The sequence below is a fragment of the Synchiropus splendidus genome, chromosome 9 (genome assembly GCF_027744825.2).
Source record: "Synchiropus splendidus isolate RoL2022-P1 chromosome 9, RoL_Sspl_1.0, whole genome shotgun sequence".
Taxonomy (NCBI): Eukaryota; Metazoa; Chordata; class Actinopteri; order Syngnathiformes; family Callionymidae; genus Synchiropus; species Synchiropus splendidus.
In genome coordinates, this window is record NC_071342.1 from 15,107,258 (window position 1) to 15,229,153 (window position 121,896).

Consider the following 121,896-nt stretch of genomic DNA (forward strand, 5'->3'; position numbering starts at 1 on the left):
GTCTATCCTCATGAGGGCCTCAAAAACACATGCACATGGCCGCATATGGCCCCCGGGCCGCACCGTGCCCAGGTCTGATTTATACAGTTCTTGAAACACTATAACATCCTATAACATCTGCCTAACTGGCACAATTCTTGACCAAATTTGGAATGCTTAATTTTGAGAATTATTTATTTACTTTTGGGGGGTTGTCAATAGGGTTTTTTTGGGTTCCTAAAATGCTGTGAGCTCAGAGTAGATTCTCATTTACCAAGCTGTTGACTCAACAGTGAGTCAGTGCATTGAAAAACATATTGCCATATCATTATACAGAAAAACAAAATTTTGAAGGCTAGAAAATTGATGAGTCACTGTGGGAGTTTATATTGTGGGGTAAGAACAAACTTGCATCGCATTCAGTTTGGAAAATGGTGCATGGCTCTTGCTTTCTGTATATAGTGCTTTACACTATCCATTCACAGGCTGACAGCAGTAGGCTGCGACGCTGTGTGGCATCTACCCACCAGAAGCAAACCAGGGCTAAGTGTCTTGCTCAGAGACACAAAGACCACGTCAGGGGTTGAGATAGAACCGGCAACCTTTCAGTCACCATCTTCCTAAATATTGATGCAGATGGAAGGGAGTTCAATGAAAGATGGGAAAATACCTCAATGTTCAAAAGAAAAGTGTCATGAAAAGTGGGTGATGAACATCACAAACATGAACAAAATGTAGCCTCCAAGAATTGAAAAAATAACAATAAACTTAAAAATGCAACCCTGCCGTGTGACTCGCTTTGACTCTCTTTCTGTAGAGTCATGACTCAAGTTGCTCCATTTTTATCAAAGAGACATCTCAATGATATTAACTGTGATAGGTTTCAGATCAAGAAATGACCAAGGAAATGAATGAAAGTCTATTCTGGGGAGCTCATGAGCTCTACGTGGCTTAGGAGTGACCTTTACTTTTATTGTAAATTTTTATACTTCCTCATCCACTTCTCCGTTGCCGGGTCGTGGAGGTTGCCATGCCTGACACACCTCCAAAGGGACGCATCATGAGATGCCTGGACCACCTCAACTGAGTCCTCTCAACGCAGAGAAGCGGCGGCCATACTGCGAGTTTGTCCCGAGTGACAGAACTTCCCACCCTCTCTCTAAGACACGTGGGCGAAAACTCATTTCAGCCACTTGTATCCAGAATACCATTAAGTTTTGTTTTATTATATATATTATAGTTTTGCTACATTCTAAAAAATATAGACATGGATCATTTAATTCTAGTCTCATGTTGTGTAGATGCAGCATGTTATGATTTATTCTAGTTTTTATCCCTCAAAATGTCTACTGTTTGAAACATGTAATGCCAATTTTAGCCCCCCACCCCACTGCAACCCCAGTCAAAATGGGGAAAAAAAGCAGCGTTGGTTCCATGTGCTGCTGCTCCCCAGCGAATTAACTCAGAGGCACAGGGAGGATGAAGCAATCGCTGGTGAAACAGGAGCAACAAAGGAAACGTGTGAAGCTTATGGGGAAACAGCGATTTGTCTGGACTGGGTCGTCGATGGATAGTGACCGGTCCTGGAGATGCAGCGTATGCGCATAAACAAAGAGTGTTGTTGTCAAAATAAGTAACGTCTTCAGGGCTTTACCTATTTCCAAATCTCTGAGGATGAGAGCAGGAGAGGGAGAGAGACGCACGGCTCCAGGCTTTTTTGGTCTCTCTGCCCTCTGCACACTGGCCTGACTGGGGCCAAGTTCCGCCTGAGTGACCCGGCGAGCCTCAGCTTTGCACATGCAGACAAACACACACTCGCACAGCTGGGGATACCAGTTATTAGGCAGAGGAGGACTGAGCCAAGTACACACTTTCACCAAATCATGCATTCATAAATACATTTACACACTCTGAACTCTCCCCACTGCAGCAACAATAACCAATTGACAGGGACGTCTGTCAGCAGGAATGATAGCAGGGGGGTGACCAGACATGCAGCTGCTTTTTTATGCTCAAAATCACAATGATTGAAGGTATTTTGTGTGTGTTTTTTGTTCAATCTCATCTGATAGGAACGCACTTTTTTATGTAAAGATAGTAGGGAAAAAAATAATGAACATGAAATAATGACTATATATTTATTGTATATTTGGTATTGTATGTAATTATAATATACGAATGCAAAAAAATATATAATTTAAAAGACTCAAAATGTATTTAAATACTCAGAAATTTAAGTTTGATTGAAACTTAAATCTGAATCATGATGTGAAGAGGTAAAAGTTAGGTCAGCTGAAAATTAATATGTTTGTTTTGAAAAATGAAATATTATAAAGGCACAGAAAGGAAAGATGATGAGACAAAGAATAGCAACAATAATATGAATAATAATCACAATAACAAAAATGCTAATAATATGTAACATAAACAAATCAAACAATTGAATATGAATATAGATAATATGTTTTAAAAAAGATAAAAAATGTTTATAAAATATAACTTTGTCAGGCAGCAGATAGATAGACAGACAGACAGACAGATAGATAGATAGATAGACAGACAGACAGACAGACAGACAGACAGACAGACAGACAGATAGATAGATAGATAGATAGATAGATAGATAGATAGATAGATAGATAGACGGACAGACAGACAGACAGACAGACAGACAGACAGATAGATAGATGGATAGATGGACGGACAGACAGACAGATAGATAGATAGATAAATAGATAGATAGACAGACGGACGGACGGACGGACGGACGGACGGACGGACGGACAGACAGACAGACAGACAGACAGACAGATAGATAGATAGATAGCTAGATAGATAGATAGATAGATAGATGCAGTTCCTGTTATTGCTTTTGATACATTTCATAAATCACTTTTTGACTTTGGTGTCTTGACAACGCAATTCACGCTCCACCTCCCAAACCGCCTCTTATTAACATAGTTGGCAACAGCGGCAGCAACAATGTTTTGCTAACAGTTCATGCATTACCACTCAGGGGAGGGTTTGCACCATGCATCCCTGCATCTCAAACACACACCCTCACACACATGTTCCCCGGTGTGCTCCAGTGGGAGGAAAAAAAAGAAAAACATCGCTGCTGATCAGAGCTGCGCCACACTCCTGACAGAAGACTCTGAGTTGGTCCAGCGCTGATGAGCTAAAACTCCCTGCTTGTCACCAGCGGTGGCACCTCTGAAACTGACGTAAACCAGGAGCAATACTCTTGTTTCATTTGCAAAACGGCCCTCGCCGACTCACCAGCAATTAGAGACTCTGGGCCCTGACAGTTTCTTTAACCTTCCCACTCTGATTTACGTCAGAGGATTTGTCACCTTCGCAGTGGGGCACTCGCTCGCTGCCTTTCAAAACACACAATAGGGAGAAGGCAGAAAACTTCAGTGAGGATTTGGGAACTTATATAACCCCCAATTATCAAAACTTCTGCCGCCTTCGCCGGCCTCCCATTCTGTTTTCGTCAGACTCACAAAATATCTACAGTGCCACTGAAGAGTGTATAATGCCTGTGTGCCCACATGACTGGCGAAAACACTCCTGCTCTTTCTGCCCCACTGAGTCCCGCTGCATAATGGGGGTCTTGAAGGCTCTGGGCTCTGAGCGGGCCTGCCTAACAAAGCCTTGGTGGCTTGCAGCAGACAGGGGAGTGTGTTTGCAAGCCGGATGCCAAAAACTAATTTTCGGGAGGGGTTAGCGGGTGGGTGGGTGGGGGGCCCTCACAGTGGCAGCAGCATGACAGTTGGAGGTTTAGATATCTTGGATAGTGGCGAGTCCTCGGGGCGAGATGTCTGGGTCTTTTGTGAAGGTCCAGAAAGTCCACAAATTGGTAGTTAAGGAACCAGTGTTTTTTTATGGGCCATCAGTGGTGTCAAAAACTTGTGGTTTGTTTTGCGGGTAACATCGATGACACTGGTGCAGAGGGTTCAAACCCTGATGTGATGAATCAACCGCTGGTAGCACAGCCTTCTCACGGATACCAGTTTAGAGCATGACCTCAAAGTCCAGGTGTAAAAAACTAAGCCCATCCATCTATCCATCCACTGTGCATGAATCATGGCGTCAGGAGTAGGATGGTCTTTGGTCGTATCACCAACAAAAGCGTACCTGGGGTTTGATGTGCATTTCCCAAATGGTGTGTCAATATGAGCCCCATCTGACGGATGACGTGATGTGAAAGATATTCAAGAATATAGTAAAGAATTTTGGAAATTAGTTTTGAATTCCTTCAATTTCTATTGAACTATTGAATTTTCACTCTCACAGCTCTTTTTAGCCCCCACACGCACAAAAAACAACTCAGGACGACCTTGTATTTAGCACGGTTTAAATACCATTTTAATGCCGCCCCACATGGCTGACGTTGTTTTCCGGGGTCTAAAAGTGAGTTCCAGATTAAACGCATGGACAAAAGGCGTCTGCCTGTCAGCTGCTCAGATATTTATTTCGCTCTCCGGTTTTCCATCTCTCACGTGTATTTTCACCCCCCACCCTACCCTTCGTTTTCCTCCTGCTCCACAGTGGTGTACCTGTTTCCCCGTTGGGTGGTCTTGAGCTGGGCTGAACTAAAGCCGCAGCCCCTGCAATCTAAGTGTAGAGTAGCTGCTAATCCGATTTCAGGAAACAGCCGAAAGCCACCCATCCCTTCCAACCTCATACCCACCACCAGCGTAACCCCCAGGCTCTTCTGATCCCAGTTGACATCCTCTTCCAACGGAAGCCAAGACAAAGAATACAAATCATCTGGGAGCATTCAAACTGCTGCCTGTCTGGCAGATATTGGAACAGTTGTGAATCTGGCTCTCTAATAAGGTGCGACAGGGAGGACATGTTACCTGCTCAGCCGCTGGTCTCCCCGCGCTGCCCTCTCTGGGATGTTACTGGAGCTAAACATAAAGCACCGTTTCATGGTGCTGGGGCTTATCTGGCCTCTGAAAGTATGTGGGACATGCCAGGAAACAAAGGAGCGTCTCTGCGTCCACTAGCAGGGTGAACGTATCCCTTTCACAGGCCACACATCGCTTGGGTTTTTCAATGTGCTGGTGGTGGTTTCCAGAGCGGACAGGCTAAAACTGAAGAACACAAGATATTGGGAGATGATAATAACAATAATAATAATATCACAAATGCACATGTGTTTCTCCATCAATAATTATGTGGTATTGTGAACTATAAAGTTTCTTCTTGGTCCATGTTTCTGTCACTTAAGTTCTTCAGTTCTTGCGAAAGACAAATCTTCCATGGTTCACGGATTTCAGCAGGTGGAAGGCACCCAACCAACATGTCAATGTCAAGATTTGACACACCAAATCATTTTATGTGGCCTGTCTAGCTAATATATATATATATATTTAGCTAGATATATAGATATATATATGATGTGATGTGAGATGTGAAAACAGATGTATGTTTGTGTTTTTGGTGGCTATACAAGAGTTAGCCTCCGGTAAGCCAAAGTCAGAGTGATATCACGTTGTATTTCCACTTCCAATTCCGAGAAAGCAGTGCCATAAAAAGAAAATATGTTTGGTCCACACTTTGAACGTTGTCTTTAAAGGCTTTCTGATTGAGTTTGACACCACCCCCCATGATTCCCTGTGTTGATGGAACGTGTATTTACATCTATGCATTCAAGTTGGTTTGTTTTTGTTAATGTATTTGACGTAAAAGATAATATATTGATTATATTGAGTATTTTGTTCTGTTTTTGCAATAGAATGCTCTTTTACTGCAATATTTCTGTACTTCTTCAGGATACATCTCATGAGACTTTTTGGGTGACGCCTCGCTTTCTTTCATTTGAAAGATGTTTAGAAAGAACCCTGCAATGATAGTAAGAGGCAGTTATCATTTTTGCTGTGATTTAATGTCTTATTTTCTTTTATCACTTTGGTATTATTTTTGGTATTTGGTAAAAGCATTCCTGTGGTTAGATTTGTATGACCATAAGAAATGGTGCATCATAAATATGAGCTCCATCTGACAGACAGTGTCGTGTGAAAGATATTAAAGAATATAGTGAAAACATTGACAAAGGAACTACGAGAATATGACAGTTAATTTGTTTCTGTTTGTTGTTGTTTGTTTTGTTTAGCCTCAAGAAAATGACTTTTGAGTTTAATGGCACTGAAATTGAAGTCCTGTGTTTTAAAAAGGAGTCTCTTAGAATCTACAGGCAGCATTACTTGTAATCTGCTGCTAGATTCTGTGGTTGTTTTTATCTGTAGTTTAATAAACAGATGAAAGTTTTCACTGCCAGTTAGGATACAATGTCCTCTAAATAAATATACACATTTATGACCTTGCATGCCCCTCATAATGAAAAAGAAATTGTGAATTAAGTGGTGCAATGTACGTGAAATGGTTAGTTAACCTTAATAGAGTTTAGAGTGTTTGTGACTAATTTAACAGGGCTAAAGGTAATCCGACGACTGAAATGAATACCTGCCATGTGTCCGTGACGGCTGTGTAAATGTGACAGTAAAGAGGCTTGTTGTGTGCAGAGTCCTGCTGTACATGATGTCACTGGACTCCACTCAGCCTGAGGGAAGCATGGCCTCAACTGGCCGAACAAGAGCAGTGCACCGCATCTTTTCTGAGCTATAAAAACAAAAAAAGCGTTAACTACAATTTCTCTGTGGAGATGAACACGGGAGCGGGAGTCGCAGGAGCCTGACGCGTCGAGGATGTTTTCTCTCTCGCTCCTGCTGCATGTGACAAAGAGAAAATCCCACAACACACACATACAAACATGCTGGACAGAAATGCGTGTGACATGAAAAGAACAGTGTCACTGTGTCCCGGCTGATCCCTGGTGTACTGTCAGACAGCAGAGACCCTCGGGGCCCCTGGATGACTGGGAATATGTAACAGCCCATACGGCATCTGTCGAAGCCCACAAGCGTCACGAGTAAACGTACTAGGTTTTTTTGTGCTCACTGCTTTCATTATATTCACATTGTTTACTATCATCTGTATTTTTTTTTATTTATTTATTTTTTTTACATTGGTAATACATCTCCATGTGTTGCATCACAGGGTGCTAACTACCTGCTTCTGTGTGTTTAAACAGTGGTCACTCTAGCTGTAGCCACTGCTGTGCTTCTCAATTGCTCCACAAACAGTCAGTAAAGCTTTTTCTGTTCCAGCTTGTCCTCAACGACAAGTGTTTATGGCGTCAGTTTCCCCACTGGGTTTTCAAGAGGCATTAAAAAAAAAAGAACCTGAAGTTGGGGACTTCATTCGTGTCAAAATGACAGAGTGGCATGTTTTTCCTGCATGACTTCTTGATGACTAACAGAGTACATGTTCATTAAAAGATAACTATGAAAAATTGTCCATTATGTGGGACACTGAAGCATCGGAAAGCTCACAATATTTTACATCACAGACTCTGTCTGTTTTTGATGCATCATTCTACTCATAATAATATTCCAATATCTCATGAGAGTAATCGCATTAAAGGGGAATAATAGCGTGTTGTTATAATAATATTATTTTATTATTACTATGGATTTTATTTTTTCCCCAAGCTGGAAGTTCTGTGCGCCAAAAATGTTGACTGAACTGAAGTAATACTGACATATAAACAACTCACGAAATAAGTATATATAAGTATAAGAAATTTATTAAATTTAGACTTTTTATTTTTTTATATTTTATATATTTTTTTATATTTCAACATAAATGACTTGTTTTTTGTTCCTTTTTTTTTAACCTGCTACTCAAAGTTCTTAACATCAGTGACACAGACAGAAGGCTAGATGATGATGACGTTGATCTCACAGCCCATCCTTCCCTCACTTGTGAACAAGACCACAAGATACTACCAAGGGGATGCGCTCATCCTCAGCCAGAAGAAAATGAGTCAAGGGAAAAATTGAAAATATTTAAAATACATTTCTGTGGAAGCCTTTGAAGAGAGTACCTCCAGGCTTCAAGAGGCAAAAGTTTCCTCGAAGCTGTCATTCTTTCTCCTGTCAGAATAACAGCAATGTCTATAACAAGTGGTGACGTGTTTAATTCCTATCAATCCAGCGGCATAACACTTGGCCATTCCTTCTTTTTCATACGGCCTTTTACACACACAGAGACAGTGATAAGAGGAAGTGATAAAGAAAATAATGAAGGTTGAGAGGCTCATTTATTAAGTCAGCAACATTTAATAAAGCCTTCAATGTCAATAAACACCCCCGCCCAAAAAAGCCAGCCATTTGTTTGCTAAAGCGCTGCGTCTTCATCAGGAAAACGCTGATCCGACACGTCTATAGTTGCTGAGAAGAGAAGCCTCTTAAAAAGGCACCGAGGATCTTGATCCATTTCCCTGGTGGACGGCAACAGAGCGCTCCAGGTTAACAGGTTTTCTTAGCGTCTCCTCTCAGGTGGAGTTTCTTTCAGCGGCTGAGAGGCAAACAGGCTGCAGTGAAAGACTCACTCCCCATTAGTGGAGCTAAATGGCTCTTCTGTGAGCAAGAGGTGAAGGGGGGGCGGTTGAGGACCCTTCCACACACTTCTTCAGAGATTAGAGAGGTGACTCTTGTCTCGAGGATGTAGAATGTTTTCACAGGCAAACGTGGAAGCACACTCAACTGTCAAGGCTCAGCAACTTGAACTTTATAGAGATATTATGACTCATGCTATGAGTCTGGTGCCTTATGTGGCAGGTCCACATCATCACTTTAAAATGATGTGTTGATGTGTTTCAATGTCATTGTTGCAATACCGGCGTGTTTCACTTCAATTACTTAAATCTCCCCATTCAATTTAATAAAAATAAATACAATAAAATGAAAATAATTTACATTTTTTTCATCTAAAATATGCCATTGACTACCAATGATTATTTTTGCTTTATTAAATATAACTTCCGAGGTCTCAAGCACGCTAATTCCCAACAAATCTGATACGATCTATTCGCTTTTTATTCTGTAGTTTGACGTAATAAAGAGGCAAAGTTTTGTTTCTGTTCAAAGGTAGTATGAGGAGGACATTTTTGAAACGAATCGTAGCAAGTAATAGTGCTAGCTGCTGACATTCTGAGGTGAAAAATACGACTTCACAACACAAATTATGGTTTTATTATTTGAAGAAGTGCCTCAAGAAATGTATGATAATCCAGAAATTCATTGACATCGAGTGGAAATTCAGAAGTCATATAATAAAGCAGAGTTGTGTTGCGTGTTAGTGTTCTCAGTGTTTTTTAAGAATCCACTCTGAGCATGTCTTCTGGAGGCCAAGCTTTGCTACGAAGTCTTGGAGGTGTAGAGTCTTGAACTGGCGAATACGACGCAAACAAGGTCTTCTCTAATGACCTGGAGAGATTGTAGTTATCCAGACAATGGCTAAATTAGAAGCACAAACGTGTCAAGAAATGCCACCAAAAGTCGTCGTCCGGAGACGCTACCTTATCGTGCTAAACATAGACGCGCTTGGTTTTTCCTTGTGTGATAAAACAAATGTTCATAGAAACTATTGATGACAAAATAGAAAATATACATATACATATACATATACAAAAATAGAAGTGAGTTGAGAATTTAGTGGTCCTGTTCTCAAGTGAGGTTCCCTTGTCTTGCTGCAGGGGACCTCAGCTGAGGGGTTAGAGATGTCTGCCTCTGACTACTGTATGTTATTTATTCAATAATAGAGGTCCTACTTAGCCTCTCTCAGGTACCAGCTATGGTACCTCATGGATCTGAGCCGTAGGTAAATACTACATGGTCTGTTAGCAGGTGAGAGCAAGCAGCCACACGTCTGCAGCCTGGACACTGTGTCCAACTAAGTCCAAGAGACAGTGCTATAAAGGTCACATAGCTAGTTAATAAATGATCATAACATAGGATTTGTTTTCTGATTCTTAAGAGCGTTAGCAATTCTTCATACCCTTAAATTAAATACTATTCTAATGTTACCCATATTTTAAAATGACACTGCCTTTAAACGTCACAAGGTGATTTATTTATTTTGGAGGATTATTGAGTCTATATCCGAAAAAAAAAACACTTTTAAGGTGCTTCATTAAGTCACGAAAGCATCAGTTATTATCAGGACATAAAGGTCAGAGGTCGTCTTCCCAATACACCATGCCTGTCCTCGCTGTGAGTCCATTAGAGAATTGATAACAGTCACAGAAAAGAAGTATGTGGTCCGGATATTGTACTGAGATCAGTGGTCACCTGCTCGACCCTCAGATCACTGCACTGCCATCTAGTGGACACAGTATTTTTTTAAATTCAGGGCCCACGTAGTGACCTGCAACTGAAAGAGAGCAGCTTCTATTTGACTTTTACTTTGTCTTTTATGGCGACTCAATGTACTCTATATCATCTTATATACTGTATATTAAAAGCATTTTACTCATCTGCTCATGGTCTAGAATCAGGTGTTCAGTCAGAGATCAGCAGAGTACATCCACCTGTGAGAAGGTGAGAACACTATCCCCCGCGTCCTCCTAGGGTCTGTAACCGAGCACTTCAATAAAGTCACCGGCTGCTAATAAAGAGCCGCAGCTCGGCTCACCTTACAACAACAAAGGTGGTATTATACATCTCACCTCCGTGTTGGAGCGAGCCTCTGAAGTCAGAGCACAACACCGTCTGACAACATCATGTTGTGTTTTCACTCCATCATTTTAGGCCTCTAACTGCAGTGAAATTATTGTGGTCTAGTCACCGGAGCTAGATCTGACCATCAATGAAGCCAACAGGACAACAAGAAACACAAACGTTACGGGGCAAATTCTGTTGTTGTTATTGCGCACACATCGCTGTTGTGATTGAAGAGAGAAGGAAGAGGTGCATTTCTATGCAGAAGCAGTCTGGTGCACCATTTAGAAACTGCTGGAGTCAGCAAAAAAGATTTATATTATTTTTATTCATATCCAAAAATCTCTAATTCAGTGGGGTCAGTTTCATATTTGACAGGTGCATCCCCAATACATCAGACCTGTTTTAAAGTGAAGGTGCAACCGTAGTCATTTTAACCTCATTTTTTATTGAATGCTTTAAACTGATATCAAGTTTCATGAAACTTTTGTCCTTCCGTCAGCAGTTTGGCGGAGTTCACGGAGACCTCTTCTTTCCGATTGCAGACCTCCCCGTTGCAAAAGGTTGTGACCTGGCTTTTTATTTTTCCCGGGGCTGTTGGGTTAATGAAGTAACAACAAACTAGACCTGCGGCTAATTTGGAGTGGCACTTCCTGGCCCCTCCTGTCTCCACCAAGACGTACTTCATTTTCTCTTATCTCTGGCTCAGTCATGTGGCTTTCCGCATGGACGCCCATGTCTCCCCCTGTAGAAGGACTAATGGAAACTTCCTTAATGTCATTAATCTGCAGACCGGGACACGAACCAAACATGTTAAACCTCACCGGCCGCTCCACTCAAACTGCTGCGTCATCACTATTTTCATCCTTAAGAAGTATTGGAAACACTTTTTTTCTCTCTAAACTATAAGCAAAAAATGTTATAAACAAAAATAATAGGAAATATAACAGGATTATTATGCATTTCTCTTGTCAAGTGCTGTTACATAAATCATAAAACTTATTGTCTTCAAGCATCAGTTTAATGTACTGTTCCCTCCAGCCGTTAAAGACACTTTCACTTAATAATTCAAATTTCATTCTTATGCTTCATACACCTTCCTATGCTTGCGTACAAACTTTCAGCATACTGTCCCACGGCAGTTTGACAACTTGCTGTCACTGAGAAAAGAAACTTTTAATCGTGTCAATAATCCTTAGTATTTACGCTTGATTTTTTTTTTTCCTTTATTGTGAAGCGTACAAACAAGAATTTCCTGAAAATGTTAAATTCAATTCAATAATTAATTTAAATAACGAATATTAATTAAGTTAAATAACTTAGAATATATACATATAAACTGTGCAGTTGAAGATGGCAGCCATGTTCCCTGACTGAAAAACAATGTTTCTCAAAAAGTTATTTTAATTAAAAATATTTAAAAAAAATTTCATATTAGTTTAAAGGAGGAATTTTTCTTTAAATGATGAAAACAAGCCACTGAATTAAGGACATTTTTTCTTGCTACATTGATGTGTGTCTATAGGGATCTTATGTCTCCGCCTCCTCCTCTCGGTCCATGTGACCTAAGAGCAGAAAAAAGTAACAGAGGCCCATGGGAAGATTGAAGGTATTTTCTGATCCACTTTGCCTCATGCCCTGATCTTGACCCTTGACTTCTGAAGACACATGGTGTGAACGGCAGCCTTGCATAAAGCTGCAGTTATGTGTTCAGTTTCCTCTGTCACTACACAGTGGTACCTCGGTTCTCGACCATTCGAGAAGCGATTTGTTCGAAATCTGAATCGATTTTTCCCATTACAATGAATGGAAAAAGAAATAATGCGTTCCAAGCCTTAAAAGAGGCTTTTGTAGGAGTGAATGTAGAGTGTCTGCTGCAGGTGCGCTGTTCCTCTATGTGTGTGGCCGCTGCATGTGGGAGGGGTTGCCGAGTGAGTGACGTCTCTCCAGAAGTGAAGAGGTGCCCGGTGCGTGTCCAGCTCTGAATGTGCACTTCTGTGCAGTTTGGCTGTGACAAAGTCATAAACCAAGTCACGCTCTGTCCCAGACTCGCCTCATCCCTGTCCCAGCTCCAGCCCACAACAGGACATCAAACCCTGGAGGAGAGGTGTGGAGAGCGAGCACCTCCCCTGTGACACTCTACCACGGTCCAGTGCAGAGACAGGAAAGGTTTTACATCTCAATATGAAGAAAAAACAGTCAGTAAATGTAGCTAACGGGACACGTCTGCATACAGAGGCTGCGTTATACACAATAACAACGCGCGTCGTGGGTCAGCTGATCGGTCCGCGCATGTTAGGTTTTTTCCGGCTTTTTTCTGAGGTGTTCGAGTTCTGGATTTTCGTTCAAAATCCGAAGCAAAAAAATCCCGAAATTTTTGTTCAAACTCCGATTTGTTCGAATTCCGGGACGTTCGAAAACTGAGGTACCACTGTACTTTGGAGGCTCCTACACCACAACAAGCTAAGAAGCGCCCCTCCTTCAGCATTGTTATTCACCTTGTCCGTTGTCCGACTGGCATCCCTCCGGAGTGAAGAGCAAACCCAGAACAATAAAAAGGCCCAAAAGACTGCTGGATGACTAATCAGGTGGCTGTGATGTGACAGCCCTTATTCACACATTCCTCCGGCTCCATGAATGGACACCCTCAACCCCGCATGTCATACACTTTCATTCATAAAGAGGAAAAGAGGCGAGGGGGAGCGAGGTGGAGAGAAAAGAAAGAGCTCTCCCTGTTAGGATGAGTAACCCAGGGGACATGATTTTCTTTGTGTGGCGCTCAGCTTATGGGGCCAAATGCCAGCAGGCTTACCTCGGCGCTGTCTGTGTGTGCATGTCCCTCTTTCCTCTACACACAGTAATTAGGAGGATCTTAATTGAGAAGGGGTTTATTAGTGTCTGAGGAAGGCTTTAAACGTCACTTTAATTAAGGGGGATTCGGCAGACAGCTTGTGTGGCGATGTCACCCCTTTTATAAAATCCTTGTTTGGGCACAACAGGAAAACAGAGGCAGCGCTTTAAAAGGATGGCTGTGCAGGGCGAGCGTCTAGACCCGCGGTCAGAGGCAGAATAGATAGTCTGACCCTGGCTGGGCGTCACCATGATGGTCATTATGCCAGAAGGAATTCTACTTTTCTGCTCTGGGGGGGGTCCCCGAAAACATTCTGATGAGTGGAGGAAATGTTTTAGGCAACATATTCTACGGCCGTTTATGCAGGATATCATAAACTAGCTTAGTGCAGGCTTGGTTAAAAGTGCTGAGCTTATTTTTACCATCAGTTTTGCTCCTCTAGTGGGCAAAATATGTATGTGTTTGGGGGACATGTCAGGTCAACCATTGTCTTAAGACTCAACTATATACAATAAGGGAATTGGATGAACATTACTATGAGCCCATGCAGTATAAGAATTAACTTAAGAATGAGATCCAAACTGGGGAGGTACAAGAATAATTAAGGTATAATATATGATTTAATATCAGTATTTTCCTGAAGTCATTATTATTATTATTTTATTTAGCACTAAAAAAAACGAAATTAAAAGTTGAAAAAATGTGATTTGTCTCAATAAAATTAGATTTAAAAGTTAGCTGTAATAGTTCAGGAAAATGGAAAAAAAAGGAAAACTTCTTCAATAGAGATTTAAATATTTCATAAAATATAATAATAATGCATCTTATATATAAAATAATGATACGTTGCATTACATATAAAACTGCAAAACAATAGAGCATGTTAAAGCATATTCGATCTGTCTTAAAAATAGTTCCTTTTAATTTTTAAAAATAATAAAATACAAATGTATTTAACATGACAAGTAACAAATTAAACCTTTAACTACTACAAAAACACATAAGAGCTATAATGATGAGCTCAAAGGGACAGCAGGTGGCAGTAGCGTTTCAGAACTTGCCTATAGAAACTGAGCACGAATGACCGAACCTGTGCTGCCATTGAAGTCGGAACACCACCAAAATCTTTAGTTGAAATTTGCTCATAACAAAGCCTCTGAAAACATGACCTCATTGGTCCACTAACTAAGGTGACCAACAAAACTGACACTGGAATAATCAATTGTTCTTTTGTTGATCAAATGAGGCCTTTAATCCGTAGCACGTCTCCTTAGCATGTTAACACTCATGACACAGCCGCCCCAAAAGCTCTCGGGGAAATTCAGACCTTGAAACCCCTCCGGTCCGGATGTATTGTTTCGGTTTCCTAATCCTCTGAAGCACAGAAATGATTGAAACAAATGACAGTCCTCATGCAAAGAAGACACGTAGCCCACAGAAGTCTGACAGCCATTTCCACAGCAGATGTTTCTACAGAGGGGCGTCTTCTCTCCGCTGAGCAGTCTCACACATGAGAGACCCCCAAAAGCTTCGCAGAGACGTCCAGAAAACCAACATGTAAATTTGAAACTGCCACATCTCGCACCAGCGGCTTTTCTCCTACCGCAATAGCGACGGAAAACGATGAAACGATGGTCGGAATTATGCAAGCGGGGTTGATATTCCGGGCAGAGGGAGGGGACCGGCCTTCAATTTGAGGGGCCGACAGCAGACAACATTGTTAGGTGCTATCATGAAAAGATGAGCTCCTATTGATCTGAGTTGTGGGAAAAGGCTGCGCTATTGACAGGAAGACAGAATGTGTCTGAGGGGCAATATTTCATTCATTTGGCCGCCGCACTCCATCATCGTGAGCGGCTGGTTTTTTTCTGGGCTGTATATAATAACACGTGTGCTCTTTATTTCCCTCAGATCAATGGTAATGCGAGGGAGGCCACACAAGATGGATGCCACAGGCGGGTTAACCTATCGACTGGTCCACGCAGACACAGAAGGAGTGAGACCCAAACATCGCAGAGTGGAAGTGCGAATGGTTAATAACAGCGTTTCAGGCGACGTTTTGTGGTCGAGACCAAAAGATTCTTTGTGCGCTCGACAGGTAAATGTGGAAGGTGAAACTTTAATAAAATGAAGGTGCACTGGAGATTATTTCTGCTTCTCAGTAGAGGTTGGTCGTGCACACAGCTGGACAAAATTAGGCGGAAATGGTCAAGAAGTTGCTGCTCCAATATGAATAGACCAATTTTTTTTAATAGTCTTCTTTCAATGCTCTCACATACACAAGACTTGGTTTTGTCATGCGAGGAAGCGCTTTGTTTGGGGCACAAGAAGTGTCTCTGAATTGTATTTCTTTAAACTCTCCTCCTAAAGTTAACAGGTAAAAGTACTCCTTAATTTTAAAAGCAAATGTAGTTTGAGGTTGTTCACTTCTGACGGGGAAGGCAAGTTTGCTACAAGCATTCTTAGTCTATGAAGTTTCTCTCACTGGTCACAGACTGATATTAGCTAGCGGTCAGTGTTCAGTCATTGTTCTCATATTTTTACGTCCTAAATTAAGAAGTGAAGAAGTAAATCCAAGAAGTGAGTCGATAAATGTTCCACTACATGCACACTTTTAATTCTTTGTCATTTTCTTTTTTCGACATGTATTTTCTTTGCAACTTCTCAGTGTTATAAAAAATTAAAACATGCTCTGTGTGCTTTTTTTTTTTTGTGTGTGTGTGTGTGTTTTTTTTTACAATACAGCTAGTGTCAGTGTTTAGACCAACAAATGGAGTCAAAGCTGGGATCTTGCTGCACAGATTCTGTGTCTGCATATGGTCTTGAGCACAGAAGCACCTGAGTTTAAAGTGGTGCAGCAGGAGCGGTACACACTTCACTTTCCTGCAACGAAAAATAGCTTAGCCAGCAGACAGACTTTCCCACCGCACAAGCAGTTGACATTTCTCTGCTGGTGGCTTGGTGCAGTGAAAGCCTGACTTACTTCATTGACAGGTGAATCCTTTGTTCCTCTTTAAAAGTTTCAAAGTGAGGTGTCAATTTTGTGTATACAGAACTTTTTTATGTGTATAAAAACTAAAGAGAAAATGAAGTCATGATTAAACAAATGACTCCTAATGGGTAGATGAGGTATCATGAAACACTATTGCAGGATTGATGAAACAGTGCCCTAATTTTCTGAGGCCAATAGATGGTGCTCTTCGTTTAGAAATGATGTTCAAGTCCAAACATTTTACAGCAGACAGCGCCATCTGGTGGCCTCTGAAAATCAGGGCGCTGTTTTGTGAAACCTCATTGACCCTTCAATCCTGTGTCATGAAACTTTGTCTACCATCACTACAAGTTACCAAAAGTACAGAACTTGAATCACATGTATAAAAGGAGGTGATGGGAAATGTGACTATGATATATATTGAAAATAAGATTGTTGGTCAATTCCTCCATGAAATGGCAGCCACTAATGTGGGACCATCATCCTCTTGGTTCTAAATAAAGGAGGGAGTCGGCTGGTTTAATGTAGATCTTCTACCCGTCAGATCCAAACAGTTTCATTCAAACAATGCTCCTTCTGCATCTCAGCTGTTTCATGTCCCTGCAGTGTTGAGGATGGAGTGAGAGCATATGAAACGGTGCTGAAGCTTCCTGCATGAGTCACGACAGGAGGAGGCCCAGAGCAGGTCAACTTCACCCTGGCCTGACCCTCACGCTGATGTCATCCTCGCCTCTTTCAAAGGCAGAATTTAATTAAGAAAGGCAAGTTTGAATGGCAAATGTCATTCAGAGTTTGTCGTCGCTTCTCTAAACCGCTTCAGGAGGAAAACAAAGCGGCGTCGAGCCGATCAGTGACTCTGATTAAAAAGGGGGCGACGATTGTGAAGGAGACCTTCTGTTGTTAAGTATAAAGTTGAACATTAATTAAAAAGCACTGTGCTTGATTTCACCCCAGAAATGCACCTTTTGTCATCATTTAAAACAGATAAGATTAGTCAGTTCACATTTTCAACAAAGTCACTTTCCCCAAATGATGAGCCGATATCATCTCTGCTGCATAAGTGATTCCAGTGAATGTATCGAATCAATCTCTGCTCTTCTATTGTGGCCTCCATAAAGAAAATACAATCCAACCCAAATATGAACCCGCTCGAGCTCAACCGCAAATCCAACTTTAATAGAATAATATTGTTCCGACAGAGAGCCCTGGATATTATTGTCTAAAGCTGAGTGAAAGGGTAATTAATTTGGCAGTAAATCATTCAATATTTTGGTGACTCTGATGAGAATTGCGGCTTGTCTTTTTGTCCCCACAGTCGAGCGCCCGTCCCCTTTTGTCAGAGCCAAAATGGAAGTGCGTGCCGGCAGTACAATCTTCACATTATGTGCCCTGCACTGACACTGTAGCAGGACATGCTTGATGGTACACGGGCGCGGAGGAATAAAGGCATGGTGTTTGAAGAGTAATGCATGCTGATGCTCTTTCAACCCCGTCTTATGAATATGAGCGCACAGCTCTGCTGCTGATCATGAGTGTAATGTTGTTCACACACAAAGGAGCAGAAGGGATCCATCTTAAGACACAGCTCACTCCACGTTCAAGTTGTCAACGTGACTGTGTGAGTCTCTTCAGTCGAGTGCACGACTGTCTGGAAGCTCCAGCCCAGTTCAATCCGTTTGAAAGTTTTGATCAAGGGCACCATCACTTAATGTTCGAAACATACTTTGATTCAGTCTACATTTCTCTTTTGCGTCATCTCACAAGCAAAAAATCAAAATGTACAACTTCCATATTTGTCTTACATCACCACGGTGTTAAAGTGGTGATCCGCTCATGCTGTCTGTTTCACAAGGAGCCTCTCCAAACGAACCAATGCCATGAGTTAACATACGTCAATACTTCAATTTCAACTGATTTAATTCCGCGTTTTCCAACTTCAAATAATGATCACGAGTCTCGTCAACATGCCAGTTGTCAATAATGACTCAATGGCTCCCCCTTGTGGCCATACATGGTTAAAGCAATTTTACCTGATATAAAAGAGAGACTTAGTTGCTGTCTGTCCGCGAAATAAAATATTGTCCTCTATTTTATTCATTCTAAATAAAATAATTCTAAATAAAATAGAGGACAATAATTAGGGATGTCTTCTGTGCTCGTAGTTTTCTGGGATTTTCCAATTGTATTAACTTAGATTTATTAACAAATTTATTAACAAACGTGTATTCATAATTTTCGAGTGTTGCTGTTACTACTACCCAGTACTACATTTGTTAGTACTGCTACTTTTATTTTCGCCCCTCATTATAATAATTGTACGGTTACTGCTCCCACCACGACTATTACTACAACCAACTGCAAATATTACTAATTCTACCAATACAAATACTACTACTGTAACCACGACTAGTACTGGTATTAGCACACGCTGTATATATTACTGCGACAACAACAAGGACAATTCACTATACTGACCACTGTAAACCAGAAACACCACACAAGCACTTAAACTGCTGCAGATCATGATAATGTATTTGAAATCAAAATAAATTTGGTGATCCAGGTGAGAACATCTCAGGCCTTTGGGGAACAGGACAGGATCTCTCTCACAAGCCTTAAATAGATAACTGATAATGATGCGCAGCACTGAACCATCCTGCACGGGGCCTAAATTTCAAGTGTTCTCCTATACCTCTCTTTGGAGTCAAGTCTTCCCTTAAATTCCTGCATATGTGCATCATTTGTTGGGTTTTTTTTGTTGTCTATAATAATTGTTGACATAGAGAATGTCTTAAAAGACAAACCCATGCACTGGATATTATATTATTATTTAGATTTTGGGGTTTCGCCAACTGGCTGAAACGATTTTTCCACTTTCCTATTCACAGTCATATAGAGCAATCCGCTGCACTCTCTCACCCCTCCACCCCAGTCACTGTGGTCCACCATGATCTCAGAGTTGAAACAGAGTTCAGCCAACTCCAGGACTGCTCGTCTGTTTTTATCAGAGGGCTGCACCATATATATCCTGATGAAATCCCCCGCCTGACAAGAGATACGGCCATCGGAGAAGGAAACAATTGAGCGGGCATGAATGATTTACCGCTCCACATCTGTGATCATACCGAGCGGCGGGCAGGATCTGATGACATCACTGATGCTGAGTCAGATAACAGCTACATCATCAACTATGTATAGAAGTGGCCAGAGATCAAGCCAGAGACACTCAGACATGATCTTCTGCAGTGACGTACTTTCACTTCTTTTGATGGCACCAGTGCAGTCTTCAGCTGTCACCTCCTCTTAAACTGATAAATAAGAAAGGAGAATATAGCTAAACATTTCCATGTCAGTCCATGCAGCACACATAAGCCAAATTTTGCAATGTTCCAAATAATGACATGAATCTAAATGCATTTAAATAGCGGTTTTTATACGGATAATGAAAATGTTAAGTCATTATTTTTCTTAAACGTAAAGTTGAATTTCAAAGCCTCGCTCGTTTGTTATTGGCGGAAGTGACGTAGTTACGTTTTAAATCGTGCGGGAGCAAACTGGGGTGAACCGTGACCGCTGCTGCGCTCGGCAGCTCTCCGCCAAAGCTTTTCTGGTGAATAAAACCACCTTCATGTCCACTTAAATCAGGTATGTGCTCATGCTGCGCGATTTCATTCGCCCACTGACGTTTCATTGAGGAGTAGCCGCTAGCTGTTAGCACATGCTAACGGACGCCCACTTTATTCTCACTGTTACGTCTCTCACCGCAAGATGCGAGTTGCTAAACACAGGATTTGTTGGTCTTGTGAGCAGTTGTTGAAATATATACTAGATGCCAGTGCGGTGTTTAAGATGACCTATATTTAAGATGGGGGCGGTCAGTGTTGAAGCTATCGTTTGATAGCATGAACTAGGCTAGTTGGGTTTGTGGACGGCCCGTCTTCAAAACACTTGTGAGATCTCACATGTACTGTATACGTTAGTGAGACCACCAACAATGCAAGTCACAATAGAGCGCTTCATACGTAAGTGGTTTGGTAAGCGGTCATGTAACGCGTCTCTGCCATATTTGGTGCCAACTGTTCAGTAGCTGATGCGTCTTTAAACGGACTCCCACGTCCTGTCCTCCACAGAGCGTCTCAGATCCGCGCTGCCAGGACAAGACATGGACCTGCACAAGATTATCCATGCTGCGCTGCATGAGTTTATTCAGGCTTACATCCCTGATGCAGATTTGAGGTAAGAACGCACGTCGGTGGCGAGCATGATCATGCGTTGTGGTGTGGCTTGAAGGTCTTCTTTCTCTCTGAAGCACTCTGGATGATGTTCTTCTGTCGTACATCACTGGAGTCCTGGAGGATCTTGGCTCGCAGCAGAGTGTGGAGGAGAACTTTGATGTGGAGGTCTTTGCAGAAATGCTCGAAGCTTACATTCCAGGGTTTGCAGACATTGACAGGTACAGAGACCCTTTGCAATACACTGAATTTTACATGAAAAGAGAAAAAAAGCCCTCTAATTTTTCATGTGTCTGAGCAAACCCACGAACTCTCTGAGCAGTCCGGACCACTGTGAGCGACCTGTCGCCGTCGGTTGTGTCTGTAATAGTTTATAATAGCGTTAAAATGTTTAAAAATTTTAAATGTATTCCAGAAATTGCGGCAAGTTGTATTCAGGACAAATTTTTGTTGCATACAGTAGATCTGAGATCGTATCAGCTCTGCGCAATTGCGCACTCGCGCAGCTTAGAGGGAATATTGACCATGAGTTAAAATTGTGGCCATATAAGTGTGTTACTTGAATATTATTCCCAGCTAAATCTTTGCGTGTGGCATAATTTAAAATCATGCGTGTGGCTTTTGTTTTACAGTGTCAAAGTCTGTGAGATGATGTTCAGCCTGGCGTCTAAATTGGCAAACGCTCGGTCGGCAGGTACAGTCTCAATGTTTTGCCCACTCAGCTGTGAACATGCATCAGCCGGGCAGTGTTTTCAAGTGCACCGTTTTCTTTTTTGAAGGTGGTGAGGAAAACTGTGAGCCAAAGACAAATGACAGTCTATTTAAAATCTCCTCACTGAGCAGCACGGCTCAACCTGGAGGGGAACTGCAGTGTCTCCAAAGGCAGACAGAGGGCGCTACTGCCAAGGTAATGCGGTCATAAAACATGCAGCTATATTTTTGTGTGACAGTGGTACCTCAGTTTTCGACCACAATCCGCTCCAGACGGCCGTTCAAGAAGCGATTTGTTCAAAATCTGAATCGATTTTTCCCATAACAATGAATGGAAAAAGAAATAATGCGTTCCAAGCCTTAAAATAGTCTTTTGTAGGAGTGAATGTAGAGTGTCTGCTGCAGGTGCGCTGTTCCTCTATGTGTGTGGCTGCTGCATGTGGGAGGGGTTGCCGAGTGAGTGACGTCTCTCCAGAAGTGAAGCGGTGCCCGGTGCGTGTCCAGCTCTGAATGTGCGCTTCTGTGCAGTTTGGCTGTGACAAAGTCATAAACCAAGTCACGCTCTGTCCCAGACTCGCCTCATCCCTGTCCCAGCTCCAGCCCACAACAGGACATCAAACACGAGTGTCGAGAGTGAGCAGCTCCCCTGTGACACTCTACCACGGTCCAGTGTGGAGACAGGAAAGGTTTTACACCTCAATATGAAGAAGAAACAGTCAGTTAATGTAGCTAACGGGACACGTCTGCATACAGAGGCTGCGTTATACACTAACAAAGCATGTAGTGGGTCAGCTGGTCGGTTTGCACATGTTATGTTTCTTCCGGCTTTTTTCGGCTTATAAGTTCTGGATTTTTGTTCGGAATTAGAAGCAAAAAAATCTCAAACTTTGTTCGAGCTCCAATTTGCTCGAAGTCCGGGACGTTCTAAAACCGAATTATATTTAATTATATTTCAAATTATATTTTCTTTGTCTTAAATATTTTATTAAGCCAACATACAGTGACAAAAATAAAATCGGGAAGCTCTTTCTTTACCTTGGTCTGACGTGGTCTCACTGTCTGTTCCTCAGCTTCCAGTGTCAGAGTGGGAAAGTCAGGAGCAGCACCTGCTGGAGATGTTTCCTAAATGTAGCCTCTCAGAGGCTCGCAGTGCTCTGTCTATTGCTAAGGGCGACATGGAGGAAGCGGTGCGGCTCATCATTGAAGGGGACGTGCAACTGAGCCCCACTCCTCTCGAGGTGAGAGTCACAGGTTTCAAAGGAAAGAAAAACTTCTTCAGCAGGCGTGTCCATCTAAATGTCACACTTTCATTAAGATTTAATTCGCTCTTTTGAATTGTGCAGGCATGGTAGTCCTTATCTGAAGGTCACTTTACTGATGAACATGTTGCTGTGGCAACAAAGACCATCTGACATAACCTGAAAATTGTGTTGCCTCAGGTGAACAATGGGAAGAGCATCGCGTCACTGGCGGATGAGAAACTGAAAGAGAGCATCCTTGAGAAGTAAGACTTGATCCTGTGGGGACGATGTTCGCTGCTTCTCACATTCATTGCTTTGTCTTTGCAGGTACATGCTGGTCGACAGCGAAGAAGATAAAAAGACACACCGGCCCGTCGCCCCCAAAGATGTAAGTCAATGCGTTGACCTTTTTGTCACCATTGAGATTTATTTAAATCCTTTATTTGATTTGTTTTTACTCAGATCAAAGGTGTCCTTGAATCAGGTTGTTGTGCTTTATACTAAAGGAAATGTCAGCCATGTAAAAGTAATATTGTGAAGCCAGAAATTTCAACAGAATCAGAGGTTGGATTTTCAAACCAGAAAGTCAGGCAATCCAAGATAGCCATCTTGGATTGCCTGACTTTTCCCCCCCTGAGTGTAAGCAGGAAGTATAAGTTAAGAGTGAAGTATATGTAAGAGACATATTGCACTTCTCTTCTGCAAATCAACTGCATGTTTATTCTGAAGTTACTAATGTTTGGACAAGGCATCTGTTGTGGATGTCGCCATTTTCTTTTCTGACTTCAGTCACGGGGTAGATTTGAGTTGCTCACAAGTTCTGTGATTTTAAGTCAAATGAAATGGGTGAAACACAAAGGGGCCTAAAATTGAACCCTGGGTAACACCAGAGTTAACAGAGTGGTTGTTGTGCTGAGATTTTCTTGGTTCCTGTAATTTAGTTTCTAATATAATATATTATCATTTCCTTCCCTTTACCTACGTCAGCTGAGAGTTTTGTTTCCCATCTTTAGACACCACACATCACAAACAGCTTAGGGACTCGGGGGCTAATAATTAAATAAAGCTGGATGTCGGTTTTCATAACATTATGAAAGTGGAAACGTATCTAGAGTAATGTGATTGTTCCTGTAATTTGCCACCATCTTTCCGCAGGCCCCCAAAAAACTGGTCCGTTACCACGGTAACCAGGTGGTGACAACCAAAGGGGAGCGCTACCAACTGGTAAAGAAGGACGAGACCGAGGACATGAAGAAGACGTACGTGAACCTCAAGCCGGCGCGGAAATACAGGTTCCATTGATGACAAGCAGCTACTGAGTCCCTGAGTTTACAGTATTTATTTTAATTTTGGCCTTATATTCTGTTGGATATTCACAACCCGAAGTACGTGAGCGTGCCTGTGGCTTCTTTTGGGAGATGTTTTAACCATTATCTGCCTTTGTTAAAGATGTGGTTCAGTTCTTTCTTAACGGAGGTTTAGGCATTTAGCGTCGCAAAATAGTGGGACTGTTGTGACTTGTGTTTGCGTAGCTGCTTATACTGGATAGCTCAGCAGGTCTGACAGTGCACTGGCTCCTGAGTTCTGTAAATATTACCATGAATAATAATATTTTTCTTACATGCTCTGACTATAGCGTGTTCTCTGTAACTCTATGGTGCTGTAGACTGTCTTTTAGATAAACCCTCCATGTAAATATTGATGCCCATTTCAACAGAGAAGCAGCAGATGTGGTTACTCGCAACATGTAGATAGTTTAGAAATGTAACATCGGGGGAACCGTCGAGTGTCGTTCTGCAACCACATGATATTTTTGACAGTCGTTATATTTTCATATTAAACACTCAACTTGAATCAAACTTAAAACAGCACCAGAGCTGGACTGATCTCGACTTTGCTAAAATCTGATTCAGTAAAGTTCAAAATTCTGTAAACCAAAAAGGTATGAGACTGTGTGTAGTGTTATTATAGTTACATCATCAAGATAGCAACTTGTGGTGGATTGTAGCTTTGGTGAAGTTATTTACTGTTTTACATTCACTGGAATCTTTTCATGTTTGTGTTTGCTTCAATATGTGAGCACCTTTATTTTCTTTCCTTTTTTAACAATTTGGCAGATGATAACGTGTTCCACTTATGATCATGTCATTTTCAAATCCTTTCCATTCTTATTTATCTTTTTATCCTGGTTGGAGAAGTTGTGCACAGTCTTTATTAAAATGAATTTTGTACATCTTATACACCGTCTTTGTCTTGATGTTTTTTGTTAGCGTCCCAGAACATGGACACACACACACAAACTTACTGAACCAAACTCAAACCTAAATAATAACATAGTTATTGTGAAGTCTCAATTAAAGTGAGGGATCAGGAAGTGACGGCCAGGCTAAGTACCCTCACGCTTTCGGTTAAAAACTCACCGGTTCTCACAAAGTCAACACACGCACACAAACTTTCAAGGGTCACATTTACCTTGTCCATCATTCCTAATGAGATTTTTGCATCAAGACAGTGAAAACACATAGTTGCAAACAAACTTTAATCTGAGGAGCCGTTTAACAGCTCATAAATCATGCTCATCAAAGCAGAACATCAACCTCGATGTTGAACAGTTTTACCTTAAAACGCATGGTGCCCTTTATTGCTAAGCAAGGCGCGGCTACAAGAAGCAGGTCCAGCAACTTCTTATCTGTCATATAAAAGAATTAGCCAGCAACAATAAAGTTCTGTTGAATTCCAATCCCACCTTCATCCAGTGGTTCATATATTTGGCACGCGCAGTAAACGTTAACTTGTTTCAACGAAAACAGACTTTACAGCATGGAAAGGTAGACGATTCAATGTTTAAACACAAGCACGGTGTGGAAGCTTTAAGACGAACGTGCAACTCCCGAGTTGGATCAGTAGACGGAGCCAGGTGTTCACCAGCGGTATATTATAATTCCATCTTGAATAAAAATCTAATACTGGCGTGTTATCTAGCAAATGATAAATACATGAGTTAGGTTATTTTTTTCTGTTCATATAAATATAAACTAGTCAGACACAGTTAGCGCCTATGCTAGCAGATGTCCCTCGAACAGATGGGCGTCAAAGTTAGGGCTACTCTCTGTAAACAGCACTAACGTTATTTCAGTAACTAATTCGATTCCAACGGTGCACACATACTCACTCAATCAAACGTCAATTCAAACAGTAAAAAGCATAAATAACACAATAATCAAACAAATGGTTTTGACTGAGCAGCCATGTTCCTTCTGGATTTTTGAGTCCTTCCAAATCGATTGTTGCTGTCGTAAAAGGTTTTACAGCTGAAGTGGAACATTCCTCACGATCCCGCCCTCAGAGATAAGGTATGACGGTATTCAATAACAGCAGGGCCACAATACAAATTCAAATATCATGACACGCGATGAGCCACCCACGCACACATTTACTGTATGTCCTCACTAAAGCGTTGCTTAACAACTCCCAGTCCCGAGAGCCTGACTCTTCCGTGGCAACGACAATGGCACTCGACAAGAGAAGCAGGAAGGTTTTCAAGATGGCCACTCACTCCCAATGCAGCAGTTCAAGTGAGTTTTAAAGTCTCTCACGCAGACGTGCACAGTTTCCTGGAGCCTTTCAAGAGAGATGCGAATCTTCATATCGACCCTGGATCATCGTTTTCAGCAAGGGTCCAACCTTCAAACACACACGAGACAAAGTTATCGATTCACACAGGTCTTCATCTAACTGGACAGCTGGGTTTTAAGAGAGGAGGACACAACAGAAACGTAAACGCACCCCTTTAAAACATGACACAGTTATTTCCCCTCAGCCTGCCAACCCCTTTGTATCTCCTGGTTCTAAATCAGGTGTTCCAGAAATATTCCCATCAACTGGGTTGTCGGACGGGTCAGCGAGCTCCGGGGACACCAGGTGACCTACTTGTGTGTCTGACAGGATTTTCTAAAAAGCTGCCTGTCTTTTATGAGCCTCACTGCATCAGAACAAGACAGATAAGAGAGTGGTTTTACTTCGTGTGGGTCGCCCAGCGCTTCTCCCAGCATCTTCTCAATGTTCCTCATGATGGCCACTTTCTGATGAGCCCGCAGTGGGTATTCTATCCTCTTAGGTGTGGGCGCGCCCTGACACGGGGAGGAACGGTCATTTTAAAGACGGCGAAAAGACAGAGGCGCGAGAAATGAGTCAACATACTTTGTACCAGAAGTTAACAGTGATGGTCACGCCCCCATTCAGAAGAGATTCAATGTGGTGCCACCTGCAAAATACAAAAATAAACAATGAAATTATTGTGGATCACTGTAAGGCTGAAACAGCAATGAATACCTGTCTGAATGTGCAGAACCGCCATTGTTGGCATCATTTACTTAAATAAACCACAGTGTGTAATGAGTTTCACAACAAACTGCCATTGGGGTCGAAGCAGCAAAACCAGTCGCGCTGGCGTTCTACAATGACACTTTCGTAACAGTTCTGTCGCTGCAGACGTGATAACACACGCACAATTCCAGTTCTCCTTCAAAGTTGACAACGACTAACCAAATAAGTCTAGTCAAATTGTATACACAGATATAAATTTTTTTAAGACAGAAAACATCGCACCAATACATGGGGATATACAGTACGTCTCCAGGTCCCACCACTGCCTCATAGCCCACTACATTCTTGAAATTGGGAAACTTCTCATAGTCTGGATTATCAAAATCCACCTGGAAGAAAAGAAAAGAAAAGCATTTCTCAGTTTTGAATCCAGATATTTTCAGAGTAGTTATGCAACAAGATACAATTAGTAGTAAATAGGCATTTTAATTTTTGATTTGTCGGACAATCCAATAACTGCACGTCAACTTCAGATGGGAAGCAAACATCTGAAGAAAATATAAACAATGAACTTTCTCCAAAATCAGAATCTTCCCTTCACCATCTTATTTTTGGCATCCAACACGTGGACCTCCTTTATTTAATATCCTCCACGATCGATGACTCAGCACTGGCTTCAGGCTCTTCGGTGAGCGAGTTATTCCCTACCACGGACTGTCCTCAGCACTTTTTGTTGTAAACACAATCTAAAACCGCAGCACAAAGTAATTGGAGCTCGACGACTTACTTGACTCTGTCGGTCACAAGGGTGATGCACTGGATAGGGGTAGAGACACTCAAACTGGTCTGGAGAAAAGAGGATGCACCTCTTGTGACCCTTGATCTGAGCAAAGAAGTTCTGCTGCTCGTCGTAATGCGCAGGTGTCACATTACCTGGAGAACACATTGGTAAGGATTCGTTTCATTTTGAGGTGTTCTCTGCCAAACATGGCTGGCAACTTACCCTCCATGCCGATGAGCAGGAGGTTGGATGTCAGCTGTCCCCAGTTTCTCTTGGCCTGCTGCTTGTTGATCCAGTTCCAGTTGAAGCCAAGAAAGTCAACGACTATTTTCTTTCCAACCGTGTCATTCAAGGTCTGCTGCAGATACACCCTTTTAAAAATACACGGGAGGGAAATGAATGAGCTTGTTTACAGACAAAACAGCTCTGCCTTTGAAGACAAAATGAGTTCAAACAACCGGTTTGAATATGTCACAAAACTGCTGAGTCACTGCTCTAATGTACCTGTATGTAAATGAAGGCATGCAATCTAAATTATGAGAGCTATTTCAAATGAAGCGATCGTACCTCTCGTTCCCTCCCAGGTTTTCCATTTCGTGCATTTTGTCGACGAATTCAGAGAATTTCATTTCCATCCGTCTGGATTTCGGGACAAAGTTCTCGAAGATGGACATTTTCTTTTCGTCATAATAGAGGAATTTGTGGCTTTCAGCTGTGTACACAGAGAAGTCTCCGTTGCCAATGTTTTCTTGAAGATAAGCGATGTCCCACTTCAGAGCTGGATACACAAGATTAGTATCTGTTAAAACCACCGGCTCCTGGAAACACAGAGGGAAGATCAAAGTGGTTCTCAAGAAACAAATCCCAGTGTACATAATGAGATGCCATTAAGCCATAGAAAGAGTCATAAAAGTGCAAACACATTATATGGATCCACATCTGGTTCAACTAACTGGCTTGTTTTACTGCATTGGGGGACCTAAATCAGAACCAGAATAGAATTTATTGCCATGGTCAGTGGGGGTTCCACCAACTAGGAAAGTGCTTCGAAATAAAGTGCTGCTAATAAAATAAAATAAAATAAAAAATTTAACAGTCTGATGGCAAAGGGGAAGAAGCTGTTCCTGTGACGGGAGGATGTGGTCTGGATGGACCGCAGCCTCCTGCCAGAGTCCATGTCCAGGATGGGAATATGTTTTGACACATTTAGTGTCCATAATATCCACAAATATTACATGAAAGTTATGATTGGATCCAGTGACATGCATGTTTCAAAACATTTGAGGCAAGCTGATTGAATTCAACACGCCATATTCACTTCAATAGTTAAGTGTCATTACAGGAAGTACATTTAGGCTAAATAAAACATAACACATCAGCCATATTTCTCCATTTTCGATCAACTAATCTGTATTCATTTACGTCATATTAGCCCTCAAAACGTTATAGAGATACACTGCACATAAGATGTATAATACTGTCAGTATGTTAACAACATAATTGGAACAATATCTAAGCCAGAATAACATGAATTAAACTAAAACGGCGTGGTTTCATCACAAACTGAAGTTGGAAACGTGACATTACGATGAGTTTTACCTCGTTGTTGATGAGCATCTGAGCTCTCGGGTCCGCATGAGACAGCCTGGGAATGGGCTTGGTGGGGAACGGGTACTGCCGAAGCTGGGACTCGTCCCACCCCCGATTCTGGGCTTCAGCGAGCCCGACTCCTGCTCCTCCCGCAGCCCCGTCAGCCTCCGCGACGGTCGCCGCAGCCATACTCTGGTTAGCCGCCTCCGTCAGCCTCGCCGCGGGACAACACACGCAGGCCTTCCCACCTGACTCGTTTCTACTTGGCTACAGAATTACAGCAGAGACTTTCCCATTCACAAGTTTGATAATAACACGCGAAAATGTGGACCGCAACACCGGGCTGAGACTCGGTTCGGTAGGTGTTTACACGGCGACAAACTCCGAGTCAACGAGAAACTTCCTTCTTTTCACATTGCGTATCCGACAGCGACACCTGCTGGATCGGCGAACGACTCGCCCACGCTGTAATGTAGCGCGGTCCAACGCTGAGAGGTGCTAACGTACCTGCTAATAACAGGAATCATACTCGCGGATGAAACGGTCATTTAAGCCGGTTGGTATAATGATATAATCGACGTGTTTCATTCGTTTTCAGAATTGTTTGGAGGAGACAACACCAACCTCCATCACAATTAGTATTTTTTTTTAAATATAAAATTTGTGTCAATATGCTCATCTAAAAAGAGCTGTACTGCGAGTTTGAGTTCTAGATTTCCTTTCAGTCAGTTCAGTCTTTCTTTAGGCACAGACAACCACTCACACGCGAACATTTACCTTTATAGCTTATTGGATTTGTTGTGCAGATGAGTGTATTAAAACATATTCTACCAAGTATATTTAATTTTCTATCATATATATATTTACTTGAATTTGTTATTTTTGTCTTCTTAATCATTGTTTGTATGTTTGCTTCCGTAATAAAGTGTCATAACAAAGGTGGTTCCTGAAGACATCTGCTTGCTGTACCAAACATTTATCTTGTTTTTATATTATTATGCAGTGTTAACATTGTTTTTATTTAATCTTTATATATATGTTTGTTTAAAGCAACATCTTTTTGATTCCATAATAGTGCCACACCTGCTTCGTGTTCCCAAAAATCAGACGCTTATTGCCGCTGAAAGTCTATGTAATATCGGTGAGTCCTCCTGAAAATGAAACACAAACAACCAGAAATTCCCCGCGACTCCACAATATTGTAGGTCTTTCTTCAGCGGGCCTTTATCAGAATCCCCTCCCCGGGGACTCTCCTGGACTCCCTGCTGGGTTCCCATGCTCTGTGTTTCCTGTGTAGATCAGTGAGATGAGCCGAGCTGATCCCTCTGATGCTCCGCTCCTCTCCATTCATCACTGATACCCACCGACAGGAGATTGACCACCCCTGTGAGCCTGAAGCAGCTTGTATCTCAATTCTGCTGCTAGCAACAATCACACACACACACACACGCACACAACTGCTCTTTTTAACTAATGTAAGAGTGGGAGAGCAGCAGACGGCTCAAGACGCTTATCTTTTCATCTTGGTCTTTACTACTAAATAATAAGACATGAGAGCGAAAACCTTCATGTTAAACTCAGTTCAGGTTGAGCTTTTGGATTCGTTTCAGACCAACACAGAGTCTGTACTTGAAAAAAAAAATGCAAATATATATATATATATATATATATATAAACTTCTCAAGGAGAAATCTCATATGCATTTGCAATGTTGTGCACCTTTTTAATTCCCAAAAATGATTGTGTTAGGGTGTGAATTCCGTTCTCTCTTCTGTCCTTCAACTCAAGTTATGTGGCTAATAAATGATAATCTAGATGTGAAGTTAGTAAGAATGCAGTCAGTCGCCTCTGTACTAACAGAACGCGAAGAGACAGATGACATGGCCATCTCTCGAGAGCAAAGGTGGGCAGCTAACTTCTGGGGGGCCACATTTTATGCTTTGACTGTTGTGACCCTAAAGAAATAACGGAAAGAAGGAACAAGGACTAAATGAAACAAGTGCATCAACAAATATAATTATTTTATTTTAAGATCCTGACCACACATCAAATGCCTGTGAACTTTTGCTTTCTATTGATTTTGTGGGAGGAAACATACTCACTAAGAGGACAAAAGGGAAATTAAAAAGTAGTATTTAGAGTTTAATTTGTAATTAAATGTTTAAAAGTAAAATAGTATCTGTAAAAAACATTTTACTCAAACCGCTATTTTCCTTTTCTTTTTGAAAAATCCAAAACAAAATCAACAATGTGGTAGTGAGATTATATGAATCTGAGTAGAAATGGATGCCCAGCGTAAAACAGGAGTATACTGAGAAGAAATTGACAGTTTCAGCTGTCAATCACTTTTGCTCAGTCTAAATTGAACCAAAAAAAAACGTATTTTGAAAGGACAATAAGTAATGCGAAAGGATCGTCGAAACTGGTTTTGTCTCTACATGTAGCATGAATTATACCAGCAAAGGGGAAAGAAACAGAAATAAACAATGATATTGTAAACAGCGTACATTGATATAGACAAAGTAATTATTTTAGAAATTAAATGTAGGCATTTTAAAATAAACAAAAAACACTTCTGAAAGATTGTTATGCAATTGAAGCACCAATGCGTCTGTCACCCTTCACTGCAAATGCCAGTGATGTTCACAGAGGCTGACGAGCAACATGCCACTTGTTTCCTGAGCTATGTAGGCTTTCTCTCACATTCATATTGACCCTCGCCCCTGTAGGTGTTGTAGGTCCAAAACCTCTAAGCCTCAAATCCTATTAGTCAGGGATTCTTTCAAGCATTTTAAGTAGTTTCCTCCATTTTTTTGCTGACAGTTATATCACCAGTGGGTTCATCTGTAGCAGTGCGCCGTTTTAGGATGGGAAAGAAAGGTTTTGTGTTTTATGTGTAACAACAAAAAACAATGGTATCCCTAAATGCACTGCCGCAGTTGCAGCTCTGTTGTCAATCAGGTTAGGGCATGACTTTCACTTTTGTTTTTGGTTGCTCTATAATTTGTTGCAGCTGTAGTGGATTTAGAATGTCTATCAAGAACAAGAAGAGAATGAAAATCAGAGTGAATACGTGTGTGTAAAATGGTTACACAACATCTGTGAGAAAACACCTGCTCATGAACCTAACACTTCCTGTCTGCTGTCTGTCCCTCACCTTGCCACCTCACGCACATGTTTCTTAAGAAATCGGATGTGACAGCACCGGCCAGAGAGATGCAGGTTCAGATCCCGCGGTCAGAGGTCGTGTCACTCCCTGGGTGGGGCAAAATGGTATTGTGTCTGGGTCGCGACTAGCGTAAAGTATTGCCTCATTTTCACGGCTTCTCATGAGCTTCGCTGTGAGAGCTTGTTCCAGGACATTGAAGGACAGTCAGTTGGACTGGCATCAGAGAGGTCAAAATTTAGAGAAGTTGAGTTCAGCACCTGATGTTCAATCTGCAGGTTGACGTTCATCTTCAGGCAATGAAAGCTTGAAAAAAAGTCCAGACCTGAGCAAGACAACTTTATTATCCCTCACAGTTCTAAGGTACAACTGAAGCACACTCCACGTATGTAAACATAGAAGTACCAGCACCTCAGGAGGAGACAAGCTAGAGAAGTCGTGTGTGGTGAATACACAAATCTGGTAGCGGTGTAGTGACTTCCGATGACATGTGTAGATGTGTCTTAAACCACCTTCAACTGAGGTCCAGTCTTGATTGGTAGTTCTCTCCCGCAAGATTCAGAACTCTATTGACTGTTCAACCCTTTACAGTTGAAATGACAGTACTCAAGAGGTCACAGCATCACATTTTGTCAGGGAGGCGACATCATTCGATTACTCCATTTTCTCCCCAGCGCATATAGTTCAGGACAAACCGCTAATAAACAGCTTAATTCAGCAATGGTCTTAAAAGCTCAGCTATTCTCTGCATGAAAACATGGCCAATGTTTTTCAGACTCTTCTTGACACCATTTTCAGACTCAAAAGTCGACTCTGTGAGATGGACAAAACACTATCAAACTGAAAAGCTCTCGCAAACACATGTGCACATGAAGAATAGAAAGATATCTGGGTGATGAGAGTCAGTCTGCAGTCCTGACTCCACCACCAGATCAGTCCAGGAACAGCTCATAACTGGATGTCCTGGCATGGACAGGAAGCAGCAGCGCAAACTACAACAAAAACTAGCAAAGAAAACTAGGGGGCACTTACAGTGTGCTGCTGTTTCCTGGACACACCAGAGTAGCGTTGATTTAAGTAAACTGCAAGGAAGCTTCTGGGTTTATCGCTTTTAAATTGGAGTGGAGGTTCAGCTCAAGCACAGCAGACCAGTCCAGTAGGGGTCCTGAGAGGAGGCGGGAGTTTTGATATGATCATTTGTTCAATAAGACGTCAACAAGGACTTCCCTTGACACTTTATTGAGCAGAAGGAGGAAGGTGCAGAAATGAACACCCCCTTCTCAATGGCCCGGTTAATCTCTTCTTTCATGTGTCATCTCCTCTGAAGGGTACGAGCTGCCATGTGGTGGCGTGCCACAGCCTGGCATCCCTCGCGCCCAGGTGGGGCGACCGTCCTGGCGAGCATGTGTTTATAAAACCCACTTGTTTGGGCACAATACTTGAACTAACTTCTTTTGAGTGAACAGTGTGAATCTGGGCAAAGCCTTTTCCCAAAGTCCTTAAGAAGGCGACAGTCCATTGAGAGAGGAGGAGAAGGGATTACCTTCCTCAACAGCGGTGCATTTCCGAGAGAGCTGATTAGCTGGGCATTTATTGTTAAATCGAGCAAAGGAAGGCCCTAGAGGAGTGAAAGGATCCAAATAGGTGGGCGCAGAAATAAAACAGCCGCAGGAAGCCGAACACAGACGGCCCAAAGTTTTCCCAACATTTCTTTCCCCAACTCCTGAGGAGGTGCAGTGTGAAAAAGGAGATTAGCATACAAAATTAGAGGCGGGTTGATTTTTAAGGGCAACCTGCCTCATGCCCTGCACCCCCAGGCCCTTCTCTGTCTGGACAAAGTTAATTAAACTAGTATTAAACAGTAAAGAAACCTCCAAGCACTTAGGAGTTAGGGGGTTTTCTTTAAGGATTATCGTGATGAGGGAGGTATTTGTTGTGGCGAAATTGAGAAAGATGTGCTCAGAGGAAGAATAACGCTGAAGAGTTTGCGATTCTTTTTGCGTCGGCCCATAGTATCCTCACGCTCCTCGCTGAAGCTGTTTACCTCCAAGCATCACAAAGAAAAGACCAAGGGGAAGGATAATGTGAGTGTTTTATTGTTCTTTCATGACAAACAGTAGCCAGCAAACATACGACACAGAAATGCTGTGCAATAAATTAACAATGTACAGAACAAAGTGCTTCATTTTATATACAATTAAATACATTTTCGTGGGCAGGGAAGGTGAGCGGTTTCTTTTTGTTTTATGTCCTCTTCATATTTGGAGCTAGCCGTGCCATACAGGGAAGCGGTTCGACTTCTTCATTCTTCTGGACCATCACTGACGTCAGTAGAACTAGAAGTATGTTCCGAAAAGTGTTGCCGGTATATGGGGGGAGTAACAGTAGACTGTACAGCAGGTGGCGAAGAAGAGAGTGCGGGCAGGGCGCACCAAGTCAAGAGAGACAAGAATTCACAATAAAAATAGCAAAACATGAAACGGAATTTGTATTTATACAGGTTGCAAGGAATATTTCATACTGAAATTATATTATTTGCACCAAAGTAGGATCCAATTATTTGAAATTAGGAGGCGCTTTACGAAATCATAAAGTCATATTTATGTATAAAATAAAACATGCATAGCGATGGAATCTATGTCTGGTGCGATGTCAATTGTTGGCCACCATTTTGCTATGAACCAAGTCCCATGTTGGACTGCAACAGCGGAAGCTCCAATAACACTCAAGTTTTCATGTAAAATGATCAAACTGCACGGAAATTAGACGTGTATAAAGAACCCACTGAAGGACAGGCTCATGGAGAAATCTGCTGTGGTGAACCCTCTAGGAGCAAACTAGTATGTGGCAGGGCATTGAGCTGGTTCACAGTGTTGTAGCCACAGGTCACTTAATGTCTAAAGTAAGTGATAATAAATAGCTGATACTGGAGAGAGGATGCAGAAGAAAGTCTGATGCAAGTCCACAAAATGCTTACAGTGTAAAAAAATATATGTGTGTAAGAGATGTTATGAAAGATGCTCAGTGTTTCCTCCTGAGTCTGAGGTTCTTCCGGCGGTTGTCGGTCTTCTTCCTCTGCACTCCTTTCTTCACGCAGAAGTACTTGGTCACCGTCTTTCTGCACTGCTCACACTTCACCGCACAGCACCAGTGGAATTTACAATTACAGCTGGAGATGGTCTCAGCCGTGCGCTCCTCCACCGCCAGCCCACACTGGCCACACAGCCTCTTGCAGCTCCGCTTCTCCCACTTGCTCAGGTTCTTGCCCTTCTTGACGCACTCGCGGCCCTCCATGCCCGGCAGGCCCAGGGTGCGGTTTTCTAAGCAGTAGTCGGGGGAGTCTTCCAAATGGACCAGTTCTTTTCGAGAGATGGAGCTGAAGGTGTCGGCGATGGCCCCTCGGCTGGCCGCGCTGTTCCCCGCTCCACGCAGGAGGTCCACCTTCAGGGCTCGGTTGTACTTCTCCTTCAAGTAGTTTCCGACCTCTCTGAACTCTGGCAGCTGCAGCCAGCAGGTTTGGGTGGTGCAGCTTCCAGACACACCATGGCATTTGCACGTCCTCTGCATGGTCCCCCTCACTGCCTGCAGGAGAACACAATATATTTTTATTCTCTTATACATTTTCCAGAGTCATTTTTTTATGTATTTATTTTTTGGTCAGTGTTTTATTAATTCATTTTAAACAAAGTGATGGATTGTGGTCCTGTTCGGGGCGCGCCACCAGCTCTTGTTGCAGTACGTTATGGGAATAAAAGCATGATTTGATGGAAATGCTTTTAACCGTGCTGTCTGGGCAGCGTCCCATTACATCACTGGCCTCAAGTTTAATGTGCCTGTTGTTCATTATTGATCATTTTAATTTTAAATTTAATTTACAAACAGAACATTTTAGCCAGGGAGATTTCAATTCAGAATCTTCATCAGCAGTGTAGCATACTAAATGTTTATTTTGATGCACAGCGAAACCTGGCTGTTTATGTTACATTTATAAAGTTTATTCTCTTGAATTTTCCTATTATTGAGATGATTATTGCGTCCACCAGAATATAAACGTAGTTGAAGAATGCTTGCGTGTCCATTGTCCTTTGATTGATGTGTTGTCAAATTACAGACTCGTCCTCTCAAGATGTCCTTGTTCAAGGAAACAAAGGATGTATACATTGGGAGGAAGAAATGATGGCTTCTCCGCTGAGATGCTTTGTCATCCTCAGTGTTTCCTGACTTCGTCCGACACAACACAGCTGTCGGTTGAAAAGAGATGAGGCTGAATCAAAGTTTCACATTGAGCCTCTTTTGTCGCCAGAGAAGAAATGAGAGTATTTATTTAACGTCTTCATTATCAACATGTTTTCTCGTATGAGGAGTCCCGACCGAGAGCTCTATTGACTGAACAAATGAAAAAGGAGTTTTTCTCTCTTTCTATCCCCATTTTTTTCTGTTACAATGATGCTCCAGGTGCCATGGGGATCCAAGGGCTCATCAGGGGGGAGCAAAGGCACCGTAAACAAAGAGCACTTCAGCTGCACGCCTGTGGTCCCCTCAGTCTCCCTCGGGGCCAGACAAAGACCAACATAAATGTAGGATCCTTATTACAAGAATAAAAACTCAACACTTATTTTAAAAAAAAAGAGGCATAATACAGACTGCAGTGCGATGTCTGGCTCCCCTGCATCTCCAATTAAGCTTGCACCAGCGATCCTGAGATGTTGAGTCATAAAGGGCTTTCAGGATTGGTAAATGGGCCCTTCTGGTACACCGAACACACTGTTTTTATAGGGGACGAGTGGCACCTCACTCGCAGCGATGTGAAAGGGATGCTTGGGTGGCACACTCAGTATAATTTGAAGACGGGGAATTATTCAAAAGCTGCTTCATAAAGAGAGTTTGGAAATATCTACCTACCGGATCCAGCAGCCTCTTTAGTGTGAAGATAACTAACTCAAGTTGGAGAGGTTGATATGACCATACCTTGCGTCCAGCCTCGTTGTTGTGGAGATTCATGGCGGCTCTGGCATCCTGACCGGTTTCTAAAGCGTCGACGAACTGTTTCGCGATGGCCTCGCCGAAGCCCACGTTGTCGCTGCAGCCGCCCCACAGCCAGCCGTGACCTCCTGGAGGACGCTCAGCGTCAGTATACACAAGTCTGTCAGGTCCTCTACGCGTGTTTGTCAAACCTCGCTGTCCATTCCTGCTGTCATCACAACCGCAGTTGTCGAAGTCACCAAGGCTGCAGTTCCTGGTTAACGTGTACATCACTCCCGCTGAGCTGATGGCATGGACGAAGGCCGTCTCCCGGTTTGCTGGGGACATAAACGTTTCATTAGAATCCAGCCTGGGTCAAGTGTGGAAAAAGGGGGGAAACACCAAGAGCTACATCACCACTTGACCACACAGAAACTTGAACTGGAGAGCTTCACATAACCAACTTCTTATCTGCAGTTGTGTGTGTGCCGCTTGCAGGTGGACTCACCGCTGCGCAGACTGCTGTGCGTGGACAACTGCAGGGCTCTCTCAGGGCAGTTCCAGCGGTCCCATTCGAATTGGAATTTACACTCTTCAATTCCACTCTGAGCTCCCGCTGCCACGCTGCTGGAGTAGATCAGGTAGGCCTGCAAGGGCAAGGTGAGGGAAGAATGAAACAGGAGGGTGGAAGTAAGTTTAGAATGGTGTGATTTTGAACCATCCAATAGAAAACCCACGTAAGTATTATGCCAGGAATGCTATGCACATGTACAACTGTATAGAGAGAAAGGAAACAGAAGAGGCATGCAAAAAAATGAGAAGAGAGTTGTATTGTTAGAATCACTTATATTAATATTTATCTTTTTGGGTGGGGAGGGTAATTTTTTTAAATAAATATTCTTATATATGATTATATATATATATATATATATATATATATATATATATATATATATATATATATATATATATATATATATATATATATATATATTTATTTACCTTTATATATTATTTTATAATAATTAAATTGTTTTGTTGAATAACATAACTTAAATAATAAACCATAAAAATTATACATTTTAGTAATAAATATTACATATTACATTTCGACTAAGATACACGGCATGCAAAAAAGGTACAAAGATTAATGATAATAAATAAATATAAATAAGATTAATAAATATATAGTTTTCTTTGTTTGAGTCAAAGGAAATGTTTATTATTTCCTAAGCTTACAGAAAACAACTGCATTTGACCCTTGACATTTTATATAGCTACATACATAGCTATACATAGCATTTATATAGCTTAGCTAAACTATCAATATAACGTGTGGTTTCTACTACAACTCATGTGGAGGAGCCAAGTGCAATAAAAAAATGCCGTATTCTAATATTTCCCGTACATAGGTCACCGGGGGTTGGAGCATATTGAAACCACGTGGGGCAAGAGGCAGGGGACACCCTGGACAGAAGACTATGTTCATCACAGGGTGAGTCAACAGACAACCTCTTACACATAGACACGACAAGACACGACTTAGAGAGGCCAATGAATCCCTTTATGTTTCTGAAAACCTGCAACCTTCTTACACCGAGGCAGCCGCACTAACCAACTAAGGTCTGTCAGCGGTATCCACATATGGTCCATATGGAGACATAAGCTCTCCATCTGGGCCTGGGTGATCTGCCAATTAAAAGGAGTTGGAAACAGAAGTCATGCTCGGCTGCAGGAGTGGTGATATTGATGTTGAAAATTCTCTTCTCGTCACTGCGGAGAATCTGACTGATAAACTTGATTTCTCTGCTTCAAGTTGCAAACAAAATATTAACAACTGCAACTTTAAGGCAGAATGCCATTCAGACCCAGAAACACTGGCTGGCTTCAACATTTAAACTCAGTGAATGTGACTGTTAAGATTTAAAATTAACCTCAGTATTCAGTGGTGGTGTTGGATGCTAGTTGTGGTTTGTTTGCAAAGCACAAATGGCTTCATTATTAGGAATGTTTTACTGTTAATTTAGGTCCATTTTCAGTTCTCCTGTGCAGTTGGCTGATCTCACGTCAGTGTTTGCTCCATCCCCGGCTCTGGCCTGCTGCCCCAACAGCTTGTTCAGACTGTGTGAACGATAATATAACTAATATGTCTCAAGTGGCCTTTGGTGAGATGAAGTACCACCTCTTTCACTGGGCTCTGGCTCAATAATGATGACCACCCACTACAGCGATGCCTGCCCTCACCACTTCTACCTCTTAACACATTCAGCCATGCACACACACACACACACACAGACACACACTCGGAGAAAGGTCAAGTGTACGACAGGGGACAAGAAAACAACAAAAGCCTGAGAATACCACTGATATTTCATTATCTTCAAAGTTGCTCACCACACACACACACACACACAACTCTAGCGGAGGAAGAATATTCGCTCTCTTTTCGGGAAGAAAACGGGGAGGGGGAGAAAAGATCAAAAGGGAGATGGCTTACCTTGGGTCCAGTCATCAAGAAATTATTCACTGACCTGGAAAAGGAGACAGCTTATTCAGTCAAGGAAGCTCAGTGTCCTTAACAAATTCCTCGGCTAACATCTCTCATTAGTGCGTTTTGTAACATGTGCAAATGGGATGCCAGCTACATCCCACAGCTACACCGACAGGCGAATTTGGTGGGGAAATTGTGACATTATTTAGACGTAATGCTTGGTTTACATAAGTAGTTGATGTGTGTGGTTTATACATCGTTCACTTTCACTAAGGTTGAAGACCACAAATAAACAGAAGAGACTGACATGGTGGCATGGTGGGCACAGGGAAGAGGCGAGCTCTGGTTCAGTCAGGCGATGGGGCCAGGACACCTCTGTGCACCTCTGTCTGTCATGCCACCTTGACTTGGTCCTGGGTTAAATTCCCGATTCAGGATGTGCTTCCACACTTCTGTCATATGCCTGATGTGACGGGAATACACCTGGTGTTTCTTAGAAAGCGCTTTATTTTTACATTGTTCTTGTCTGGTAATTATTTTGTGAATGTATTTTTAACATTCAGTTAAATGAAATTTGATTAGATATAATGTATTAGAATTAAATCACAATGAGACAAAAATAAAGAACAAATGTTATTATTATTTTCTTGTTTTTTTTTTTTTTTTATTTAGTTATTTTTTATTATTATTCAGGGGAACATTGCTCATGTCCGGACTTAGCATTGTGTGAAAATGAAGGCATTTCTGAGCCTTTTTTCCCTCATCATCAACATCATTGGCCAAAATGTATGTATGTATAAGACATCTTTATTACTCTTTTTAAATTGCAATAAAATTCTAGAAATTTTAGAGTTTATGTTGCACATAGTTTTGTTTACTATACAACTCTGGTTTCAAACGAATTTTTCCTTTTATTAATTTGCAGATTCCGTGAAGGGTTATCAGTGAAAAACCAGGAAGACAAATGTTATTTGTCGAACAATTGTTTGTACAAACAAGTATACAACAATTGCACAGTAAACGTCAGTGGACCGCTTCAAAATCATGTTTTAAAACATGTTAAACGTTGTTTGACGTTAAATTATATTGTAGTCATTAGACTGAAAAATAATGATATTATGGCCTCGCATATAAACACACAAAATAAATCACCTGGGAGTCGTTCTTATTGAGTTGTCCATAGAGAAACGTTTTCAAACTTTTCACTAAACAGTTTTACTCCGAAACTCTTTTTTTTTTTTTACTTTTTTGACTATATATATATATATATATATATATGTATATATATATATATGAAGATCCTGCTGCGTTCAGAGACTAAATGTAGCGAAAGCGAATTCCGTCATATTTGGAGTAACAGTTTCCGAACTCACCAGCCGGAGCAGGACCTCATTTGGACCAGGAGGATGAAAACGTAATAGAAGACCTCCAAATGTTGGAACATGCTGACAGGTGGGGAGTCAGACGGAGGCTCGGGTCCGTCCAGAGGAGGAGGAGAGACTGAGCTGCTAGCGCATGTGGCTCCTCCACGACTTGAGGAGGGGGCTCTGAAATGGAGCTGCTCTCGTCTCAAACAAGAGATTATCTGCTTAATTAAAGATTTTTTCCCCCTTTTACTCCCTCGGCCAATCACAGGGTTAATACCGAGAGGAGACTGCGATGATCAAAAGGGCTCCCTGGGCCTTCAGGGCCGGACCAGCCCGTCCTCCCTGCCTCCTTCAGGAGCGCAGGACGATCCGCTTAATCCCGCAGGAAGAGTGGCGCACTGATCCCCCCGCAGAAACATTCCGAGCTCCTCCAAAGTTTATCTTACTGGTTTCTGATTGTCTGGGATTAGAGGGAGATCGGGAATTGTTCAATAAGATCTGGCGTTTGTTCTGGAGGAAGTCACCGGCGCTTTGACAAAGATGCGATCGATTCAGCGGCCATCGTCGCAACTGTTACGCGCCTGTCCAGAATTAACATTTTTCATTCCACCTGCATTTTCAAGGCATATATTACTTTTTTTTACTCATTTCTTTCGTCATTGACACTTTAGACAAGAAATCACACCAAAATACGATTTTAAATATTATACCCATCCGTTCTCTAAATATCGCAAAACATACTTTAAAATACTTACTTTACAAATGTACCTTCTTTGCGCGCGAGGGTGTTGCGTTGACATGCTTTTAAATAAAGTTTGGGTAGCTAAACCCACTTTTCAACACAGTTTTAGGCATTGTTAAATAATTATTTCATTTTTAAATGAAAGTAGCGACATGTAGTTTGGCAACATGTTCTTCTCGGACGTAGGTTTTCGAATGAATGTATCTAATCTACCGACATAAAATGATTTCATTTTGTTTTCAGTGCCCCTGTGGCGTTCAAAGAATACACCCCGGAATGAGGATACAGATAATCCCAGGCATTGATCAGGTCCAGGACATTTGCATGACTAATCCAGACGGTCCCTACCCACAACCGCATGAGGGGTTATTCCGCATATAACCCCGTCTGACCCCGAGGTCTCTCTCCTTCAGTCTTTTTGCGAGCTTCTTGTGTGCAAATTAGGATTAGAATGGAAGAGATTTGGGTAACACTTTGGTTTGGACAAAGATCCATACAGGATCAACAGGTGTAAATAGAAATAAAGAACCACGCAAATCCGTTGCAGACTTTTAGTGGAGCTCCGATTTACAGACTTCAATGAATGCATCGTGTCAATACCGTATCTTTTAGGTTACGTTTTGATTCTCAGTATAACATATTAAGCCAAACACGTTGTGATACACAGACTAAGAGGAAGACCTTTCTTTGCTTTGTTGTAATAACAACTGAAAACTGTAATAAAGCATGCGAGGGATGGAGCAAAGTCTGTGCGTCATTTGGGTGCCCTGATTTCTTTCTACAACCTGAAAACATGTGTTCAGGCGAAATGGTGGTTCTAAATTTTCTATTATGATAAAGCTGTGAGTTGTCTCTTGTTTATTTCATTTTCCCCAATGACAAATGGGATGCTTCAACACGGAACTAAATGTAGTAGTACAGTAATACAGTCATAAAATATACATTTTTGCAATACACTCCCACTGACAGCAGACAATGGATGGGGCATGGTCAGTCCAAGTGTCTCTACTTTGACTGCATGGGTAAATGAACGCTGTTTTTGGTTCTAGACAATTATAATTCAGTACATATTGACCCATTTAATAAGGCTGTTGTTGGTTATACATGTCATTGTCACTGATCAGATGTGTTGATTATGTTTCCTCTTTCCTCTGATTGAAAAAAAATAACTCAAAATACAGGGCTCAATAATTTGTTGAATGAGTGGTGAGTAATTGAAGCGTGAGACTCTCGAGCAATGTTGAGCAAAGAAGCTACAGACTAAGAAAAAAAAGTCACTGCACTTCCACTCTGTTCAATCTCTGGTAATTCTGTGGGTTCTTCATTGGACCATGAAGGAATTTAAGTGGCTGCAGTTGCCTTCCTCGCCATCATTGCTTACCTGAAAATACCCTTCACATTCCTGTGGAACCTTGTGGGCAGGAAAAAGAATAAAGCATGGGCGATGTGCCATTTCTGGAGTCAGGATAACATCACACCAATGTAGTGTATATTAATGAAGGTGCAGGATCTGTGACAGCCATCCTGATGGTCCAAAGAAAAAAATCCAGAGTATGACTGGCCCTTTCAGTGGCATTTAACATCATAATAACACTTATAACAATTGATTCAGAGAACTTTTACATGAAGTGGGGGCATTTTTTCAAATCGCATAAAACACTATATTTTCCAACTGAAAAAAAAAGGCATTCATAAAGCGTTACAGCTTTGGTATAAATTCCACATTCCATCACAGTTTAACAGCATGATTCTGTTTATATAGTCTGTTTGAGCTTCTGCTACCTCTCAAAAAGCAGCACCAGCTCACAGTGCTCCGTATGTGGAAACATGTCAACAGGAACAGCAAGAGTTGGAGAGAAGGGTTCCGCTGTAAGTTTCTTCAGCGGATCTGGAGCACAGCACAGCTCCTGAAAGTTCCTCATGGCCTCCCCGTCCGGTTTACAGGAGACGTAAACGAGCCTGCGGATTGCCGTTTGGTTCCGTAAAGCTCGGATTACACGATAATGTAAACCAGCTCGAGCTGGGTTTACCACAGCTGTGACGCTTCCGTACGAAGAGCCCATCTGGAGCATGAGTTTCGGGAGAACCACCTCAGCTTTCCCCGGGATAAACTCACAGTTTGAGACGTAATTCACTTCCGCATTGTGTCGAGCATCTTTCACTGCCTGCTCTATCAGCTCGATCCCGATGATTCTGTCCACCCTGGGGGATAGAGTGATGCCAATGGCTCCTGTTCCACAGCACACATCCAAGAGTGTCCCTCCAGTCTTGGTCCCACCTAAGTCTGGGACACACAAGTCTCTCACTGTGCCATAGAGGACCTGAGCTGCTGCCTGGTTGACTTGAAAAAAAGCATCAGCAGATATGCGGAAGCAAAAGCAGAGCACCTGAAAGTAAAAGGACAGAAGTTTGAATGTTTTCAGGGCAGTCAGTATATTATAATTCCAAAAAATATGGGTGTTATTAGATACCAATCTGAAGGTGAAATTCACCTTTTGTGAGGTATTATCTATATTATTAATTATAGACCGATAAATGTTTGGTTCATGTGATTAGAACTTCAAATAAGTACTATTAGTTCCATCCTCTTCCGACATTTAACATGGACTTCATCGGCTGTAATTGACCCACCTCTTCGTAGATGTGTGGCAGGCCGTACAGCAGCTGGTATGGAGACTCCTCATGGGTGCAGCGAGTCTTGGTGCTCTCTTGGAAGAAAAGTGAATCCAGCTGACACACGGATCCAGGACCACTGGTGAAATAGTCCACCAGCTCAGCCTTGTGGAGGCCCACCTCCTCCTGGGTGAGCCTCTGAGGATGAAAATACACCACAGCCATGGTGTGGCCCGCATTATTGGTCCTGACCGTAAGCTCTCTCCAGTTCCCCCCAGTGTGGAACAGCAGACAGGGCTCCAGCGAGGACATACGAGCGAAGTCCTGGTAATGTCTGGCCACCAGTTTGTGCTTATCTGGCAAGTTGTTCAGGTGATCTCCACTCACACAGACGATGTTGCCCTGCCTGCCAGTGCCCAGGTAATAGCCCACTGTCTTTGGATGCCCATCAACACCTCTGTTGATGGAAAATGTAGACTTGTTGCGGTAGCCGTCCACAACAGGTGAACGGAGGATAGGCAGGAGGGGAAAGTTCATTTTGCTGGTGGATGACTGCGATATATGTCTGCATAGCTGTGTCAAAATGTGCTCCAGTTTCCTCTGCTTGATCTCGAGCTGCTCATCATAAGTCAGCCTCCACAGAGGAGTGACCGCGTCCGCCAGCCTCTCCTCCCAAGTGCGCTCATCAGGCCAGGCGGCACTCACGCGTCCTTTACTCCACTTCCTCTTTCTGTGAGCACTCGGACTCGTAGAAAACAACACGCTCAAATTCTTCGAACAGTGACTGAACTTTCTACTACACAGCAACGACTTATAATAACACGTTACCGCCATTATAGACGTCTCAAGTAACGAGAGAAATACACTACACGTACGGGCTGCCGCAAGCCGTCTTCTTCTACGCATCCAGAAACAAGGTGTATTCTGCCACCTACTGGAGAGCGAGGGTTTACTCAAGACTTCGACTTTATTGTCATTGCACAAAAACATATCACTGTATTATGGCAACGAAATTTCGGTCTGAGGCCTCCGGTTTCCAAAAATAAAAACTATATGTCCAAAATAAATAAATATCAGATAAATACGAACAAAAAATGAATAAATACACACACACACACACACATATATAGAGATTTTTGACGTTTTCGTTTGAGCAAAGGTAGCAACACATATTAGAAGACAACAGAAAACACGCCAGAATTAAGAGTGAAAAATGGTGATCCACTGCCAGACATACGAATCAACAGACAAATCAAAGAACATGTTGGATTTTGCCAAATTTATTAAAGGATAAATATCCCATGCACTGTGGAAATTGGTCATTGGGCAGAAGCTGTCCACTACAGACAACAAAAACAATATATTTTACGATAATGACGTTTGACAGTCCAGTGTTTCCTAGTACCATTGGGTGGCAGTATTGCACAACGGAGTCGGTTTTGCAGCCGCTATTAAAACCCAAAGAAGAATGAGCACGTAAACATTTCCGCTGTATCTGTCGCGATGGACTCAAACAAGGACGAAGCTGAGCGGTGTATTAAAATAGCGCTTAGTGCACTCAGCAATAACCAGTCGGACAAGGCGAGGAAGTTTTTGGAAAAGGCCCAGCGTTTATTTCCCACAGATCAGGCCCAAAGTACGTCGTCCACTCGCGTTAACATCGGTGTCTGATGACTATCGCTGAGGATCAGCTAACGTTAGCTTAGCACGTGCTACCTGCCGTTGATATTTGTAGTTTTGTATTACTCCATCAACATTCGACTTTTCTCGTCCAAACAGATTTATTGGAGTCCTTGGCACACAACGGAAAGCCGCCGGATGAGAATGGTGAGCCTGTGAACGGGGAAGGACCCAGCATGAGGCACCGAAGCTCCAGAGAAGACGGAGACGGGTCGACACCTGCAGCCGCAGAGTCGGCTAAACCTTACACCGCGGAGCAAGTGGAGGCTGTCAGAAAGTCAGTGCACGCCTCAGCTAAACTACTAAGCAATCATTTGACGTGACGAGTGGTCTCTGTCCAAAAAATCTCTGAGTGACAAGCCAGAGAATTGTCACATTAATGGGATTTTTTTTATCGCTGGTGATCATATGTGCTAGTTTTGCGTCGTTGCATAAATACCATTACGTCTATTGTTCGTGTGCTCTACTCTTGTCGACCTTGAAGTGATAAGATTGTTAAACTAAAAAATGAGATTGGTTCTCCAGCTAAATATGATGCATGAGGACTTTTTAATTAAACATAGTTGAGAGATTTAATCACTTGACAAAATCAATCCGAATGTTATAAGCAATTTTGCAAGACAGTGAAAATCTGCATATTCGAATGTTTAAATTTCTCCCCAAACTGCTTTCCAGCATAATCGAATACAATTATGTGAAGCATGTCTTATGAATATACTTGGAAAGGTCTTGAAATCTGGATTTGGACAACTGCATTGTTTCCTCTCAGGATAAAGGCTTGCAAAGATTACTACCAAATACTTGGTGTGGAGAAGTCGGCGTCGGAGGAGGACCTTAAAAAAGCTTATAGGAAGCTGGCGTTGAAATTCCACCCGGATAAAAACCATGCCCCTGGAGCTACGGAGGCTTTTAAAGGTGTGAATAAAGAAAATGTGAATTAGTTCTCCGTCACATGTAAGCGATCTTACCTTATGGAGCGGTTGTTTTTCAGCGATTGGGAATGCTTACGCGGTGCTGAGTAATGCTGAGAAGCGGAGGCAGTATGACCAGTATGGAGAAGAGAGATCCCATCCTACTAGACACAGACATCACCATGATTTTGAGGCGGATATTTCTCCAGAGGACCTGTTTAACATGTTCTTCGGTGGAGGCTTCCCAACAAGTGCGTGTCTGGATGTGAATCTGAGCACGAGTGGATTTTAGGAGATTTTAAGCATCATGTGATAAATATTTGATTGCACGCTGTCTTAATGCAAGGTTAACATATGGCATGTTTTGATCTTTTGTCCTTAATTCAACTCTTGTCATCCCATTTCCAAGTCTGGGTGTCTAACTTCATATAACAATGCTTTGTAATGGTCAAAATCAGCTCTGTTTGAATGCTTAATGCGTAAAGCATATCATTCCATTTGTATCGTTGTGGTTATGAAAAGCTTTGAAACAATTTTATGAAGTTTATGAGTTTAATATGCTCCCGTTATAGTCTTCCTTTGTTTTGTTTTTAGGCAATGTACACGTTTACAGAAATGGAAGAATGCACTTTGCACATCACAACAGACAGGAAAGACGAGAACAACAGAGGGATGTAAGTTCAGTTTAAGGCATTTTTTTTTCTTTTATAGTAGTGTTGTCTTATCAAGTACCTCTACAACCATTTTCTGTGCCAACTCGAGAATTATAATGTCATACATGTTACTCTTAGATTAAATATTGTAATTCACAAATATATTGACAATTATTTGTAAATATTTCTTAAAGAGAAATCATTTTACTGCTACGAGTATCAGAACATTTATTTTTATTATGCAGAAGCGTTATATGCTCACTGTATTGGTCTGTGTATACATTTTTGAGGTTCATTTTTGTCTTATTTAGTGACTACAAATACCATCTAAAGCTTGTATTCTCTCTGAACAGGGAGGGTTTGCTCTTTTAGTCCAGTTGCTGCCCATTTTAATCCTCATCATCGTCTCAGCTCTCAGCCAATTGATGGTGACGCCGTCTCCGTACAGCCTTAGCTATCGCCCGTGAGTTGCGCATGAGTCACGCGTACTGTTTTAGGTGCAATGTATTTGCGTAATTGTGTTATTTCTTGGTCACCAGGTCAGCCGGTCATGTTCACAAAAGGCATACGACACACCTGAAGGTGCCTTTTTACGTCGGGGAGCGTTTTCATGTTGAATATACGGGAAATAATCTAAAGAATGTGGAAAGAAGCGTGGAAGACGACTACATCTCTAATCTGAGGAATAACTGCTGGAAGGAGAAACAACAGAGTGAGTCAAGAATGTTTTTATTTTCCCCTTTGACTGATGTAGCAAGGAAGTGAAAAAAAGCACCTGACTTTGGAGCACAGTCAAGTGATTTTTGTTTGTACCAATGTCCAAATATTACGCTACGGTAACATGTCACGGGACTAAGACTAAGTTGGCATTTAACTGTTTGCTGTATGAGTCTGTGTCAATATTTGTATTAATTCTGAAATGTTGTTCATGTCATGTACTTCAAAGATGATGGTTGATGGAGTTTCAGGAACCACTAATTATGTTTGACCTGTTGTAGTTTTTTTAATGACCGACAATTGTTGTGTGAAAGGGTCTTGTATATGCAGTATAGACGGTATGGAACTTGTACAGGTTTCACTCTTGAGCTGTGGATGAATGTGGCACTGTCGTAAATGATTGGACTTGGTCGACTAATTCGATGAAACCTCATGCCATTTCTAAACCAAGAACGCCATCTAGTGGCCTTCGAAAATCCGGACACTGTTTCATCAACCCTGTTTCATGATACCTCGTCCACCCATCACGACTCATATGTCATAATACGACCCTGCCAAACTAACTGCTGTGTTTTGCTACTTTTCCATAAAATCTACGACTTCTATGTTGTTGTTTTTTTCCTGTTTTTACATGTCTTTTGTCACCAAGTCGCTGACTAATCATGTCTCTTGTCATTTCAGAGGAAGGTTTAATGTACCGTGCACGTTACTTTGGCGATTCAGAGTTGTACCAAAGGGCCCAGAGGATGGGGACGCCCAGCTGCTCCCGGTTATCAGAGATTCAGGTGCTACTAGACGGATAGGAGCCACTCGCACAACAACTGGTGAGCTGGCTTACATCCTCCACCACCATCAATTTAGTGCATGAACAGCCTTCGGTGCATGGGCTGAGTGACCACACGTATTCACATTTGATCAGTCATTTAACACACAAGTATTTAGCAAGGTTATTTTTGTCCCCCTGAGCGGAGGTGTTTTGCAAGCAGAGTCACACAGCTGAGGGTTCAGTGTCAGCTGGTCTGTCTCGGATGTCCTCCTCAGAGCTGCAACATTTCAGCAGATCAGACGCACCGCATGCTTTTTAGAGAAGTGATTTTTGTCATCACAGTTTAGCGTACAGTGGTTCTTTGTGTCCTAAAACATGCGATTTACAGTCGAATATAAACGCTAACTGAATTCCTCTTTCCTGTTTTAGGTTGTAGGTACTTGAATTAGATGCGACTGGTGAAATCTGAAGAATCTTTCCAGGACAAAGAGAAACAAAAAAATATGCCTTACACGGAGTGGGCAGCCGACCTCGTCAGGGAACCTCTCTGCCATCTTCCTGTAGAGCGGCTTCCTGCAGGACTGTGAGAAGCTTCTGCTGTCGTTTCCTTCTCACTCCGGAGTCCGCGCGGTGACAAAAGCAGAGTTAGCAGCTCTGATTTAGCTTTCCTATTGTTTTTCTCTCAAATCGTTCAGAGAAACCTCCTGGCCTTCTCCCAAACAGTCTGAGCCGTTCGGAAGGAGATTTTTTTTTTTATAGTTCTAACCACTGTAAATATCCATTGTTCTTTTAACAGTGAAGAGTTTATCATTTACTTTAATGTTATTATGTGGATTTGCTTGTAGCCTGTTGAAAGATGAAACTGATACTGATAAATCATTGCACACATAAACCATATTTATTAAATTAACATGCTAAAATTGTATGTTTCTTTTGAATTAAAATTTTGTCTGAGTGGCTTGTTGTTTTATTACACACTATACTCTGATTTGCGGTTCATGCTGTATAGCAGTGTATGTGTACCTGCAAGTAAACCACCGCTAGAGGCAGTACTGACCAAGGCTTACTGACCATAAATTCTATTTTTAATATTCACCAAAGAAATTGTTGAGGAAACATATTGAAATACATGCCCCCTAAATTGTGATTTCTGAGTGTAACGTGCACTGTTTATCTTCTATGGATATGAATCATGAGTTTAAACTGTTATTGAATGTATTTTAAGAATTTACAAAAAAGAATCTTGTAATTCATGAAAATTAAATCATAGGAAAATACCTCTAAATATAACCACATAATTACTATGATTACTATATTTTGTATGATAAGGATATTTTTTTTTCTCCCCGTACTTTTTAACTTGAAGATTTATACACTTGGTGGCTCCTCTCATATTTGATACGCATATTTTCACCACAAAATACTCTCACCGTCAGGTTGTAAAAAATAGACGTTTATATTTCCTCAGTTGTTTTGTAACAGTGCAAAGTAAACAGGTTTTGGTAGACAAATACATGAGTCACAGTTGAGTCACCTGTAAACATGTGACAAGCAAACATCAGTTCTCAATCCACAGTTCTATCAAAAGCCCACTGCCCTCCACATCCGTCCAGCAGCTGGGAGGGTCAGCAGCAGTCCTCTATGAGCAGCTCGGCCGAACTGTACAGTTTCCTCTTCATAGCTCTGAAGCTGGAGCTCAGAATCATCTGGTTCCGCTTGGACGACTGCACCGACTTGCCACCTCTGAAGAACCTCTGGACCTTTGGCCACAGTCCACTTGACTCCACTCTCAGCACCAGAGTCACGTTAAAAGTCGGGACCAGAGTTGGGTCCACTGTTATTTGTCCCACAGAGCACAAGGAGCTCTGGTCACCTTTGTCCACGCACAAGTTTATGACGGCTCCTCTGAGTCCACAGGGCTCGCTGACCGCCAGGTGAACCAACTCCTGGTGGATGCTGAGCAGCAGACAATCCGGGAGGATGATTCTGGAGCATCCCAGGGAGGGTGACGCGTCGATGAGGCTTTGTGTGATGGTGGAGAGCAACTCTGTGGCCAGACTCTCCTCCAGGGCATGAAAGAGAAAGGTGCAGTCTGTCTCCAAACAGGAACTGTCAGAACCTGTGAACAATAACAATCATGAGACACATGTGTACTTCACCAACTAACACCACACACGTCATCGCAACTCACCAGGCTCGGTGGCGCTACAGTCCAGCTCTGAGTTGCTTGACTGGCTGATCCTCTTCAGTTCAGTTAGTCTGTGCACCAAACTACCCCAAGACAGCCGCACAGAGCCCCGGTCCTCGGCTGGGGATGGAGGGAAGCTTCCATCCAGAGACTGGCTGCGCGTAAACGACATCGTTTCTCTGTTAAAAGAGCGCTGAAGTTTGACAGCCGAACCTTCCTCCTGCGTCAGACCTGCTGAATCGACATCCTGCAACAATGGAACAAAGTTTTTATACGCACACCAGGACGCCCCGCCCCTCTGGGTTTTATAGCCAATCACTTTCCAGCACACGTCCGCATCTCTGCCTGGAGACATTTGGTTCTTTTGGCGAGTCAAAGGTCAGCACCTCCGACCCTGGACTGAGATAACTTTAAGCATTTCTAACGCCTTTAACCATCGGGTTTCAAACGGAAAAATATAAGTACAAATAAAGAGTGATAGTTATGCGTGTCGAAACACGAAGATCAATTCCGGTCGGAGTTCTAACACTTGACGAAGTTCGCTCACGCAAGAAGAAAGTTTTGCTGTCACGTTTCGCACGTAGGCAGCTTTTTATTAGAGGTCAGGGATATTGGGGTGCTGACTGAGCGTCCAGGCGAGAGGAACTTCACCGTTTTTTGCTCTTCAAAAACAGTTACTCATCAAGTACCAATAAACTGTCGGTAGAGGAACCAGAAAATAGATGGATGAAGAAATGTGTGACCAACTGACCACCAGTAGAAGCTAACTTCTGCTAACTCCTGCAGAGCAGCCTAAACCCACCGCAATAAAAAAGTAAAAAAGAAGTGCAGCCATAAAGTCCAGCTCACCTCTGAACTCGTGTTTTCTTTCTGTACTTTGAAATGAGCACAAATAATGGTGAAAAATATTTGGCGAATATTGTTATTATCATAGACATAAATAGTCATTCAAGCCAGTTTGAAGAATAAATCATAACGTAATTTGAAATAAATAAAAGAAAAAATTTGAATTGAATAAGGATTTCATGAATGTAATTTCTTGTTTTGAATTGTTGAGCAAATTTATAATCACAAGCTTTCAAACATAGTTTGAGAAAGATGATTGAGTAAAATCTCAACAATCGCAGAGCATTTTTGTCAAAATAAATGGATATTCTAAATGGAAACGCAGAATTTAAAGAGTGCATGGTAATTCAGAAATTCATATGGATCACATAACTGTGTGAATTGCAAGCCAGCGCTTCCGTCAGTGGAAACGGAAGTGTGAGACATATTTAAGCAGGATTTTATTTTATTAAATGTCGTGCTTTTAAGCACTAGAACGCGCTGCAATAAATGCCTGACTTGACGCACGTACGCAGCGCCTACCCTCCCCCGCCACCCTAAAAAACCAGTTGTCCAGACAACGGCCCTTCAGGGATCTCCACCAAGAAACGACCCACGGCGTCACGTGCGCAGAGGATGCTTTCAAACCCTGAATATTGGGAACTCAACTCTGATACATGAATGTGGAGAAACACATTCTCTGCGTACTCTGCATCTTCTACTATTTACTTTTATTTTTTTAATGTCGTGGTTTCTGCATTTTTTTATGAAGTAATCTACTTTCGTGCCTCAAAATACAACATATAATTACTTAATATTTACTTACTTACTTTACTTACTGTATCATTATCGTGTCAACATAAGCACAACTTTAACTTTAAAAGCCTATTCTACTGACTACACTTGTTGCTTCTATTGATGTAATACTCCAAACTTCCACACGGTGTCCTCGCTAGTTAACCTTTAAAATGGCGTCCACTGTTAGTCACTACTGCACACGCGCATGTGTCGCAGAGCTGGTGAAAGCCACCTATGGCTTCCGTGTGTGGAGCTTGGTACCAGTGTCGACCCAGTGCTGAAAATGCGATGAGCGGACTGTGAGCATGAGACGACCGTGTTGCTTTGCATTGCGACAGCAAACTCAGAAGCAACCAACTGCTCCTGACCACTGCATAGTGGCACTCATGACTTCATTTAAAGGGGTTATTCTTGAGAGGGAAAACAAAAAAAAGTGTGGAAGAGGAAACCAAGCTTGACAGATTGGGTGTTTTACAATTCAAACAGAGTCGCTGGAGCTGGTCAGCCCTGGGGCCATTTGATCCCTCTCTAAAAAATCTAGCTGCAAACGGTTTGTTCACTGAAGACGTCTGAGGTCCAGAAGCTTGGTTCTGAATCCGCTTCCTCTGCTTCTCCTTGTTGATAAGTGAGTACTAGTAATTAATTTACTTAGAGGGAAGAGTCCCTGGGTTGTGGTTGCCATGCAAGTCACTATGACAACCACACGTTGCTGATTTTCTGAAGGATCAGGACGAAGCTACGGTGAAGAAATTGTTGTTATCATGACAAGCGAGACCCTATTCTCAAGTAAACATCATTCCGACTCCATGTTAAATACCAGCCTCTCCACCCTCTTTCATCTGACGCTTCACTCTGCCCTTCAGCGAAGACTGCAGAGTTTAGCTCCTGGAAATTCACCTGAAATTCAGAGCCGGAGGGGAGTCACACTTATTTTCTGATTTATTGCAGCAGGAAGCAGAAAGAGAGCCAGGCTCTCTGGGGATCTTGTGAGTTCTGCTGAGAATCACTCCACTCACCCCAAACATTAACTCTTCACACACCTTTTCATACACAAGACAGACATTGAACTTCCTTCCTTCTTCCTTCTTTCAGACCTTTCCATCCCTCCAATTCTATTCCGACCTCCCTTACTTCTGCTTTTGTTTAATCATTTTTGTATTCATCTCATTGTTGCTTCATCTTTGTATCATCCTCACCTAACCATTACCTTCCTTCTCTCCAGCTAGTGATGCTACTTAACTCAGAAGTCTTCCTCCCTCCCCCTCCCTGTTTCCATGGCAACTTCTGTAATTAACGTGCACGCAACAATGTCTTACGGGAGCGATCATGCACTTGCATCAACGATTGTTTACCAAACGGAGGTTGACTAAACTCTCAGTGAAGTGTTACCAAAACACATGAAATATGCTGCTCAACCTCGCCTCCAGGCTTCAGAGAGGAGTTCCATGTTCTCCTTGTGTGGTGTTCCACTTTTTCGCTCCAGACAATGAAACATGCGCCGTCAGATTCATAGGAGTGTTTTCTGTAACCCACTTTCTAAAAAAAAAACCACTTATTACAGCCGCAGTGAAAACAACACCTCCATGTTTTCTGTGAAACTGAGCCCTTTAATTTAGCTTCCTGTAATACAGCCGAGCACCGACGTCGCCAACAGGACACACACAGTCACACCGATCTAGTGTTGCTTTGCAGCACCTGACATCGAGCCTGATAATTTCTAATTGATTAGTTATCTTTAGCTCAAGACGCGGTGTTGCTAAGTAAAAGATACAGGAGGAGGAACATCATTCAATACAACCACAGAGAAAGGACGACATCATGAACATTATTTATAAGGCCTCTTACTTTTCATGACTGTCCCAGTGTGAGGTTATCTCTTATTTTAGCTGGCCATGCATTATTAAGTCATGATGCCAATGCTTTTGTTTCATCCAACTTAGGGCTGAAGCCCCCCCCCAGACCGCCTGTTTAACCACCGTGAATCATTCATGAATTCATTCATTCATTGTGCGTTGAAAAAAAAAGTCATTTTAATCAGGTTTGTAAAATATTTTCGGATGTTCAATGAGAAGGTGTAAGCTTCAGGTGTTGTTTTGGTTTGTCATAATAATCCCTTCTAGATAGGGTGAGAAGCTCTGTCATCTGGGAGAGACTCAACGTGGAGCTCACTGCACCAGGTGGCTCAGGAATCCTGTCAGGATGTCTCCGGCAGTGAGGTATTCCAGGTACAGTGGTACCTCGGTTCTTGACCACAATCCATTCCAGACGGCTGTTCGAGAAGCGATTTGTCCGAAATCTGAATCGATTTTTCCCATAACAATGAATGGAAAAAGAAATAATGTGTTCCAAGCCTTAAAATAGTCTTTTGTAGGAGTGAATGTAGAGTGTCTGCTGCAGGTGCGCTGTTCCTCTATGTGTGTGGCCGCTGCATGTGGGAGGGGTTGCAGAGTGAGTGACGTCTCTCCAGAAGTGAAGAGGTGCCCGGTGCGTGTCCAGCTCTGAATGTGCGCTTCTGTGCAGTTTGGCTGTGACAAAGTCATAAACCAAGTCACGCTCTGTCCCAGACTCGCCTCATCCCTGTCCCAGCTCCAGCCCACAACAGGACATCAAACCCTGGAGTGAGCGCTCCAGCCTCGGAGGTGTGGAGAGCGAGCACCTCCTCTGTGACACTCTACCACGGTCCAGTGTGGAGACAGGAAAGGTTTTACACCTCAATATGAAGAAAAAACAGTCAGTAAATGTAGCTAACGGGACACATCTGCATACAGAGGCTGCGTTATACACAATAACAAAGTGCGTCGTGGGTCAGCTGATCGGTCCGCGAACATTATGGTTTTTCTAGCTTTTTTCAAAGGTGTTCGAGTTGTGGATTTTCGTTTGAAATCCGAAACAAAGCCCAGACCTCTTAACTTCGCCTGCTGCCTCCTCGACACAGCTTCAGCATAACAGAAGAAAATGTTTCAGCGGACGCCTTAAGGTGGTCTGTCACTTTCTAAAGTGGTCAGAGGAGAGAAGAGCATTGGATATTTTGCAATTTGCAAAATAAAGAAGTGGGCACATGTTAACCGGGATCATAAATACAGTAAATACATGATCCACGTTCACTTTATTTTGCTGCCTACATCTGATCATTTTGTACACGTACTGACCCAGGCAGACCGAGAACCACGAGATAGCGCCTTCATTCAAAAGCTGGGTTCTTAGAGAATATAAGGAATCCAGCAATGTTAATCCAGGTCATTGTAAATATGTTGCGTGTAGTCCTCCAAAGTCACAGTTGCTAAAGTTAGCAAGAGGACAGGGCTCATTCAAAGCCAACACAAGCTAGACTCAGGCTTAATTGCAACACTTATCAAGGCTAGACATAATTGAGTAGAACGTTCTCCGACTTTCAACACTAACAAGTCATTTTTAATGAACGAGTACAAGCAGCCTTGAATTATTTCTGAATACAACCGACTTGACAGTTTTCATTTGTGTTGGTTGTCACTCTCATTATAGGATGCGACTCAGGTGTGAGGTCACGTGACAGTTGAAGATGAAGTATATATAAACTAAAACCCTATATATATATATATATATATATATATATATATATATATATATATATATATATATATATATATATATATATATATCAGATATCTAACTTGTAAAGGCAACTGCCAGTGACTGTAAACCAGTTCATATTCGGCAGGAGTCAAGGGTTTAGCCATTTACCTGGTTATGAATATTTTGCCTTCTTATTTCCAGACTGAAGCCACGTGGCGATTGCATTTAAACTCTACCTTTTCCTGGGGTCTTCAGGTTGTGCTGTTAAAATGAGAATTTGCATGACACCGCTGGAGCAAATGGCCATGAAACAGAGACGAATCAGTGGCTCAATTTGTCTGAATACTTGAAAGCAAAAGCAGTGGGTGCCTCTGAAGGACGTGTTTTCTACAAAGAAAAATGCAAGTACAAGCTCCACCAGTGTCTCCACATCATCTCTGAAGCAGGATGAATCAAATGAGCGGACAGATTTTAGATACAGAGTTCAATTCCTGCTTTTCCAGTGACCTCACATGGCGACTCTAATTCTGACGCAGCTTGTCATACAGGAAATGATTATCTACTCATAAATTTACTGTGTAAAACCCTCTCTGTGATATGTGTAAGATGATCCAGCCGATATCGGCCGATATCGGCTGATGTCTTCACGCACACTCTGATCAAGATAAAAATAAAGAGGGCATCAGTTAATCAAGTGCTTCCATTACTGGCTGTCACTCAGCGTGTGTCTCTCTGGGGACTGAAGCAGTGAAGGAGAGAGAGGAGCATTCTTCTTCTGCTGCTTTGCAATAATGCATCAACGGATATCTGCAGGGTATTGGAGCAAGACAGAAATCTTCTTTGTGTAGTCTCTTTATCAATCCAGAACCCCAGCGCTTAAGATCTATTTGTATTCACTGCAGCCACAAACTGCCTAAATCTGTGTCTTCATCGGAGAGAGGTTTATTTAACCCAGTGGTTGTGGACGTTTTCTCAGCAGGCAGTAAAGGATGGGAACCATCAGCTGTAATTACAGCATGAAGGGGGACAAGACTATTCGTTTTATTTTGGGTTGTAATAAATGAAAATTAAAACGAGAGTTAGACATCCATTAACATTCCTTCTGCAGAAAACAGATTTCACCTGGCTGCCTTTGCTTACCTCCGTCTTTGGCAGCATTCATCTGTCTGTTAGCAAAAATACTGAAAAACAGAATTCACTGAAATTTCCGGGAATTGCTGATAAGAGGACCAGGAATGGATGACGCAATTTTTCGAATGACCAACTGCATCCATAAAGCTTTTAGCCTTCTGTAGTTGTAAGTTGCTGCAGCACAAACTTCTCATGCTCATTGTGAGTGCAATTTCCGTATAGTTACTGCCCCCTGCTGTCCAGTTCAGCTCATAGTACCAATGATATTTCAAATCCTAAAAAAGGGACTGAATTATAGAAATGAGATAAATGTAAATTGAATAACAATGTAATTACATTTCAGTAATATTATAGATAGTATATGCAGCATATAACTTCTATCTATCTATGATACTATCATGATATATTTAGTTATAGGTAAGTCATATGAACAATCCTGTATTTGTATCCTGTATTTCAAGAACAGTGGCGGCCCAAGAACTTGGTTTTCCATGGGGAAATACCTGCATATACCTGCATAAAGACTGCACCACTCTGAAGAGATGGATCTCTGGTATGGTAGTGAATACTAGTGTTCTAGTACTATTCATCATTCTTGATCTCAAAACCGGTCTCAAGACCACTTTTTTAGGGTCTCTGTCTCAAATGCATTTTTACTGGTCTTGTCTTGCACTCGGACTAGACAGAGTCGGGATTTCTACTGAAGACTGGTCGAGACAGACAGAGAAACTGTTATAATTTGTTACGCATAATTGGTAAAAGAAGAATTCTGGCTTTTTGTTCTATTTTCTTGTGGTTTTGCTTTGGCATTTATCACTTTAGTGGATCAGTTTGTCTAGGTCCACTCTGTCTAGGACTTGTCTTGACCTCCAAATATCTTGGTCTTTTCTCCAGTTGCGATAATGCCTTGGTCTCGGTTGATGTGGTCTTGACTACGACACTAGTGAATACACAAACCTCGGACAGTGGGGCATCAGTTTCCGTCAGAGGACCTTTCTGGATGCACTTAATAGGTTGTTCACCATTCGTATTTCTCCAACACACCTGGCTCCCCAGACCATATTGTCCAGATGATCGAGCATGATCATTCTTCTCACACCATATGTCACAGAGGAAATGGCTGTATCAACGTGAGAAAAACCTATACATAACATAGCACTTTAACACTCGGCGAGGAGCTGTTTGTGGCAGATCATGTGTGTCATTGTCAACACAATAAACTCAGGGGTTGCATGTTATTTGGATGCATTCTGGCTTAGCGAGGTGTATGAGGAATGACGTGCACATGACGTATTTGGCACAACAAAGTGACAGGGACCAGGGACATGGTTTCTCATCATCTTCTCTTCCTCTGAATCACAGTGGACACAAAAAAGCATTTCAACAACCAAAAGAAAAATGGGGAATGAGAATAGTGGTTTGGATTTTGCCAACGTAATGATTTCATTGTCATTTTTCACAGGTTGAAAAATGGTTATAAAATGACAGCAGTGATGTGTAATTCTGTTCTATGGCGCTACTAATACCACGCTGATGCTCGGGTGAATCAGCATGTGAACATGCTCGGGTCGGTTGGTCGAGGACTGGTGGGCAATAAAAAGAGGATTACCGTTCATTTCAGAGACCTTCGCTGTGAAGACAAAGAGGAAATTGTTAGCAAAGTTGTCCTGATGCTTTTGCTGAATCTAGGTCAGCAGACAGAAACACAAAGTTACAAGGAATAAAATATCAATTTGTCAGGAAACGCAAAATGGACTCAACTAAACTCCTCGTACAAGACTAGCTGTAACAGTAAAAGATAATTATCAGTAAAACTCTGTAGATGATCTTTTCATGACGTTTTTAATGATGTTTTCAGGATGACATTTGAGTATGCTAAAGTGCAATTATTTAAATACCATCCGTCTGCACCAAACCCTCACCTTATTTCTCATCTACCTATCTGTCTGCTGGCTGACATTTTCACAGCAAGATTAACAGCATGGATGGAGCAGTGTAGGAATCACAGATGCAACAAGAGGGGACTCATTCGGTGGCTTTCATTTGAATGTCTTTAGCTAACAGCTAATCAATCTTTCATCCACATTTTTCTACAAGAATAAGATGTGTTTGATTTCCTTACGAACTTAAGGATGTGCTATTGTTACGCTACAAAATGTATCATATAAAAACCAGTGTTTTAAAAAGATCTATTTTAATGAGGAATGAAGTGAACTTTGTTGTCTTCAGAAGATCAGTTACTTAAGCAATAATGTGTACAAAATTTGCCACAAAAAAGGATACAACTACATTTATATAGTTAGGGCTGTCAGTAGAATTCAATTTTTATCTTGTTTAATCAGAATCAGAATCAGAAAAACTTTATTGATCCCAAGGGAAATTGTGTTTGTAACATGCTCTGTACACAACATATCACAATAAATTAAAAAGAAGTAATATTATAAAGTGCAAAAAAAGTAATACAAAAGATCTTAGAAAAACAATGTGTAACAAATGCAGTTCATGAACAGAAAATGTGCCAAAAAAAACCTTCATTGTATTTTTTTCAGGGACGAATTGTATGTTTTTATTGCCACAGGAAGAGGGGACTTCCTGTGGCGCTCAGTCTTTGAGTTGGGCAGCCTCAGTCTGTTGGTCCATGTGCTTCTGTATTGGACCAGGAGCCAATGGAGGGGGTGGGTGATGTTGTCCAGGATGCTCCTTAGTTTCAGGAGCATCCTTCTCTCCATAACCGTCTCCAAGGAGTCCAGGTTCACCCCACCACATCACTAGCCGAGTCTGTTGAGTCTGTTAGCGTCCGCCAGCGTAACTGCACTAAAGCAGCGTTAACCTGCAATTAATAGCAAGTTAAACGTTTGCGTTGAGAAAATCTTTCTTTGTGTTACATTTAGAGGAAATTGAAAAGCGATTCATTCTGGATTAATCGCAAATTCCTCTGATGGCTCATACTGCTGCACGATTCAATGACATTAAAACTTCAAACGTATTGACAGCTCTATTTTTGTTTTTTTTCACAGATTTCAACAGAATTAAAGGGAAAGATGTGTGCTTCTTGTCTTGTCTTCTAACTTGAGATGGAAAAACGTACATGGATTCAATAAGCATGATCGCAAATAAACATTTGCGATAACCGACTGTTTGCAAATGAGACGAAATATTATTAATAATAAATAATGTTTTAGGACAGTGTGATGGACAATAGCCAACACAGGGACAAGACACAATAAGGAATAAGAACACTGTATAATAGTCAAAGATGACTAAATATCTAGGGGCGGCCCTGCTGAGTAAATACATACAGAAGTTATCCCAGATTTTAGCATTCAGAAATACAGTGTGTTGTCATGTTCAATGAGGTGGAGGCCCAGTAAACTAGGGTTGGGAGTTCAGTGGGAGCAACTCTCCCATAAAAATGTAGATTCGTCTTTCAAGTATTTATAGAGCCATGCAATGGTGTCACACAGTGGCAGGATTCACCACAAGCCCTTCTTGAATCTGTCCCTCTCAGCCTCCTCCTCCTCCTCGCTCCTTCTCCTCCTCCTCCTCCTCCCAGCAGCAGAAGGAGCATCCAGCGGGCTCATCAGTCGGCAGTTCCACTCCTGCTCCAGCATCCTCCTCCTCCGCTTGTTGTTATTCTCGCTCCGCAAACACGCTCGGGACCACCGCGGATATGCTGTGCCTTCTCGTCCCGCCGCTGCTGCTGCTGCTGCTGGCGGCTCCATCCCTCCAGGGCGACGTGAAGAGCGTGAAAGAGGCGGAAAAAACGGGGAATTTCATGGAGGACGAGCAGTGGCTGTCCACCATTTCACAGTACACCCGCAAGATGAAGCACTGGAACCGCTTCAGAGACGTGAGTCCACTGCTGCCGTGCTCCGGTACTCCGTTAGCAACACGCGCAATATATCACTTTCTGAGCTTGAAGCTCGTCTCTTATAGTCTTCTTCGGGTCAAAACTAATCTAAACCTCAGTTTGCAGACTTCATTTTAATGTCACGGACTACAAATTATGGCAGCAGTCAGGTGTGTTTACTATATAAGCTAATGCAAGCCAGTCAATTGAGGAGCTGGATTTTATTTTGAACAAAATGGACGTTAAAAAGCCCGTCAATCTTTTCAGATCTCCGTGTGGAGATTATACCTGTGCTCATGTGAGTTTCCACTGTGCACTCTGCTTTCCTCCCACAGTCCCAAAATACTCCGATTATTGATCTAAATCACCTCAGCAGTGTGTATGTGAGTGGACGTTCATCTGTCCTGGGTCTCCAAGGCTCTCGCCGTTCAGAATTATTATTGTTTTGCTGCAGCTTTAGTCCAGAGATTCTCCCTGTTTTTTGTATTAAACCAGCTGGCATGTCTTCTGAGACTTGATCGGGGTCAAAACCAAAAGGTACAGTTTAAAACTCCCACCACATGTAAATGTAGTTGCCTGAACCTTTAATCTGGAATACAAATTTGATTTAAATGTTAAGACTATTGTCTGGTGAGAGTGTTTTTTATGGATGAGCTTGGCTATACAGAAGTATATCAAGGGCCACATTTGGCCCCCTAGCCTTGATGTTGACATAGTATTCTTTTGCATCTCTTTTTCAGTGCCCTACAAGGCAGTGCAGGCATGGCTCAGGCCATATATTAATACACTGATAGTTCAATTTCCTCTCCTTGATCAGTATCAGACTTGGATCAGATGTCCAATTATTAAAGTCTGTATCAAGCATTTGCAGTAAATACATGTGTTTTTCCCAGTTATTTTCATGTCAAGCGGCTCATAAATAATTCCTTAGGTTTTTTTTATTAGCTATGATCGAGAAGTCCCTCAGATGTTTTTTTTTCCTTTTAACTAGCGTTTTATTTATTCCAGTTATTTAGGTTATCCCGTTTACTGCAGTGCAAATATAGCTGTACGGGTAAAATGCTCACAAAATAATCTTTGTGGATGGATGTGTGGCTGGTTATCCCCATAGTGATCAATGCACTGAAGGCGTCCTTGTCCGTCTCCCCGGCTCTGATAAAGGGCATCTAAGGATGAGTCCCAGAAGATCTGATAAACAAGAGAGTTAAGCAACTGAGGCAAAGGGGTGGAGATTGATTGATGTGCATATTCAGCTGCTGTACACACCGAGCTGGACTGCAGGGATTGATTAGCGCCTGCAGGTTATGCTTGGTGATGTATTACCGCGTCTGCGAATGTACGGATGGACATTTAGCCGGCAGCCCTGTGAAATGATTACTAATGATCCCAGCAGGATTTGGACAATCGTATGGCTGGATTATGTTTCAAACAGATCCTGTTCATTTCATTTTAATTGATTCAGGTTGGTTACAGCAGCATGTGATCGCTATCATTATGGGATTTGAAATGCGAGGCTGCAGCTGAACAATTATATATGCGAACAATAAGCGATGGAAGCTTGTATGCTGCAGCATTCCTTTTGGGGTTAAGATGTACGTCTTAAATCAGAGCATCATGGAAGTCCCTGGAGAAAATGTGAAGAGAGGAAGCAACCCTTGAGGGGACGGATTAGTTTGACTGTGATTACACATACTCTGTCCTCTTGAACTCTTCTTCAGTACAGTAATGAAATTGTAGGAATGAAAGGATTAAATATTTTTTAGGATTATAACAAAATTACATAAATGCATCTATCTATCTATCTATCTATCTATCTATCTATCTATCTATCTATCTATCTATCTATCTATCTATCTATCTATCTATCTATCTATCTATCTATCTATCTATCTATCTATCTATCTATCCTTCTATCTATCTATCTATCTATTTACACAGATTTCGATCTGTTGTGATGGTGACGTACGAGTCCTTTCAGAATAATTGTTATGTGAGTCATGATGTCAACATTACCAGAACATCTCCACTGGTATACACTTATAGCTCATGTGGGTCACATTATTGAACCCTTTAGGTGCCGTTGTCGCAAAAAATGCCACAGGCAACGTTGCAGCTTTCAGATAAGCTGCAAATACGAAGCCTGATTTACAAGCAGATGGTGGATGAATGTGACTTCAGTATGAGCCACATTCGTGGGCTTGAAGATATCAAAAGTTTTGGAGTTTGAAAACCGCCCCCAGTAGTGGAGATGAGGATGGTTGTGGTTACGCTAGACGAGAGAAAACAAGAGAGCAAGTTTGACTGAGTCAGATTCAGTGACCGCTGTGACAATCCATCATACTGGAACCATGGTCAAAGCAGTGTGATGAAGGTAGTGGGGAAAAAATGCAAGAAACGTCCGACTTACGACCGGGATCGGTTCCGACCAACCGGTCGTAAGTCAGATTGGATGTAAGTCGATGTTGTCATCATCAATGTAATAGTTGTTTAATACACTGTGGCTAGTGCCTGTTGACATCATAATATACAAATTAGACTGGTGAATTGACTCCCATCCCAAACTTTGGGTCACACTTAAGATTCATGCCATTTCAAGCCTTTCTAAAATATGGATGTCAAAGTTGAATATTTCATTGAGAAAAGGTAAATAAACACATTACTTGTCATGTTATGGTCATCCAAAGAAGAGTTGTGTTCCTCTGTTGTGCATGACGCCTTGCCATCGTAACCAAATGCACTCTTCTTCACTCTCCAAAGTGCCTGAGAGACTTGGTAATCACTTCCTGTTTGTTCCCAGTCGCCCTGTTGTAATTGCTTTTCTGCCTGGGACCAGCTCATCCTGGTCACACAGTTCCATACACTAGACCTTGCTGATTTCAGAAGTTTCCTTGCTGCATATATCTCATCCACTACCGGGTGATTGCCTTGTTTTCTATAAAATGTAGAAAGGAAAATCAATTTCATGTCCATAATATAAAGTGGACCTGCCATTCTTTCTTCTTGCCGTCGTTGACTAGCAGGGTGAATATGTAAAGTGTCATCGCAAATTAGTAATAGAGCTGGAGTATGCAAGAGTACAGGTCACAGTGGCTGAGGAACGAACAAACACAGCTCCACTATGTCTCATGATTATTTTTATGATTCTCCGGAGCAGTTGTCTTTGCGTGCGCATTTATGTTTACGCTAAAGGCCTGTGAGTGGCGGTGTCTTTGCCGCGGATGACGCCGATGACAGACGAAACATCAGAGGAGAAAACCAGTGAGCCTCCCAGGGGACTTGCAGATGGGAACCACTTTGATTTCAGCCTGCTGCCGTAGCAACAGCGGGCTCCGTTGTGGTGCTGAAATGGAGCAAGTATCTCTGGGAGTTTGATGACTCTATCCTCTCAGCAGTCTTGCTCCGGGCAAAAGGAAACGTCCTCCATTGAAATCTCCTTTCATCTTAATTGGAAGCCAATCCATATTTCGTTATTATTCCCAAGGAAATCATATATAATCCAGTTGATATTGATGATGGTTGGAACACAGTCTGGATTGAGAAATTAATCACAGGGAATAATGTAGACGATGCAGAGAACACTTTCACTGATGTTATCGACGTTCAGATTATACAAATTGATGTTGACTAGCTGAGTCCTGTGAGAGCAGAACGCTGAATATTAAACCAACAACTGAAAGCGATAATCAAAGCTGCTCAACATGAAAGAAGAGCTCCACCATTCTTCTTGTTTCCTGCACAAACACCCAGTCGCACAATACGCACAATACACAGGCTGCAGATGGAATACTGTAAATATTTAATATGTATTCCTTTACAAAATGTAAAAGCGGATTCAGGATAGGAGGCTTTTTTGCCTTCAATAAAAATAGCTCCCGCACTTCAATTCAATCTATTTTACAGGAGGAAAAGAGGATTAGATCGGGCAGTTACAGTCAACAAATAATAAAGTGGGATATGTTCAATCCTTTAATCTGACAGGTGCACTCCACATTTCATTCTGCTAATGCAAATCCATAAAAAGCTGAGGAACAAGGGGAACTTGTTAAAATAGAAATGTGATGGGTGGATTTTCAGTTTCCTCTGGAACAAATTCCGAATTCAGAGCAGGTAAGTCTGACAATCCAATTACCAGTGAGTAAAACGTCATAGGAGGGATGCTCAGGACGTCTGCTTTGTAAGCTTCTTAGAATATCGATCCAACAACGTCCATGGAATGCGGTAAGGCATGAAAAATTGAGAAACAGACACTGTAGTTACCTCCCAGTGTAGGTTGTTATGGCAACTGTAACCCATGGTTTATCTGCAATCTCTTTGTGAAATGTTATGTATATACAATTATCATACTGGATTCCCAGACCTAGGCAAACTGTAATTATGCGGCCTGCACTAAAAACCTTCACATGTCTGACAACTGCCTGACAACTTTAAACACATTTGGACGTGTATGAGAATTTAGATTCTTTCAGGAGTTTAAATGCCACCGCAACATATGGTGAATTGTGAAAGTGTGCATTGATACTTATCAGTTGAAACCAGGACAAAGACACGATATGGCTCATCCTCCATGTTAGTAGCTCTTTGTAGTCCTGTCATTTAAAGTGTGTTGAGTGTTTGTCAATAAGGTGGCCATTTTGCATACTTCAACAGAGGTTTCGCAATGATGTTTTTTAAACTGTGACGGCGGTTTAAAAAAAAAAAACAACAACACGGAACGGAACGCTGCCCATCAAGAAGTGATAGAGAAACAAGGAAAGAGATGGGAAAGTTTTGACTTTTACTGATTTGGCGACAATAAAAATGCTAGTTTTTAGTCATGAAAAGTAAATTTCTCTCCAGTCAGCACTGGTTCATCTGTTCATGTCCACCTCCATGATATGTGTTATCTGCTGACGTGAGATTTCATCTTTAATAAGAGACCATTTTTCTGAAGGCATAGCGGTGTGCCAGGATCTTTGTAGCAGAAACCAGTTATCACTTTCAATTGATGAACATTTCAAACTTTATCATGACGTGAAGCTATTTTATTAATATATTGTTATTGATATTCGATAACTGCAGAAGGTGAATTAGACAATCTGTCCCTGTTTAGTAAAATGTATATAAAATTAGGCTCAATCAAACTACAATTTTTCATGGGATTTGCATGTTTTGTATTTTTTTCTCTATCAAATTGAGGGTTTTTTTTCTTTTGTGTCAATGTCCCCTGTGCATCGGTCACTGTATAGAATATAGGAATTCTAATTCCCCACCGCTGACTTTTGTGTTAATAGTATTTAAATTCATATGGTTATGTACAGGTGATTTTGCAAATCAAATTTTAATTTGTCTTTACTGGTAAAGGCGACTATTACTATATTTGTACTGCCCTTGTCTCACAAAACATCATCTCTGTCTTTACCATGACAACTATGCACATTCTCCTCCCACACACAAGAAAGTCAGAGAAGACAACTATTGCTACTTTCTCTTCTTGTCCTGTCGCCGCGCAAAATAGCTTTATCGGGATAGGCAGCAGACCGAAGAATAATGGCGTCTGTAAGAGTGGAGCCAGACTCCATTAAAAACCATCAAGACAAGGAGTTAATTATTGTCAAAAGCTCGGCCTGGCAATCTTGCCAGAGTCGCTCAACACGTCAGTGTCGTATGCAGGAGATGCTGTTGACGTGCTAATGCTGTGAACAGTGAAAGAAGCTTGTCAGACATCCATTAGCCTCGCTAGAAACCTTTAGAGTGTCATTATCTCAGAGACTCCACTCTTTGTTTTCTGTTGACTACTGATCCACTGAAATCTGGACAGTATCTGTATTTTACAGACACTGGAGCAGCATAGGATGCCAGCTTGTCGTAGTAGAGAACTGAAATAGAGCCTTGAGGAACGATTGTTACTGAAGGAGCCTGTAAAAATAGAAGCATCAACGTGTTCGCCGAACAAAATCGTTTGAGACTCAAAATCATTGGTTGGCTCTTCTTGTCGTGGTGGAAAACGATCGATTTTCCTGTGTGGTGTCAGCCACTTATGCTTTTGATTTCTGCGTTCAAATCCACATGTGAGGGATGTTGTTGTTTTGAAGAGCATTCTCATGTGAGTTGTCGACTATTTTTCTCCCCCTGCGGTGCTCTCCGAGGCGCACTTTATTTATAGACGGCTGGAAAAAAAGACAAGTGTGGCTTTGAGGACCTTGTTAGATTTATGTTGCTCAGGTAGTCTGGTATTCATTCAAATTGAAAAAGCATTTTTTTGTGCGTTGGCGTCAAACTCAGCAGGAAGTCGTGATATCAGTCGACTGTGAAAGCACTTTTAATGAGCGCTTACATGAATTTTATTGTCAGAAAATCTCACACCAATGTTGGTTACATCACAGAAAACTTCCATTCAGCATGATAGATATCTGAAGTGCAAAAAGAAAGAAAGGTTCAAATTTTGTCCATATGGAATTGATTTTTTTTCATTCAGTCAATCTTAACGGTTATTTGTATTGTTACTAGGGGTAAAAGAAAATATGGATATAGGATACTTAACTGCGCATTTTTTTGCTGAAATATCGTAATACTTGATTGTGTGATATTGTCTTGATACTTTATGTCGGCTAGATTAATATTTAATACATAGTTATGCTGTTTATGTTTAATAAAGTTTACTTTTTGTACACTGGAGTTATTTTGTAGATTAAGAGAGCGATTCATTCCTGGAGTGCGAAATTTAACTGAAAGTCTAACTGGACTGACTTCATGCACATCATTTTGACAAAATAGTTTCATCATTTCAATCTATTGTTGAACTTGTGTCAGCACTCCTACATTGGGATACGCGTTGTATCATATGATACCTGCCGATGCACATCCCTAACTGTTACCTATATTTTTATAGTGGCGGTTAAGGGATTTCAACTTACAAAAGTGCTACTATCCTCCACTGGATAACTGCGAGTATTCTCCCTAAACAAGTATGGCGTCCACCAGGGATGGGCAATAATTTATCGTTCACGATATACCACCAAACACAATCTCCACGATGACAATTCTGCATCTCACGATAAATTTGATAAGCATATCACACACTCGCTGCATTGCACTTGCCCACGTGAACATGACGAGACTGTGATGGCGCGCTGTGCTCTCCAGCTACGCTGTGTTTGACACCTGTGTGTGTGTGGTGGATTTTGGTTCACGATTGTAGTTTTTGACTTATTTTTAATAAAGGGAATCTTTGATAATGACATCGGTCGACTCTGAGCCTCTGGATGTGTGTCTATTTTATTAGATGGAGTGGTCCTCATAGGTTCTCTGACACGGTCGTCTGCCTTGGTTCATATTAAGACATGCAGGTGTCATGCTGCGCTGGTGCCTCAGTGAAACACCCTGGTGATAATAGTTGGATATTGGATGGAGCTCCGCTCTGGTATTGGCGGCGGCGTCCTCTTCCGATTACGGTTCACTGATCGCGGACACACTCTCACAGGCAGCGCTAATATTACGACTCGGCATCAGTTAGGGACCATCAACAAATACTAAAGCGTTTCTTATATTTTTTCCTGACACCTCTTTAGCTAATAGCCTGCTCTGCATTGTATTAACACCCACGGAAAAAGACAAGGCTGCCATCACGAATCATTGACTCTAAAAACCATTAAAGTGACTAATTTAGTAGTCATTTAGCGGCGTCCCTACTGTGTACTTGGAGATAAAGATGAGGCGAATTATATAGATCATATCACAAAAAAACCCTTGTAACACTAAACAATGAAATATATTTCCATGTGGTTTGTCTGTGGTAGAACGCTGGCCGTCTTCATAATCCGGTCGAAGGAAGATTGACAAACGTAGCTCTGTGTAATGCACTTTGAATTGTATTAATATAAAGTTAGCAGAAGTACGTCTCACTTTGTGTGATCCACGTCAATGCAACACATTTTGTTATTCCTCACCTCAGACGGAGAGAAGGCGTGGTGGAACTTCACCTGGGAGACGTGCCTGTCTGCGTTCACTCACATAGAAACGAGCAGTCTTGCATCTCAGTCCCTGCAGCTCTTGTCTGGTTGCAGATAAGAGAACAGTGGTGGGTTTTGTTTCCAACAATTGGAGCTGTGTGGCTTTGAAACCTCTTCAAGTCTTTATGAGAATCTCCAAATGTGAGGAACGGCAGTCGAACCAAAACCTCAGGGTAGACTTCTGCTTTCAGGATTTACGTTTATATTTCAGACTATTTCAAATTCTCTATCATGCTTCTGTGTGATCTTGCAGTATTTCTTTGTAGAACAAGAAAAAATGTAGATGCATTGATGCATCTCCTGTACTTGTACTTGCTTCTGTCTGGAGCTGATTCTCTTCCTTTCCCGGTCTCTGAGGAGTCCCTTATCTTTGAGGGGTTCTCCACTTGCTTGGGGGGGCTTTAGCAGGTTGACAGCCATGATTTGGAAGAGGATGAGAGGAGAACTTCAGCTGCAGGAGTGTTTGGGATTGCAGCCCACTCTCATAGCCTTGAAGAGAAATATTGACTGCAAACAAGAGCTTCAATGTCCGGCAGAAGTGTGGGGGCTTAAACTTCAAAACATGGAACGGTCACTGATCATTTAATACGTGTGCTGTTGTTGTGCAGCAACTTCACTCATCCAATGGAGGATAATCAAAGCAACAACAGGGTGAATGAGGTAGAAAAAAGAACGTAAAGAATTAAAACTCTTTTTACAGAAAAGGCATCAAGCTATGAAGTGAAACATAAAAAAGAAAGTGGTTGCTTTGAAACAGGCTTTCTTCGTGTTAGTCCACTGTGGCAGCTGCTGAAGGAAAAGTCATGAGGAATCACGTTTGTCTGACGTATAGGCAGCGCACCTGACATGCCACCAGGACTGATATTGCCAGTGAAAGGTCAGGCATTGTCGGCAGCTCAGAACCCAGTGTGAGCGTTGTCTCCTGTTAGAGATGCTGCTGTCAGGATGACCCTCCAGGATAACACACAGCTCACCCGACAGTTGACATTTGCCCGCAGACAGCTGCCAGTCAGTAGGACATCCTGAGAGATCCACACGAGCCATTTCAGCCCTGTCTATCCCTATATGGGTGCGATTTTGGAGGAGACAGACCTCCCGGGTGGCGATTATGTGAGCGGTAGTGATGCGTCCATCAGGGTTTCTTGAGCTAGACAGGTTCATGCTGTTAAACAAGAGCCCATCCCTCTGATGTTATCAGATCTTGCGTTATCAACCTCTGATCTCTTCGTCTTTTCATCCCAACTTCAGCCTGTGAGTCATATTTTCAAGTGATGTAAGTCCTTTGCTGCGTGCCAAGCCTGTCAGCGTGCGGAGCATTCGATGCCCTCCTTTATTGTACACTCAGGAGAATTTATTTCCCCGCACAAATACATTTTCCACGTTGTTTTTTTTCATTTACAAAGTCATCGATTTCCAGTCTTGTCAGTGCAGCTGGATGTTTTTCTCATAGGACCTGGCACCAACACTAAAACAGGAAACGCTGATGAATAATTCAGCAGCTAAGCATCGATAGAGGAGACATTGGAGGCGTCAGATTGATGACCAGGTTGTAAACTCTTGAGACTCCATCGCGCCCAACGAGGTTACATGTCATCACGGACAATCATCAGAGAAGCAGGAGGAGAATTTATAGTGTTGCAGAAGTGAGTTTATATGAAGTGCTGGAAAATCCTGCAGGGGGTGATGATTTTCATCCTTGTGACTCTGACGGTCAATGACGAAGGTTCCAGCACTGATAAGGGTGGCGTTGCGTCAGGATTGGTCCCCTGTGGATGTGCAGGGCCCCGTAGAGCGGTGCATGTTTACAGTGATGAGTAAGTCATCTCCAGAGGTGGGGTGGGGGGAGACGCTCGTAAACTGACTGATATTGCTGCTGCAGAAATTACAACAAAATATAATTTATAAATACATGTTTTGTACCGTAAAATATAAATAAAACATTCCCATCTTTTCTTCTGTTATTGTGCTTAATGTGACACGCAGAAACTTGAAAAATGTAATTGTGTTTTTCTTTATAATTTGATTTATTCTTTCATTTATACCCACCTATGTTGCTCGAGGTGTTTTGTGTTGGTTATCTTTCTGCTGCTTTACTATACGTTTGAAAATGCTCACATTAGTAAAATGTACAGGAGACCCAAGTCTTTATTTGCCATTATTGTAGGATGTAAATATGAACTTCATATTCTGATTGTATTTTTCCTGTCTTTGAAATGTATTTCTCCTGCATGACGCCTTTCCTCGTCTTCGCTAATACCAACTCTTTTCTCTTCCTAATGCTGTCATTGCTCCAGGAGGTCGAGGTCAGTTCAATAACTTTTCCTTCCATTTCAATTTCTTCAATGCAACAACTTTTTTTTTTTTCATCAGTTTTAAGCGAGCACATCACCACCAGTGCAATATGTCTCACATACTGTCCTTGTTTAAAGATTTGTTTGGCTCATTTTCACACAGATCTGCAGCCATCTGTCTCCCTCTTGGCTAATCATCGCTGCGCAAAGCTAACGCACACATGATAATCAGTGTGAGGCGATAACGTAAACCACTTCATGTACTCTCCGTTAAGATGACAGAGTGCGAACAGTAACTGTGTTTGCTGGAGCCTGCAGCGTCGATCCTGCAGATTCTCATCTGCTGCTGTCGCTAATTGAAGTGTTTTTTTTCCTTGTTTTTTTTCCCGCAGGATGATTATGTCCGTACCTGGGACGAGAATCAGGATTCCAATGACAGTAAGTCCTCTCTTAGTGCCAATTACGACTACATTCTGGACACGATTGAATTTAAATATCACATTATTCCTTGTTAAAGTGACAGAAATCCAATTGCTGGATTGTTACTTTTGTGCCGTCCCAATACCAAGCAGATAAATCTCACTTTTGCTAATTGAATGTTTATCCAGTGCATCGGGGTCTGATCCTGTGACAGACGTCTTTAGAGAACTCAAGTGCATTGCAGACTATTTTTATGTCCCTCATGAAGGCAGTGTAAGACAACCCATCCCCTCTCCCATGGCGTTATGTATTGATGTTAGGAAAGTGGACTTTGTGTCCTGTGCTGACGCCAAAAGGCAGCCATCCACGTTGCATGCTGAAGCATAGGCATTTCAAGGTGTACATAATGTTTTGGTGCCCATGTAGGGGACCATGTAGAGGACAGGCATGGGACATGTTCAAAAGCTCTCTTCACAGACTTCCATTGAATGTCAGTTGTTATTTATGTGGCTCCCATCCTCCTTATAGTGGTTTTTTTTTTTTATTAAATTAAGTCTATTTATGATACATTTTATATTAAATTAAGTCTATTTATGATACATTTTATATTGAACATTGTCTTGTTTATTTTTGGTTGAAAATATTTTGTGAAAACACTTCCTTTGTAATATTTTTCTTGCCTTTTTTTATTTTCTATCGCCTTCTTGTGATCCATAACAAATGTAAATCTTGCCGATATTATTTCAGATTCGCTATTTATACACACCTTCAATCACTGAACAAAGGCAAAAATATGTGATACGTCTGTGGTTTTCATCAACCTAAACAATGAAATATTAAAGGTGTGAAAAAAGGCAACCAGAAAAGGAATAACAGAGGGACTAAAGAAATGGATTGGACCATAAATAAATTATCAAGGATAAATTGTTAAACCAAGAGCAGCATTAAACTTTCAAATGCGAGATTCAGGACTGAAGTTTCACACAAGGCTAGTGCAGGAGTAAATGAGAGGCAGAGTGATACGGAGGTAAATAAATGGAAATTTGAATTACAACTTTCTTCACCAATGGAACAACACTCTTTAATTTAGACAATCTCATAAGCATTGTTAAAAAAGAAGTTTCTGTCAAACTATTTCTTTGGCGATGTTGACAATATTATTACTCAGCCATTATTTTTGTACTGACGGGTTGGCGCTCTACCTTCAGACATGAGGATCCTGCATCATTCTGTCGCAGTAGAGACAGGGCTATAGTGCTCCAGACTTACTGGCCTATGTACACTTCTACCATCACAACAAGGTCTAGTGGCCAACATGAGTTTTCTCTCCAGGGTGGCTGAATTTTGAGCTCAGCACAAGAGGTGAGGGGGCTTTTTTATGACATTTTTAAAATTGTTAATAGTAGTTGGACAAAAAATAAATGGAAATTAATTATCAACAGCTATTTCTGTCCTACCGCATCTGTGTAAGTTGTTTTTCATTTAAAAACGAAACTGAGACACTGTAGTCTACTCCTGCCAGATTAAAAAAAAAAAAAACCCTCTCAGAAAAGTCAGTTTTGTTTGTACCATATCACAAAGGAATAGTCGGCGTCACCAGAGAAACTGCAGAGAGAGTTTCTTCCAGATTACATGGCAATAGCGTTTATGGAAATTTCCACTTAGGCCAGAGTTTTTAAAAAGAATCATTTCAGTCTATAAAACCATGTTTGCGTGAATGAGAGGCTAAAATGTGTGGAAGTATCTGCGTTTCCTCTTGTGTGAAGAGGGTATCTTTTTTTTTTTAGGGAGAAATACCTTATTGTTGTGCCTTTAAACTGCTATGGACATAAACATTAGTGTGCTTTATTGATGTCAGCTTTATGTATTGTCCCTGTGAAGGCTTTTTCAATGAGTGTTCTGGGATCTCAGTCATAAAATGAAATATTGTGACTTTATTTACTGTGCCCTATATTTTATGATTTGTGTAAATCTGTTTGGTGGTTGTTTTTTGTTTGTGTTAACCCAAGGACAGGAATGCGTCATTCCTAGACGTCAAATCAAATAGGTGCTTCTTCTTTCCTAATTTGAAGTATGTGAGGTTGCACAATTTACTTATATATTTAAATGATGAATCTACAAAAGGGAGTTGGTGGCCTCAGTATTGCTCAGACGCTCTTTGCTTTATAGCATCAGACAGGCTGGTGCATTTCATGTTGAGGAGGTCACCTGCTTTCTGAGCTGATAGTGCAAATCGCATTAGATCTTTCTGCTGGTGAGGATCTCATGTGGCGCACTCACAGGAGATGCAGATTTGGCTCGGCATCAGCCCACCGGCGCTTTTCTTCCGCCTCCTCCACACTCTGCGTTTCAAGCCGGAGAACACAGAGCGCCTGTCTCTGATGTCCGCCTAGCTCCTGCCGTGACTCCTGCCTTAATTGAACAAACAAAGTTATGACACAGAGTCACGTCCTCCACTATTGTGGCTTGATTTAGAGCTTAAAGGAAGTCAGCGGAACATCTGAGTCCATTAGCACAATTTCCAAAGGCGTAATGAACGACTAATTACCGTCCCCATGAAAACCCAGGGGCAAAGTAAAAGCAGGAGGAGAGAGTGAGACAGTTATGAAGAATAATATGACTTGATTTAGTGTGAAGACTCTGTCAGCTGCATTCCACCTCTCAGTTCTGAGGTAGCTGGGTGAGTAGACACAGTGTGAAGGAAGGTGACAAGATGAAGACGTGTAAAGGAAGCCTGAGCCTTTTGTTTTCCGGATGAATAGGAGATGCATTAGTCTGAAAACATTTTGTTCATTCTTGTTATTACAACAAAAGCACAGGCTTGTGTCTTCTGCAATGGTAACCGTCTTAAAAAAACTGCTGACAGCCAAAATTAAGAATTCATTTTGATTTCCCTTGACCTATTAAGGTAGAAATTTCTGTTTCAAGTGGGACATTGTTTTTCGATCACTCCACTTGGAAGTGAATAACAATGCCACTGCGTATTTAAAGGTGCAAATATTGGCGAACATTTTAGCGCTAACTGCATTTGGAATGCTGAAGAAGAAGAAATTATTTATTATTTATTTATTTTGTGGTTTTACAACGTCACAATATTTTTGCTTCAGTTTAACTTTTTCTGACTATCGATCTTCTTTAAAGTGACTGATATATGAAGAGAAGACCAAATATTTGTCTCCACTATCAACAAGATGATCAATTACGTCATTATTATCTATGAATGGTAATGGTAATTGGTAATTGGTAATTTGATGAACACTTCAGACTTTACGATAAACTTCTTTTGTAAGTGCAGAAATAAATTAAATAAAATGTGAATAGTTTGATAATCCTTTGCCCCTGCTATTCATTATTTGTTTTAAATCCAAATGTATTCATTAGTTTGGATATTTTCACAATTTCATTATCATTATTTATTTGAATATCTTCTGTAGAAAGATTTCAAGGTCTGATTGACAATAGATCCTAGTTAGAACATGGAAAATAAACTAGGATGCATTTGCTTTTGTCAAAATCAATTTTACAAATTCAAGCACAGATAATCTCAAGATTTCCTTTTCCTTTTCTTCCTCCTTTCTGCATCTTATTCTGCCATTCTTCTTTCACAGATCACACCTGGCAGTCATCTCCACCCGTTACACCTGCATGTGCACTACCTCTCTTCACTTCAGTCAGTCTCTATTGGTCACTCTATATGACTGATCCCTAATACATTAACTCATCTGTTTTCACTTACAACTCACTTCAACTTCACTCGTCCAGCTGAATAGCTTTCATTTACACACTTGTATTCAGTCTTGCTTTTACTGAGCTTCAATCTCTCAGGCTCATACCTCCACCACTCCAGCTTCTCCTCCTACTAATCCTTGAACTCACTACATATCACTACATCATCTGGAAACATCGCAATCCATGTAGACTCCTCCCTTAACTCTGTAGCTATAGCTAAAAGACGGGGAGAACTGTTCCCTCATTAATACAGGGACTGTCACATGCTTCTGTGTTGCAGCTGAAAGTCTCATACAGCACGGCTCTGTTGTAGGCTTCTTTTGGCCTTATCTTTCTACTTCTGGAGTTTAAACATTACATCTTTTTTAACCCAAAATCAGATCAATCTATACAGTTTTGTCCTGGCTTATTTAAATCACATTTAGAAATCCAGAAGTGTTGCAGACCAAAGTTCTGTTCGTCTCCGACCCAGACAACAGAAGTTGATCATCTGATTTGGTGGCATTGGATGGAAATTTATGAGTCCTCACACACCTGTTCTCAGCTTTTATCAACATATAGGAGAGGTATACTTGCTTTATGTTATCTGCAGCCCTTTCTGAAGATTATCTTTTCTCTCCTTTCCAAAAGCTTTATCTCCCTTCCATGAGCCGCGTCCCGTTATGAGAGGCCTAATGAAGTGAGGCAGCAGAACAGAGCAGAATGGGCCAGACAGCCTTGTGATGTCTTCATTGTAGATCCCTTTATTCAGCCCAGAAAGAGATATTTAACCACCACGCACACACATCGTCGATCTCAACAGTTTTGCATTTAGGCACCACAGTGTTTGACTTCACTTCAGGCTGAGTTGGGGGAGACGTGGCGGGAGGGGTGGGGGCTGGATAATTCAGAGCAGCTCTCTCCATCGATTCGTCAATGCGGCAACCGCCTCTGTTCTGATTGAATCACCTCAGTCTTGAGACAGTGAACACAGCAGGAGATGTGTAATTTGGATATGTGAAAACAAGCACAGAGGCGCCTTTGCCCTCATCGTTTCACACTGGCACACTTCTACTTCTCTTGCTCACTGGACTAATGATTGGTCCATGTGCGCATTTGTGCAGCCGTTTGTGTCATAATTCTGCTATGTTAATGTCAAAATGCTGCCAACCCTCACTGACATCACTGCCGGGTTACAATTTAACACCAATTAGACTCAAAACGCTTTTGAAATGTAAAACTTTGTTGACCAAAAATAAAGTTGAGTTGATTCAAATCTAGGTCAGAAGTAACTAGTAACTAGTAACTTGTAATTGCTTGTTTTATAGTGCAGTTGCAGCTTAAATTGAAGCGAAACAAATGGCTGCCTTGGCTGCGTACTCTGCTCAATCACAGCTTTTGAAAAGACATATTTGTCAGCCCCATGACACCGTCTGTTGATAAAAGCGGACAGAAATAGAGTTTAACTATTTATCATAGGCAGGTTTTCAGAGCATTACCTTCTGCCAGAAGCTCAGTTGAGTTTCAATTCCCTGTTTTATATATTACTCAGTGTTGTTTGACCCACATTGACATTTTCGTCTGACCAAGAAAAGCCATGATAAATTGGTTTTCACATTGCAATGTCATTGATTTATTTGATATTCAAGCATCAGTATCCTCTTTTTTGAGTGTTTTGATAGACACATTATGTAGTTGTTTGACTTACTATCACACTGATTGCGGGTGAGACTCACATCCTGCTGAACTAACTGCGGTTGCCAGCTTCCCTTTCATTAAATAGACTTTTGAAAATCCTAAACTCAGACTGGCCTTTCCTCCTTCATAAGTGGATGTCAAACACAAAACACTTCAAACTGCAACTGTGACATGAATGTAATTTATTGATATGGCTTTGGCTCAGCCTCCTTTTGAATAGGAGCGTCTGTCCAGAGATTAGAGGCCAGGGTTTGGTTAGCAGTAAAAATAACTTTCAATTATTCAACAGTGAGAAAACATTGCGCTTGGATCAAATATAATTCTGGCCAGTCTTACGCATCACTGCCTTTTAGATTCATGAAATGGAAGGTAGTCTGGCTACAGCAGTTGGTCGGCTCGCAAGTGTCTGGTGTGAGCACAGAGCAGATGGTTTCCTGACTTTAGGGCAACATCCTTTGTTTTGTTTTTATGTTTGAATGTGTTTGACAAGTGTTACTAATGAGTTAAAGTTAAAAGGTTTTATTCCATTGTTGCTATTCAGTTGCTGGCATCCACTCGGCCTGCTGTTCCATAACGTTTTTTAGAATGTTCCAATGATTATTCTAAGTTCAGATGCAATATCACATAACATATCAAAGGAAAGACATTGCAGTGTCAAGTTCTCACTAATATGATCAACTAAACTTCAAGTTGTTTTTTATCAGCGACCATGCATACTCATATAACTGGAGTCACAGCCAGGTAACTTCTCACGCTGACCTTAGGGAAAGTGCATAATCTGTGAGTAAATATCCTTAATGATATTGTGAGTTAGTTGTTATTATAAACACAAATATTTAAAGTTATGTTTTTACTCAAACTTTGGCACAATTGTGTCAATTTAATAACACCAAATGGGCTTAATGCATCTCCTCCCCTGTACTCCTCCTATTTGACTGCTCTTCCCATCTGTGTGAAACTGGAATAAAAATCAACTTTAAATTTAAATCATTCAGTTTATATTTACAGGCCTAGTCACGAGCACTTCAGGTTGCCCTTTTTTGCCAGCGAACTGACAATGTCGTTCAGCTGTAGTGTCACTTCAAGAACTTTTTTTAACCTACATTTCAGACTCATCGTTCCCTGCGCTACAGTTGTAGAACCGCAGAAATGTTTTTTTTCTGTTATAGCTGAAGGTAAATTGAGCACTCATTCACTGAGTATTATGCAGTGAGGATGCTCTGACGGACAACATGGCGGTCATTTATCATAGCCGGCTGTGGATTTGACACGTTCAAATTAAGAGTGAATGTGGAAGTATTTTATGGATTTTTCAGCCGCCTGTTTTTCTATCCCACGACTAAATCGTGTCAGAATAATGGGGTGTTGAGTGGGCCAACAGCTGATAAGAAGGTCAATGATGAGGACATGCACTGAGCTCTGCTCCCAATTATCCTCAATCTGCCGAGCTAAACCTTCAGTAAATCTGTATTGGATTATATTGAGACTTTCGGAGCCAATTAGGGATAGTTGACTGCTACACACACAAACAGCAGAAGAGTGTCTCAGTCTGGGTTTGGACTAAACACAAAGGTAGATGAGAGCGATTTAGATGCATCGCTGGATGGCAGGGATTTCGGGAGAAAAGGTAAAGGGACGATATTCAACGTGAATACACATCGGCTATTTTCGATGCAGTGAAGGAGACACTCTCTGAAATGCCAGATTGAGCCGCAAATCACAGTCAACCCGAAACGATTCCTGGGCCACTGAGAGCCTGTTGCTATGGAAACATCATCATCACAGACACTGCTTTAATCCGTGGAATCCTGATAAGTTAACACACGGCTCAGGCAGCTACCTTATGCTTCTGCACCGGCAGTACAACACTGTGGCAGTATTGCAGTGGCTCACCACCAAACAAGATTTATTTACAAGTGTTTACATATTAGAAGGCAGGATTTTCTGCTCTCTGTAGTCGCATTTCTGGATTTGGGCCGCTGCACTCTTATTGTGTTAGAGGTGAAGCCGTGGATTATATCCAACCTGCGAGAAAATAAGCAACAAGAATGCGAATAAAAGACTCTGTTGTCTATACAATTAATGCCAAATGGGAAATGGGCTTCCAAGGACTTTTGACAGTCAGGATAGATGAGTATGGAACCAGGCATTAGTGTCTCTGAGCCACACTGTTTTTCTCCAGCAGAGCACTCAGTTATACAACCAGCTCAGCCATGACAGGGGCGGTGTATTGTTTTGGATTTGCTCCTCAAATCAGATATCGGAGGGTTTTCGCTTCAATAATCCTGTGACACAGTGGGCATTAATGTATTCAGCCGGGAAAGGTGATCCTGCAAAATTAGAACGCCGCCATAAAAGCAGATCACGCTGGTAGTTGGAGGATGGATAAACGAATGATACACAAGCCACAGCTGTTGATCGATACCGTAGATTATGAGATGAATGGTTTGAGTGAGGACCAAGGCTGCTGGGTGCAAACAGAGTGGGACATGTAGGTCATGGCTACAGGAAGCTTCCTGACAGGACTGACAAGTGTGAAGAGTGATAGGTGAGGAAAGGAGGTTTAAAGGTAGTGAAAGTTTCACCCTCCTTCAAGAGGACTTGTGTGCCTCATGTTGAAATGAAGAATAAGATTCTTTTATACACTGCTTTGTATTCCAAAGACAGCATGCGAGATGAACAGACAGATCAGTGCAGTGTCTTCGATCATCAGTCCGTCCTGGTGAAGCATGAGCTGCATAAGTCAAAGACATTCAGTTTACATTCTTGCCTTTAACAAAGTCCCTAGCTTTGAGCAGCAATCGGAATGTGAAGGTTTTTGCCCAAAAATGCAAAAATACAAATTTGAGTCACACCTCAGAGCTTTACTTATACGAGACATCATGAAACTATTTTCTTGTTTTGGCACAAACTGACACCTTCACCTATTAGAACTAGTCCTGGGCAGTATGGGGTCTATTGTCTACGATATTATCGTCAGAGTAATGCAAATGCTGTTGCGACATTAGCATGTTAATGTTGAGTAAAAATTATGTGATGTGATGTCATAACCTAAGCGTCCATCATAAAGAAGACTATGAGACTATGCAAATGCGCTGATGAATGGAAAATGAAGTTGAAAAAAAACATTGATGGAGGCACAAAAGATGCTGATCTGTGCACTTTACCAAGCAAAGTGCAAAGTTTAACCTCGTGCACAGGTTCAACTAAAATGTAGTAACTGGTATAGAACATGAAAAGTGTGAAATAGTGATTGATCGCTAACTGTTTTTAATGGAATCCCACTTCTATGCTTTCACAATGTTGAGTATTAGTACTACCAGGAAAACAACTACCAGGCAGTTTATACTTTTAATGTTTCTTGTCTGTTTGAATGTTGAGACTGGTAAATGATGAATTGTTCTAAACGGGTGTACTGGGAAGCAAGAACAGTTACACAGTAGTTTTGTGAAAATACATATATTGATTAAAAAAATGTTTAAAAAAAAAGTCCGTCGTAGTTAAAAATATAGAATATTATCATGAAGTACAAGTACAGGCACCACATGTTGCCCAGTTAGCATCCGTAAAATGGCTTGAATCATATGTTGTTATTGGAGTACATTCTGGTCAACTGAGATCATATTAATGTATCTTATTATAAACGTTTTCTTCATTGCGTTTCAACAGCGACCTGAACCATCAATTTTAAATTTGGAAAAATATCACCTGGCCTTCCAGTTACTACTTTTTCTCTCAAAAGCTACTGCATGTTTTCTTTCTCCTGTAGATGTGGACACCACCAAGGATCCTTGTCAGAAGGTCAAGTGCAGTCGACACAAAGTGTGCATTGCCCAAGGCTACCAGAGAGCAGTGTGCATCAACCGCAGAAAACTGGAGCACAGGTGAGAGTCTGTTGTGAAACAAGACATTCTTTAAACATAGCCTGAGGTCATCATGGTTGTTGGCTTGCTGTGGTATTATATACTTCCAGCACTGGTTAATGAAGAAGTGTCTTTGTGAGTTGTACGGCCACCTGCCGCTTAATGATGCGCTGACACACTGTGACAATGGCGAGGCGGGAGGGGGGTTGTTTGTGCAACCTTCATTTTGCCGCTCTGTCTCAGAGATGTCTGTCTTTGTGTGTGTGTGCCGTGTGTTTTTCAGACTCAAGCAGCCTGTTCTCAGGTCGTCTGATGGAAGTTGTCAGCCATGTCCCATCTCCTCTACTGGACCTGTGTGTGGTTCAGATGGACACAACTATGCTTCAAAGGTAAAGCGTTGCCGGCGGGTGGAAGGCAGGACACATTTCATGTTTGAGTAGTATGAGCTGTCTTTGACCTTAGCATCATGTGGCCCTTGAATTGTTGAGTTGTTTATCCTGTTGCCGTGCTGTGAGCAGAGGCAAACCGGAAACATTGTGGATGTCGACAACTAAACAAGGAATGTGCAAAGCGACCGAGGGCATGGCCAACTATTGAAAGACCAAAACTCATGCCAGAAAATGTCCACAAAGAAAAATCCACAGATGCAAGACAGGAGATCAAGCGTTTGGTTGCACCTTGTCAGGAGACAATGTGGCGACTTGTTCTGGGTCGGCACTCTTCAGAATGGGGGAATAGCTGCAGCTGAATCAGTCGGATTGGCTCCAACTCTGCTGATGCCATCTTCTGTCAGGGGGCTGGAGTTTCCATCCACTTGTTCTTATTCGAATTTGTACATGAATAAACACTAGTAATTTTGAAAAAGGCTTTTTTACACTTGGAGGGGATAGATTTGTCTGCAGAATAATTCAAGGAAATTACTTTTTTTCTATGGGAACAGCTTTTGCAGCCAGGCAATGACTGGACTGGGTATCACGTATATGTATGTGTTGTGCTCCAAAAAAATGGTGGGAGACGATTAAGTGACTTTTTCTGGAGTTGATCAAAGAAGCTAACATTGATTCTATTATGAATTACGAAAATTGTCAGCCGAGTCGTTTGTTATGTGGCAGAAAGACACTCTATGATGACGTCATCTCATGGCACACTCTCATCACAAAATAATTTCTTTTTGCGCATTTTCGCAAAAAAATGTCAAAACATTCAGATGGAAACTTGACTATTGAAGAAACGAGAATCGTACAATTAACCAGAAAATTTTGAGAAATTATATTATGTAAAGTGACTTCACAATGTTAATAAATAGTGTACAGCGGTCCTCATAATACACTGTTGAAATAAAAGCAAATATATATGTTCTTATCTAATCTGAACTAAGTTAAATGATAATCATATTGATAGTATTGGCAATAGTTTGTCGTACTTTATTTGTCATGTTTTTACTTTTATTTATAATGTTTACATAATTAACATTTGAGCACCAAAAGTCCAACTCATTCAAGTTCGACCTATTGCTGCTTAAATTAAAGCAAAAGATGCCCACAATGATCAGAGAGCCAGCAGGTGATGTACAATGTGACTCTGGCATTGGGACATCTGCAGTGGTGTGGAGACTCTCGGGGACCAAGAGCAGTGATGTATGGCCTCAGACAGACCAGCGGTCGCTCGCCGTGACAGAAGTCTGTGCTTATTGATTTATGCTCCATCTCTTGAATCTTGACCTTGTGCACAAGCGGAGGTCGACAAGGACAATTCAGAAGTCTGCAATTTGAATGAACAGTCGGACGCCTCATGAATATTTGATATTGTTGAACCAACAACTAATTTTATTTCACCTTTAAGTCCCCTTGTTGGTCTCTGTCTGTGTTTAACCTATATATGTATGTGTGTGCTGCAGTGCAAGTTGGAGCAGCAAGCGTGTCTCACTGGAAAGACTCTCACCCTCAAATGTTCAGGTCTGTGTCCTTGTCCGACGGCGGCCACTGCGTCCAAGGAGAGTAAACACGGTAAGCCCATATACACATATACACCCAACCATAAGGGTAAAATATCGACATGTAAAGTCTATCTTAACATACGACCTTGTGAAAGAACCGGGCTCATCTCTCCATGTGGTCACAGATAGCTGTACAGGACAGGATCTGGCTGATCTTGGGGAGCGGCTGAGGGACTGGTTCCAGCTCCTGCAGAGTAACGCCAAGCAGAACAACAACACTAAAGCTGGAGCCCGGAGCACCACAGTCTACACCACATCAGGTAGATAAACTCTTCAACGCTGCCATTTTCATTCACAATTCTAACATAAACAATGACATTTTTTGAGCAAATTCTTAGTTTACTTTGTGAAATTAGTTTGTAAGGCTGATTAAATAGCAAGTTGGTTTGGTATTGTCAAGCTTTTATCTCATCTGCACTGGCTCAGACTCGACACACACCAACCAACACAATTACAGGCTTGAATGTAAATAAAACTTATTTATAGAGCTTCTTAATCAGGTCAGACATTATTCATTAGCTCACCACTGTGCTCACTTTGAAAGAGCTCCAACACAGGTTTAATGTGCATCAATAGGAGGGCAATTAATTTACCCATGGGGTCCCATTTAAAACTCTTACTGGGGGTCTGGCAGCGCTCGACAATTGAATCAAGGTTTTAATTGATAATTTTACTTTTAATTTGAAAGTAAACATCAGCTCTGAAAGTAAATGTTATGTAAAATAAACTTAATTAAAAAGAAAGAGGTACTCAGCGCCTTAACCCGAATTATTTATCAAAATTGTGTGGGTTCTGATATTATGTTGAGTTATTGTCATTGTTGTAACAGTTTCAATAGAAAAAAAGATTTAAAACAACTGGAGTTTTTAACTGTATAACTTGGTATGAACTCTGCAATGATGAGAACAAGCTAACTGACTTGATAAATGTAAACTTGGAGCTAATCTACATAATTACAACAGCACTATAACATTTACTAGACTTGTATTATTCAGTTTTTCTGCCAGTTTTTAAGTGTAGTGCTCAGGTATTTTTAGCTAGTGTGAGTAGTACTGAGCAGCCTTTCATTTTTCCTTTCTCTCTCACCGATAGTCATAGCATGAGTTTGAGTGTGACTCATGTTAAAAATATGACACTACAACTGGTGTTAAAACTGAAATGAAATACGTAATAAACCAGCACATTGAGATGTGATGTCTGTTTGTCTCACTGCCTCCAAGTAATGTCATTGCTGTGTATTTCTTAAATGATATTTTTCCCTCAGTATGCTTCTATGCCGTCGGAAAGCTGTGGTTTCCTGCTTTCTGAAACTTTAATGTTTAATTTGCACAGATTGTTCAGGAGTTACTGGGCTGTAGAGTCAGCACAACTCTTGAACCATGTGGTAGTGCTACGCTGGTAAATCTGCTCTGTGTTTGGGAAGTTCAGTGGTGCTGTCGTAATGAGTTATATGCAGATGGTGTTTTGATGTTTTGGATTGGATCAATCTTCCAGGGGTTATGGTACTTTGAATGTGAAAAATTGTGAAAAAGGCGGCTTATTAAAGGTATACACTGACCTAAAGTCTTCTTTGTGCTGCTGTATTTGTTATCCAAAGAAAATCCAAACTTTGTTTCAAATGTCATACAAGTGTTTCCTGTTATCCAGGTGAAAGTTTTCACTTATTTTTGCTGTTCGCTGTGGCAACATACTTGAAATGTCTCTGTGTTGCAGTGCTGGATCGCAGCCTGGTGGCAAGTTGCAAGGACTCCATCGGCTGGATGTTTTCCAAGCTGGACACCAACAATGACCTGTACCTGGACCAAGCTGAGCTGGCCGCCATCAACCTGGACAAGTACGAGATCTGCATCCGCCCCTTCTTCAACTCCTGCGACTCGTACAGGGACGGCAAGGTGTCCACAGCGGAGTGGTGCCTGTGCTTCTGGAGAGAGAGTGAGTTTTCTGTGACGGACGTCAGCCACACGTATTCACACGCTCGTGCGCTGACATATTCCCCTGAGGTGCCGGCATTCAGACTCTCAGAAAGCCACCTCTTGTGTTGTTGTCACTATTTGTCTTTCCACTCATCCATCGGTTTCCCTGCGGTGTGAAATGGTCACCACGAGGCTCTAAAAAACATTGTGCTGCTTGTTGACAGAACTGTTGTCCCACTGCTCTCACAGAGATTGTCTGTCAGCAGCCGAGCCCAGACTTCTTGGTTCTGGCCCCCAGCTCATACCCTGAAGGCTTTCAGACAATAACAACTGAATGATTCTGTTTGAAATTGGATTCTCTATTGTAGTAAACAGAAAATCCAGCTTGTTAAAATACAATTTTGGACAATGTTGTTGCACACGCATGTTCTTGATAGCACACCAAGACCAACAAATCCTGGTAAATGAATCATGTGCCTGCATTTTGGCAAACTGTGCCGCACGCTGAAATAAACATCTTTCAGTTGCAAACTCAGTGATGTATATCTGAGAGTTTGCTCTGAGCTGCTTGAGAAGATGTTGTTTAAAATTAAATTGAGCCCGTGGCCTGATTCAGAGCTCTTCTCATGTGTTCTTCAGAGCCGCCCTGCCTGGCTGAACTTGAGAGGATCCAAGTGCTCGATGGCGGTAAAAGAAAGTTTGGTGAGTCTCTACATAAGAGGATTTCAACCCAAATGGATCTTTTTCCTTGGCAGGCCTTTTTAATCAAACAGATCCCGAGCAGGAGGCGTGGATTACTTCCTGATCAGCCGTGTGGATTAGATTTGATACTGACAGACGGCAGGAAAAGTTGTGCGCGTGTGTCTGTGTGTGTGTGTGCAAATGCGTGCCTGCAGATTTTTAGAGAGCTGACTGGGCTCTGATTCAGGACTCTCCAAGGACACGGAATGGCAAATGGCCATTTGATGTCCCCTGAAGCAAGTGTGTTGTTTTTCTGGCACCATTTCAGTTTGACATTCCGTTCCCCCGGTTCGTATTATTAACAGTTTCCAGCCCCAAAACGCTCCAATGTCCACGTCACCGATTTCTTTCTGTTTTGTCATATACAAGCAAGCGATCGCAAATCTAAAATTTACACTGGCTTTGCCAGCCAGCTGGCAGCTAGCTGATTGTGCACCTTCCGAGTCATCAGAAAATCACTTCACCTGCATGAATGGCAACTCAAATCAGAAAGCATCTCCATCACAACTCTAGTCTGCGTCGCTATGGATCCAGCTGAAGAGTTCTGGCTGATTTTTTGACAACTGAAGCAAGTTTAGGTTTTCTTTGCACAATCTGTAATGACGATTGGAGGGCATTTTATTGCATCATCATTAATAGATGAAGATGGTGCAATAAAAATAGATATAGACAGATCTAGAGCTACAATAGATTATATACTAGTTACCTGGATATAACTTCAGTTCTATGAGTGCATGCAAAGCCCTCATGATCATACATTTCAAAACTTTTTGTGTTATTATTTGGTTAGTAATTACAAAATGTATTACATGGGAAAACATTTATTTATTTATGTTATTCTATTTTATTCATGAACGGTTTGTTCTAATCTAATTTGAGTTCCAAAAAATGAGGATGACAGCACGTGTGACAGTCATATGTGAGTTTGAGAGCACTGGACCTGTCATAGGATTAATATGACAGCTTCTTTTTCACTCTTTTTGTTGTTATTATTGCTATTCATGAGGTTAATATATCTGTGTGTGTCATGTATGATAGTTAATAATTTGTATTCACATTGGTTAAAATCAGGATTGGAAATAGCAGTTGACTGTGTTCAACAGCGATGTGATAGGATCAGCATATTTTTAAGGAATATGAAGTGTGTAGGTAATATTGTGCTGTTAAGGCACTGAAATTCATGTGTCTGTGAGATTAAAAGTAATTTTAGCGGTGCCTTTTCATTAGCACGGCCGATGCTTGTGAGTCAGTGTGCTGATAAATATGGCACAGATTGTCTGGTGAGTCCCTGACGCTGAAGTGCTGCTGCCTCTCAGAACATATTTGTATTCATCATGGTATGCGGAACTGGCAGCCACACATGCTGGAAACATTACAGACCCACTCGGGCACAGATCCATGTGTGATGAACCAGCATGCTGGATATGTTAATCTGCTCGCCACACTCAAACCCCGGTGTTCACGTTCCAGGTCGGTTCATCCCAAACTGCGACGAGGACGGCTACTACAGGAAGCAGCAGTGCGACCGGGGCGAGTGCTGGTGCGTCGATCAAAATGGAGGAGAGGTAGCCGGCTCCCGGATTCTCGGCAAACCAGATTGCGGTAAGAACCACGGTCGTCGATGCTTCAACGGCGAAATAAAAGTGACTTGAGCGACAAACAAGTCCCCTGTGGACCGGCCCCCATCTCCACTGCACACCCACCAGTCTCCCTGCACAAGGCCTCCTTTATTTAAATGACTGCAACATAATTCACTGCAGGAGCCACATTCATGCGTCCGGAGTCATTTGCATTCCAAAGTGCCGTTGTCGCCGAGTGAAAAGTCTTTCAAGATAAATGAGGTCTGGTCTGTCTGAACCTGCGCCTGATAACAACTGCTCCCCTCACAAGATTTGGAAATTACCATTAAAATCCAATGTCAAACACTTGCCCTTCATTTAGCTTCAATCAGCAGCCTGGGATTTAATGGGTTTAAGGCGCAGTGTTTTGAATTCGTCGTCATGTTGGTTGACCATCATTTGGGTTTGTAAAACACATTTTCAACCAGATCTGTTAAACCAGGTGACTTGTTGTAGTCACATCCAGCATTGGAATCATCATTCAGCATGTGTCAAACATAAGATCTGGGGGCCAAGCCTGGCCCACCCAGTCATCTTCTGTGGCCTGCAAGAGCTCTCAATATTCAAGGTTGGCTGTGTGCCTGTATACTTCTAATGTGTGGTGGTACTGTCATTTATTTAGCCCCCAACATATTATTACACATGAATTATTAGGGGTTTTGACTAGGAGTGGGATTCGATTAAAAAAGAATGGAGTTTATTAGAATTTTTGATTAATTAATCTCAATTAATCGCAGTTTAATGGTGGAATAATATTTGCCACATTTTTCAATTTATATGAATTTGGTGTATGACTGAATCAAATGATGGACCCATTCATACATTTAAACAACAAAATATTGTTTATTTTGCATCAGTTTGACAATAGCACAATAAATCACGATGGTGGCTATAGTCAAGTTTTTATATCACCTTATTTAAACATGAAAATATTTGTATAAGAATTTCAATTTTATACGAATTTCAAGTACATTCAGAGCAGTGGAAACCCTGGCCATTGTGTTGTGAAAAACCTCCCTCAACAAAAGCAAACGGATGCTTTTGTTTGCTTTTGTTCAGGGATTCCTCCATGTTTGTTGTTGTTGTTATCATCCTAGCTGCCACGTGTCTTGTGCATCAGTGTGATCAGTGGACCAGGAACTCCTGCACTTACAAAGGCTCTGTGTTGTCTGGAGAGCAAACTGTTCACTTAGATTAAATTAAATTATTATTATCATTTTGCAATTAATCAAAATTTACTTGTTAAAGTCCCACCACTAGTTCTGACAATTTTCTGCCAAAAAATGAATGAAGCTATGAACATCTTGGAGCACAAAGCTACTCCGTCATGCCCCCTACAATTTAACCCCAAAACCCCCAGATGAAGTGGCAAAGCTAGCTGTTAACAACACGTTTGTCTGTCCACTGCAGATGAGGAACCGTCGTATTCGGGCGATCCAGGAAGTGGAGTCGGATGGGAAGACGAGGAGGAGAAAGGAGCTGAGGAGACTGGAGAGGAGGCTGAAGAGGAGGAGGGAGAGGTGGGGGAGGTGGATGATGGGGGCTATATCTGGTAGAGCCAAAATGTAGTGCAAACTTTCTACAACAGCATTGTGATGGTTTTACACACACACACACACACACACACACACACACATACACACACAGGCAAGATTGTGCAAAAAGGGTTGGACGTCATTGACCTCTTTAAGGAAGAACACTGGTGAAACAGTGAAAGGCTTGGGAAAAGGTCTGCCGTTCCAAATGGGCTGGGTGGTGCAACATCTGTCATCAAGAGGTGTAAAGTCGACCATTTTTGTTTGTCATACTTGTGAATCTTTCCTCTATTTTGTTGTTTGTCCTTGATCTGTTACTTCCAGCAGAATAACGGAGACTTGTCAGCAGCGGCTCTCGTGTGAAAAAAGATCAACTTTTATATGTACTTTATGTAAATTAACATCTCCATCAAGTGTGATCTACTGAAGTGTAGCCACTTCATGTCATGTTGCTTGAGCTCGTGTGGTAGTTCTCTGTCCAAGTCATGATGTCATAAACTCACTATTTAGCTTGTAAATAACGTGTATCCAAAAAAAAAAAAAAGCAAAAAAAACAGTAGTCTTGTCATCAAAACCATTGAGGACTAGCAGAGCTCCTATCAAAGTGTGGATCAATTATTGTGTTTAATTAAATCAAATGAATTTAAATAAACTGGTCCATGTGGCCGCGCTGGTCACCGTATACCTTGCGTTCTTTCTCTTGCTGCAGTGCGTGCGAGCGAATCTATGTCCTGAGTTGTGTCGTTCACAGCTGTAGCAGAAGCAAGAGCCAAAACTTCAAAATGGCCTCAGGTGGTGTTGTGTAAGCACAGCGTAAATCTGAAGAGAGCCTTCTGTTAGCGACGGTTTACGCCACCATTGTGCCTGCTGACAGCAGCTGAAATGTCGTTCCTCAGTCTCACGTTTCGGAGATGGTGGAAATCAGGGCTGCGAGAGCCCCGCTGGGTGTTGGAGTGGTTCACAGATGTCTGAGTACCTGACAGTGACGCGGGGAGTCCAATCACCAGAGGGACCAATCACGTTCAGCATCCTGTCAGCGTAATGATGCCGAATATTTGACGGGTTTGATGAAAACATGTGTTGAGAGACCTGGGAGGGGATTCACACACATCTGTCACACACGACTTCAGACTCTTAGAGAAAGCGTTTTCCATTCAATGCGCACGGTTGAGCAGAGTGCTCTTTAACAGACAACAAATGCTTGGTCAGCACGTCATAATCAATAACACAAGATCATAATTCCTCATTTTCAAATGGATAATTGCTCAAATATCCCCTTGTAAATACCCGATTGTGCTTAACATTTAATGTGCCGACGTCACGAGGTAGACATGGAAGGCACCTAACCAGTTCACAGTATTTCTATTGACTGTTACAGTTTGCTCTGAGAGTCCTGCAGCCTCCACACCCGCTTAACCTCTTCTTCTGTGGTGTTTAGATCCTTCCACACGTCAACGTCTCTTGTTGCTGTGAATTGGTGCAACAGTCTCTGCAGCACGGTCACTGGAACACTGAAGTTGAGGTGAGGGTAGGTCGCTTTGGCGGTCAAGTCTCGGGTGTTGCTGGACACTATTCCTGCATACAGATTATTGTTACAGTCCTCTCCCGCCCCCTACTGACCATAAAGAGTGTTGTTCCTCACCGAGCAGCTCTCCGGTGTGTCTCCGCACCACAGCGCCTCCACTGGCGCCAGCTTGAACTGCGCAAGTGGTCTGCAGCATGACAGGCTTGTGGTTGAGGTCGATGGTTTTGGAGAGGATGCCACTGGTCAGGGAGGGTCCACAGGTCTGACCTAGACCGCCATAGCCGACTACTAACACAGACTCACCTGAACACAGGTGTAACTTTATCAACGTTAATAGTTCACTCGTGTCAGTTTGACCTGAGATAGCGATTTTTCCACCTTTAAACCAGCCACACAGCTAAAAATTGGCAGCCAAAAATGTGGTCTAGATAACATGAATACAGGATTTACAAAAGAAAGTCAAACCTGGACTGAAACTCTCAGCCATGCGAGGAACCAACGCTTCGGGAACAGGTTCCCTTAGCTGGACCACAGCCACATCATAAGGAGAGGTCGCATTCGTGGAGAACAACACATCCCCTGGAACAGTCAGGACTCTGAAACACACAATATGTGCCGTGGGTTTAGACATAGTTGTGGTTTTCACACCCATATATTAACACAAGCTCATGATGAGAGTTACCTTCGTTTGTGATGGAACTTCAGAGTGACTGCAGACTTCTCATGGACAACATGTCGGCAGGTCAGAACTAGCTGAGGGCTAACTACAACACCGGAGCCCCAGAGTGACCCACTGTCCACGAAGCATACAGTGGGGTAACCAACAGGCCGATGCGACGTGGTGGAAATGTTAAGGTCTCTCTCTGCTGGCTGAAGATCTCTAAGTGGACTTTGAGCACCAGCACAAGAGAGAATGTTCCTGAAGATGACCTGGACCGAGCAGACCAAGCTGAGTCCGATCCACTCGTGTGCCTTCCACCCAAAAGGAGACACGATCATCCCGATGAAATGAAGACAATCTGGGCCTTTCACCCGAAAGAGACCTCCTCCTTCTGTGCCGGGGAGGCAGCGAGCATCAGTGAGGATGATGGCGTTATCTTCCCCAGTGAGGTTGCTGATGATGCCTCTGCTGATGGTGTTGATGAAGAGGTCCACACAGAGGGAGCCAAATGGAGATCCACAGGCAACAACCGGGTCACCTTTCTCTAAAGATGAGCTCCTTAGCCACTTTATCACTCCGGAATCCAAGTCAGCCAGGCGGTTCGTTTTGAGGACAGCAAACCAGCTGAGGAACTGAGCGTTTCTGACCAACTCCTCATCCTCACTGTCACCATGGAAACTCCACCGGTCATTCTGGAGGAAAGCGGACTGGAAGGCCAGTTTGAACTCGGGACAGTGGACCAGCATCACCAGCTGTGCGTCACACACATTGTGTTTGGAGCTTTCTTTCCGAGTCCCCAAACTCAAGCGGATCTCAAGTCGTTTGGTGAAGTTCTGGGGAGAGAGACACTTGCTGTTTGTGCTCAGGGACCTTCGCTCAGTGAGGAACCGAGAGAAGGGCAGTCCCGGGCAGAGGACGACACCAGCTGCTGGGTGAACGATGACGCCGCTGCAGCTCACCGCCGTCGTCCCACAGTCCGACACGGAAACTACACAACATCGCTTCTCCACCTCCGTCATATCCATAGTGTGACTCCCTTAACACAACAGCTTAAAACGTGGCAGCGACCTTGCAAAGTATCAACTTCCGGGTCACGCCCCCTTTGGTGAAGATGACGTCAGCTCACGGAGAGAAACGATTTTCACCGATCGGCTTCAGCAGCACGAAGAAGCTGTGGCATACTTTTGTTAGTAAAATTATTTCCCTTTCGTCGTGGAGTTGCTGTTCCAGATGCTATAAGGCTCGTACAGCGACCTTGTACTCCCCCTACCGTCCAAGAAGAAGAATGCAGCACAATTTAGCTCATGGTCTCCAAAGGTAATGGGGTCATTTTAGGAAGATTTACGAAGATAAAGAACAATTTCACTAAACTGCCATTAATGTTAAACTTTCTAAAAAAATAAATAAATAAAGGTCAGGAACCACACTTAGGAGTTAGCAAATAAAGAATGAATGAACATTCCCCACGGAAATGAGACACAATTAAAAGATTGCCAAATGTGTTTGTTTTGTCAAACGTCTCACACAAGATGACTTTTATTTGCAGTGGAGAACGTTTTTTACATTTATTTTTACAGATATAAATAAAGTAAAATATACATAGCATTTAATACTGCAGATTTTTTGTAGTTTAGACTCAGAGTACTCTCATACTATCACGGCATGTGATAACTAATCACAAAGTACACAGGTTAAGCCACGGCAGTGTGTTTTGCATGGGTCATCCTCTGATAAATAACATTTTATTGGCTCTACCACAAATTCCAGCCTCGCAAAATACATTCTCTTCACAAACACAGTGATGTTTTAGATTCCAAGAGCTTCAACAGCAGCAGCAGCAGCAGCAGCAGCGCTAGAGGAGTAACCTCCAGCCTAAAGATTAAACTGACATTCTTTGTAATGCAAAACCAGCTGCCAAAAATAAAACCGACCCCGAGCGTGGTTGACAGCGTGTCCTACAAGGCTGATGGAACTCTGAACGAAACCACCACAATGTCTGGTAAGACTGATCGTTGAACACCTACAAAGCAAACACGCTACATCGCCCAAATAAAGTTTTGACTAGGATTCAAACTGTCTACAGCAGGTAGTTGTGTGTGGAACATCTCTTCGTGTGCTCAACAGCACCAGGCGTCATAGCGGACCAGCACTGAATCAGTCGATATACTGAGAGAGCCACCTGAAGCCGTCTCCGTAGCCTTGTCTCTTCAGCACGCTGCACATGAATACCTCCATTGGCCTCAGATTCAGCTCCTTCAGGGAGACTTTGCCCTGTTTACAAAAAGAAACCAGGAGCTCAGAGGGGAAAATTTAGGGGACTCCAGACTCAGATGGTGGAGAAGCTAGGAGAGGCTGGACATATGAGGGAAGGTGTGTTCAGGTACCTTTCCAGTTGTGTGTCCATGAAGGCCGAACATAATCCGGAGCGAGTCCTCACTTATCGCTTCAGCACGATCAATCTTATTCCCCAGGATGAGAACAGGAACATTGGCAATCGTTTCATCGGTTAAAAGCGCCTGCAACTCGGAAACAGATCAAAAACACCATGGCATCTAAATCAGGCGACAGTGGTGAAGGCTGACTTACATCCAGTTCAACTTTAGCTTCTATGAGTCGCTCATGATCAGCACAGTCCACCATGTAGACGATGCCGTTTATAGCAGGGAGGTAGTTCTTCCAGATTCTCCGCGCTGTCAAGCAAACACAACGTACAGAAGAGTTGAACTTGGACGAGCTGCATTTCACTCATACCTTGCGTGTGGCCGCCGAGATCGAACGTTGTAAACGTCATTCCTGCAATGGTTAACTCCTCTGATGCTGAGGAACGAAACACAGATTTGGTTATCACAGATGACATCGGAAGAGAAGCTAATGTCGACACAGAGCTCAACTAACACGGACGCACTTGGATGCAGGGTTGGCACGTGCTGGCCGAGCCGGTCGTCTCTGAGCATGTGCAGAAGCGTTGTTTTTCCAGCATTGTCAAGTCCGAGAAACACAAGCTTGCCGGTCTTCTTGTACAAGCCTGAGATGGATGAAAATAGGGGCAGAAATAACTACTGAATGATGCCAATATTTCAGTCTCTGTACACAGAACAATTGGAACAATTTCGCCTGCAGTGCGTTTTAAACAATAACTAGGACTTTAGTGGCACAGATGTTTGTCGCAGCGAAAACATTTTTCTCAGGCTGCCAAATGAGGTGTCCAACAGGGAGGGGTCAGACCCAGAACACCCCGGAGAATCCTGAATTAATTTATATTTATATCTCAAGTAAATTATGTGCTGCTCATATATGTTACCTAATAGTTGCAGGACGCCGCTGAAGCCTCTGTAGATCCAGTCAAATATGAAAGACATTGTGTCTGTCGTGGAAAGGAGAGGAGATAAGGACATTAAAACATGATGGATGTGACTCAAATCTGAACGAATGAGAGTTGCGGAAACACGCTGGGCCATTATTCCTGGCTGGGTTAATTCTGCTGGTATGTGTAAGCTGTGTATAATCACACGACTGTAGAATGAAAGGGAAAGAGGGCCAGTTTGTTCTGGGAGTCACACTGACCGTCTGACGACTATTTTTATGACGGGTTGTGGCAAGGACACTTGATCTGGACACACACACCTGTCACTCTTACATGGTACATTGCAAAGAATTCTGTATATTTAATGGGACACTATTTTGGGAATGTATTAATTTTATTTACACATAATCCCAATAATGAAGTGCAAATGTCAAATGCAAACTGAGCCAGTAAGTACACCGTAATACCTTTATAATGTGGCGGTTTTTTTCAGGAACGCAAATATGCAATATTTGAGTTGTCGGAAAACAGTTAAACAGCCACACTATCATCGTTTGTACTTTTGAGAGAATAGGTTTGTTGATCACATGAAGCTAAAAACGGACGCGCTGTCAAACTGTGGGAGATGTTGTTGTCAACAACATGATCGAGAAAGTTCTGAAACTTTAGTTCGGAAAACAGTTATGAAATGGCTATAATCTAAACGACACATGTTGGCAAACACGCCGAAACAGGTTTGACAGTTTGGGGATTTACCTTGCTCAACTAGGCGCCGGTGTTTGGTCCGAGTTTGACCGGTCGATTGTGGTGAAGCTAAACAAGTTGACAGCTAACCGGAAACACGCCGCTCGCCTCTTAAATAAAAGCGCCATTTACGCATCGCTCTATTGAGTCATTAGAAGCATCATTTAAGTATAAAAGGTTGACCATTAGTCAACTGTGCTCATTTTGTATGTAAACCCGGAAATATCAAACGTTTACAACAGCCTTTGTAATAATTTCGTTATATCGTTTTGTAAACTGGAAGCGAAGTGCGAACTTGACAAAAAAAAAAATCAAGCGATTACTCACCTAAATTATGAAAATTGCCTTGAAAACGCGACACGAAAATTTGGGAAATTATTCACAACAATATTTAACAATGGTTTTTGCAACATTACGATTTGATTGCTCGTTAAATAACAAGCTTGCGATAAAGAGGAAACGGTCAAAATTCAAATGAACGCTTTTAACAGGTATATAGAAACGCATATTCTTAATTCCAATATTGAAGCATCCTACTTCTTCAGATCAGCGAAAATGTTAAACAATGAGCAGTTGTCACAAATAACGGCTCAGCTTTCACTCACTTGTTCAGAACGCAATGCTCTTTAGCTCAAGTGAGGCAACGACGCTTTGAGGTCTTTAATACTTCATAAAGAGTGAACTCATCACTCCCAGAAATAACAACATTTCTTAGAAAGAAATTCAATGGGCAATTCAATTCGGCATCACCTTAGTTGAAACGTCTGCTTCTCTGCTGGTGGGGAGAAATATAGAGGCCAACACTCTTAGATAGAAAAAAGCAAATACTGATGGGACAAAAAGTCTTTTTATTTAAGGAGGTGGGAGAACATACGAGTAAGATACATCTTGAAGACAGTGAACCGGAATGCTGCTGTGAAAGCGCATCTCTATGGAGATTTTTTAAATGTCAATTTAGCCTCTGTTCCGTTCTGGTCTTCTCATCCAGCTGTTGGAAGGTCACACCTCTTCATGCTTGAGAGACGAGAGTCAGGCCTCCACACCAGGTGTGAGCATCATTTACGCTCACAGTAGAACCATTGATCCACTGTGAGTGTAAAACAAATGCATCAGAAATAAAGTTGGAAAAATACTCCTGACAATTCTTACCTGAGGAGGGAATTGACTCCGCCTTTCCACATGGACACAACTAGGAAAAAAATAAATCATAATGTTACTGAAGTTTAACACATCCATGTGCCGAAAAAAAAAAAGTGCAACTCACTTCACCGACGGCCGCTTGAGCCTCGTCTGGGGAGCAGCAAAATGGGCTGTCAGCGGTGGACACGCAGGTGTTTTTGCTGCGATGCAGAGGGAGAAGAAACAAAGGTCACAAACAAACAGTTCCTCAAAGCGCTCATCTGTGCAGCGTCTCACCAATTGAGTTCACCAGCGCTGGATTTTTGGCAAACCAATGCTTTCCAGAAGTTGTGGGTGCTCTTGATCACGTCCAGGGCAAATTCCTGGAACCAAAACACGCTATAGTGAAGTACGAGTATGACTTTGGGCCATGGTTGTTAGCAGAAACAAAGCCGGCACCTTGTCCTTAAACTCTTCATCGAAGGCAAACCTGTTCTCCGGTTTCCCGTCCGGCACTTTGTACCTCTTAAACCAGTCGACTGTGGCCTCCAGGTAGCCGGGCTTTAGCCTCCTGACGTCGCTGATGTCTGAGCGCAAACAGAAACAAGCTGGATTGTTGCGATGATGCTCAGAGGTTGAACAGACTCGGCGTCTTTACTGTTGAAGTCGTTGGCTTCTGGATCCTCCACGTTGATGGCCAACACTTTCCAGTCGGTTTCTCCCTCGTCGATCATGGCCAGGACCCCAAGCACCTTCACCTTGATGACCTCGCCGCGGGAACACACCTGGCAGGAGACACAAGCGAGTGACTGCACGGCTCAAGTTGATGTTTTATTGAGTCTTTTTCTGTTTCTAAACTAGTGTTTTGTACCTTGGTGCCGATCTCACAGACATCAATAGGGTCGTTGTCGCCGCAGCAACCAGTATCATCATCCTTGTGCGCTGGATCTTCCCACGTCTGGACAAAATCCATGATATTAGAAGAGAGCCTTGTTTTACCAAGGTGCTGTGGATGACAGGTGGCTCACCTGAGGAATGGCGCCATAGTTCCAGATGTAGCCTTTATGAGGGAAAACGTTCGCAACGTATCGCAGCTTGCCCTTCTTCATGTCCTGTTTGATTGGGTTCAGGGGGTCTTTGGTGGCGATCTGACCACAAAAACAACGGTATTTAACAATAGCCTTTTAACTCGGTGTGCGATTATTCTCACCTCCATCTTTGCATTTGTCCATCTTGGTACTTCAACAACCATGTGAAAGATGTTCTGTCAGAAACAAAAGTGGGATTCTACATAAATTTATTGAAGAATATTTTTTTTGTATATAAAACAAAAGATGACAGACAGCACTCAGAACCAAGAGAGAATTCATATTTATTGCAGCTAAACTTTAACTGCCGTCACTAACTTCCTGTGATTCACCAACATTTGCTCAATAACCATGACCAATACAAGTGAAAGTTAAGGGTAAACTCCAAGATGGTTCCGGGCTGTGTTGCATAACTTAAAATAACTTATCAGATGGATAGCTGTAACTGATTAACAGGACGTCCATTTGCTGAGACCCATTATATAGCGGCCTCTCCATGTGACTTACTTTACTCTCATCGGCGTACATCGGGATGTCGTGGAACGGTGAGATATACTTGCCCTCCGCATTCTCTGCAAGACAGGAGTTGATCGGATGGATGAACATAATGTGCACCACAAAAGAGGACAAACATTGTACAAGAAAAGGGTGTGTGCTTGTAGTAAACATTAACGCCAAGATAAGTATTAGCCTCACAAATGATCGTAAACTGGAGAATAAACATTATGTGTTTCAAGATAAAGGCAAACTATAAGTTGGGAGGTTCCAACAGTTTTGGTTTGTGAGTAGATGTAACCGATTGTGGTAACTGATCGAGAGGTTTAACCCATCCCTGGGAGGGTAAACTTTCTTTTGGCCCCATATCCGAGAAACAGAAAGTGCCGTTGTATCTCACACAGAGATCCCAGTGTCTGAGGTCAGAAGTTGCGTCATACAAGGGGAGGGTGTTGTCCACACAACACGGGCGTACTACGGTTCCAGTGCGGGTGACGTGGTCAAGCAAGTTGCGATACACACGTTCAACGCTTCCAATAATACAGAACATTAAAATACACGCGATTCTAATGAACCTGACTGGGATCATCACAGGACGCGCACTGCGTGACCCAGTTTGACCGGCGTGACCAGTTCCAGCTCACTTCTGGTCCGACAAGGCAAAGATCGAAACAACTATCGACTTAGATGATGTTCAACGGGAATAAAACCCACAGTATTATCACTTCATGTGATGAAAACAATGAATGAATAAGCGACACGTGGGAGAGGCTGCAGCGAACAGCATGGCTCACGGTCTGTTTACTGCGTCCGCTGTTCCTTCTTCACATGTACTCACTGAAGAAGATCCGGTAGCTCGGAGAGTTCGGGATCCCCCTCTCTTCCACTGTGAAGCTCATGTTGAAGTTCAAGCTTGTGTTTCGCTCTTCAATGAAGGATGGCGGCGGAAAGAGAGGTGGGAGAGAGGCGAGCACGAGTACGCATGCGCGGCTTTAGCGCGATGCGTTCACGGACTCTCGGTGTTCCATTTAAGTCCGTAGTATCATTTTCGTAGTGTCAATGCCGTAAAAAAATGAGTTCACGGCTACAATTAATAAATAAACAATCAAGTAAATAAAAACATTTTTATTTGTTTTATGATTTCAATGGGGTATTGTCACATGGAACAACTATTGTGGATATTTCTGACGACAGATCTTGAAGGGAGAATATTTATATGAATAATAACTGAATTTTTTTTAGCAAAGCGAATGAAAGTACAAGTCCACAGTATGAAGTTGACACTCTCACTGAGGAGAGCACACACTTTAATCCACTGGACGGGAGGGGTAGACAACAACAATGAAGATAACAAACAAGAATGTAACAACAACCTTGCGCGTCAGTGAGAAACTCAGTCTGCACTTCTGAGTTCTGAAAACAAGGAGAAATGGTACGACCAAAAACAATAAGGCAGCCTTCACCAGTAACGTTGCATTAGTCTGAACTATAACAATCATTTTCCGTCACACAACCAAACACTTTTGTCCAGAATGTCACCTTTGTCACCTGGTGTTAGTATCTTGAGACCGCCTTAAGCTTTGATTACAGCACGTATTCGCTGTGGCATTGTTTCGATAAGCTTCTGCAATGTCACAAGATTTATTTCCTTCCAGTGTTGCATGAGTTTTTCACCAAGATCTTGCATTGATGAAGGTAGAGTCTGACCGCTGCGCAAAGCCTTCTCCAGCACATCCCAAAGATTCTCAATGGGGTTAAGGTCTGGACTCTGTGGGGGCCAATCCCTGTGTGACAATGATGTCTCATGCTCCCTGAGCCAGTCTTTTACAATTGGAGCCCGATGAATCCTGGCATTGTCATCTTGGAATATGCCCGTGCCGTCAGGGAAGAAGACATCCATTGATGGAATAACCTGGTCATTCAGTGTATTCAGGTAGTCAGCTGACCTCATGCTTTGAGCACATCATGTTGCTGAACCATGACCAACTGCAGCAACCCCAGATCCAGGATCCAGGTGGCAACTTTTTTTTTTGGCCAGGCAGTGTTTGCTGCTGGGGATGGTTGCATTAATCCACCTAAGAATTAGAAGTTATGTTATGTTTAAACATAATTGTATGAAGGTGGTGGATCTCCGTGGCAATATATACGAATGTGTGGCTTCCCCTGACCTATTTTCCACCTTCACGGTTCTTGCGCTGCAACTTGCTGACAGAAACCCCTCGTGAAATATTGTGTCGCTGACCGAAGAGGGCGTGGCTCAGGGCTGGACGTAACTTCCGCCCACGGCTTGTGGCGCTTCCTGCCTTGCTGAGGGAGGGGACGGTGCTGACGGCTGGGAGGACGAGCGGAGAGACCAGAAAGCCTTTAGAAAGAATAAAAAAGAGTGGGGATCAGCCAGGTTTCCACCGTCCGTCGGGAAATAAGCACCTCAGATCGCCGTAGCTGCTGCAAGAGTCCCCGAAGAAGCGCTGAACAATGTCGTCCAGTCGTCAGTTGAGCGAGAGCAGGGCCATCCCGACCAAGACGGTGTTGATCAACGACACAACGCAGCTACCTCATGACTACTGTACCACCCCTGGAGGCACTTTATTCTCCACCACCCCCGGAGGTAACCGCACCACTCGTTTCAGCCGCTGCACTCTGGAGGTAGTCGAGCAGGAGACGCCTTTGTTGTGGCGTCAACAGTGTGGCTGTCAGTGTGGCCTAGGCTGCCGTGTCATCCCGTTCAAAACAAAAACAAAACCAAGTCCCGCCCCCTCTGCTCTAGCTCGGCTTTCCGATTGGCTGGGTCGCTGTCAGTAGTCGAAGAATAATGGACCGCAAATACTGCAGACCACCGTGTTTCCTTTATGACCTCTCTATTTACACAGTCGCCTCGTGCTGTCATCTGGACAGAACCAAGATATAAACCACCATTGGCCCCTTTGGAGGCTTACATTCCAGTCAATGTTCTCGCTAACTTTTCATTCGACTGAGCAAACCCACAAACTCGCTGAGCGGTCACCCGGACCACTGTGAGCGACCTGTCGCCGTCGGCTGTGGTGACTGTGGCAATAGTTTATAATAGAGTGCTAAATTTTTTATATGTTTTATTTAAAAAATAAAAACATTCAATTGTCTTTGAATTGTATATTTGTTCAACAGAATCATACTATATATATATATATATATATATATATATATATATATATATATATATATATATATATATATATGTATGTATGTATATAACGTCAGAATCAAGAATCTTCTAATACAATAAGTAAACTAACTCTAGTCATTGAAGGCACATGATATCAAGGCGCTGGATATCAAAGAACAACTTTTACAAACATTTAACCTTTCTCAAACGGATTGATAAGGCACATGAATCTGGCTGTTGTGAGACTGAATTTTGTCCACTTGAGGCCACCAGGTAGTAACACAATCTTCGCACAATTATCTTTCAAAACCTTTAAGTTCAGCAACTTTGGTTAGTTTATAAAGATGTTTATAAAGTGAAACCCACAGCATATCTCGGTTCTCATAGTGCTCTGACTGAAATCTCCTTTTAGTGCTTGTCACTTTCAACCTGCCATTGTGAATTACGTGTTGAAATAAGGCATTGACCAAAAGTGTCAACATCTGCCCCTTTTTTTAGGAACTCGTATCATTTATGACCGCAAGTTCTTGCTGGACAGGCGCAACTCTCCCATTGCCCAGACTCCACCAGCTCACCTGCCTGTCATTCCCGGGGTAACCAGCCAAAGCAACCTGAATGAGAAACAGAAGAACGAAGCCAACAACCACATCAACAACCACGACGGCAAGCCCGCAACTGGTGAGTATCTCATCAGGGAATCGCGGATGAGGATGGTGTAAGAGGAAGCCTGTTGTTTCACTCAAATCCTCGATGTGCCAACACATGTCCTACACTCCCTCTTCTGTCCTGTTCTGAAATGGAACTTTTACAGGGTATAAAATCTTTCAAAGATTTAAAGTTGTATGTCTGCAATCGTTTAGAAACTTTCGTTTTTTTTTAGACGCTTGCAATGTGTAATTCTTAATCAGAGAGTCCTAGAAATTCCTAAACATAAGGAACATAACAGAATGGCATAGAGAAACATTTTGCTTGCTGTTGGAATTTTCTAACACTGTTTTAAAGGTTAGGTCCATAAGTTAAATACACGCATAAATATCAGACACTCCAAAAAAATATCTTGTTCCACATGCATGCAGGTGAAGCACATACCTTTTGTCATGTTAAGTATTTTTCTTCAGCTCAATTTATACAGTTCTGAACGATTTATGTAAATAAATGTAATTGTCTATTGTATACTTCACTTAAATGGCCATTAATTCAAGGGAACAATGCATTGTTACCTTGAATTAATACAAATGAAATGTGTTTTTTATAATAACTGTTAATTAAATAATGAATTCTGTTATTTCTGTGAGTTTTCTGTTAAAAATATTTGTGAAAAATGTCTCTTTAGCGATTATATTGAACCTCTTGCTTCAACCTTTCTTATTCTCCTGTTTAATGTAAGTTTTCCTCGAACTGTGTCCCTGAGCGGAAGGTTGCACCTTTCTAAATGAAAGTCTTTCATGTGGCTGAAGTGCTCTGTGTATTTAAGTCTTTGAAAGGATGAATGGAGGCCGTGTTTTTCGGTGATCACAGTTGTTTTTCATTCTCTGGCCCCTTCAGGTGATGATGCTCAGTTCGAAATGGACATCTAAGCGACTGAAACCCCACCAGCTCAAGAAAACGACCTGGCGTGACCCGTGCCAGTGGCTTGGCTTGTAGAAACCAATGTTGTGAGCCCTCATGGCAGCCATCTACTTTAGCTCTCTGTTCTGCTGCTGGATGTCATGTGTGTAAACCATCGGGGGAAAGTTTATCATGCATACCGGTTCAGTGTGGCCACATGTGGGAACCAGCTTTGTTTAAATCGACTCCCTCACCTACCACCTTCAACAAGGCCAAGGGAGCAAACACCAATATCACAACACACACAGATTGCAGTTCACATTTGGATTTTTGGGAATTCAGCTATTTTGCGGCTACTAAATCGATACTTAGTTACGGGGAAGGGAACATCATGTTTTTCACTGGCCTTAGCTGGAAAACTTTGATATCCATCATGAATTTTTTTTTTTTTGAAAACCCCAACTAGCACATTATGTAAGTACTTATTGATTTTTTTTTTTTTTTTTTTTGGAACTACTTGAAATGCTCCAGAATCCATCGCTTGGTTTGTTGATTACCCAGTGAGAGAGAAGCTGTGCAGATTAGTTATTGCGTGTCATTCCACTAATTTATTTGCAAGTGTTTGAGAACGCATCAAGAAAGTACATTTTCAATATAACCGAAAAAGATCACCATCTGAAAATGCTATTTTTAACTTGAATGCCATTTCAGTAAGTAATATAAGAACGGTTATTTAACTGAGGGTTTTAACTCCGTTACTTGTGAATTTACTGCCATTCTGTGACAGGAAGATCTTTGCACACTTTACTAGATCAAGCTGAGTGGGATACTCGCTTTATCCAGATCATTTGTTGAACAATTGCCGAGTAAATTCGGGTGTGAAGAGGGGGGTGAGCTAACCAACAAGTTTTGTATGCAGTTTGTTAAAAAAACAATGACTTATAATGAAAGGTTGGAGGAGACGCTGTCAAGCCTTTGGATTTGGGTGGAGGGTGAGAGATACAAATCATAACGTTTGCATGCCCTCAATTGACAAATCTGCCCCCAGTGTCCCTCATCCATTTGACATTACCTTATTGTTTCCATGTGTCATGTGTGTCTGCCCATGCCTTACTTAGATGCTACGCAGAAACCAAACCTGCGATCAATTTGTACTTTCCGACAGATGATTATTTTTTCACTGTAAGCAGCCAGCATTGTATTCAGCAGTGTTTTTATGAAGCAAACTCACGCTCACTATTTTTTTTTTTTTTGAGTTTGAAAGAGTGATGCTGTGTTCCAGACCGATAGTTTGAAGATGACTTGCCCATTAATTCTCTGCAAAGATTCTCCAACCGTCTAAACCTGTCAGTGCAACTCTCTCAGTGGCTGAAACCATGACTCTCTGGCTTTGAGCACCATGCTGGTTTTATCCGGCGACAGATTAACATCAGGGGCTGCTTGAATACATTTTGCACTTCACATATTTTGGGGGCGATAAATCTCTTTTTTTTGTGACATTATCCTTCAGATTGCGAGTTTAATTCAAATGAGTTTGGTTTGACAATGAGGGCTTAACATTGTGTGATAAAAAAGAGATTTGAAACAAACTTACTGTAACTTTCTGTTCAACCAACAACCTTTACTTTGAATGAAACTACAACGCCAGTGAACACTGTTGCTACAACATCAATAAAGTTCAGTAACAAAGCACATTTTTTTTGTCTTGTTTTTTTTTAAGTTGATTTATTTGCATTTATTTGTGTTGGCTTCATATACATGAATGATCAATCGTTAAAAAAAATTGACAAACTTACAAAGAAAAAGGAAACACAAAACATTTAAGCAATAAGATCAACGATCGGTGCGTGTAGTATTAGTTATGGTATATGATGTATATCATTGATACATCGATATATATATTAGTAAAAGAACAATGACTGTTAACGCTTTCTGGTCAACATTATTTACTTACTTCGTTTGCAATATAGTACCGATTTAGCAGCTATGTGAAGCTAGGAGACATGTGAATTATTTAATGACCACGGCATGGTGTGTGTATTTTCTTCACCTATAATTTAGAAATGAAGTATTAATTATATACATAGCGATTATTTTTAATCAGGCGAAGTCAGGGCCGACCCGGCTATTTCTCAACAGGCATTAATCCGGTCGCCTACCCGCTCTTCCTCCTTTTCTACGTCCCTGCGCGAGGCCGGCGTCAAGATGGTGAGTGTGGAGGCGAAAAATGGAATATAATCCGTCCAACATCACGTCAATCCAACCATCTCGGCACATATAAAACACACCGGTTGATTAATAAAGTGCTATATGTGTGTCCGTGCCGGTATTGGCTTGATTCGATGGAATCCACCATGTAATTTAGCGGCAAGTGTAAAAATGCTACACGTCTGGCACTCGGTCCATATGATGCACATACAGTGTTGTCCTGTTTCAATAACGTGACATTAACTATTTCCAACCATGTATTCCAGTGATACAGGACGTATAAAAGTAAAAAGGCTTTAGGCGACGTGTCCATAAACGTAAATGTTGAGGAAAATTGAGAGCTAAAGCGCTTGCAGGCTAACGTTAGCACCGTTGCTGCCCGGAGCCTAGCGAGGCCCCCTGAGCTTCGTTCTTGGGAAAAGTGAGGGCTGCCTGAGTTCCACCTGACATTCTGTTAGACACAGGGTTCGTTGAGTTGCTTGTAGTCTGTCCCTGTGACACACAGAGCTGTCAGTGACCCCGTATCTGTAGACTTAGGCGCGTGTGTGACGGTTGATGCCGTGATGGTTGTAAGACCCATCGTTTAATGGATGATGGTTGACTGTCCACATTTTTGTTATGACTTTTAGTAATGGAGTTTCATTCCTTTCTACAGAATGACACAGTAACAGTCAGGACCCGCAAGTTTATGACGAACCGGCTGCTTCAGAGGAAGCAAATGGTAAGCTACAAACCTCATCGACATTTTTTTTAATCAGTCTTTTTTTTTTTGTAATTTTTTTGTTGTATCAATTGTTCAGGTTGTCGATGTGCTGCATCCGGGCAAGGCCACAGTCCCCAAGACTGAAATCAGGGAGAAACTTGCCAAGATGTACAAGACCACCCCCGATGTTGTGTTCGTGTTCGGATTCAGGACCCAGTTTGGTGGCGGCAAGACAACAGGCTTTGCGATGGTGTACGACTCTCTAGATTTCGCCAAGAAGAACGAACCCAAGCACAGACTTGCCAGGGTGAGTGAATTGTTTTGTTGATGACAAAGGAGTTAAAGAAATTCTAAATGTGATTCTGAAAAGTTGCTCCACTTGGCGTCAATAATATACCAAAATACAAGTTGGTAATATTGCCCCATAGCTGTATAGTGCCGTATCGTGGCAACGCTGTGTTTGACTTCATTACAAGTTTAGTGTAAGGAAAACACGGTCACAAAAAGCATTTGTTTTATATAATGGGAAATCTAAGGAAGTGATGCACTGTTGCTTTCTGTGACAATTGCATGTTAATGCTGCAGTGAATGAGACTGAAGTGATGTCGCTCTTCATAAACTGGATTTAACTTCAATCTGATGTAACCTGATCAAGTTTTTTATAGAAAATGGATCACTGGTATAATATAACCTGTTGGATTTCTAAAAATTCATGTCTGAATATTTGTAGTCTACAACATTAACTGGGCTGCTTGCGTATTGTTCTGCTCACAGAGTTGTGGACGTAACTATACTATATATATATATATATATATATATATATATATATAAAAAAAATATACAGGCTTTACCTGTTTCAAAAGGTGCCCCGCCACACCAGTGGTCTATATGTGAACCAAATTTTAAAATAGTTTTGGGAATATTTCAAATGATATGATGATGATTTGAAGATAGTGACTTGCAGCTGTTTATACATTTCGGGTTGTTGTTCCTCATCTGTAATGTCTCCAGATTACATAGCCAATGTGTTGTTTTTCTTTTAAACTGAGTCTGTCTGCAGTATTGTCCCAACCCTATGTGTTGCATAACATATTACACCAATATCTCCCATCTCTAATGGCAATGAAAGTTTGAAGCTCAAATCTAAAATCACAGTACATTAATCCAGGTATTTCAAAGCGTAGTGCAGTGATGACTTACTGCCTTGAGCTTGTCTCTAGAACTTGTCTAGTACACACTGGCATGAGTGTGTTCTATTGTACGGCTGTGTCTGCATTAGGGGTGCCCTGTATGTATGGTATAAATTGGGCTCGCAGTACAGATTTGGACTCTGCAGACATACCTTGCTAACATTGATGGGTGGCTTGATGGAGACAGTTTTGGACAGATGTCATGCGAATTAACACCTTAACTATCATTGTGTTGAATCGGTAGGTACCAAAGATGCATGTCAATTTAGTGGTAGTGGCCAATGTGAGTTGAAACAGAGCATCCGTGAATATCCATTGAACAAACTGCAAATCAGCAGCTGCATAATGAGATGATCTTTGTAATAGCATGGTGTACCATGCATATATGTACCATCAAAGTCTAGTGATTGACTTTAACCTACTTTAACATGATGCAAAGTGTAGCCTGTGCCACGCTCTCGTCTGGATTATAAACTGATTCCAATTCCCTCAAACCTGTGAATCGTCAGTGTTGTGTTCTTTTGTATTATTTGTGGATGTTGGTCTCGACAAGCATTTCAACTTCTTCAGCTGCAACGTGAAACATTTTTGTTTTCCAGCATGGACTCTATGAGAAAAAGAAGACCTCCAGGAAACAGCGCAAGGAACGCAAGAACAGAATGAAGAAAGTACGAGGCACCAAGAAAGCCAGTGTGGGTGCTGCTGGCAAAAAGGTACAGTGAGAGTTCATATTGTCACTGGAGACCATTTTCTTGATTCAATGTCATCATATTGCCGTTTCAGCCAAGACAGGGTTGTTGACCTCACTTGTAAGGTTGTTGTAGACCAAATTAATGTTCACATTTTCACAAAGAATCCATCATTTAGAAAAATGATGGATTCTTTGTGAATGAGTCTAGAAAAATACTTCTAGACTCATTAAGTGAAATTTCAAGGCTGCCCTTTTGACTGGACTCTAAACTAATGACAGATAAAATGTGAAATTAAAACTTTATTCTTCTTTCCATCAGTGTTCATTCATCTTTATGTGAGGATCTGAAGTTTCTTGATCTTGTTGAAGCGTCACTCCTCTGAGATGCTGTTCTTAGGCTAAAGCTCTCATAACATTTTCTTTTTCCATTTTATTGTGTGTTATGTATATAATTTTATTTACCATAGAGTAATTCAACAGCTTTTATATGGTCCTTTTTATTTCGAAACCCTTTTAAATTCATTGTCTTAACATCTTTTGCTGCGTCTTTTCTTTTGCTCCCCTGGATTTCTTTTGCAGAAGTAAACTGCAGGTATAGATCAATGAGCATGGAGTGCTGTTGTGCTGCACCTCCAGTCTCTGACAAGTGCTCCACGCATGCGCTGCCCTTTCACCCTGCTTTTACTGTAAACCCTAAACCCCGTGGTGCCATCACCCACCCAGCCCTCACCTTGCTTCCCTCTAGTGTTGCTGCTGTAGTGTGTTTCTCAGCTTAAATTTGTCTGACAACTAAGTCATTTGCTGTAGAATGTTTTGGGAACACAGGATTTTGTTTGCAGCAGTGAAATGATGGCAGGTGAACTACTAATGAGATGTGTGCCAGAATCCCAAAGTTAATAAACTTTGTTGGTGCTGAAGGTCAAAGTTCTTATCCACGGTTTTCACGGTTTCTTTTCCTCTCTCCGCAGTGAGCCCGGACTGCCAGAGGTCTTCATGCTCAAGATGTTCTTGTATATTGTTATCCAATAAAGTTTGGAGAAAAAACTTTGATGCATTCGTTTTTTTGTTCTCAGTGTTAACTGACTTTATGGTCTTTAAAATCACACTAAATGTTGCTCACTAAATTTGAGTGAGTTATGCACAACCAAGCATGAGTCTTGTCACAGTCACAACTCAAATGCTTCACTTGCACGGTGCAAATGCAGACTGCTCACCAACAGCCTTGATCTTTACAAATCCAGTTTGTCATTTGGTGCCCGTTGTTTCCTGAAGCATTTTGGACACAGTCAAGTCGCTGTGGCGTGTATTTGGAAACTGTGAAATAACTATCGCTTTTCTCCTTTTATTGTGACCTGCTTTAGTTTTGAAGTATCCTCTATAATGTCCTCTAGTTTGCCCTTCTGCTCATCTCTGTTAAGTACTTGTCCTCTTTGACATCAAAGTTTAAAATACTAGATTCTACTTATTTCCAAAACCTTTTTTAAATGAGCCAAGTGGTGTGAAGCCCTGACAATGGACAATTTTCAGACTCATTGTAGAAGTAATATTGATTTTATTTTTTTGGAAGAACAGGCTCATTTGATCATCCTTGTCCCTGTAATCGGTATACAGACTGGCGCTGCAGTAACCGCTCCCACCTGAAGATGGCGTTGGCGCCTGATAGATCAGCAGCGGACTGAACCCGAGTGTGTGTCCTACATAGAACATATGTCACTGAGGGCCTTTACCCACCTAACGTCACTCACAATACACAGTATTGAAAGAAGGTGCGATTTTCCAAACAACATCACGGACCAATCGGTTGCGTATTAGTGTAGTCCCCTTAACGGCCACTTGGGGGCCACCTTCAACAAAGCAGAGCCCTGCCCGGTGTTTCCTCCGGGTTCGAAAACCGACTGGCGGCAGAAGCCTGGAGGTGAATCCGCAGGTACGACGTGTACAAACAGACCTGTGGGCGGCTCGCCGTGCCAACCTCCTCTTGTTTATAAACACCCTCAACAGAATAGACGTCTCTCTCAGTGCTGTGACCTTTCCTGCTCATTTGCATAGAAATCCCTCCAGAGATGGAAGTGGAGTGATTAAAATGCCAAGGACTGGTCTGTCCTCGGGGCAACTCCCACCCCCGCCTCTTAATATCCCACATGCTTCCTTTTTAAATTCAAACTCATTTTCAGAAGACGTGACGCACCCAAGTCTGAGGAGCAGAGTCATGTTTACCCTGATGCTGAAGCCTCTGATTTTACTTGTGTTTATCGTCATGTGGTGTTCCAAAACACACCTAGCAACTAAAATAGTACTCTGACAGTGCAGACCTCCGCCAAGCAGCTTATGCCTACCCATATTTTGCATTTTTAATCTCTGAGCGTGATCATCAACACGACAACAACCTGTGTCATGACTGAAACAGCTGGTGGACTGAGTAGAAGTTTGTCGGCGCTTCGGAGGTGAGGTTGCTAGGTGATAGCCCGGGTGTTTCCAGGATATCCGTGGCGTCCGACTGGTGCGTGTTGGTGGGAGGTTCGATATCAGTGGAGCTTTCAACCCCGGGACCGGTAACAGATGGTGTTGGGAAATTAAGCCCCTCTCTCTCTCTCCTCAGTCCAGGCGGAGGGTCCCGAGAGTCTGCCCCTCTCCGTCTTTGTCTTTCAGCCCCGATGCTCACTCTCAGTCCTGCTGCTCCTCTCCTGGACCCCGGCTTTGTTTCACACGTGACGGCCGCACATTCATGCGTCTGATCTTCATAGATAATCTACTCAAATTCAGTGGATTATTAGCAAGATGACATAGTCTCTTGCAACATTTAGGACGTATTTCAGACTTGATGATTCTGACCCAAGTTACTGTGAAGGATAAGACTTAACTGCACAAACATGTATCAGTCACTTTCAATATGAAGACTCAGCGTCACACCCATATTTTTGCCATTGGCTTGTGCTTGTGTCTTACACAAAAATCCATCCATCGCCCACCACTAATGCAAAGTCAGGTCGCGGGGGCAGCAGCTGGAGCGAAGTGGCCGACACTTCCCCTCTCAGATGACACAAAGAAACTCATGTTCATATAGTCATGTGTATGAAGCAGTCTGCTTAAAACGCTCGCAGCAAAATGGGATTTTATTTTCCAAGGGAAACTGCTGTCTCAGCGTGATGATCCGGTACCAGGGGCCCTGGAGACCCCACATACATACATACCAAACACAACACATAATCATCTCTGCCTTCCTTCAGGACAGGAAGGTGTGCGTGTCATGAGGAATATTCCTGTGTTTGTGTGTCCACAACAAAGCGAGCCGATGATGGATGGTGATGCGGAACACATGTTCCGACTCTCACAACAGGTGCTGTTTTAATGGCCGCGCTCTCTTCATGCAAAGATTTCCTTTCTGTCATTACGGCGGGAAAACGGAGAGAATTCCCGATGACTCTCAGTGTTCCGTGGGCGACACGTACGCGCTCACCATAGCGTGTTTGAGGCCGTCGTCTCTCCTGAATTGGCTCCTTTACATGCATGATTTTGATCCGTGTCTGGCGTGAGTCAGGGATGGCGCCGCAGCCATGTTTGTTTAGCAAGATTCGGAATGTATGTTTTTTTTTTTTTTCCGCTCTGTGCTTTAAAGTGTGCTGTTGGACGGTGCGATGCATCTTAATGAGGTGTTGTCTCTCTTGTTGGCCTCAGCGGGGGAATCATCACAGCTCATTTTGCAGTCCTGCAGTGTCCTATCAGCTTTGGCAGCCTGCTCCAAGTTGAATCCATCTGCCAGTTGCTAGGTGCTGATGTATAAAATGATCTGCGCCTCAGTTGCCCCTGAACGCCAGGGAAGTTTGTTTTTTTTAAGGAAACGCATGTTTCATGAATTCTAATTATTCTGTCGTCTTCTGGAAGGAAGACAAGACAAAGGTGTTCAGCTAAAAGCATACAAGATCTGATATGTCGAAGCCCTCAAACTAGCCTTCCTCCAGTGGGTCGTGGGGGCAGCAGACGTGTTAAAGAGGCCTAACCTTCCCTAGCCCTGGAGACCTCCACCAATTCCTGGGCAAATATCGAGAAAATACCCGGTCGATTTAGAGACATCAGACTGGGTGTGTCTCCCTGTAAGACAGGCCACTGGCACCTCACCACCTGCACATCTTAATCCGAATGTAGAATAATGGGCTTTCATGAGAATAGTCCAACTGAATAGTTAGACTGAAATTGACCAAAACCATATTCTGTTTGCATTGCATTTTTGGAACACTAGAGTTAAAACCATCATACTTTTCTGATGTTCATTCACTTTTGTACTTTCACTTCAAGATTAAGATGAAGATGAAGATTAAGATGAAGAATAATATTAAGATAGACTTTATTGATCGCACGAAGGAGAAATTTACCATGAGAAAAAAAAAAAAACGGAAAGAAAAACATAACTACGAACAATGTCAACCTTTACATTCATCTGGGTGCGATCAACAGTGTTCAGTTCCAATAATATCAATTTAAAACCTTTATTTTGCTTAAATATCAACCGTCATTATATTCAGATGTGGAGTAGATAACTGCAAAAGAAAGGCAACAATCGAGTCTAAAATGCTGCGGCAAATCGAAGTTGTCTTCCCCAAAATTAAAATTTTATGCCGGAACGGAATTGTTTTTTTCCTGTATAATTCCAAATACATTGATTTTGAATATAAACCACCAACTTTCTGGATCAAAAGGAGAATAATTTCAAAAGTCATGTCTTTTGTTGGATCACAAGTAATTTTTTTTCCAAGACCGTATCAAGATAAATGACCAAAACCAAACTGAATACAGACATATAGGTATATTACTTAGTGACAATTATTGTATTATTTTTACTGCAAAAGAAATGGAGGTAATTTCAAAACGAAGAACAGAAATGATTCATTGGAACAAACTACTAGTTTGCTCTATATTCAGTTAGGACTTGGTCATAATCTCACACTCCTCATTGGTGTTGACTCAGTAGTGGCCAGTCAAAGTTTTGGAAGAGTTCTAATCCTCCCTAGATCCTCATGCAACCTCAGTCCTCACCCTCAAAAATGCGTGCTTCCGCTGAGGCCAAGGACTGTCCGAAGTCACAGGAAGTTAAATTGAGGAGCGAGATTGAGGAACATATCCACCTCAGTTTTGAGCACCTACTTTAGGATTGAGGAATACCCAGACTACCCAGAATGCTTTGCGTTTTTCAGCCAATAAAAAATGACGTCCAAAGCGGATAATATATATTAATATAATGAAAATCTCAGCTCATTTTATGGATTATTCAGCTCATTTTGCATGACATTTACTTTTATTCTGCAATCTTTTGTCCGTCTTCTTGTGAATTGACAGATTGGACGCTGCCTTTGCGTCATGCTGCCCCCCACAGTCTGACAATGTATCTGCAGTGAAGGAGTGTCCCATTTCGTAGCCACACGTTGCCCTTGACACTTGGCTTTGAGAGCGTAAGTTGAGGGTTAAGATTGAGGATTCTTAGTCTTGGACATGGTCTCCACTACAACTAATCTCAAGAGCAGCCATAGACTGAAGTACTGAAACATCCTCATAACTCTACTTTATATAGAACTAATACATTCATGGGACTGAAAATGAATGATCCAATTTAACCAATTTTTTTTAGACGGCCATCTTGAATTTTGGAGTTGCCATCTTGGAATTTTGTGTGGCCAAAAATGCCAGTGCCAAATTATTGCCGTATTATCTTTCACTTTCATGTTTAAATTGCACCTCTGAAATCACCAAAACATTCGAGGGGATCAGCTACTATTTGTAGCGGGGAGAAAAGTGGGTGGAAATCAGCCGTTGGTGGTGTCGCAACAAGAAGGGCTGTGGCTTCCTGTCCCTGAGTGCATTAGTGCCGAAGTGTGTCAGAGCAGTGCAGGGCAGGAATAATAGTCCGGCGGAGGGATGCCGAGGAGGAGAGGAGGGAGGAAAAGGCTGAAGGGGAGGTAAAGGAGAGGGAGAGTCAGGAGGCTGCAGTAATGAGAAAGGGCAGCAGATGTGAGTGACAGTATGATGGAATGCTGTGTGTGATCGCTGCACGCGCGTGTGTGTGTGTGAAATCATGGAGAAATCACGAGAGCATGTGTGCGTGTCCTTGGCTCCTCAGGGAAGGATACTGGATATAGGCGATTTAATGTGCACAAGTAGACTTGTACGTCCCGCATGTCATTTTCACACACAATCTTTCAATTTGCTAATGGAAGCGTGTGACACGAGTCTCCTGTTCGTGATCTCCATGAACTGAAGTGGAGGTGCGACCGCGCTGACGGGCGGCTGGTTGGCGTGACGAGGGAATCGCTGGCTGGCTCCGTCAGCTCCTGGGAAGCAGCAGGGACGAGGACCGCAGCTCTGAAGTGTTACGCCAGTGTTTTACGGCGGGAAATGAAATGATGCGCCACAGAGTCCACAAGTCGGCGTGTACAGACAAAGCCACGATAGCCAGTGTATATAACCAAAATATACAGTGTGCAACTCAAGCCATTTTGTACAGTCCGCAAGGCTGAAAATCTCACCGAAATCTTGACTCCCTTTGAGGCCGATTTCACACGGCTGACTTGGCTCAAAAGTTCAAGATGTGAGTCCACTTGCAGAGGTGGATTCTGCCCCGTATTTTCCAGCAAGCCGGCGCTGGAGGTCCACTGCAATTTAATAAAGTCAGTCAATGGTAAGAAAACAACTTCTCACACTGAAAACTTTGAGGTCATCAACAGTGTTAATGGATAATTCTGGAGACACCACTGCAGAGACGCTGCACTCTTTGTTGGAGTGATGGGTAGATGAGGTTTCATGAAACAGTGTCCTGATTTTCAGAGGCCACCAGATGGCGCTGTCTGCTGTAAAGTGTCTGGACTTGAGGAAGTAATTCAATGAAAGCTCACATCATTTCTAAATCATCTAAACCACGGGCTCTGAACCTTGTTCATCTCAGGGCCCACCTTTTCCTGAGCAAATTCAAGGGATAGAACTGATTCATTACTGTCATTTCATTTGTGTTCCATAACCATTCATGTAAACAAACCAAAACCTTGTGAAATTATATTTGTCATCAAAAATTCCAACCAGCAGCAGAACCAGGTGCAAGTCATGTTCGTCAAATTTGCTGAAGAAAAAAAGAAGGAAAAACACTTCTAAACCATCCAAAGCCATCTAGTGAGGTCTGAAAGTCAGGACACTGTGTCTTCGACTCTGCAGTACTGTTTCATGATACCTCATCTACCCATCGCTACTTTGGTTGTTCTTGAGCGGCAGTTCCGTGCATCCCGCCCCCAGCTGGCCATTGTAGGTACTGACAAAATGATACACAGGTATGTATGCTGAGGTGTGAAGCGTCACAGTGGGAGGGGCGAATGGGAAGGAAGCCAACAGTCTGACGCACATCTGCCTTTCGCATGACTGAGTCACAAAAACATAGCAACCCAAGTACATATACAGACAGTATTCTAGTGCCAGGGAACACATGACAGTCACATACTAGAGGTTATACTTAATTTTCACACTCTAGAATTGGGTCATATCCAGTTGTTAAGGGGTCATGGTGGGTTCCAACCCCAGACCAGTTGAGAACTATTCTATAGCAGCACTGACAACAGCCACAAAAATGGCTACTTCCGTTAGAAAATAGAATAAAAACACAATATGCTGTACAAGCTGGTGTTGTTGTCGAGACCACCTTACCCCGAGACCACACTGAATACAGAACACAGAAGCATAAGTTTATCAGTCATACGGACAGACACTCATTCTAAAGAAAAGGAAGACATTTATTTTCAAAATAAACTAACAACTTCAATGTTTTCAGTGGAACAACCCATAGTTGGCTCCTTAATGGTGTTGGTCATGACTCAGGTTTGGTGGTCTCAACTGCAACAGCAGTACAAGTAACATCAACAACCTCAACAACTACTGGACGACTAAAGAAAACAATTCCAAAATGTAATGGCAATAGATGAAAGTAGGTGCATGAATTGTCCGGGATATCCGGAGTGTTGCCTTTTGGCTCAGCTCAACAGAGACCTGAAGGTATGTGAATCCTCCACACTGGAGTGGAGTCTCTAGCAACTCACCTTTACTACCGTTTCCGAGTGAGACAGAAGAGCTGCAGGTTGGATAAACAAGAAATTATTTCAACACAGTTTCTTCTCAGAGGCGCCGTGTTCCTGTTCAACGTTATTATCCTGTTATGGCGATGCTTCAGTTCTAGTTCATAAAAAAGGGGGGAAAGTTTTGACATCTTTAAAAAGTAAGCTTCGCCGGGGTTTCTGTGCCGAGTTCTCCAGCTTCTGTTCCCTCTCTTCCTCAGTGTTTATCTGACAGCACAGTGGCATTGATCTACTCATTAAAATCTCAACCAGCAGACAACTAAATGTTCTACTGCTACAAAAAAACGCGGCGCGTTCATTTACATATCTTCAAATGTGCCAATTACAGCGGTTCACGCAGGGTTCAGATTTACAGTCCCGCGAATCAGAAGCAAAACATGAAAACAAAAAGAAGCAAAATGGTTTGTAATGCGCTCGTACATCAGGGACATTAGCTCCATATGGGCAAATTTATAGATTCAATTTATGTCGAAAATCCTCCCTCAAGCCAAAACAGCGCCGCAGCTTTGTTCAATCAATGAAACAAATTTGTGTTTGGGATTTAATAGTTGCATAATGCAGCTTTCTCCGCACCAAGACAAGCCGGCTACATTGTTTTCCAATAGACGTCTGACACCAAATTGTTTTCGGTCCCTGGCGGCTGCGCAGCACTTTGATGTACTTCCTCTATATCCTCACAGTCAAATCGTAATGGAGTTGATCCGTCATCAGGACAGGAGAGGATTGGACCTCACGCGGCACTCATGGCTGACTTATTCCGCCAGTTCTCCGCACATTCCTCCGCTCATTGGTATTCCTGTTCATATTACCCTCTTCAATCAGCAGCGGAGAAGCTCTGATTAATGGCAACACTGAGAGCAATCTCCGCGTGATTCATTAAACACCACTGGCATGAATAAAAAGGCAGATTTGCTCATATTGCCTCTCAGATTCCGTAACGTCGCCGGAGAAATGCATAATTCATGGTGTTGTTAGTGGCTCTCAGCACGTCCACACGTACGGTTCGTAATGGTGCTGAAGTCGAATGAACTGAGGCTGGTCTCACCATTGACTCTCCAGTCTTTAATAGATCTTCTTATTGCACTCTTACTTTATTTTAAATCTGAAGCTTGCAGTTTAGTCTTCTTCTGGTTTTGATTTTTAAGATCCTGCTCTATTATTGGTCTTCGTCCCGGCTACTTATGTTTTGCCTCCACCAGAAGGTAAACACCAGGAGAAGTGTGTTTTTAGTTACCACGGCCCATATGTGGGTGGGTCAACAATCTGTATTTGTTTTTAGTGGCTATTTATTGCTACTTTTTTGTGTTTTTGTGGGGCGTTTGTGACTGAATTTCACTACTTTTATCTCGGTATTTCCCCACTCAGAGACACTCAAACAATTTCCATCGATCAGAGGCATATTTTTCAGTGTGATAGTTGCGATTGCGACTATTATCTCATAGCACGTTGTTATCCGTACGGTACACAGGGTGGACGTAAACAAAGATCTATCTGGCATCTACGTCCTGACCCTGTGGAACATATGGCCAGTATACTGTATCAATGAGCCACTGTACAAACCCAGTCACCCACACACAAAAATTTCCCACCTCAGCCCCTCAGGCTCCGCCCATCCAAACGTTTGTCAGTCTCCGCCCTTTTGAGGAGCTCCTTAACAAAAGAGCCCGGAAACTACTCACTGAACATCATAATAAAAAAGATCGACTTATTTTCTCATAATTTTTTATTTATCATGCACATAGAATTGTCAGAGACAGAAGGGGTGAGGTGCTCTTTGCACTTGATATACTATTTCAATACTTGAAATATTACTGTTTGCAAATTCACTAATGTTTTGTTGTGGCATTCAAGCGTTTTTAGGCTAAAAACTGTCACACTAATTTGCAAGTTTTCTTATTTCCTGACATGTTTTACTAGAGCAATAAATTATTGCAACTTTCTACTATAATGTTTATAAAATCTGCCGCAAAATCAACAGTTTTGGTGACAACAAAGAAAAAAACCCTGCAAAATCCAGGAGGGACTGGCTTTTTTATCTGTATACACTGGCCCCAGGTCTGGTCCCAGATAGTGCTTCCTCTCAAATACGTGTCGGTGTGATTGTGCATGTGTGAGACTGCATGGCTGTATGGCTGGTTTCTCTGGTCTTAGTTTCACTCAGTCATTCATGAGCATTTCCGAGGGACGTGGAGTCGAAAAATAGACGTATCACTGCAATAGCTCAACAGATCTGCTGTCAAAGTGTTAATGGTGTGTGTTGTCAGGTGTGTGTAACCACATTATGAGATTGTATCAGTCTCCAGAGGGAAGATGAAGTGTCAACAAGGACTGCATGATAGTCTGGGTTGCTACGTGTGCTTGAGAACCTGACTGGATTGTGCTGTGGAGCAATTTGGGGTCAATTATCCAGAGAAGCAGGTAGAGATCAGGTGAAGAAGAGAGTGCAGGCGGGGTGGTGTGTTTAGAAATGAGTATCATGGAGGAGTTCAGGAGGAACGAGGGGGATATTACATGAAAGCAGTAGAGGAAGACAAACAATGAGGTGGGTGTGAGCAGGGAGGATGATGCTAAGTTAAGGGGGAGGAGTCACATTTGCTGCGTCAACTCGCAAATGCAAAATGACATTCAGTCGCTGACCCACAACCTTTTGCCTGCTCTGCTGCAGAAAAAGGAAATTGAATTTGCATACAGATGTGATACACAGATTTGGGGGTCACCCACAGGTGAGGCATCGAGAACCCTCCTCATTTCTGCTTACAGAATGACTGATGCAGGCCTGGTTAGCTTTAATAAGGTGCGGTGGAACCAAAGCGACACAGCATGAACGTGTGCAGTTTGGCTCTATCTCCACGTCTGGGTCACGTCTATACAACGCGCTGCATCCATAAGTCCTCCTAATGACGAGCTCAACAAGCAGAGATAAACACTGCCAAGCAACAAGAGCCTCATCTGTTTAATGTGCATTAAAAAAAAGCTTCCAAACTGATTTGGAAAAGCCGACTGTAACAGCGGATAAAAGCCGTCGGCCGAGGCGTCACCTCATCGGCGCCGTCCACCATATTATCATGGATTGATTCCGATCAAACATTACCTCGGTAAATGTGCGTGAACATGTGCCATCGGGCGGGCGTCATTACTGCGGCTCATTTTCGAGGTGGGAGACGATGGGATGTGACAGCGGCGGAATTAGCTTTGTGTCGGCTCTCCGTCACTCTCATCCTCGACGGCTGCTGGGAGGGGGAGCGGCCGCGATTAAAAGGATGCATAATTCCATACCGCACATTAAAGACTCAGCGGCCCACTTTCCCTCCCAGGGATGTTATGGACTCCACACAAAGAGCGCGCTCTTGCTAGCTCCTCGGCGATGGAAGCCCGTTTCTCCAAGGTGAGAGCTGATCTGAGAGATAAAAGGGATGAAAGCACCCAAGTGGAAAGGCAATCATAAAGAGATCCTGTGTATTGCTTTTTCATTATAGTACACCTACATGAAATGAAAGTAGCAGCCGGTGTAACTAAGCCGGTGCCTTGTTCCTCCTTCACACCGCCTCTACGCCGGTGTCTCTTGCGCCGAGCAGCCTGCTGTTTCATTGAGCGGTGTTAAAAATCAATAGGCTCTGACCTTAGCGCTGTCAGACCTTCCCGCTGAAGACCCCATCAGGAGAAGAACCTCACCGACGGTGACAAAGGGTTTTACTGCCGTCGACTATTTACTGCAGATGATTTGTTAAACACGCGCTCCCACCTTCTTACAAGCCTAAGTGATGTGTTATATCAGTGTGTGCCGACTGCTACTGTGAGCTATCACACCATACCGCACTGCTAGAGGTCATGGAGAGACCTTTGACTGACATGCCACTCTGCGTGAGTGCATCTAAGGCAGACCTTTTTTTGTGAGGAACTGGAAGTTTCCACACGTCTGAGTGTGCTCTGTTGCAAAGAAAGAAACCACTTCACTCTTCTTTTTTGTCAGTGGTGGACGATTGCGGTCCTTTTCTCCTTCAAAGCATGGGTTCATCTCGAAGAGTTCACCTGCAGCTGAATCATAAATTCTGTTAAAATCCAGAACTAAGTCAATGAGAGCTCACATTACGGCGATTCCCATCTACGATCTTGCAGATCCTCGCGGGGCGCACCTGTCCTCTTCATGTCCTCCTGAATCACCACATCCATGAACCTCATTGATTTTCTTCCTCTTCTCCTTTTAACTCTGCATTTGTTCAGCACTGAATCTCAGTCTGTCCTCCCCATCTTTGTCTTCATTCCTCCCCACGTCTGTCCATGTGACTTTTTAATTGAAGACAAACATTGCTTGACATATCTCCCATTACAATGACAATGCCATTATGAAGACAAGATCGGGGCGGAGTTATGGGGTTGCCAATGGTGGATACAACTCCCTTGTTTGTGGGGAAAGATTATGCTGAACAGAAATGTAGTTATCTTATTTATAAGTGAATTATCGCTAATATATTCTGTTCTTACTATTCTCTGATGTTATTTTTAAATTACGCTTGTTATATTTGTTCTGCGTTTTAAAGTTCTGTCTTTTTTTGGGGGTGGGGCGTCATTCTTCAAGTAGATTGTATGAATAATGCACTTTTTCACTTTTTTATCAATTTGATGAATTGGATGTCATTTTTTAATTGACAAATATAGGCTGACAAGATGCGCTACATTTTTATCTTTGTTTTGATAATGGAGTTATATGTCTTTTCATTTTTTGTGAAACCATTTTTGGTTTCATTTTTGGAGAATTCTTCTCAATAAATATTTGAGAAGAATATTCATAAATAAATATTTGAGAAGAATATTTATTGAGATTTTTATTTATATTTATTGAGAATTTTTATATTCTTCTCAATAAATATTTCCCATTTTTTTCTATCCTATTTTGATTTGGGGCGGTCTGATTTATATGTATATCTTACATATTGCAAAGGAAGAAATGCCGCGACAGCAACCACTGTCACATGTCAAATAAATATAGTCCAGCACGATGAAGACAAGAAGACAAGTAGTACAAGTAACTTGATCTACAGTGGCCTAAAGTGGACAAACAGTCAGTCTAAAGAGAATGGATATATTTACGTAATAATATTTGCAGAAGTTAAAAAAATGTGATATTTCTCTTAATATATATGTAATAAACTCTATATCACACTTTTAAAAAGTCTTTCACTTTCATTACAGACGGAAAACAGTGGTTCCCAACTGTGTTAAATGATTATCTTGAGTTCAAGCAGTCGCTGATGCAAATGTTTTACACTCAAGCTTTATACACTACCTTTCTCCTGAAGCAGAAGGATTTGGCCTGAACTCCCTGTGGTTTCACACTTCCCTCAACACTGATAATATCTGCAGTTGACCTCGACAGAATAACAGAGTTTGACTGGTGTCGACTGGAGAGCATCTGGAATAACTTGTAACAAACTTGGTTGGAATCTGTGCAAGGGTAAATTAAACATTCATCCAAAACATATTACCATAATCTGCCAAAAAGTTAATATTTTATAATATTGCTGATTCAAATTCAGCTGCAGTGCCGGCACCACCCTTTGCAGTTCGAGCGGCGTCTCCGGCTAAACCAGGTGAAACTGGGTCAGGGCCTAATCTCTGAAAGAGAAATCACACCTCGCAGAAAATCATTCCTCACTGTGTCAGTACTTGAAGTTGTGTAGATGGATTAGGCTATGTGTTGAGAATCCTATTAATTATTAAACGGAACCCAGAATATAAGCTGCTCCCTGTTGTGCAGTCAACTGCACTGGCACGAAAAAGAGCAGGGATAAAGAAGAAATGGTGAGAAGTGCTTATGAAATATGAATATCAGGAGGAGAGCAGAGCAGGAAAGCTACAGGGGAAACATTCAATTAGTAGAAAGATGCAAGGTGGATGCTAAAAAATTGACAACC

The 121,896-nt window shown here is 42.1% G+C and overlaps 12 protein-coding genes across 15 annotated transcripts; 5 read left to right on the plus strand and 7 right to left on the minus strand.

Annotated features, from left to right (window-relative positions):
• Positions 1 to 19,917: 19,917 nt before the first annotated feature.
• cuedc2 (CUE domain containing 2) lies at positions 19,918 to 24,517 on the plus strand. Its single transcript, XM_053875828.1, has 9 exons — positions 19,918 to 20,044; positions 20,530 to 20,635; positions 20,709 to 20,852; positions 21,264 to 21,325; positions 21,411 to 21,538; positions 22,413 to 22,580; positions 22,782 to 22,846; positions 22,911 to 22,971; positions 23,739 to 24,517. The coding sequence occupies exons 2-9, from the start codon at positions 20,562 to 20,564 to the stop codon at positions 23,883 to 23,885; spliced, it is 849 nt and encodes a 282-aa protein (XP_053731803.1). The 5' UTR covers positions 19,918 to 20,044; positions 20,530 to 20,561; the 3' UTR covers positions 23,886 to 24,517.
• A 29-nt stretch (positions 24,518 to 24,546) lies between these two features.
• Positions 24,547 to 29,693, minus strand: hif1an (hypoxia inducible factor 1 subunit alpha inhibitor). The gene is made up of 8 exons (XM_053875827.1): positions 29,290 to 29,693; positions 28,258 to 28,508; positions 27,913 to 28,061; positions 27,697 to 27,842; positions 27,192 to 27,298; positions 26,784 to 26,847; positions 26,603 to 26,713; positions 24,547 to 26,267 (listed from the first exon to the last, which is right to left on the minus strand). The coding sequence occupies exons 1-8, from the start codon at positions 29,467 to 29,469 to the stop codon at positions 26,208 to 26,210; spliced, it is 1,068 nt and encodes a 355-aa protein (XP_053731802.1). The 5' UTR covers positions 29,470 to 29,693; the 3' UTR covers positions 24,547 to 26,207.
• A 4,878-nt stretch (positions 29,694 to 34,571) lies between these two features.
• On the minus strand, positions 34,572 to 41,374 carry wnt8b (wingless-type MMTV integration site family, member 8b). Of its 2 annotated transcripts, XM_053875088.1 has the most exons (6): positions 41,273 to 41,374; positions 39,906 to 39,939; positions 37,917 to 38,055; positions 37,621 to 37,746; positions 37,415 to 37,557; positions 34,572 to 36,028 (listed from the first exon to the last, which is right to left on the minus strand). In XM_053875088.1, the coding sequence occupies exons 1-6, from the start codon at positions 41,341 to 41,343 to the stop codon at positions 35,468 to 35,470; spliced, it is 1,074 nt and encodes a 357-aa protein (XP_053731063.1). In that variant the 5' UTR covers positions 41,344 to 41,374; the 3' UTR covers positions 34,572 to 35,467. The 2 variants fall into 2 exon arrangements, with proteins under 2 accessions (XP_053731063.1, XP_053731062.1); XM_053875087.1 differs by having other exon boundaries at positions 37,415 to 37,746.
• Positions 41,375 to 42,910: 1,536 nt separating this feature from the next.
• Positions 42,911 to 45,498, minus strand: trmt2b (tRNA methyltransferase 2 homolog B). Its single transcript, XM_053875943.1, has 2 exons — positions 44,640 to 45,498; positions 42,911 to 44,395 (listed from the first exon to the last, which is right to left on the minus strand). The coding sequence occupies exons 1-2, from the start codon at positions 45,453 to 45,455 to the stop codon at positions 43,787 to 43,789; spliced, it is 1,425 nt and encodes a 474-aa protein (XP_053731918.1). The 5' UTR covers positions 45,456 to 45,498; the 3' UTR covers positions 42,911 to 43,786.
• A 582-nt stretch (positions 45,499 to 46,080) lies between these two features.
• Positions 46,081 to 50,303, plus strand: dnajb12a (DnaJ heat shock protein family (Hsp40) member B12a). The gene is made up of 9 exons (XM_053875944.1): positions 46,081 to 46,257; positions 46,401 to 46,578; positions 47,071 to 47,216; positions 47,293 to 47,463; positions 47,807 to 47,886; positions 48,219 to 48,328; positions 48,405 to 48,577; positions 49,264 to 49,406; positions 49,778 to 50,303. The coding sequence occupies exons 1-8, from the start codon at positions 46,125 to 46,127 to the stop codon at positions 49,383 to 49,385; spliced, it is 1,113 nt and encodes a 370-aa protein (XP_053731919.1). The 5' UTR covers positions 46,081 to 46,124; the 3' UTR covers positions 49,386 to 49,406; positions 49,778 to 50,303.
• Positions 50,304 to 50,816: 513 nt separating this feature from the next.
• LOC128765303 (DNA damage-inducible transcript 4 protein-like) lies at positions 50,817 to 51,743 on the minus strand. The gene is made up of 2 exons (XM_053875945.1): positions 51,540 to 51,743; positions 50,817 to 51,467 (listed from the first exon to the last, which is right to left on the minus strand). The coding sequence occupies exons 1-2, from the start codon at positions 51,706 to 51,708 to the stop codon at positions 50,974 to 50,976; spliced, it is 663 nt and encodes a 220-aa protein (XP_053731920.1). The 5' UTR covers positions 51,709 to 51,743; the 3' UTR covers positions 50,817 to 50,973.
• Positions 51,744 to 61,403: 9,660 nt separating this feature from the next.
• Positions 61,404 to 90,156, plus strand: spock2 (SPARC (osteonectin), cwcv and kazal like domains proteoglycan 2). Its single transcript, XM_053875633.1, has 10 exons — positions 61,404 to 61,692; positions 72,364 to 72,409; positions 81,567 to 81,681; positions 81,944 to 82,049; positions 83,558 to 83,666; positions 83,782 to 83,916; positions 85,370 to 85,588; positions 86,209 to 86,271; positions 87,781 to 87,912; positions 89,340 to 90,156. The coding sequence occupies exons 1-10, from the start codon at positions 61,513 to 61,515 to the stop codon at positions 89,483 to 89,485; spliced, it is 1,251 nt and encodes a 416-aa protein (XP_053731608.1). The 5' UTR covers positions 61,404 to 61,512; the 3' UTR covers positions 89,486 to 90,156.
• tysnd1 (trypsin like peroxisomal matrix peptidase 1) lies at positions 89,528 to 92,824 on the minus strand. The gene is made up of 4 exons (XM_053875630.1): positions 91,672 to 92,824; positions 91,455 to 91,585; positions 91,107 to 91,292; positions 89,528 to 91,039 (listed from the first exon to the last, which is right to left on the minus strand). The coding sequence occupies exons 1-4, from the start codon at positions 92,673 to 92,675 to the stop codon at positions 90,837 to 90,839; spliced, it is 1,524 nt and encodes a 507-aa protein (XP_053731605.1). The 5' UTR covers positions 92,676 to 92,824; the 3' UTR covers positions 89,528 to 90,836.
• A 365-nt stretch (positions 92,825 to 93,189) lies between these two features.
• On the minus strand, positions 93,190 to 96,352 carry sar1ab (secretion associated, Ras related GTPase 1Ab). Of its 3 annotated transcripts, none has more exons than XM_053875193.1 (7): positions 96,304 to 96,352; positions 94,952 to 95,014; positions 94,556 to 94,675; positions 94,402 to 94,467; positions 94,237 to 94,340; positions 94,035 to 94,166; positions 93,190 to 93,921 (listed from the first exon to the last, which is right to left on the minus strand). In XM_053875193.1, exons 2-7 carry the CDS (start codon positions 95,007 to 95,009, stop codon positions 93,805 to 93,807), a joined length of 597 nt encoding a protein of 198 aa, XP_053731168.1. In that variant the 5' UTR covers positions 95,010 to 95,014; positions 96,304 to 96,352; the 3' UTR covers positions 93,190 to 93,804. The 3 variants fall into 3 exon arrangements, with proteins under 3 accessions (XP_053731168.1, XP_053731167.1, XP_053731166.1); XM_053875192.1 differs by lacking the exon at positions 96,304 to 96,352 and adding an exon at positions 96,026 to 96,284; XM_053875191.1 differs by lacking the exon at positions 96,304 to 96,352 and adding an exon at positions 95,711 to 96,001 and having other exon boundaries at positions 93,191 to 93,921.
• Positions 96,353 to 96,533: 181 nt separating this feature from the next.
• ppa1b (inorganic pyrophosphatase 1b) lies at positions 96,534 to 99,371 on the minus strand. The gene is made up of 11 exons (XM_053875569.1): positions 99,239 to 99,371; positions 98,413 to 98,477; positions 98,028 to 98,081; positions 97,846 to 97,965; positions 97,689 to 97,775; positions 97,476 to 97,602; positions 97,277 to 97,404; positions 97,115 to 97,200; positions 96,963 to 97,038; positions 96,848 to 96,887; positions 96,534 to 96,785 (listed from the first exon to the last, which is right to left on the minus strand). Exons 1-11 carry the CDS (start codon positions 99,297 to 99,299, stop codon positions 96,754 to 96,756), a joined length of 876 nt encoding a protein of 291 aa, XP_053731544.1. The 5' UTR covers positions 99,300 to 99,371; the 3' UTR covers positions 96,534 to 96,753.
• A 1,326-nt stretch (positions 99,372 to 100,697) lies between these two features.
• On the plus strand, positions 100,698 to 104,368 carry eif4ebp2 (eukaryotic translation initiation factor 4E binding protein 2). The gene is made up of 3 exons (XM_053875570.1): positions 100,698 to 101,008; positions 102,041 to 102,220; positions 103,088 to 104,368. Exons 1-3 carry the CDS (start codon positions 100,876 to 100,878, stop codon positions 103,117 to 103,119), a joined length of 345 nt encoding a protein of 114 aa, XP_053731545.1. The 5' UTR covers positions 100,698 to 100,875; the 3' UTR covers positions 103,120 to 104,368.
• Positions 104,369 to 105,243: 875 nt separating this feature from the next.
• On the plus strand, positions 105,244 to 108,926 carry rps24 (ribosomal protein S24). The gene is made up of 5 exons (XM_053875019.1): positions 105,244 to 105,298; positions 105,954 to 106,019; positions 106,099 to 106,308; positions 107,791 to 107,904; positions 108,851 to 108,926. Exons 1-5 carry the CDS (start codon positions 105,296 to 105,298, stop codon positions 108,851 to 108,853), a joined length of 396 nt encoding a protein of 131 aa, XP_053730994.1. The 5' UTR covers positions 105,244 to 105,295; the 3' UTR covers positions 108,854 to 108,926.
• The last annotated feature ends 12,970 nt before the right edge of the window (positions 108,927 to 121,896 follow it).

Excerpts from the sequence above, each read along its gene's own strand:
- dnajb12a (XM_053875944.1), top strand. The coding sequence starts at position 46,125 with ATGGACTCAAACAAGGACGAAGCTGAGCGGTGTATTAAAATAGCGCTT. Across the intron at positions 46,579-47,070 it reads CAAGTGGAGGCTGTCAGAAA|GATAAAGGCTTGCAAAGATT; the intron begins GTCAGTGCACGC and ends GTTTCCTCTCAG. Across the intron at positions 47,464-47,806 it reads CGGTGGAGGCTTCCCAACAA|GCAATGTACACGTTTACAGA; the intron begins GTGCGTGTCTGG and ends TTTTGTTTTTAG.
- wnt8b (XM_053875087.1), bottom strand. The coding sequence starts at position 41,343 with ATGTTCCAACATTTGGAGGTCTTCTATTACGTTTTCATCCTCCTGGTC. Across the intron at positions 38,056-39,905 it reads TCTTGATGACTGGACCCAAG|GCCTACCTGATCTACTCCAG; the intron begins GTAAGCCATCTC and ends TTGCCCTTGCAG. Across the intron at positions 36,029-37,414 it reads ACAACGAGGCTGGACGCAAG|GCAGTGAGGGGGACCATGCA; the intron begins GTATGGTCATAT and ends GTTCTCCTGCAG.
- ppa1b (XM_053875569.1), bottom strand. The coding sequence starts at position 99,299 with ATGAGCTTCACAGTGGAAGAGAGGGGGATCCCGAACTCTCCGAGCTAC. Across the intron at positions 98,478-99,238 it reads GAGCTACCGGATCTTCTTCA|AGAATGCGGAGGGCAAGTAT; the intron begins GTGAGTACATGT and ends CCTGTCTTGCAG. Across the intron at positions 97,776-97,845 it reads ACTATGGCGCCATTCCTCAG|ACGTGGGAAGATCCAGCGCA; the intron begins GTGAGCCACCTG and ends GATTTTGTCCAG.
- eif4ebp2 (XM_053875570.1), top strand. The coding sequence starts at position 100,876 with ATGTCGTCCAGTCGTCAGTTGAGCGAGAGCAGGGCCATCCCGACCAAG. Across the intron at positions 101,009-102,040 it reads ATTCTCCACCACCCCCGGAG|GAACTCGTATCATTTATGAC; the intron begins GTAACCGCACCA and ends CCCTTTTTTTAG. Across the intron at positions 102,221-103,087 it reads CGACGGCAAGCCCGCAACTG|GTGATGATGCTCAGTTCGAA; the intron begins GTGAGTATCTCA and ends TGGCCCCTTCAG.
- LOC128765303 (XM_053875945.1), bottom strand. The coding sequence starts at position 51,708 with ATGTCGTTTACGCGCAGCCAGTCTCTGGATGGAAGCTTCCCTCCATCC. Across the intron at positions 51,468-51,539 it reads CTGTAGCGCCACCGAGCCTG|GTTCTGACAGTTCCTGTTTG; the intron begins GTGAGTTGCGAT and ends TATTGTTCACAG.
- cuedc2 (XM_053875828.1), top strand. The coding sequence starts at position 20,562 with ATGGACCTGCACAAGATTATCCATGCTGCGCTGCATGAGTTTATTCAG. Across the intron at positions 20,853-21,263 it reads GGGTTTGCAGACATTGACAG|TGTCAAAGTCTGTGAGATGA; the intron begins GTACAGAGACCC and ends TTTGTTTTACAG. Across the intron at positions 22,847-22,910 it reads AAAGAGAGCATCCTTGAGAA|GTACATGCTGGTCGACAGCG; the intron begins GTAAGACTTGAT and ends TTGTCTTTGCAG.
- spock2 (XM_053875633.1), top strand. The coding sequence starts at position 61,513 with ATGCTGTGCCTTCTCGTCCCGCCGCTGCTGCTGCTGCTGCTGGCGGCT. Across the intron at positions 61,693-72,363 it reads ACTGGAACCGCTTCAGAGAC|GATGATTATGTCCGTACCTG; the intron begins GTGAGTCCACTG and ends TTTTTCCCGCAG. Across the intron at positions 81,682-81,943 it reads CGCAGAAAACTGGAGCACAG|ACTCAAGCAGCCTGTTCTCA; the intron begins GTGAGAGTCTGT and ends TGTGTTTTTCAG.
- hif1an (XM_053875827.1), bottom strand. The coding sequence starts at position 29,469 with ATGGCTGCGGCGACCGTCGCGGAGGCTGACGGGGCTGCGGGAGGAGCA. Across the intron at positions 27,299-27,696 it reads CTTGTGACCGACAGAGTCAA|GTGGATTTTGATAATCCAGA; the intron begins GTAAGTCGTCGA and ends CTTTTCTTCCAG. Across the intron at positions 26,714-26,783 it reads CTGTTAACTTCTGGTACAAA|GGCGCGCCCACACCTAAGAG; the intron begins GTATGTTGACTC and ends TCCCCGTGTCAG.
- tysnd1 (XM_053875630.1), bottom strand. The coding sequence starts at position 92,675 with ATGGATATGACGGAGGTGGAGAAGCGATGTTGTGTAGTTTCCGTGTCG. Across the intron at positions 91,586-91,671 it reads AAGTTCCATCACAAACGAAG|AGTCCTGACTGTTCCAGGGG; the intron begins GTAACTCTCATC and ends TGTGTGTTTCAG. Across the intron at positions 91,293-91,454 it reads GGCTGAGAGTTTCAGTCCAG|GTGAGTCTGTGTTAGTAGTC; the intron begins GTTTGACTTTCT and ends ACCTGTGTTCAG.
- rps24 (XM_053875019.1), top strand. Across the intron at positions 106,020-106,098 it reads TGCTTCAGAGGAAGCAAATG|GTTGTCGATGTGCTGCATCC; the intron begins GTAAGCTACAAA and ends TCAATTGTTCAG. Across the intron at positions 106,309-107,790 it reads CCAAGCACAGACTTGCCAGG|CATGGACTCTATGAGAAAAA; the intron begins GTGAGTGAATTG and ends TTTGTTTTCCAG.
- trmt2b (XM_053875943.1), bottom strand. The coding sequence starts at position 45,455 with ATGGCGGTAACGTGTTATTATAAGTCGTTGCTGTGTAGTAGAAAGTTC. Across the intron at positions 44,396-44,639 it reads TGCCACACATCTACGAAGAG|GTGCTCTGCTTTTGCTTCCG; the intron begins GTGGGTCAATTA and ends TTTTACTTTCAG.
- sar1ab (XM_053875193.1), bottom strand. The coding sequence starts at position 95,009 with ATGTCTTTCATATTTGACTGGATCTACAGAGGCTTCAGCGGCGTCCTG. Across the intron at positions 94,468-94,555 it reads CGTGCCAACCCTGCATCCAA|CATCAGAGGAGTTAACCATT; the intron begins GTGCGTCCGTGT and ends TTCGTTCCTCAG. Across the intron at positions 94,167-94,236 it reads AAGCTAAAGTTGAACTGGAT|GCGCTTTTAACCGATGAAAC; the intron begins GTAAGTCAGCCT and ends TCCGAGTTGCAG.